Genomic DNA, 144,179 nt, shown 5'->3' on the forward strand with positions numbered 1-144,179 from the left:
GGGATCGTCTAAAGATGGATAGATTAGGGGACAGTCGGACAGATTGGGGTAGAGAGTTCCAAAGAATGGGAGAAGCTCTGGAGAAATCCTGGAGGTGAGCATGGGAAGAGGTGACAAGGGAGCTAGAGAGCAGGAGGTCTTGGGAGGACCGAAGAGAGCGGCTTGGTTGATATTTTGAGATCAGGTTAGTGATGTAGCTGGGGGCAGAGTTGTGGATGGCTTTGTAAACTATTGTTAGCACTTTGAATTTTATTCGTTGAGTGAGTGGAAGCCAGTGAAGGGATTGGCAGAGAGAGGTGGAGGACACTGAACAGTTGGTAAGGTGGATAAGTCTTGCAGCAGCATTCATTATGGATTGAAGGGGGGATAATCTATGTAAGGGTAATCCAATGAGGAGGGAGTTGCAATAGTCGAGGCGAGAGATAACCAGGGCGTGAATTAAAAGCTTGGTGGTGTCATTGGTTAAAAAGGGCCATATTCTAGCGATGTTGCGGAGGGTAAGGTGGCATGATTTGGACAGGGATTGGATGTGAGCCTGAAAGGACAGTGCAGAGTCCAGGGTTACCCCTAGCACCCTGGCATGTGTGGAAGGACTGATAGTTGTTCCATTGATCTTGACAGAGAATTTCAGGGAAGGGGCACGTGGAGGAGGAAATATTATGAGTTCGGTTTTAGATAGATTCAGTTTGAGGAAGTGGTGAGACATCCAGGCTGATATGTCTGTTAGTAGATCAGTGATGCGGGAGGAGACTGATGGGGTGAGCTGAGGGGTAGAGAGGTAGATTAGCATAGAAAAAAACTCTGTAGTATATTAATGTGCTTTACTAAACAAGAATGGTGTACTCGCACAAACTTTACTTATGATAAAATGAATTCTTTCATTTATTTTTGTCTTAATTAGAGCACAGGAGTGGATCAAGGATACGCTTTTCTAGAAAAAAACAGATGCTTGGATTCAGCTCCTCAAGAGACTACCAAAGAATACAATCAAGACTTAAAAATGAAAAAACAAAGGCATCTGTGTAACATCATCCAGGAACTGGAAGACGTATATACCATTGAAGAGTGCATTATGGAGGAAAACCAAAAGATAAGAGAGTTCCATGAACTGATGCAAAGGGAGCTTATTGAAGAGCAGCAGACTTTTTTTAAACAAGTGAAAGAAAAAGTTTTCTTGAAGTCACTTGAAAGTGAAGTTTATTAGGTAGAAAACCTAGAGAATAATTTGGCAAGAGAGGAGGCAAATAAGCACAAACAATTAAAAAAAAAGAGAAAATGAACAAAATAGAAAAAATAATGCCAGAGCGTTGTCAAAGAGAGTATAAAATTGCATACAGAGTGGGAGTGCCGCCATTTTAAAGAAACAGAACCTGAACTTGCTACAACTAAGCTTGTAAATAATCCTAGAAGTGTATATTGCTATGAGCCTGTCTATAAACTAGACTGATATGGGAGAGCTGGGATGAGTTACTATGCCTGGCTAATGGGCCATACACACTATGCAACTGTCTTTAGATTTTTCCTTTAGATTTACCAAAACCCTATAATATGAGGCAAAATGTAAACACTTTCACTTTGTATGCAGTCAGGTAGAACCTTGCACTACATAGGTGAAGGTAAATCTAAAGGAAATCTAACAACAAAAGTTGTATAGTGTGTATCCAGCTTAAGACTTTTCCTCTGAAGTGAAGAAATCCTTGGTTGTGACCAGGAACACTCATTGGAAGATTTCCCTTCTATTCATGTTCTGGTGACAACCCTAAATTTGTGATTTTTCTTTTACTTTTGGTAATAGTAATGATGGTAAACATGACACATAGAGTGGGTGAATCCCCCTTATGGGGACCAGTGGCGTAGCATGGGTTGTCAGCACCCGGGGCAAGGCAAGTAATTTGCGCCCCCTAACCCGCGGGATTTTAGCACTCGAGTCTCTTCCACTAGATTAGTTAAAGAAACCCTTACCTCCTAAGCACATATATTGTTTGTTATGAAAATACTGATGTAATTAAAGTAAAATGCATCTAAATACAAGTTTGAATGACCACCTTTCAATGCAGAGAAACCAGCGTGCCCCCTTTCAATGCAGAATGACCAGCATGCCCCCATTCAATGCAGAATGACCAGCGTGCCCCCTTTCAGTGCAGAATGACCAGCGTGCCCTCTTTCAATGCAGAATAACCAGCGTGCCCCCTTTCAATGCAGACATCATCGTGCCCCCTTTCAATGCAGACAGACCAGCGTGCCCCCCTTCAATGCAGAGAGACCAGCGTGCCCCCTTTCATTACAGAGAGACTTACCTGCAGCGGTGGCTTCTCCTCAGTTCCCCACATCTTCTTGAGTCCTCCCTCCTCCTCCTCGGCCAATGGCATGAGTTCGCCTTTCGGCCAATTAGGAAGCGGGCCTCGGACCCGCTTCCTGATTGGCCAGGAGGAGGATCCCTGTGACAATTGCGAATTTTCATTCGCTATTGTCACACAATGGGTTCACTGCTCTGCACCCCGGGTCCACCCTTTTTTGAAGCCTATTAGAGCCTCTGGCTCTAATCAGGCGATTAAAAAAAAAACCCACTCTGTGACAGCGCCAGGCTGCTGACTCACTCGCTGCTAAACTGACTGAGCAGTGAGGAGAGGGGGCATAGGTGGGGCTTGGCTTGCAACGCCACCCCACCCTACACCAATGGATAGGTGAGGCACAGTCCAGCCCTGTCCCAACCTGCCATTTTCATCCATAGGGCGGCCGCGCTGGACATCTCCCAGCCTAAAGATGAAGGCAGCCGCAGACAGTGTGTGAACTGTGTATGTCAGAGTCAGACAGACAGAGTGACACTGCGGATGCGCCCCCCCAGATGTTGCGCCCGGTGCGGCTGGCCCCCCCTGCACCCCCCACGCTACGCCACTGATGGGGACACAAACAGCAATAAAAACGTGACCAGTGCTCTAATCCCTCTCTAGTTTATCCAAAACTAAAAAAAAAAACTTTGCCTTTAGTTACACTTTATTTTAAAAAAAAGTACTTTCATTTGCACTCTCTCTAAGCCCCCGTTCACACCGATGCGATTTGTCATGTGATTTGATCATTTCAAATCATATGAGAAGTTGCACCCCCATTGTCGGCAATGAAACCATTCATATCGCCACGACCTATATCACAGCGATTATGAAAAAGTTTCCTGCGTTACTTTTTTCTACTGCTGATTTCATTGTGACTTGCATAGACTTCTGTTAAATGAAGCGCAAGTCACAATGAAAATCAGCAGTGCAAATCACACTGATGTGCGGCTTTGAAATTGTGCCGGAGTAGCGCGATGTCAAAGCCCGCACCAGTGTGAACCAGGGTGAAATTCTTTCTTGCTGCTGTAATCTGACTTTCTGTTGGAGGTTAGCTACATTCATTCTCCATGATCCCACTGTATGTAGGATGAGATGGACCATGGACTATAGGATTTGTAGTGTGCATAGAGCAGTGCAACTAACGTGTACTGTTCATTCCAAACAAATGGAAGTGAAGTGGAAAAGGAGAAGTTCTGGAACTCATGGAGGACATTACAAAGAGGCAGAAAAGCAGTATAAGCATAGTAAATACAATTTCATGAAAAATAGATTACAGGGCCATTAAGTAGTGGATGTGTATGGATTATTTTTGAAGAATAAGGACGTCACTTTGTGAATCTGTAAACCCAATATTTGATATTCCTGATATGTGGCTGCTGTACCATGTACTTGTATGATAAAGTATCCTGTTTTCTTTGTATTGCTTCCTTTATGTGAAATCCCTGGTGTCCCTGACAGTCATTCTGTTTTCCTATTAAAAACTGACCACACTAGACATGAGAGCACACGGTGTTGTATATTGGCTACATTGGCTATATTGGCTACTCCATAGGCTTTTATGGAGTTGAGTTTAGGCGCTTTGGCAAAAAAAATGCCAAAAGCCCCTAAACTCAAGTTTAGCAGCTGTAAGTGTAGAATAGTGTACATGAAGTCTAAGGACATCTAATTTAAGCAGGGGCCAGTGAGCAGTAAACACATGCAGTTGAGCCGCGGTGTTGCCACCCCTGTATCACCCACCTAAAGAAGGGCATGCTGCTGCAACGGGCTGTACAAATACCATAGCCATGGTGCTTTGATTTGTGGCTGCGGCAAAAATAAACTGTGTGTTGCTTTTAGTGGGCGATGCTGCCGTACGCAGGCCACATCAAAGGCTGAACCACTATGCCACATTTACAGCTGTGGTTCAGCCTTTTCAGGTAAATAAACAAATCACCTTCTCACCACCTGTCAAATGCCCTCTGAAAAGCAATCTACTGCAGATTGCTTTTGAGAGGGGCAGCAAGGGATGCCACATGTCAGAATGAACTGTAAGTAATTTTTTACCTCTCCACTGGTTACCCAATTACTTCACAGTACTGCTGGAGAACTTCTTGTTCCTGATGTGTTTCAAGAGGGGATCCCCTCTTCGTCAGGGCTCTGATGAAGAGAGGACTGCCCTCGAAACTTGCCAGCCATTTAAGACCAGGAGGTGTAAAATTTGTGCAGTGGAATGGGTGATATGGATCACTGTTGATATTAATGAGCTTCATACTGCTTGCTGTTTGTAAAAATACACCTGTTTTGTGACTTGAATAAAAGGATCTATAAAGATAATGTGCAAGGCTGGTGTGCTCACTTCTTTTGTCTTTTTATTGGTACATATGGGCCCCCACAGTCCCAAGAGGGCTGCAAAGTCTTGCGAACATATTTATACTTGAACCGTGGAAGAGTAAAGGTCTATGAACTACAGTACCTTAATTTTGACTGCAGGAGGCTGTTTGGCTCCTTTCACACGGCCGCCGTGTGAAAGGTCCGCTGCGGGACTTTTTTTTTTTTTCCACGGAGCGGATGACATTTCTGTCATCCGCTCCGTGTGTCCGCATATCATCCCATCCGTTTGCGGATGATATGCGGACATAATGTAAGTATATGGCACTGCGGATGTCAGCGGATGACACCGCTGACATCCGATTTTCCTTCCTTTCCGTTTTTTACACGGAAGGAAAAATGGGGTTCTGTTCCATTCGTAAAAATGGAACAGAACCGAAAGGAGGAAAATCGGGTGTCAGCGGATGGTATTCCGCTGACACCCGCAGTGGCATTCACTTACATTATGTCCGCAAATCATCCGCAAACGGATGGGATGATTTGCGGACACACGGAGCGGCCATGTGAAAGGAGCCTTTATTTCATCTGCATTTTGCTTAAATCTAAAGGAAATCTACCAACAAAAATTGTATAGTGTGTATGCAGCTTAAAGCCCCGTACACACGCACAGATTGTTGGCCAACTGATCGGCCGTCTTTTGTCCAGTGTTGTTGTGTTGGTTGAAATGTGCTCTAGACTGCACTGGACTTTTGTTGGCCAACAAAAACCAACTTCAGAAGTGATGTCATGTTCTGGTTGACTTTCCGTGCGTTTTTTCTTCTCTGAGCATGCCCAGTCTTGCTCATCTGATTTTTGTCTGCCGAAATCTGTACTGACTGACGAACAATCGGCCGTTCTTTGTTGGCCAACAAAAGTTTTATAGCATGCACACCAGATTTTTTTCGGCCAAAAATTTGCAGTTGGTTGTTGGAAGCATCATACTAACAAGCCTACAATCGGCAGATCGGACGTTGGCCAACAATTTACGCCCAACAATCTGTGCCTGTGTACGGGGCTTAAGTCACAGGCTGGGGAGCTGGAGATCTGCTGTGTGGTGGGGCAAAGTTGTGTTTATCTCAGGACTGGATGGAAAGAAATCCAATTTCCTAAGCAGAGAAAAGAGCTCCCAATAATGTATTTCATCTGTATATTTAGGTGGTTTGTCTGAAGTTTAGTTTTAACCTAATGCTACCCAGCTAACACATGTGCAGGGACAAATTGATGGGCATTAATGCCCAGACACCGCACATAAGTTTTGCTGGGTGGCAGATGTTTCTGTGCTGAGAGCAAGCTCACTGCATGCCCCCAGTAAAGAGACTGAGCTGTTAAAGACAGCTTTTCGGTCCCCTACTGGCAGTCGCCAGCCAGCGGGACCGGCTCCTGATTGTGTGACCACCATGATAACCAATCACAATATTCATATGATCGCCAATCCTTTCTTTTAATGGGATGCTAGGGTGGGTGGGAAGGGATAAAGGACAAAATGTACTGAAGGAGATATAAAGACTGCCATTGCAGACCTCCTAAAAGGTTAACAGCCTGATTATCTTCGGCATCAGCAACAGGCATGTGTATCAAAAGTCAGAAGGAGCTCAGAACTCTTGATCTACATACTTGTCTCAGTTCAGTGCCTTACAATGTATAGAAGCTAATGGACTGTCAAGACAATCCGGAGTCCAGTAATATCAGTTGGAAAGGTTAACAATGACAGTTTGCATATTATCTCACCACGGATTTCCTTTACAGAGCATTGCGGAGCCTTTGACTATTATTATTAACTTCTATTTTCATGACACCATCATATTCCTTAGCACTTTACAGCAGACAGCAATGGAAACTTAAGGGAGAAGTACAGCCAAAGTTGGCCTGGCTATACTTCTCCTGTGGATCCGTTCTGCAATCCTGTGACCTGTTTTCAGCAGACATCGGGCTGAAGTCCGCTATCGCCTGACGTCACAGAGCCACTCCAGGCTTAGGAAAGATTTGTCATTTTTATTCATTTTTTTTTTTTTTTTACCAGTAATGGAGGCAATCTGCGTTTTTTTAGTGGGACTGCGACATTGCGGGGGACAGATCGGACCCCTAACTGACATTTTTGACACTTTTGGGGGTACCAGTGACATTACTACAGTAATCAGTGCTAAACACATGCACTGTTACTGTATTAATGACACTGACAGGGAAGGGGTTAACCTAGGGCAGTGATGGCGAACCTTGGCACCCCAGATGTTTTGGAACTACATTTCCCATGATGCTCATGCACTTTGAAGTGTAGTTGAGCATCATGGGAAATATAGTTCCTAAACATCTGGGGTGCCAAGGTTCGCCATCACTGACCTAGGGTGATCAAAGGGTTAAATGTGAGCCTAGGGGAGTGTTTTCTAACTGTATGGGGGATGGGCTTGTGAAATGACCACAGAGACCTGTGATCCTATGTAGAAGGATCACAGGGGCTCTATGATCATCTCAGAGAGAAGAATGGTCAGCTGTGTTTACAACAGCTGACTGGTGTTCTCTCTCAGTGGGGAGCGATCGCGGGTGCCTGTCGGCAATCGTCGGCGAATCGGCATCCCCGCAGCCTAGTGGGGGCGGGAGCGCGCTACTGAGCACCGCTCCTGCGAAACGATGTACCCATTAATTTATTCGTGCAGCCGAGCCAGCCTGCCGCAGTATATATATCAGCAAGCAGTTAATAAAGAATATACATAGCCATTTGCCCAGTGAAAGTGCATAGTTTACATTGATCGAAAATAAAAAAATACCACATTTGGCCACTAGATAGGGTGAAGTATCATAGAAATGTCTCATAACACTTATCTCCATGTAGTGGCCAAATGTGGTATTTTCTATTCCAGCTCAATGATTTACCTTTGAATAGCACCGGGTATAACCTTTTTACTATTTTTTTATTTTGCCCCATTCACACAGAACAAATATACCTGCACTTTCACTGGAAAATGGCTATGCAAATTCTTTATAAATCAACCCCCTAAAGGATAATGATCAAGAAAGGAACATTGTGGTTCTACTGTAGACCTTCCTGCTAGTGGCCTGGCTGATATTGTAATTGAATGGCTTCAGTACTTTTAAAAAAAAGGATATGGGATTTATAGTACATTCTGTACTTTAAAAGGAGAAGTAGGACCAAAGCTCTTTTGGCCCTACTTCTCCTGTGGGTCACAGGAGTGCACTTTGTTCTTAGTGCTAAAGTCGGCTGACATCACTGAGATGGTCCAGACTCTGGAGGGATACACCCAGATGCCTGGACCTGAAGCTGGCTCAGCCTCTCAGTGCGCCATTGAGAGCCTGTGCCAGCCGCTTATGCCACTTCCACAGCCCAGTGCTCCAGTGAACACTGGAAGGGGAGAGCAGAGAGTGGCAGTCTTTGATCGCTCTGTTCTTGGTGTAGAGGCGGTGGGGAACAGATGCATCATCCATCATCCAAATTCACCTAGGTGAGTATAAATGTTTATTTTTTTAATTTCCAAACTTCTTCTTTAAGAGTCCTTTCACACGAGCGATCCGATCAGATCCGCCTGTCAGTTTTTTAAAGCGGATCTGAACGGTTTCCTCCATGCATCCCTATTGAGCAGCAGATGTCAGCGGAGACATGTCCGCTGACACCCGCTGCCATCCGCATCCGATCCTGTCCGTGAAATGCGGACGGATGGAAACCCTATTTTCCATCCGTCCAGGGGATCGGATCGGATGGGATCGGATCGGATGGGATCGGATGAGAGCGGACAGGTGGTCCGTTCTCATCCGATTCCCCATAGAGAGCAGCGGGGCTCTGACACCTCCCTCTCCGCACACAGAGCGGAGAGGGAGCTGTCACCTTCCTGCTTAGCAGGGATCAGTGTATCGATCCCCCGCTGAGCAGCACGGATCCGCCTATGGAGGCGGACCGTGTGAAAGAAGCCTAACAAACATATATGCCAATAAGGAATTCTGACTGTTGAATAGCATGTTTGATCCAAGCCAACAACTGAGAATATTAAAATCAGTAGGTAAGAATAATAGCCAGGCAACTGATATTTTAAGAAGAAGTTCAGCAATTACAGTCCCTACATGTTTAGTAACTTAATCCTCCCCCTTGCCTTACTTGACCATAAAGTGACATTAAAGTGCTTGTAAAGCCACCTTAATAACTTGTACCTATAGGTAAGCCTATATTAAGGCTTACCTATAGGTACTGTAAATATCTCCTAAACTTGCACCGTTTAGGAGATATTTACATTACATGCAGCCAATGACGTCATCGGCGCATGCGCTCTGGAGGAGCTCCTTCAGAGCCCTGTGCCGTGAACGGTGGCTCCCGCACACATGGGCAGAACTGATGTCATTGTGTCCTCTGGCCAATCAGATGGCCAGAGGACGCAAAGCAGGACAGCCGAACATGTCAGCCATGTCACCAGTGAGCGGGGGGGCACTGCGGGGGCTTTGTTCTAAGGTAAGTATTTCAGAATGAAATAAGTATCTCATTATACCTTTGTCTTTCAGGTTTTTTTTTTCTGAGGTTTACAACCTTTCTAACTGATATCCTTAATTTATTAACCACTTAAAGGAACGGCTGCCTAAAGACCAGGGGGTATTTTGCGATTCGGCACTGCGTGACTTTAACGGACAATTGCGCGGTCGTGCGATGCTGTACCTAAACGAATTTGACGTCCTTTTTTTCCCACAAACAGAGCTTTCTTTTGGTGGTATTTGATCACCTGTGCGATTTTTTAATTATGCGCTATAAACAAAAAAAGAGCGTCAATTTTGCAAAAATAATATTTTTCACATTTTTTTATATGAAATTCCCCCCAAAAAAAAAGTAAAAATCAAAATTTTTTTACATTTTCGGCCAATTTGTTTTATGCTACATATGTTTGGTAAAAAGCGTATTTTGATTTGTTTGCGCAAAAGTTATTGCGTTTACTAACAAAGGGAAAGATTTTTGTCATTTTTGTTGTTTTTTTTTTTAACGCGTAATGGCGGCGATCTGCAATTTTTTATGCGGTACTGCGACATTGGGGCGGACAGATTGGACCCTTGACTGACATTTTTGACACTTTTGGGGTTACCAGTGACATTTCTACAGTAATCAGTGCTATATATATGCACTGTTACTGTAAAAATATACTTGCAGTGAAGGGGTTAACTTTATTTGAGAGGGAGGTGCTGTGTGTGTCCCTAGGGGCGTGATTCTAACTGTGATTGGCTGTGGCTTGAGCTGTAGTTACACTGATCAACGGTCCTACATAGTAGAACCGTATGATCAGTGTTTCTACACAGGGGAGAATGACAGGCAGCTTGTTTACACAAGCTGCCTGCCTTTCTCCCTCTCCCCCGACGATCATAGAGTGAGCAGCGGACATCGGGTCCGCTGGTCACACGCGCGGGGGGGTCCGTGACCGCGTGGGAGCGCGCCGGCGGCGGCGGCGTGCGCTCGCTCCCCAGAGCCTCACAGGCTAGTGACGTAAATATACGTCACTTTGCCTGTGAGGGGCTGACCGCCGCAGTAAATCTACTTGCGGCGGTCGGCAAGTGGTTAAAGATAATCTATACACAGAGGGGTACTCCCCTCTCACCGCTCCCCGGACGCACCACGAGCACCAAGCACTTTGGATAGCTCCTTATTTATTATGTGTCTACAGACAAGCACTGAGCACTTTTTATGAAGAGGATTAATTGATTTATTTATTGTCACAAGAGCACCGGACACTTTACAACATCATTTATTAATTTATTGATTTGGACTTTTTATTTAGTATGTGATTATACGTTACATTAGTTATGGTATAAGACAACTGTATTTGGATTTATTATGTATATAGAGTCATCTATTGCATTTTGATAGCACGGTATAGCACTTTATTTGAAGAAATTTGATAGCACAATATAGCACTTTATTTGTAATTTTTGCACATATTCATAGCACGATATTTTGCACAGATTTATTGGGCAGCGCTGATACATATTAATTCTATTCATTTAAAAAGGTTTCCCCCTTTTTTATTAGCAGCAGCCAATACCACTAATTATTATTTATATTCATTACCTAAGCGCAGGCACTTTCCATTAAAACATCCACTACTTACTGACTTTGTAATCTATTTTTCATGAAATTGTTTCTGTGTAATGTCCTCTTTGAGCTCCTAAACCTCTCCTTTCCCCCCTCACCTCTGTTTGTTTGGGATGAGAAATGCACGTTCATATGCATTGCTTTATGCATGCTACAAATCCCATAGTCCATATTCCCTATTCATCCAGGGAGTGAGAATGAGAGGGTAGCTATGTTCCTACTTACAGCGGGACCGTGGAGAACCAACATAGCCACCCTCTAACATGAAGTCAGATCACAGCAGCAAAAAAAAAAAAGGAATTTGGGGGATGCTGAGAACAATAGAAAGTACTTTTTTAAACAAGGAATAGATACTTGAATAGAATTTGTTTTTTAAACAGAATTTAGTGTCACTTTAATCTAAGGCTGGCCATACATGTTCAATTTTCTTGTACAATTTTCAGTTAGATTTACCACAAACCACATAATATGAGTTCAAAGCTAAACAACACTTTCACTTGTATCCAATTAGGCAGGCCTTTGTACTACATAGTTGAAGGTAAAGCCCCGTACACACGTACTGATCGTCGGCCGAACGATCGGCCGTCTTTTGTCCAGGGCTGTCTTGTCTGTTGAAAACTGCAAAAGACTGCACACAAATTTTGTCGGCCAACAACAGCCGACTGCAGAAGTGATGTCATGTGATGGTTAACTTTCCTTGTCTTTTTTCTTTTCGGAGCATGCCCAGTCTTGCTAATCTGCTGTCTGTCGGCCAAAATCTGTACTGACTGGCGAACAATCGGCCGTTCTGGTGACGGACTACAAAAATTTTAAAGTCTGCACGACAGATTCTGTTCAGCCGAAAAGTCGCTGTCGGCTGTCGGAAGCATCATACTAACAAGCCTACAATCGGCCGATCGGTCGTCGGCCGAATATTTACGGCCGACAATCGGTACGTGTGTACGGGGCTTAAATTTCAAGAAAATTGTATCATGTATGGCCAGCCTAACACTAATGCCCCGTACACACGTTCAGATAATCGAACGACAAAACTCGCTTTCGACCTGATCTCACGATAATCTGATCGTTAGTACACAGCTTTCAGCAGCCGATCACGACAGTTGGTCCAACAAAATCCGAAGGGAAAAACAGGAAAACTTCTGTCGTACGACAGCCTCGCGAACGACAATCGTTTCATCAGCACACTATGCGTCCGCTAAAAATCGATCGACAAAGACCGCGCATGATCAGAAACACTAAAATAGCACGGACAAAGCCTGGCTGCCATTGTTTTTGTTTTGCACCATCTGATACGTAGCTATGCAACCAGGAAGCTTTTCCAGAATCGTAAGACAAAATACATACGGTTTATACGCATTGTTGAATTCGATATTAGTATCACGCAACAAAATGCGAACGATAAGTCGTCCGATTATCTGAACGTGTGTACGGGGCATTACATAACCCCTAAAACACTTATGTTATCAGTACCAAAAGTATCCCATGCCTGCATCAAAATAGTGCAGTACTAATAGCTGTCATGAAGTGCCATAAAAATGATTCCCCCTAACTGAAATGATGATGGCAGGATCATCTCAAAGAAAACATCAGTTGTGAATGCTTTCAAAGAAAAAGGTTTTCTTGTCTGGCAAGGTATTCTGTCTCAAGATCCTTTTATAATTAGGATGGCTTTAGGTAAGAAAATGCCGTCCCTCACTGTAGGGGCCTATTCACACAGTTTTTGACATTTCCTATTGATTTCAATACAAATCACATCTGCCATCAAAGACAAGTGTAAAATAGCTCTAGTAGGACAGCACATTGTAGTGATACATCTCACCCTCTTGTGGTTAAAAGTAGGATTACAGCTGAAAAATAGGTGTCTCTAACCAGGAGTATTATGGGCCATACACACTATAAGATTTTCTGAAGACTTTTTGCTTGAGACCAAAACCATATAATATGAGGTCAAACCTAAACACTTTCAATGTGTATGCAATCTGGCAGGCCCTTGCACTACACTTGTATCCAAAAAGTATAAAGTCTTCAGAAAATCTTATAGTGTGTATGGCCCTTTAGTTTATCCTGTTTTGAAAGAAAAAAAAAAAACAGATCTAGTTATTACAGACTGAGCATATATATATATATATATATATATATATATATATATATATATATATATATATATATGTAGAAGCTTGGCAGACAATTTTAAGATTCTCATTGATCATATCGCTGCACCAAGTTGCAAAAACAGCAGACAAATGTGCCAAATCTTTTGTTTTATTATTAGGAATCTGGTTGCCTATAATAGTTAATGACCTAATTCTCCCTCCTGTGTTCATCAAGAGAACAGAGGGCACCTGAATGCATTTCTGTGAGTCATCATTGTTCCACATATATAAGAAACAGGCAGGAGGGCCTACTCAGCAGATATAGAGTCAGAACATTGAAGGTGAGGGTGGGAAACACAAGCAAAGCCCTTATTGCAGAATTTAATCTTGTTAACATGGTTTGAATGAATTGCTCTCTATTTAGTAGGATCCTGTAACCAGTTACACATGATTAGAGAAATTCTGTGTTCTGGTGGAGGTGTATATTGCTACCAAGCATGTTTTTCCTTCATCTATACTTTGATATTCATTGTCAACCCATGGACTATTTGGTTATATATCCATATATGGACATTTTGCAGTGATTGTGCACATTTTGGGAATAATCCATATCTTCCATTATTGCACTTTATATTTATTTGGCATTATCTGCACAAATTTGGCAATATTTGCACATTTGGGAATAATCCATATCTTCCATTATTGCACTATATATTTATTTTGGTATTATTTGCACAGATTTGGTGTGTTAAGATTTATAGGTGCACTTTATTTTGCACTATCTGTACAATATTGTATTTTGTTCATATTGGTGATTTAGTTGGGTGCAATCTTTTAATTAGTAGTAATTTATTTTTTCACGGATCACGTGTTGATTGCTGCTTCTAATTTAGGATTCTCCTACACTATTAATATTGATTTCATTGATTTTATTTTTTTTTTATTCACCATTTATATATTTTACTTCCTTTGCGCGGGTAGTTAGGTCATACCACATTTTATTTTTCAATTTTACACATGATTAGAGCATCCTCTGGTCATTTGAGATTTTTTTATTTCTTGAGTACCTTGCTGCTTAGGAAACTGTGTGCTCCTTTTTTGTTTAGCCATCAATGGCTACACCTACTAACTACTAGTAGTTTGTTGCATGAGTATGTTCCCAAAAACCACCTGTGTAATTCTAGCTTAATGAGAACTGCTAGCAAGAGGTAAATGTTATTAAAATTGCATATGTTGCTTGGCCCTATATTGCTAAAAGGTAGGTTGCTTCTGGTGGCCTCTTCAAAGTGCTAGTTGGTGTCCTACTGTCCAATGGCTGCAATACTTTGAGTTACAGCTCCAGAGCAACTATGCATATTTAAAATTCTGCCTTTTTCCTGAAAGCTTGTTTGGGCCAGTAATAGAAAATATTGCAGCCAGAGACCGTGGGGAAATTAATGGTGTCCCCCCCCCCCCCCCCTTCTGAATGCAGTCAGCAGAGGAACATTCAATTCTTCATTACAGGTGTTCGCATGTTCTGTTTTTATAGCATTCAGATACTGATGCAGCATTTTTTTTTTTTTTTGCTTCTAGGAAATCATGGACCGTTTAAGGAAAATGATAAACACACTTGGCAAGCGTTTGTCCTCAAACAAGCTCTTAAAGGTATTATTTTTAAGCATTAAACATCTTGCTTTCTGCTAACATCATAAAGGTGTAATCTACTCTAGTGGGTCTCCATCTTTTATTGTGATCGAGACCCAGCAAAATCTCCCAAAGAATTACATGTCCCATTAAAAAAAAAATGTATTTGCTCAGTTAGTGTGGGGTTATGGGAATCTGTGGTAGGCTTGGTGGCCCTGTAGGGTTTGAGGTTTCTGGAGGGAGTGAGGGTCAACTGTGTGGAGGATGGGGCCTCTTGAGTTGGTTGAAGGTCTTGCAGGGGCACAATTTGAGACTAGAGTGCAATATGGAGGCTGGTGGGTACTGCAGCCCACTATGGGAGAAGGGAAGCACTGTAGGAGCTTACGGAATCTGCAGCTTGCTGGAAGCCTGTGGGAATCACTGCTCTAATCAAAGGTGTGCGTCTGTTTACCATTCAGAAATGAGGAGTAATGTGTAATTGGTGGTCTGTACATTTGTTGTATTACAAATGGCCCTCCCAAAACAGGATATTGTACTAAATCTGTAGGTACATTGGAGAGCCAGAACCTTCATGAAGAGGAAGTATGGGTTTGATAATAGAGCCTATGATTCTCTTCCTGGGAAATGTATCCAGTAATTGGGAGCAGGCAATCAAGGTAATTTGGAGCAGAGGAACTACTGCAAGCAGCATATACCTATGGCTCGTTAATGCAGGCCAAAAGGGGCAGCTGCCCTGGGCCCAGTCATTGTGGGGCCCAAAGCGGCTGCCCCTTGAGCCCACACTGCCCAGCGTTGCCACCAGTAAATTTGAGTACAGTTTGTAAAAGGTGAGGCTTTTTTGGTGGATTACTGGGAGCAGTGGGCAGGCACGGAAGGAGCAGTTGGCCGAATTTCCCAATACTGCTCCTCTAGTCCCGGCTGCAGCCTTGTCATGGTGGCCTAATCTGTCGCCTGCTTCTCCCTGCACAGCATAACTTCCACTGGGGGCACTGCTGTTGCGCCGGCATGTACTGGCAGTCGGACTGTCCACTTCCTCGCCCCCCCACCCCCTTCCCAAGCCCCACTGTGATGGTGTCTGTTCTCTTCACCGCACAGAGCCCTGTGCCCCCACACAGGGCTGACTGGCACCTGCCTGATCTCAACTGAGTCAGCTCAGATGAGACCACATACTGGGCAGGCACCTTGACCCAGAAACTGCTGGGGGGAGCACAGTTCCTGCACTACTGTAGCTGGGGATTTCCATTTTAATGTCACTCTACAATAGGAGGGGAAAATGGGACAGATACATCTCGCCAGAATTCATACTGTACACAGTTGAAGCTAATGGCAGCTGCAGTTAAACTCTCAAGACTATAGGAATACATGCCTAATAGTCTCTGGTTCTGGTTTGGGTGAAGTACAGCGGCAAGCAGCAGCCCCTGCCTGTATAAGGTCATGTGGCTCAGTTCTGTCACTAATTCCTGGAAGCTCTCCTTTTATAAATCAGTTTCCCAATCAGGGTTTCTGACCCAGCTATCAGGGACAGGAAGTAACGATCTATAACCAAATAATTATATTAATAAAAGCAGCCACTTACAACTGGACAAGAGGGCAGCAGATTCCTACCATTTCATGGCTATTTGGTGTGTTTGTGTAAATATACTAATTTTTTTATCTGTTTCCTTTTGACTTAGTGTGTTTTGTTGAACACAGCGGTTGAACTCTTTGGTTGTATGAACTCTCCCTCTTTTGTTACACCAAGTCAAAGCTATTATTGGGTAAGTTGCGGATTACCCGAACTTTTTACTAACCAATATGTAGTGTGATTTTGATGCCCTTTTGAAAAACCTGTTTGCCTGGCGGTATTTGGCATCAGTACATAGTCACCCAAAATATGCAGCAAGCAAAAGTTAGTGTTAGGGTTGCACTGATGCCGATACTAGGCATTTTTGTGAGTATGGTTACTCGTGAAAATGCTCCGGTACCCTAAACTAATACTGGAAGTGACGTCAGCCGCCTCCTCCCCTCCAGCCAGCTGTCTTCTCTGGTGCAGGGCCATCCTAATGCACGGCCCAACCTGGGCTCACCTGCAGTTTCAGTGCTCCTCTAGCACTTTGCAGAGTGTAAGAAGGAACCCATGAGGGTGGGATCTGTACTGCACTGCTCCAATCACAGGGGATAGAGAGGAGAGCCGGCAGGGATTGGAGCAGTAGACATCCAGCACAAGTAGCAGGGGTAAGCACTGCCCCGATCTAGGGGGGGTATTGGAGGGATGGGCTCCCCTTTCTAAGCGCTACCCCAACTGATGCTTGCTGGCAGTCTCCTGTCCCCGCATGGTGCACATCTTGAGCACAGGACTAAGAGCTCCTCCCCATCCCATTCCCTTACAGCTACCATGTGTATAGCTAGCTACTGCAACTAAGTTGCTGTTCCTACCATGGAATGTCACAGGTCAGAACTGCAACCAGTAGCTAGCTATACACTGTGCTGGGAATGGGACTTCGCTCCAGTGTGTGCTATGTGGGGAGCTCTGCCTGTGTTCAGGCTGTGTACAATGCAGGGATGGGAAACGGCTCTGCCCTCTACCAGCTGTCTCCCAATGCCCCTCCCATTCTCTTCTGCAAACCCCCCCCCCCCCTCGATCAGCCTTTTCGATCCCAACTTTACCACCCCAAAATCCCTATATCCCTTTCACCCTACCCTGCCTTTAGGCCTCACCCAACTCCCTAACACCCCACCCTGCCCCCAAACCACCCCTTTACCTACTCTTCCTAGGCAATGGGTATCAGTGAGTACTTGAAAAAAGTATCGGTACTCTGTGTTAACAAAATGGCATAGATGCATCCCTAGTTAATGCCTGATAAGATTGCGTATTCTTGGTAAGTGGCTCAAGTTCTGAAGCCACTGGATCAGCATTAAAGCCAGGAAACGAACCTTGCAAACTGCCACCCATTGAAAACTAGACGCTGCTGCTTTCTCCAGCAGTTACCTCTGCTGTTCAGGCTTTTCCAAAAAATGAACTCCCCAATGTTATGCTGGACTTTGTTTTCAAAAACTTAGTGTAGTCACCCTGCCTTAAAGGAGTTGTAAAGGCATTAGATTTTTTTTCTTAATGCGTTCTATGCATTAAGATTAAAAGCCTTCTGTGTGCAGCAGCCTCCCTCAACTCCCTAATACTTAACTGAGGTCTCTCTGTCCAGCGCTGTCCACAAGTGTCTCAGCCGTCCGAGATTCCCCCTCCTGATTGGCTAGCTGACTTTGGCACTGCTGCTGTCTCAGCCAATCAGGGGAGAGCGGGCGGGGGCTGGGTCGGGACTCCGTGTCTGCCAAGCTGCTTGCTGTGTGGGTACTGAATAGGAGAGGGGGGCCTGATAAGATATGGGCTGCTCTGTGCAAAAACTGCACAGAGCAGGGAAGTATAACATGTTTTTATAGGAAAAAGACTTTTACAATAACTTTAAGCAGGAATGTCTTTAAATTTAGTTATGCATGGCTGCAGTCAGCCAATGCCAAACCTTTAGTCTGGGCCTTGTTCAGTCTTCCCTAAGTCTAGTTTGGCTGTCAGTTCTCCCTTCTGTCAGGTGGCAATTTCACATCTGGTATTTGTGAGATCACAGTAAGTCTGAAATATGAATATTTATCTCTTCCCAGCCCACCACTTGTATTTTTCAGTGCCAATGGTGCATTATGGGAATGGGTATAAATATTTATGGCTGGCTGATGCAAGCTCTTTAGTGGCGCACAGCATACACTATGGGATTGTAAAAGGCCTAGGAAATCATTGGGTGCTCTGTGTCCTCTGTGCATAACAGATCTCTGAACCCTGCAATCTATGCCTAACACCCTCCTGTGTGTTATGGAGTCCTGTGCCCAGCGCTCTGAGAGTCCTGTGTAATTTGCCAATATAAAAAAAAAGTCCCCGGAATAAATTTAAAAAATCTGGTCATATAAACATTAAATCACACACAAATTGTGAACAGGCGCTGATCCAAAGAACAGTCCCCAACTTGCTGTGGTGTGCATCTTTTAATGCGTGGTCGTTGCAGCTCCTCCTATTATCCACTGGGTGGCGGACTTGATCAAAAACACTGCTGCAGATAGGAGACAAACAGAGCACAGCCGACCACGAGTAGTAACATTTATTAGACACACACCACAAGACTATAAAGTTGCTCACATTTTCCATCTCAAAAAGACAGGCGCATCTGCAAGAGCCTTCTCCCCCCCCCCCCCCCCCTCCCATTTGGATGGGCTCCAGTCTGCCCTGCAGGCATCATCCAGCTCGGGACACCACTTCTCCTAGCCCGTCCATCTACATCCATCTCCGGTCTCCCCAAGTGCCTGTGTGCGAGTCCACAGTGCACCTGTGCACAGGTCCGCCGGCTGATCTCAACTACGCCACAGCCTAGGCAGAGGCAGCACTTGGTTGCAGACAGGGGTATGAAGGAATGATGCGATGTGGTTGCCAGGACAACGCGTTTCGGAGGCGGAGCCTCCTTTAGGTCATATAAACACAACATAATGTACAAAATTCCTGGTAGATTTCTACAAAGGCCTTGTTCATATGGGGCATAATATAGTGTACACCCATGTGAGGGCTGTGTCCACATGGACGCACAGATATTCTGTGCATCCCCATGCAGGTAGTCCCATTCATGTCGAGATGCAGCAGCCGCATGGACAGTTGTTGGTGTGGGTGCACAGCCCAAAATGCAGACAATACGTTTACTGAGATGGAACCGAGATTCACCTACATGGTCAAATCAAGAGCAGCGGCTGTCCAAGCAGCTGCTGCTTCCCAATCGACATGAATGATACTGCCTGCATGTGGATGCATGGAACAGGGCAACTTGGCCCACACCCACCCCACTGGCTGTGATTGTCAGCAGAGAAAGCCAATGGCTCCTGCTGCTATGTCTGAGTCTATCGGGGGAGAGCCGCTGCTCTTGGGCAGGTCGCTGGTTTGAGATCAGGGTAAGCATGAGGCTCGGCTAGGGGGATGGCTGTATGGAGATCTATTAGCCTCTTGACCTCCGAAAAGATTTACATCCCCACTTTCATGTTCAACGGACATGTGACACTGTACCCAGATTAAAATTTATTTTTTCCCCTTCACAAATAGAGCTTTTGATGGTATTTGATCACCACTGCGGGGGGGGGGGGGGGCTTTTTTTTGGGCTATAAACAAAGACTGACAATTTTGAGAGAATCTTTTACTTTCTGTTATAAAACACACAATTAAAAAAAAAAAAAAAAAATGAAAACCAATTTCTGTATAAATTTAGGCCAATATGTTTTTGGCTACGTGTTTGGTAAAAGTCTCAATATGCCTTTAATGGGTGGTTTATGTGAATGTTGTAGCATCTACAACCTATCAAATGGTAATGGAATTTTTTTTTTTTTTTTTACTAGTAATGGCGGTGATTGGTGACTTATAGCAGGACTGCAATATTGCAGTGGACTATCGGACACTGACAGTCATCAGTACTAAAAATATGCACTGCCACTGTACGAATGACACTGACTGGGTTTAAACATCTAGGGCGATCAAAGGGTTAACTGCCTAGCTAGTATTTTTGTGTAGTGTGCTGCTTTCACTAGGGGGAAGAGATCGATTCTAGTCCCTACTTTGCAGGAGATCAGTCCCCTGTTGGAACAGATATGCCTTGTTTAAATAGGCATTTCTGTTATACTGACGATTGGTGGGTGCCAGAGGACATAAAGTCCCCAGGACCCGCGGATTGGCTTCTGCTGTGATTTTTATTACAGCAGAAGTGCCCTCTTCAATCGGAAGTGCAGGAAACGCATGTATATATGCAAGATCCTGCCCACAGCTGCTGCCCTGTAGCCGTTAACCACTTGCTGACCACCCTAAAGTATTTTAAGGTAAAAAAGCCTTAAGGACCATTTTAAATCATCATTTTTATAAAATCACAGTAAAGGGATGACAAGAGGCTGCTTTATAAAAAAGGGAAAAGTTCTCCATTTTGAGCAGAATACTTTGAATGTTGGAATGATCTGGCTACATAGACTGGTTTTGGACTAGCTTTAAGTAACGCAATGACTTTAGGGACCAGTTTGCTTTACTGCAAGCGTAAATTGAATCCAATAAAATGTACTGAGGATTTTAGAATTTTCTACTGACTAGTTGTGGAGAGGAGTTTTCATGGCAGAAAATAATTCTAAAGCTGCGTTTTGTAAACTAGATTGAGATTTCTATTGTAAAAATGTAGATCTATAAAATTGTAATTATGCAATATTTTTTTTTTTTTTTCTAGGATATAGAAAACTTTGATAATTTCTACACTTCTTCACTACAAGGTGCACACTCACAATGTCCTGAAATCACATACACAGATTTAACAGAAAGGTATGCCTGCATAAAAACTTCAGGAAGCATGTCAGTATAATCTGCTTGTAAAGTGGCATTAGCCTGAACAGCCCTCCAATCAGGATAAATCGCCCAGTAGCATAGATAAATTGGGGGGGGGGGGGGATAAGAGGGCTCAATCCCCCTTTCTTCCCTGGAGTGTCCATTGCACAAACTAGTGCTGTCAGGCACTGCCTTCTGAGGTCACACGACCAAGCTGAGGTATGGCAGGTCCAGTGAGTAGTATATGGAGGGAGGAGAGCTGTACTGGGTAAAATCTGTACTGGGGGTAGGGGCAATTGTACTTTTTTTTTTTTTTTTTTTTTTTTTTGGGGGGGGGGGGGGGGTTTGTACTGGAAGGATTTTGCCTTTGGGAGGTAATTTTTGCTCTGTCTAACCTGTTAACATATCCCAAACTCTGCATTATGTGCTTCTGACTCTTGTGCTTTTGTGTATTATGCATTCCTGAGCCTTGCACTATATAAAGGATGCACTCCTGAGCTTTGCACTATATAAAGGTTGAACACCACTGTAGTGTATGGTGGTGTGCTTTACAGATTTTCAATACTACAGTTCATATGTAAACAAGACCATACCTCCCCAACCTTTTGAGATGGGAACGAGAAAAATATATTGGCAAATATATGTAGGCATTGGACACCTCCTGCCACACCCCTTAAAGGAGAATTCTAAAAAAAAAAGTTAAACCCAGAAGTGCGTTCCCCTCCACTATTTCTTCTTGCGTTTTTTTGAAATTTACATATGCAGCAATTTAGAAATTGAATAAAAGGTTTAGCACTAGAAAACACTTTTTGAAAGATAAAAAGTGCATTTTATATACTACTATATAGATCAAACCAAAAAGGACAAATGAGGACATAGGGACTTTGTTCAAAATTAAGGGACAGTCCCTCGATCGGGTACAGTTGGGAGCTATGCAAATCTGTTCATTACATATATTTTTCACAGAAAATCTAGACCGAATACCCAATATTTTTCTGTAGCTGGCCATAGACTGATCAAATACAATCCCATTCGGCAGGGACTGCCTGAATTCCAATCAGCCTGTGGTCATCCCTGCTTAACCACTTCCAGACCGCCTGCCACATGTATACTGCGGCAGGGTGCCTCGGCTGCGCAAAATCGCATACATGTACGTAATTTTGTGCACAAGATTTCAGGGGCACGCACACGCTGTTTCCGCTGTGATTGGATACAGTGGGAGTGGATATGGGTACTTGTAGTTTTCACATTCACAGAACACTGAATGATGGAGTGGTTGGCACCCCGCATTAGCACGTATTAATTATTATTTATTTTTTTTAATTGTGACCGTGAGTAGGGGAGAAGATCATCATATGGGCCTATCATGCTAAGAAGGGTGAACTTATCCTTTTAATGCAGCAAATGCATTAAAGTAAAAAACCTTCAGCCTTTAGAACCACTTTAGAGACTTGATTAAAACCGTTAAATTGTTGGCAACCAGCACTACGGAGACAAACCATTTCCTCATGAACGTGTAGCACCCTCCTAGGTAGGTGCTATGAAAAAGCATATGTGGCCCTGTCTGCTTATCAGGGGGTCCTGATCACTTAGGCTGTCGCATGTTTCCAGTTGTGATCTGTTAAGTCTGGGGAGTCTCCCCACTGTCTACAATGAGAGCTTTTATTGGACAGTGGAGAAAACCTAGCCAATAGCACACCAGGGCTTATAGATGTCTCAGTGGGTGGAGTTTGCCGCAATGCATCCTGGGATGATGAGTTGTAAGTCTGAGGGGAGCATGTGACAGAGCATCTTTGGTGGGAAGCAGAGTCCCAGGAGGAGGCTGACGGCTGTCTCCTCTCCTGTCAGAGCTAGAGACGGTGTCCTGGTCAGTCGGCCTAGAGGACGAAGGTTGAGCTGGGCTGCAGAGAGGGATCCAGAGTGCTGTGGACCGAGTAGAGCTGCTGGGCAAAAGTTTCGGGAAAAACTATTGAGTACTTGAAACTGCCCAGGGGTCTGCCTAGGAGAGTGGGCCACTCAGGAGGTCAGAGGGATCCGGGAGCCAGCTAACCAGTAGAGAAGGTTTAGAGAAAGGGGGTGCCAGTGTCTAAGCCCTGAAGATAAGAGTGAAAGGGCGTGCCGGTGTGGGCCCTAAAGTGTTCAGCAGTGCAGCAGAGTATACATGTAGCTACCTCGGCAAGGTGTGCTTAAGGGAGCTTAGAGGACTTCTTCATTCAGGAAAGCAGTCAGAAGTCAGTTCAGCGTTAAGACGTTGACCGGCATCCAGCCAGCGTTAAGTCAGCGCCAATCGGCATTTTTCAATTGTCCCTAGCAATTTGTGCATAGTTGAGCCAAAGGAGTATCCCACTCATCCCTTCTCCTATCCAAGTTGCCAAATACAAAAACCTAAAGATACTTGACTGGTCATTGTCTCGGTGCTCATACTTGGGAGAAACATGCTTAAATGTGCTATGGTAGTGGTAACCCAGGGGACCCATAGCCAGCAAAATGGCTGGGAATTGTGCTACACATGTAATTTACAATGTCAGAAGTATGTGAAGCACACCTTGAGGTATAGTTTGAGCCATAACTGTAAAATAAAGTTTGGTGTATACTGGGAAGGGGGTCATTATTATGTATTACACAGTACAATATGGCATATTGAAGGGTGCAAATGCTCAGGAGTGCGTGCTCCCACTTACAAGAAGGGGAAGCACCAGTTGTAATGGGAGGTATGGAAGTCCCATCCTCCCATGCAGACTTGCTAGTCCTAGAGCATTGTTCAGGTGCTGAGTTAAGCATCACTTGTGGTTTGTATGGAGGAAAAGAAAAACTGGACACTTTAGACTACTTGGTTTTGTCTGCAGCACTACAAAAACACATGTAGAAGGGACATGTAAAACACATTTTTGCTTTAGGTCCTCCTGTAGTTTGGAAAGTATTGAATGTGTTTTGATTCCTGTATTTTGTAAAACTTTTTTTTTTTCTCCCCCCCCCCCCCCCCCCCCCAGCTTAGCCACATTGCCAGCTTTAGATGAGAGCTCCTTGCCATGCATGACTGCAGAGGAAGAACCAGTGAGTAATACTGAGCCACAGGCTACACAACAGATCTTCTATTTCTTGGTTCCTGCAGATTTAATTTCACATGTTGTCATACAGGATTGTGATACAGAAATCTTGTATGACTTACTGAATTGTGTACAAGAAATAGATATTACACCTAGTATCCTCTGGGACAGTTATGATCTCCACGAATCAAACAAGAAAAGGAGTTGTGTGCTTGGAAATGAAACCATACAAACCTTGGACGATGGTGATGCAGAAATCTCCTTGTATGATTTACTGAGCTATGTAGATGGAATAGATGCTACTCCTACACCTAGTATCTTCTGGGACAGTTACGATCTCCACGAATCCAACAAGGAAAAAACGTGTGAGCCTGAAAAAAAGTGAGTATAGCAATGCCTTGTACATAACATGGTTGCAAATAGTTTAGAGAACTTTATTTTTATACCAATACAAACGTACATTAAAAAAAAGAGTAAGCATTCCAGGGCAGTTTAAATTCCCATATTGAGCTTTAAATGTAACACGTATGGCTTTCATGTACACAGCTGTACAGCATGCAAAACCTGCTTAATGCCATTCCCAGGACATGCAACTGCCCTGTACAGTGGTCCATTGAGATGCAACAGAAAAGGCAGCACGGGGGTTTGCATAAGGCACATGCATCGACCTATGCTCTGAAAGCCGATAGTATGCATTTAGGTCGTAAGTCGTCTGCCGTAGTACCATGTACAGGTGCCTTTTAATGCATGGCAATAGGTGGCTGTACATGGAGGCCGCAACGGACCCTGCAGACTGTGCTTACTGTGAAGTGGTGTTTGTGCCAAAAATGTATTTTCAAATGTTTGACAAGAAGTAATGTACAGTCAATAATCCGAAGATGCATAAACATGACTGATTATAACTTTGGAAGTCGGAGCATGAAAATGACTATACAAAATCATGATAATAAAACATTTGGTGTAGGAGGGCTATCCTCAGCAAAGGGTAGGCAAATGCCAGGGCATAATGAAAAAAAATAACAAAGGGAAGAGGTGTACAGGCACACCCCCAAACAAGCTCAAAAGAATAGTAGCGGCAGTTTTGGCACATCGACATGGTGTGTACCAAAGCCTAAGAGTACTAGGAGACTGTTTAGGGTGGACAGTGAAGGCAGCCAAAAGGCTGGTCTAGCAGGAGGCTTGGGCTGGAATTGGGGTTTTCTGCAGGTAAAATGAGAAGGAAGGGAGTGGAATAAAAGTTGGAAGGAGGGCAAGGGAGGTGGAAATAAAGGGGGTGAGAGGGATCCCCTGGGGGGGGGGGGGGGGTTTAAAGAATAAAAGACCTCGGAACAGGGTAGGCAATTAATGTGTTGGGGAGCTATGGGCATAGTAGTGTTTCATCTAAACCAGTATTTAGCGGTTCACTAATGGATTCCAAAGTGTCTTAAAAATTGTGCACTTTTGTCTGTTAGAACAGCTTTCAATTTAGCATGTATCATTGCTTGGAAAATTCTATGTTTGGGATTAATTACACAGGGAAGTAGATTTCCAGGACTCAGCAACAGTCTGGCTGCAGGGGTAACATAAAGCAGAAGCTTAAATTGGCGATGAGTCAAGGACATAGGTTTGCTATTCAGGCGAGCAACAGCAGGTTCTGGCAGTAGTGGGGTGGCTTTTGAAAGGATTCAGAAAACCTCTAACCAGAAGGATAGCACTTTGTAATTTGTTTCTGGGGCAGCGTATTTTTTTTTGTTTGTTTTTTTTTTTTTTAGGGGGGGGGGGGGGGTAAGATTTAGTCGCTTGCCAGGTTAGTGACCAATTGGCATGGTCAAGAGTTAACGTTAAAGTCTCTCCCCATTTGCTAACCTAAGCCAGGGATTTTGCTGTCTGGGGTAAGAATGGCATAGATTATAGATAAGCCCACATCTGTGGGGATCAGATTTGCACGCCCATTTCAGAAAGTGAAACCTGGATCTGAAAAGTCAGAAAGGGTACATGGGGTGAGAAACTGTTTGGTTTGCAGGTATCTGAAGAGTTAAGAGGATGGAAGGTCATGGGTCTTGCAGAGTGACGGGAAGGATTCAAATGTGTTTGGCGTGAAAAATGTATAGGCCTAGAACAGGCCTGCTGTCGGAACATGCAGAAAACGAGGTCAGGAAAGACAAAGCTGGATAAAAAGACAGGTTGCAAAGGAAGGAGTGTGGGGTGGGGGAGGGGAGAGACGACTAAAGGCAAAAGCAGGCTTTTAGTCTATCCCATATATTGTGAGGCTATGTCTTGTAACCAGGTTCATAATGGGGTGGCAGTGAAATGGGGCCAACCAGAGGAGATGGCCGTAAAGAGAGTAATCAACCTATTCTAGGGCTACCCATAAGGGGGTTTCTGTAGCAGCATGGTATTTGGGGATACTATGCTGCATAGTAGTAACTCATGAAGTTCGGACAACCTAATCTGATCTTGGGTGTGTTTGTATAGATGAGGGCTCAGTTTGCCCCAAATATATTGAGACATTGGGTGTTGAGGGATACATAAGTAGTGGGAAGGCACTGGGATCAGGAGTACACAGAAGAGATGAAGGATTTTAGGGAGGATAGAACTTTTAACAGTGCTTTTGCCCATCCAGGTCAGGGGTAAGGAGACCCACTTGGGTAGCAGAAGAGTGAGATGGGAGAGCATAGGTGGATAGTTCCCTGAGTTGAGATCTGATCGCCAGGGTGAAAAGGAGGGGAGATGGTGGGCATCCCTGGCAGGTCCCGCGTTCTATAGGGAAGGGGTCAGAGCAAAACCTATTGTATGACACAAAGCTGATTGTGTGGAAAGCGCTGAAGTCCATCTTAGAAAATGGTTGCCAAAACCCCAACTGCATAAGATAAAGTGTAGGTATGACAAGGGTGCCAAAAGCTTTATGTATATCTAGGGATTAAAATCCAAGCAGGAATTCAGCATGTGGGAGCCGCATGCATCAGGAGGGTAGCCCATCGGACATTCAACTGTTTGGGGGGATGAACCCTACTTGGTCTTTGGGGTATTAAAGAGCCAATCTAGGGGTTGAGATGGATATTGGTCTGAAGTTAGACCAAGTAGAATCGACAATATGAGGTTTGGGAATCATGGAAATGGCTGCTGTTAACGATTCAGCGCGGAATGAGTGACTATCCAAAAGGGAGTTATAGGCTTCAGTTAGATTTGGGGAAAGAAGGTCTGCAAATTTCTTGTAATGCCATCGGGGCCTGGGTGTTTACATGTCTTTAGGGCTTTGACTGCTAGGTTGATTTCCGCAGTTGTGATGGGCCATTCTAGGTTATTTTGATGAGGGTAGATGGAAGGGAAGAGAGGGTTTCTGCATGGGCTTGGCAAGTGCCAAAAATTCCAGTCGATCATGTATAAAGTCTTGTTGGCTGGTAACTTTCTGTAATTTGTCTAACATTAAACCATAAGGATCTTAAAACACAGAAAACCTGTGAAAAAGGTGTGCCAGCTGTGTGCGACACTTTCCCTTGCTGCCTGGGCACCCCCCACACTTCAGATGGAACACAATGTGTTTTATAGTGTTCTATAGCCAGCAACAATTGGTGTATTCTGACAGCAGGGAAGGCTCTCCACTGTCAGAATACAAAAGCTCAGCATCACATTGTGTGGATAGGGGGAATTGGGTTTTGGGATAAAGGTTTTTTTAATGTATAAATAAAAGCTGATCATTGTAAGTACCCCTGTCAGTGGTAAATGGTTTGTGGTAAATGGTTTGTTTCAACACTCTTAAGGCAGGCTCTCAAAAGTATCATGCTTGGATGGAACTGTAGGCCTATGATAAAGCAAACCTGATACGTTGGCAGAGAGGTGACTCATAGTTTCATGCTAAAGGCAGCAAAGTTAATTTTGATGCCTTCTGTAAGTTTCAGGTAAAGTGGATGAGTTGCCTCAGGTGATAGAGATGAAACGAATCCTCCCCATAAGTTGTACCTGTTTATCTGCAGCCTTCTCCGCCATTCAAAATACAGAATTTATAAAGCTTGTCTATGTTCAGAAAAGGGGGGCGGAGAGCTTAAGTTTCTCATCAGAGATTATCTGACCTCGTACACAATAAGGGTTGAAGCGGTCAATCAGCTGGAGCACCCTCCCCAGGTCAACATTTTTTCTTTGTGTCATGAAAAGTGATTCATGCTCGGAGCCGAGGAACAAATCAGCAGACCGAAATGGCACTTAGTTAGGGGTCAAGTCCTGGGGAAAAAGTGTGGGAACTCGCCCAAGATTCCCCCCCTCCCCCCAAAAAAGTGTTTGTTTATACCTTTTTCGGGGGGGAAAGGGCCACTTTAGCGACTATGTAACCGGTCGTGGGCCACATGAGTGGGCAGATGACAGGTCCACTCGGCATATGCAGAGCAGACACACTGTACTCAGCCTGCTGTACTCTAAACCCTCCAATCCAATCCGCCCAGACAGGACAGGTTCCCTTCTGTCTTTTAAGTGGATCGGATTGGAGATGGGCAGGTGTAAACTGACAAGTCCATCAGCCACTCTATAGAGGTGAATGGAGGGTCCGATTGGGTCCACCTGAAAAATAGACAGGTGGACCTGATCAGACCGATCGTGTGAAAGGGGCCTAATGCCCCGTACACACGCATCGATTATTGGCCGGGAATTTTCGGCCGACATCCGATCAGCCGTTTTTCATCTTGTTAGTATGATGCTTCCGACAACCGACTCCGACTTTTCGGCCGAAAAAAAATCTGGTGTGCAGGCTATAAAATTTACGGAAAGTAAACCAGCACATGACATCACTTCAGAAGTAGATTTTTGTTGGCCGAGAAAATTCGTGTGCAGTCTAGGCACATTCCAACCAACAAAACACCACTCTGGACAAAAGTCGGACGATCGGTCGGCCGATAATCGTTGCGTGTGTACGAGGCATAAGGCTGCTTTCACATGGATGCACCGTAAATTTACCTCAATCTTCACTTCCTCAGGATTCCTGCGGGTATGGCTGGTGGCTTCTGCTGGCTGGTACTACTGATGGGTACTGCTGGCATCTATCCCCAAGCATCAGTGTAAATCTGTGACCAGAGCTGGCATTAGAGGAAGCATGCGGCTGCAGTAGAACAGAGCCGATGCCTCCTATATTGCACCTGTCACAAGCAGGAGTACATTGGTGCCGGTGTAACGTTAGAAAACCATACCCCGTGGAGAAACCATACCCTCGTCACTTCCTGTGAGAAACAGCTGAGCAGCGAAGGAGTGCGCATGCTCAGAGAGCCGGAAACATCATGGAAGAGCAGAGAAGATGACAAGTGCGCATGCTCAGAAGGTATGAAATAATTACGGTAGTGAAAGTAATGTTAAACTTGCGGCGGTTACATAAAACAGCGCGGCTGCACTATGAGACATCTCCGCTCCTATCCTTGTAACTTTCCTGATGTGGGCTAATAAATATGAAAGCGGCGGCGGGTGTATGAGATTTAAATGTCGGCTCCGTGATCTGCTTTTATATTTATTACCCCAGATCAGGGAAGTGACAGGGAGAGGAGCGGAGATCACTCATAGTGCAGAGGAGCTGTTTTAATGTAACGGCGGCAAGTATAACGTTAAACACACTGCCGTGAGAAATCCATACCCTCCGGAAGTGACGAGGGTATGGTTTTCTCACGGGTATGGTTTTTTTCACGGAACACCGGCACTATACAGGAAGCATCGGCTCCGCTTCCTGTAGTGCTGGCTCCGTTACTCACACGCCGATGCCAAGTTTGCATACAAAGGCCGGTCCTGCAGGATGCGGCTGGGAACAACGTTCTGCTGTGGAAGTGCAGGAACGCTGTTCCCATGCGTTCCTGCAGGACTCAAGCCCTGCACTTAGTGCTCTTAAATGAGACCGTACTATAGAGGGATATGCTTTGTTCTCATTTCATGTCTGGGGTTTACAACCACTTAAGTAAAGGGGCTTTAGCTGTAATTTGTAATGTGAATACTGCTAAATGTGGAGGCTTTGATTTTGAAATACTTTATAAATGAGTCAAATGTACTGTTGAGGATTTATGCCATAAACCCTAAACTGAGTATTTATTTTCCCCCAATTTTAGCTGGAGCACATCAAATGAAGAATTCTGCAGCTTTGAGGATTTGATGCTCATGGTACAGTAATGGCTTCTAAACACACATCTGTACTAATCGTCTAGGGTTCCATTCTATTATGCAATTAAAATGAAAGTCTTAAAGCTACTTTATGATGTATAGATTTCAATAGCGAAAGACGCTGGTCATATGATGGCTTTTCCTAGCTCAGCGCATCACTGACTTACGAGTGGGAGTGTCCACATTGATGGGCATGTGGCCCTTCTGGAAGTGACCTTTGCTGACGAGCATTAGCATTTTCAAGGCAAGCGCACCTAGAAGTCGATGATGCGTTGAGCTAGGAAAAGTTATCACTTAAACTCGCATTCTAGGAAAGGAGGATGTTCACTGTGAAGTAAGGGGGATGGGCGGGGGCATGACTACACTCTGACTACGAAAGATACAGGCAGATCAGCTTCTGTGCATAGCGTGGTCAGTTTTTAACCAGGAAATGGGGAACCTGCAGGATCAACCAGGCAATGGGAGAGTATGAGCACAAATAACTTTATATAAAAAAAAAAAAAAAACCTATACAATCCTTTAACGAGACAGACTTATTTTATTTTTATATAGAACTCTTGTGTACCTGTATCCCAGATTACTTTGGTATCAGTCCCTGGTATAAATATTGGTGACCCACATAGGGGGAGAAATGGGACTCTGTGATACGCTTCAAGTGTGGGAAAAAGTAAACAAATTATCAAGTCCTATTTATTGAGAATATCATAACTATCCCCCCCCCCCCCCCCAAAGCACCTTGGGGAATCAAATGCACAGTATCAAATGCACAGTATCACAAATTGAAGATAAATGTTACATCGTAACATTTTCATCAGACGATGGAAGAAGGGTGTGAAAACACTGATGTCCTTTACACATATCCAGAGCCCCAACGTGTTTTGGCCAATTCGGTCTTCTTTAGTGGGATGGCAGTCCTAAAGGATCACTAGGAAATGCATAAAGGTATGGCATACAGAAAACAGCCAAAGTGTGTTTTTTTTTTTTTTTTTTTTTTGTTTTTTCCTTTCATTGGTTTTTGAAACCAATTTTTTTGCAGCTCTTACTGGGTCATTTTCGTAGTTCTCCCCCACCCCCCTTCCCTCCTACATTTTGTGCAGAGGTCTGACTCACTATTTGAAATTCTCCCTGATGGGAGTTATCAATCCAGACATTCAGGTTTTTATGGACCTGGATTTTTTTTTTTTTTTACCTTTTTCATTCTATAAGCTGATCCTTGTAGATCCCTTGTGCTTTTGGACACATGTTTACACCTTCTGTAAAGAACTGCCCCATGTCTCAACCTCCAGCATGTTTTTGGTTGTGGTATGAATTCTGTAAATGTATCGTATCTTTTACATGCTCATACTCTACTTTGGCCATTTTCTTTTTTGCTGTACCGACCTTTTATGTATGTCCTAGTGATCTTTTTTTGACTGTCCTCCACTTAAAGAAGACATAATTGGGTTAAAACTTGTTGGGGCTCTGGCTATGTGTAAAGGACATTGTGCTTTCATGCCCTTCTTCCATCATCCGTAATAGTGTTATGAGGTAAGTCTTTTTTTTTTCTTTAATTTGAGATGCTGTGTATAAATCCCCAAGACTTCATGGGGCTATATATATATATATATATATATATATATATATATATATATATATATATATATATATATATATATATATATAATAATCTCAAATGTGATTTGTTTGTGATACTCTCAAAGTCGGGGGGGAAGTCCCCCTTTTTGTCCTGGCTGTAGAAGGGGGGTAAACCAATACTACAAAAGGGAACCAGTCTTCTGGGTCATGTGCTGAGTGGCTGTCTTTCTTAGTACCATGGGGTTTGCTTCCTTGGAATTGTCACTTTTTTAGAATTCCGTGCATTTTTTTTTCTTTTTTTGCAAAGTGGGGAGGTGAAGTGGTGATGTCAGTATCCACCTTACCTAATTGAATAGCCTTGCAGTCATTGAGAAGAATGTAAGGTTCCATGAATGGCCCCCATGCTGAGCAAGCCCCCTGCACTATGGTTGCTAAACAGCACCTCTGCACAGGTTTCAGGAGACTAAAATCACCGCAAAAGCATTGAAGACTTTGCATAACAGAGCTTCCCAGAATTTTGGCTACTGCAGCACCATAGAAGAGTAATAATTGTTTGCAGATACCTGATGGTGATTGCTATAAAATATAAAAAAACTGTAATGCTATATACAATAACTTCCTGGCTATTAAAGAAAACGTGAAGGAAAGATGTACTATCTGCTAAGACATTTAATGATGATTTACTATGTACAGGCAATGTTAACAAGGCAAAACTGTCTCATTGCATACTTTGCCTCTTGCTGTTTGGTTTGCTCAAAACGGTCTCCTTTAAGTGTTACCAGTGCATTCTTTGTTCCTTTTTTAGGATGTATCCACACTATCCGAGGAGAGAGCGGAACCGGTATCTTCTACGCCATGGATTAGTAGAAGAAAAAAGTGTCTTGCATTTTTTTAGGACTCGGCTATGTACATCTGTAATATGTCCCGTTAATCTAAAGGTATAGGGGACCTAACTGTAGCCCATAGCCAGAATTTAGATCTACAAATTTACCAAGTCACAGCTACTATCAGTCAGACCTGCTATTGTCAATCACCTACTCCACTAGGCACACTGGGGTTGATTTTACTAAAACTAGTGCAAACTTTGGTGCAGCTGTGCATGGTAGCCAATTGGCTTCTAACTTCAGGCTGTTCAATTAAGCGTTGACAAAAAAAACCTGGAATCTGATTGGCTTCTATGCAGAGCTGCACCAGATTTTGCACTCTCCAGTTCTAGTAAATTAACCCCAGTTGGCTCCTGATCATCTAGCTTTCTCATCACCTATCTGACACATAAACCTTCACAAAAGCTCACTGATTAAGCACAGAAGATTGCTCCTGATCATGTCTATGTTTTTGATTGGCGTGTACCTACTTGTTTTTGAGCCCCCCCCCCAAATCACTATGGTCAATATTTATTGTGGGAACCTGATCTAATCGGTCTAGTTGCCTCTACTGTAAATGTCCTTTGAATATTTTTAGATTTCAGAGAACCTGCAATTGTGCACTAACCTGTCAAGTGTAGAGTGCAGAATTACATTTTCATGGTTCCTCTCCTAGTTTGCCCTCATGGACAAGCACAGTTCAACTTGAGGTAAAGAACCAGTCTCTGCTTAGCTGTTGGGTATAATCCCAAGTCAGAGCTTGCACATTTGTCTCCTGCTCCTATGTGATGGCACTAGCCCCCATCATAAGGAATCAAACTATCGGGTATTTTAGTTACTCATGGCAGGGGAAAAAACATGATTATATGGTACTGGGAGACTGCTCTTTAGAAGCAAACCAGTGTTTTTTGCCTGATGTCTGGGTTGACCATTGGGAATCTCTACTAAAAGCCATACCATCAATATCACATATTTCACTGTTGAAGTTTTGATTGCATGCACATGATTTTACACTGGTTTGTTTTTTTTTTTTTTTTGCACTCGCACAGGTGGTATAAATGTACTATGACTTTCTCACGCCTTTTCATGGGTTTGGTGTGGTGGTGTTTTTTTTTTTTGGTTTAATTGCGACCCTCTCCTGCACAAATGCACTCTTCACAAACCTACAAATGGTGGTTGGCTCTTAATTTGCTTAGAACCTGTAAAATGGTTGAAGGATCACTTTTTTTTTAAATAGCTGACGTGAAAATGTGTGGTTTTATTATATGTGCTATTGTTAAACATGTGAACCCTACGGTTTAAAAATCTGTGTAGTCTGACTCTGTATATTATAACTATTAGATTTTTAATAAAATATTTTAGATATATGAAGCATCTCGTACTTTTTATTTATTTTTTTTTTTTTCCTGCGTGTCTTTTGTATAAGACTGTATGATATCCTGGCAGATGGGCAGACCATGTGTATTTGGTGTTCATGTTTTAAGAATCTCCCAGTTGTAGTTGGTTGTTAGTACATGTTTCTGCCTCTAATAAACAATTGGCCCCTGCATTATACTGACAATTACCTTTTGATTCTACTTGGCCATTAGTATGACATGGTCTTACAGCATACTTTTAGCATCAAACTTGCTATATTCCTTTACATTTACTACTGCTTGTAATCAGGGCCGTCTTTAACGCAGGGCAAAAGGGGCAGTTGCCCTGGGCCCAACCATTGCTCTGGGGCCCAAAGTAGCTGCCCCTTGAGCTTGCGCTGCTGCCTAGCAGGTCTTTCTTTCAGCCAGAGTTCAGCCTTCCGAGCTGGTCACTTGCTGGTTGCTCACTATGGTCTGTTGCAATACAGAAGCGCTGCTTCTGTATTTTCATGTGACAGCGCTCCTCTCTTAGCCGTCGTTCAGATCCCTTGCTGCCCTACACATCTCTATATGAGAGTAGAGGAGTGAGAGAGAGGGGGGCGGGGAATCTACACTGATACGAGCTGAGGAGCTCCCATGAAGCCAGCAGCCTGCACGGACTTCTGTGTAAGTTACAGCTGCTGTTTAGTATCCCCACTCTGAAGTTTTTCAAATGTAGGGAGAAGATTTGGGGCAGGAAAAAAGCTTTGTACTGGGGGGGGGGGGTGGTTAGAGCTCTAAACTGGGGTGGAGAACTATGTACTTTGGGTGTGGGGGGAACTTAAAAATGTACAAAGCACAGCCTTCAACTCTGCTCACATAGGACCCCCATCCCTGCCCGCAGAGGACCCCCCCATCCCTGCACTCTGCACGCAGAGGACCTCTCAACCAACCAATCGCTGCCTGATCTGCTGCAGTAAACTGATTTTCAGTCTAGATGCTATTATATGTCTCAGGGGTGGGGGGCCCAAGAAAATGTTTGCCCAGGGTCCAATCAATATTAGAGACGGCCCTGCTTGTAATGCTAGTGTGGCCAAGATTTGGCCCTGTTTTTAGACAAAGTTTTTATCACTGGGTTTCACTCACTATTTGCCCGTTAATTTCTTTACTTCTGTAGTAAAATTCCCAGCCATTTTGCTGGATATGGGTCCGCCTGGGTTACCGCTAGCAACAGCACATTTAAGCATGTTCTCTTAAGTGTGAGCACTGAGACAATGACCAGTCCAGTATCTTTGGATTTTTATAACTTGGATGGGAGAAGGATGAGTGGGATACTCTGGCTCAACTATGCAAAAATTACTAGGGGACAATTGGAAAAATGCCGATTGACGCTGACTTGATGCTGGCCGGATGCCTGTTAACACTGAATTGACTTTTTTCCCTGAAGTCCTCTTTAAGCTCCCTTAAGCACTCCTTGCTGAGGTAGCTACTTGTATGCACTGCTGAACACTTCAGGGCCTGCACTGGCACCCCCCCCCTTTCACTCTCATCTTCAGAGCTTAGACTCTGGCACCCCCTTTCTAAGCCTTCTCTACTGGTTAGCAGGCTCCCAGATCCCTTTGACCTTCTGGAGCGGTCCCCTCTCCTAGGCAGACCCCTGGGCAGTTTCAAGTAATCACAACACTGGTTTTCCAGGAAACCCCTGCCCAGCAGCTCTACTCGGTCCACAGCACTCTTGATCCCTCTCTGCAGCCCAGCTCAACCTTTGTCCTCTAGGCCGACTGCCCAGGACACCTTCTCTAGCTCTGACAGGAGGACAGACAGCTGTCAGCCTCCTCCTGGCACTCTGCTTTCTACCAAAGATGCTCTGTCATGTACTCCCCTCAGACTTATACCCCATCCCAGGATGCATTGTGGCAGACTCTGCCAACTGAGATGGATATAAGCCCCAGGGTCCTATTGGCCAGGTTTCCTACACTGCCCAACAAGAGCCCTCATTGGACCCAGTGGGGAGACTTCCCAGACTCAAGACACCCCTGGAAACACATGACAGCCTAACTGAATGATCAGGCCCCCCTGATGAGCAGACAGGGCCATATAAATGCTTTTTCCTAGCACCTACCTAGGAGGGTGCTACACTACACTTTGTTCAGGTTTTACAATGTTTGAAGATGGCTAGAAAAAAAACGGGAAGGAAGGTCTAACTGAATTTTGTGAGGATAATGTCTCTGAAATCCCCAGTGTGGACGGTCAACCCTTGGCTTTATACCATATACATAAACTATATTGGAAGGGCCCAGCGAGGAAAGAAAGCATTTTGCGGTGACGTCAAGATGAAGCTATGCATTAGTGATGTGAAATGTGTTGACGTTACTCTCCAACGGGCGCTAACCAGGAACTCCCCCCCACACCACAGCGAGGTTGGACTGAAACCGGTGGCTCGTGAGACAGTTTGCTGCATAGTTGCCCAACAGACACACCATTCTAGGACCCAAAGAATATTCCCTCCACAGTCTTGCATTTAAACAGAGTACCGGAAAGTACATTGGAAGATGAAGCAGCGGTGACCCATCCCATCTACCTATGCTTCTCGCAAGACAGCTTGGACGGCATGAATACAACGGAAGGCAGCAAAGACTCGGGTACATACTACCTTAACTGAAAGAATTTTTCATAATCATGCACTTTCCAACCTGTCTCAGCATCTGGATTGCCTCTTCCTTGCTTCCCCAATAGACTTCCATAAGGACATTTCCTGGATATTTATTATCCACCACTTGGGAGTTATCTGTGTACATATCAGTGGAACTACTGGTTATCCTGGAACTGTGCTGCTTAATCGATCCTGCTTGTATCTTCAGGGGACAGGCACTCTCATCTATTCACTCCTAGCACTATATACCATTATCCAAAGTTGGTCATCACAGCGACATGCCAAGTGGAATTTTTGACAGTGCCACATACTTCCTGGTGTCTGGACGATTATAGCTATCCATAATCAATGTTTGGTTTGTTTTTTTAAGTTTGTCACTACATTGTTACCATTTTGTTGGCGATCTGCACTTTTCTCAATATACTGCATTTATCTAATTGAACTGCACCCAATATTAGTGTTCCTTTGATACACTTCATACATACAGCACAAAAATTCTCTTTGTGTCCTAATCAGTTTACCCCAAAAGGCTTTCTTTTCTTGCTGGGCCCTTCCAGTATAGTTTTTTTTTTTTTTTTTTTTTTTAAGCATCAGATTCAGCACTGGAATGTCAGAGGAAAGGGGATTGTGTTTCCTTTTTTTTTTTGGGGGGGGGAGGGGGGGGGGGGTTGGGTCTTTTGACTCTACACATGTAGGTTATTGTGAGGTTGCCACATCCAACCATAGCCAGGGGAATACTAAAACAGGCTGGGAATAAACCAGGGCTTGAAAGTCCTGAGCTACTCGCCAGGCCTTAGTTACTTGCCACTAGTTGACAGAGGCAGGAGCGGAGGGCGGAGCTGGCCTGAAAATTGTACTGTCAGTGTCTGTTAGAGGAGGGGGAAGAGCAGAGATTGCTGACAAGCCGGGATGGTTGGGGGGTTATGCCCTCAGAATCCACCAGGGTGCCTCTTTTCCTCCTTCAGCAGGATCCTTTCTGCCTGCTCCACTCACCCTACGTTTATTTCCACTCTCCAAATGTGAGTAGGTGAGTGGAAATTTTGAGGGCTGGATTCAAACACAAGCTGGTTGCTGTGGTCTATGGCAACTTCAGCAGCATCGTTGCCCTTTGTGCCATTTTATTACCTTGTGTATCATGAAATATGTCTGAAAGTTAGTACTTGGAACTGCTTGCCACCTGTCCCTATAGGCTTACTAATTCAAATCTTCCTATGGCCCTAGATTCTGCAGGAATGTCCTGGAATTTCAACACCATTCCAGGCTGTGTCCTGAAGAGTTCTGAAACAAGCTTGTTCCAGCACATGCTGCTGGACCATGCCAAACGTGTCAATAATCCATGCTCATTTTTCCAGTGTCCCTCATTTAGGTTCTAAGGTTGGAAGGCATGCTGAGGTCTAATGCAGAGATAATAGGGGAAGTAAAAAATACACAACCTGCATTACCAAGTCACCCTTTTAAGGAGGGGGACATGTTAAAGCCCTGTTGTCTCTGTAAAGATGATCTGTCACAAGTGGTGGTCTTGTCAACAAAAATGTTACCAAAATACAACTAAAATGGCATTTTAGTCAAAATTAACATGGTTTGCCGCCAACAGAAACCTATAACTTAGGAGCCCTGCCAGCCCTCGTGCGCTAGTAATCAAGTTAAAAGAAAGTGTTCAATATAAAATAAACCATTTTAAAGGACCTTGCCCTCTTACACAAAGCTAGGATGTATGTTTATTGGTAAACCTAGATTGCGTAGCATATATTGGGTACTGTTGCCCAGAGTTAAAGAAATAATTTTACAGTAGTGATTGATCTCTGGCAATATGTCGGTTGGTGCAGCATGGTGTGGTGCCAATAACAGAGACCAGGTGCAAAGGGTAGAACTTGTATTAAAGCCAAACCGTTCACAACAACCCAGTGTGAGGAGGCCCAACCAGGAACACTTGTGGATACCAACACTGTGTAGTGGAGCAGGTTTCAGCCAAACTGGCAGTCTGTCTGTGCCAAGCCTAAACGAAAGGGTGCCCTAGCAGAGTGAGGAGCCCCTAGCTTTCCTTACTTGATTGGAGCCTTTCTATTAATCCTGTCCCTACACTATACACACATGAATGTGTGCCAAACCCAGGGTCCTAAAAAGGCTGCACCTAAGATGGCCACCAGTATCCAAGCAGATTGCTGCCCCAGTGACCCAGGAAACCATAGAGGAATCATGTTTCTCATGACTTCTCTCCCTTTGCATTGCTGCTGTGGTTGAGTGCCACCTGCAGTGGAGACAACACCCTGCACCTGCCTACAAATATAAAGGGGATTAAGCACTGGCCATGCCTCTCCCTAGGCTGGGTATAAGTTTATTTCTCTGTGATTGACAGTGAGTGTGTGTTAGAAAGGATGCAAGCAGGCTGTGAAGAAACGGGCTGAGGAAAGCCAGTGTGGTCGCAATACTAGCCAAGAGACTAAATGTTTGTTTTTGTTTTTTTGACCGTGATTACTTACCCCTGCGGGGGAACCTCTTGATTAGTTTTGGTCCTGTCTGCTGCAACACTGATTGATTAGCCTTCCTAGCGGTATTTCCGAGTGTGACTCGGGGTTAACTTTCAGTACCAAAAGCGGTAACCCCGAGCCACACTTGGGATTATCCCAGAATGTTACTCCCCTTCCCTGCGATTTCCCCGCCATCCTCCCTGGCGTCCTCACACTCTCTCCCCGCTCTGTGCACGGCCGATGCTGGCACTTGCCTTCTGGTTCCCTTCCCTGCGAGCTTTGCGACGCAGGGGGGTGGAACCGGTGGCAAATTCAAGTGTAAATATGCAAATGACATGATACAAAGCTGTGATCACACTGTATCATGTCATTTCAGCACAGGATTGCACCTGGTGACTTTTCTAGTGCCCTGCCTGTGCTTTGTGCCTGGAAATTTTTGAACGACCATGGCGTCCAAAAAGCGTTTTTTTGGTGCAAAAACGCTTTTAGATGAACTGGAAAACAGCGACAGCGAAACTGAGTTACTTAAAGAACTGAGCGATAGCGATTCCGTGGGAAAATTCGTCATCAGGTACGGAAAGTGACGATTCTGATGTCTCTTTCTGGAACATAGCTCCTTGCTGATGCGTGTCCCTGGCTCAGAATGCAGACTGTGCGTGTTAGGAGCAGTGCGCCTGCACAGCTGTCAGCTTGCGAGCAGTGGCTGTGTCCTTGCATTAACTGCATCCCAACTGAAAATGAATGGGACTGCCCGCAGAACACGTTTGCATCCCCATGCAAATATGGCCCTTTAACAGGTGTTTGCTGTAGGCCTTACAGACGCGGGGCAGTGCCAATAATTCCTAATGGCAACCCTATGTCTCTTGCTAGTGTGCACCAAAACACCTGGTACCGCAGTTTGGTGAGGCCCACTTATTAAAATGGTGCAAACCCCTTTTTAGCAAAATTTAAATAATGGGCTTCCCTAAACGCAACATATAGAAACATGCAAAAAAAGCTTGCATGCTCAGTCGCACCTTCCTTGTGTGAATGGAGCCTTCAGGCCAGCCATACACGGTTCAAATCCTGCTAAAGTGGCCAAGATTCAAACCGTTAATGGGCAAGCTGAATGTAACCAGTTGATGGATCAACTTGGGTACAACCAACCTACTGGATTCTCTTGCAATTATCGCCAGCGGCTAGCAATAATCACTCTCTTCTCCTGACGGGGACGGTTTCCCCAGCCCGCCCCTGCCCCCCCTGCCAGGAGAAGAAAATTGCTGTCTGTGTTAACTGCTTGCCGACCGCCCGACGCAGATATACTGCATCAGGCTGGCTCAGCTGTGCGAATCGAGATATGGGTACGTCGGTTCGCGGGAGCGGTCCTGGGGGAAAAAGCGTGCCGTCGGCAGCGGAGATACCGATCCACGGGGCCGGCCGCACCGGTTCGCAGATCGCCACCATTACTAGTAAAAAATAATTTATTGACATAAATCTTTCCCCTAGTTTGTAGACGTGATAACTTTTTGTGCAAACCAATCAAAATACGTTTATTGCAATTTACCCAAAATATGTAGCAGAATACAAATTGGCATAGAAGGATGAAAAAATCTTTATTTTTTTTTATTTATTTTTTTGGGCAATGTTCTAAAGCAGAATGTTAAAAAATTTTTTTTTTTTTTTCAGAATTGTCGCTCTTTTTTTTTGTTTATATCGAAAAAAATAAAAATTGCAAAAAGAAAGCTCTATTTGTGGGGAAAAAAAAGGACATCAATTTTATTAAGGTACAGCGTCGCATGACCACACAATTGTCAAATTAAAGTTACGCAGTGCCAAATAACCAAAAATGGCCTGGTCATTAAGGGGCAAATCCTTCTGGTCCAGAAGTGGTTAATGGGGGAATAATGCTAATTTCTTTCCTGCAACCCATGGTAGCAGGAAAGAAATTTGCACCGTGTATGGCTGGCCTAAGGAAACTAAAAAGAGAATTTTTTAATCAAATGTTCCGATAACGGAGAGTGAAAACTCTACCAGGGTGTGCTTTAACCAACACAATCTCATCTTTCAAATTTTACAAACAATAGAAAATGACATTGTGTTTGTGCATACTAATATTAATTTAGGTGAACATACAGATTTGATAAATCTTTGCAAATTTTCAGGGACGCGCTGTTCTCGTTGTGGGGCGCCGTCATATAATGTTGTCTCAGAAGGAGAGCTGCACCACTCCATCATTATTTGATGGTGGGCGAGCAGGAAGTGGTTAAAATACTGATTTGGGGGTGTTAAAGCTGAACTATGCTCACCTGTTCCCCAGCGCTATGATTCCTGCCAGCTGCTGACATCTTCGGGCTGGCAGCTTCCATGTATTGATTCCTGGCTGTTTTAATTGGCCAGCCTGAGATGACATCACTTCTGCGCATGTCACTCGGCATTGCCAAAATTCTATATTGGGCTGCGTGTGCAGATTTTTTTTTTTTTTTTTTTTTTTTACTTTCACTTTGTGCCAAACAAGACAAACAGAGAGAGTGAATCTCCTTAACGGGGCTACAGACAGCAATAAAAACTGACAAGTGTTCTAATCCCTCTCCACTCTATCCAAAAAAAAAAAAAAAAAAAAAAAAGTTTTGCCTTTAGTTATACTTTAAATGCAGAAGAAACATGACATGGCTCTTCTACTGTGTCCACAATTTTCTATTTTTTCATTAAAGTTCCACTTTGTACATTTACTGCGGCAGTCAGCCCCTCCTGGGCAAAGCGACGTAGGACTACGTCGCTCGCCCAGGAGCCTGCAGGGGGCGAGTGCATGCTGCCGGAGGCGCGCTCCAGCCCCTGCTCGTTCATGGCCATCCCCACGCGGACCGCTGGCTCCGATGTCTGCCGGTCACTCGCGCTCTCTCGCAGGAGAGGGAGAAAGGCAGGCAGCTGATTAAACAAAGCCGCCTATCATTCTCCCTGGTGTAACTGCAGAGATCATACGATCCTGCTATGTAGGATCATATGTCTCTGTGGTTACATCAAAAGCCACGCCCCTTGACAGAAGCACGCCCCTAGGGACACACTTAATCCCTGGATCTCTAATAAAGTTAACCCCTTCCCTGCCAGTGTCATTTTTACAGTAACAGTGCATATGTATAGCACTGATTACTGTAGTAATGTCACTGGTACCAAAAGTGTCAAAAATGTCAGTCAAGGGTCCGATCTGTCTGCCGCAATGTCGCAGTCCTGCCAAAAAAATCGCAGATCGCCGCCATTACTAGTTAAAAAAAAAAACAATAAAAATGACAAAAATCTTTCCCGTAGTTAGTAAACGCAATAACTTTTGCGCAAACCAATCAAAATACATATTGCGATTTTTTTTTTTTTTTTTTTTTTTTTTTTTTTTTTTTTTTTTTTTTTTGTTTTTACCAAAAATATGTAGCAGAAAACAAATTGGCCTAAAATGTTGAATTTTGATTTTTACATTTTTTTTGGGGAATTTCATATAAAAAAATGTGAAAAATTATTTATTTTTTCAAAATTGTCGCTCTTTTTTTTTTTTTTTATTTATAGTGCAAAAAGTAAAAATCACAGAGGTGATCAAATGCCACCAAAAAAAAGCTCTGTTTGTGGGAAAAAAAGGACGTCAATTTAATTTGGGCACAGCGTCGCATGACCGCGCAATCATCCGTTAAAGTCACGCAGTGCTGAATCGCAAAATAGGCCCTGATCTTTGCGCAGCCAAATCTTCCGGGGCTTGGTTAAGGCAAAAATTTACATTTTAGTGGTTAAGGCAAAAATTTACATTTTAGTTTGTAAAAGTAAAGTTAAAAAATAGTTTGGCAGTGGAACAGTAAAGTATGAAACAAACAAAACAAAGGCAAGTACGTAAGCATAAGCACCTACAGAACCCCTCCCTCATACAGTCCTTGCTACATTCTGTGGAGGAAACGAAGCTGCAAGAGACTCTCCTTACCTTTAAGTGAAGCCGGTCACATGACAGTAAGCTCCTCCAACCACAGGAGTGCGGAAGCTTAGCCCGGGAGTGTCTCCATGGAAACGTGTAAACAAGCAGCGTCCATATACAGAAGGCTTCTCTGTACATTGCAAGGTAAGATCTGTGTGAAGGATCGCAGATAGCTCAGTATGGCTGCATATCCTGATAATATGAGTCTGCTCATATCCAATTCTTTCATAACTTTACTGCTGTTAGTTGGACTTTGTAGAAGAAACCCCTCACTAGCATTTTAGGCAAACCTAATTGTTGAGGGAAACCAAAAGGACCAGTTTTAGAATTTTACCTAAATGTTGCCTACTTTTAAATGTAATGTTTTTTTACATTTTAAATGCATTATTAATTATTTAAAATAATGTAATTTTCTTTGCACTTTGAAAAAAGATGTTTTTCTGTGCTAGGATATAAGTAGCAGGAGCAGCCTACCTCACTCACTTATCACCCCCAAATGGGTATGCAAGGAAAAAGTATCCTGCATCCAGAGCAGGGACACTAATACATGTGTTAGTACCCTGCTCTGGATGGAGGAGCAATGGAGACACCTTTGGACAGCAGCAATGTCTGTCAGTCTGGGGAGAGGGGAGTATTATTGGCCATACACACTATCAGATTTTCTGAAGACTTTTTCCTTTAGACTTACCAAAACCATATAATATGAGGTCAAACCTAAACACTTTCAATTTGTATGCAATCTGGCAGGCCCTTGCACTACATAGAAAAGGTAAATCTGAAGGAAATCTAACCACAAAAGTTGGATAGTGTGTATCCAGCTTTACATGTACTAGCAGATTTAGATGGGTTAATGAATTCAAGCTAAACTCCAGTTAATACGTTATAAGTAGTTACAGAAAAGCTGATCATTGTAAGCGCCCCTGTCAGTGGTAAATAGTTGTCTCATCCCTGTAACTGATACATCTGCAGGACAGCTTGTTCTGTTGAAAAACAACAGACTTATTGGCTGGATCGCCAGATGCACATAGAAGAAAGAAAGCCTAAAAAAGAAAACAAATGCAGCCAACACACCTAAGAATTGGTGAGCTGCAATTTAATAAATGTTTGCATTTGGGTTTATTACCACTGTAAAGGATCACTATTATGAAAAATCATAAACCTTGATAAAAATGCAGTTAAAGAGTAGCTCCAGGCTGCCCCAAAAAAAATTAAAAGTCAGCAGCTACAAATACTGTAGCTGCTGACTTTTTATATAAGGACACTTATCTGTCCAGGGAGCCTGGAATGTCAGCACCTGAACCGATTCTTCATTCGGCTTAGGGTGCAGGCTCCGGCATCTCTAGTAAGGTAAACAGCCAGTTTCCTACAACGCCTTGCCAATGGTCCCATCCTCTTCTGGGGGGGGGGGGGGGCTGTGATGTGTCCCATAAGACTGTGGGGCGAACTTCCAGCTTAGATCGCTGCAGTGGTAAGAAGTGTGAGCAAGAACCTATCAAAATCAGGTTCCCACTCCTGCCTCAACCCCAAAAAAGTGCCAAATGTGGCAGTGGAAGGGTAAGGGTACTAGCAAGCTTCCTCTTTTGGGGGAAGCTCTGCTTTAATGCATATAATAATGCATAATAATATACATTTAATGCATAATATACATTTAATGCATATATAATTTAATATATATACATATATACTGCTCAAAAAAAATTAAAGGAACACTTTAAAAACACATCAGAGCTCAATGGGGAAAAATATTATGCTGGATATCTATACTGATATAGACTGGGTAATGTGTTAGGAATGAAAGGATGCCACATCATTTGATGGAAATGATAAACCTACAGAGGGCTGAATTCAAAGATACCCCAAAAATCAAAGTGAAAAAATGATGCAGCAGACTAGTCCATTTTGCTCAAATTTAATTGCAGCATCTCAAAATGTTACTCAGTAGTTTGTATGGTCCCCACGGGCATGTATGCATGCCTGACAATGTCGGGGGCATGTTCCTAATGAGACGACAGATGATGTCCTGGAGAATTTACTCCCAGATCTGGACCAGGACATCACTGAGCTCCTGAACAGACTGAGGTGCAACCTGGGGGACCTATGTCCCAAAAGTGTTCTAATGGTTTTAGGTCAGGCGAGCATGGGGGGCATTCAATGGTATCAATTGCTTCATCTTTCAAGAACTAGCGGCATACTATTGCCACATGAGGCCGGGCATTGTCCTGCACCAGGAGCAATCCAGGACCACAGCACCAGCATAGGATCTGACAATGGGTCCAAGGATTTCATCCTGATACCTAATGGCAGTTAGGGCAGTGGTGGCTGGTCATACGGTGTGCAGGGGCGCCGCCCCCCCCTATCCATGCGTCCAGCCCCCTAATCTACATGCGGGACACCGGACGCATGGAGTTCAATGAGGCTTTTTTTTTTTTTTTTAGCCATGTGATTAGAGCCAGAGGCTATCACATGCTAAAAAAAAGGGTGGGCTCGGGGCGCAGAGCAGTGTGTGACAATAGCGAATGAAGAAAGTACAAGCTGGCGTATGGATCACAGAATGCAGAACTGCAGTTATTACAAAAAAGAAATTATACCGCACCTCTGTCTAAAGGATGCCTTTCTTTTATTTTAGACCCTAAAGTAACGGGCATTTTAATGCTTCTTTTTTCTAAATTTCTTCTTATTTTTTATTTACAAGTTATATGGCAATCACAGGATTATAGATACAAATAAATTAATTTCTATATATATGTAACATTTGTGAGGGGTGGGGGGGGGGGGTTGGAAGGAGAGAGGGGATGAGGCAAAGGCCAACATGAACCTTTTCCACACAATAAAAATGTCACTCTATAGATAAGTTTACACTAAGATTTCCAGCGCGCCAAAATGATCCCTGCTGTTGCATTTAGTACCACCCACCAAACATGACCCATTCAAGTGAATGGACCGCGCCACAACTTCCCCACAACCGCATGCAGATGTTAGGTGTTTTAGGGCAACATTACAACTCCTATCGGCCTGTGAAGCGCCCTATGAAAAGCGATCCTACTGGGACCTCTCTTTAGCTCAGCCATGCTCATAAAAAGGCAAAATTATTACCTAATACTCCACAATCACCTAATACTCAAACAAATACCAGATGATCTTAGTTTGCTATACTCCCAGATCCAGTTATTTGGTCATCCAAGGGCATTTAAAAACTTAGAAGGTATTACTGAAAATAAAGCCATTATACCCTTGGAGACTTTAAAAGATCAATGCTCCTTGCCAAAACGTTTTTTTTTTATCTCATACATTAAATTGTAAGATATGCTCACTTGATGCAGTTCCACATGGAGAATATAACACTTGTATAAAAGTTTTAACCGCATCCAATTCGCATAACATGTGAATCGGACAAGCTTTCAATAGAGCCGGTTCACACATGTCCGGGGCAGGCGCGATCTATTTCTCAAAAGGGTCCTGTGCGATTTTGGGTCCGATTTAGGTGCAAATTCAAGTAAAAATTTGCACCTGAATCGCACCAGAACCGATGAACAAAATCGCACCGGACTCTGGACTGAAAACCACAGCCGGACATGTGTGAACCTTAAACACACTAAACTAGGTACACTTTTAAAAGCTACTGAAGTTAGCAAGTCATGGTCCAAAAACTCAAATCAGGTTACTCAGTGACATATGGTACCAACACTGGAAGCATATGAGATAATGTGCTTATCTAATGACAGGAGTGATAATAATGAGATCAGTGATACAGATGCAATTTATGAGCCCACTAACAGCATTGACGCATAAATGGACAATTCAGCTTATTATTATACAGGAATTATAAAGCGCCAACAGATTGCACAGCGCTTTACAAGGTGAGGGCAGTCAGTACAGTTATGATACAATTCAATACAAGAGGATTCCAAGGGCCTTGCTTGTTACCTTACAATCTAAAAGGGAGGGTCAAGTGATACAAAAGGTGATTACTGAGGGGGAAGCTGGTAGAGAAAATAAATATTTGTTAGGTAGAGGAAGAATAAGCATCTCTAAAGAGATGGGTTTTCAGGAATTTGAAGAAAGGTGGTTAGAGTAGGAGATAGTCGAGCATGGGAAGAGGTGAAGAAAGAGCTAGCTCGCAGGAGGTATTGGAAGGAGCGAAGAGAACAGTTTGGCTAGTATTTTGAGACAAGGTTAGTGATGTAGCTGAGGGCAAAGGCATGGATGGCTTTTTTGTTAGTATTTTAAATTGTATTTGCTGGATGAATGGAAGCCAGTAGAGGGATCGGCAGAGAGGGGTAGGCGACACTGAACAGTTGGTAAGGTGGATGAGTTTGGCAGTAGCATTCATGATGGACTGAAGGGGGGATAATCTATGTAAGGGTAAGCAAATGAGGAGAAAAATGCAGTAGCTGAAGCAAGAGATGACCAGAGAGTGAATTAGAAGCTTTGTGGTGTCATTAGTTAAGGAGTGGTGTATTTTGGAGATGTTGCTGCAGTTGAGGCAGCAAGATTTGGACAGTGATTGGATATAAAGCTGAAAAGAGAGTTCAGATTCCAGGATTACACCTACACCAGCAGCGGCGGCGGCGGCTTCTCTCAGTCCCCCGGCGCGTCCCCTCGAGTCCTCCCGCTCCCGCCTCCTCCTCGGCCAATGGCATGGGGTTTGCCTTGCGGCCAATCAGGAATCAGGTATTATACCCGCTCCCTGATTGGCCAGGAGGAGGTGCCGTGTGACAATAGCGAATTTTCATTCGCTATTGTCACACAATGGGTGGGCTCGGGGCGCACTGCTCTGCGCCCCGGGTCCACCCTTTGCTGCAGCCTATTAGAGCTTCTGGCTCTAATCAGGTGATGCAAAAAAAAATAAATAAAGCTCCATTGAACTCCATGCATCCAGCGCCCCGCATGCAGATGGATAGGGGGGGCAGCACCCCTGCGCCCCCAACACACTGGCCGCCACTGACCTACACCCTGGCATGCAGGGATGGGCTGATAGTTGTGCCATCAATCTCGACAAAAGGGGCACGTAGGGGAGGAAATATTATACATTTTGAATAAATTGAGTTTGCGGAACTGGTGTGACATCCATATTGATAGGTCTGTTAGTAAATTAGTGATGTGTGAGGATACTGATGCAGTGAGCTTAAGGGTAGAAAGATAGATTTGGGTGTCATCAGCAAAGAAATGGTATTAGAAGCTGTAGGAGGCTATCAGCTGACTTATAAAGGAGATGTAGATCAAGAATAATGGAGGTCCAAAGACAGTGCCTCAGGGGACTCCGACAGAAGAAGAAAGAGAAAAAGAGGAGGTAGAGGTGTAAGGACACTGAAGGTGTGGTCAAATAGGTAAGATGGGAATAAACAAAGAGTCCAGTCAAGAAGACCAACAGTGTAGAGTTTTTTGAGGAGAAGGGGTGGTCAAATGTTTCAATGGCAGCAGAGATGTCCAAGAGTAAGAGTACAGAATAGTAACCATTGGTTTTAGCTGTTAGTATATGGTTGGTAAGTTTTAGGAGAGCAATTTCTATGGAGTGTTGCAGGTAGAATCCAGACTGAAGGGGATCAAGAAGGTTATTTTCAGTGTAGACTAGACAGTTGTAGAATAGGCAATTTAAAAAGTCTGTTCAATGTGGTTTGAGGTAAAAGGGAGCAAGGAGATGGCTTTTATTTGTTAATATTGGTGGGGTTTAATGAGGGCTTTTAAGTATTGGGGGTGACCAGTGCCTGTTTTAGAGGATTGAGTAAAATGCCAATAGAGAGGGAGAGTTTGAAGATGTGAGTTGGAGACCCTAGTAATTGCGAGGGAATGGTGTCCAGGGGGACAGGTGGTTAGGTGGACATTAGAGAAGGTTGGTGACCTCCTCTAAAGTAGCAGGGTTAAACGAGGTAAGTAAAAAGCGTGCCGGTGAACATAGAATGTTAGGTGGAGGAGATATCTGTACAGTGGAGATCTCATCATTAATTGTATCAATCTTATTTTTGAAGTGATTTGCCATTTTCTGGACAATAAGTTAGTGGGTAAAGGCAGCAAAGAGCACAGTAGAGGGTTAAAGGCAGAAAAGTGTTGATGGGGACTGCATGAGAGTGTGTTAATGAGTGTGATAAAATAGGTCTGTTTAGCAGTGTGGAGGCGGGAATTGTATTTTTGGAGGGCAGATTTATACTGGGTGAAGTCTTACCGGGGCTTAGTCTTACACCACAGATACTCAATAGTGCAACTATGTTTTTTAAGCCTTCTGGTGTTGTCTGCTTGCCAAGGTTTTAGTGGTCGGGGTCTGATTCTGTGTGTAGCGTCTAATGAAAAAAACTCTCCTCCTGTAAAGCCCAGCAAGAGAGATGTAGGCTTCCTCAACTAAATACAACTTAAGCTACTTCTTCCAGTGGCGCTGTCAAAAATTGTGTGGTCGAGAATCTTGTGGAGGAATTTGTACAGGCTTTGTTGCATTTGAGATACAGGACATAGACCATGGGGGAAATTATGCCAGAGGGAATTGTTAATCCTGTATGGTCAAACATGCAAATGCCACAAATAACCTGAATTCAGTGGAAATCAAGGAATATATCCCAACAGAGAATTTTACTCCAGTGCATTTATTTCAGTTATTTGTAATTGCTACATTGTTAGAGGAGATTGTGGATGGGGAGGCGTAAATACAAATGTAGTTCCAGTGTTGCCAACCATCACTTTTTTTATGGACAGTTTTGAAAAAATAGAGCCTATTTGTTCCTGTCCATACATTTACCTGAATGAGAGCAAATGCTATTCAATATATCAATTTGGCCAAAAAAATGCACACCGTGCAAGTGCTGTCCTAAAATTCACCAATTCGAAATCGGCTGAGCTTTTGGGATGCATTATGCGTAGTGTGATGTGGTGACGCCAGTCACACATGTGTATAAAGAGCTTAGTCTTTGAGTGGTTAAACTGACCTCATTTGCAGACCAAAGTTCATCCCTTTGATCTAAAAGAACAAAATGATACAATGTTTTTCTTTATCTCTCAGCGCTGAGCAATGTTGTGATAAATTTTGCCAGCAGTTTATTTTTTTTTTTCTTTGACCGCAATGAGCAGAGAACGGCTCTGCACTGTTAGATGAATCATGGAAATGCCAAAATTTGCCAATTAAGATCATGAGGGGGGTTGAATCGAGATCGCGATTTTTTAACGGTTAATTGTGCAGCTCTATTGCAAGTGCATAAAGGGAGTGAATACTGGAGGAATTTGGCAGGGGAAACCACTAAGTACATCAGGGAGCCGGGGAATTGATGCTCCCAACAGTGTTGGTTTCTGAGAATTTAGAGGAGTATTTGTCTTCAAGGGAGAGGTGTTCGGAGAGGTAAATATTTTTTCTATGCTTTTGTAGGGACAGCTTTTTGGCATTTTTGTATTTTTTTTTTATTTTCTTGAGAAGGGTCTCTTAAAGCTCAAGCAGATATTTCATCCATGGGCCATAAGTATCAAAATGCACTTGATTAATATTTATTTTTGTCTGGGCTTCACCCTGTGTGCGGACGTGGCTCACAGCAGGGGTCCAGTACATCCCTGTTCTGTGTTTCAGGGACAAATCAGGCCTGATTTTTTTTTCCCTGGATTCCGACCTGAAATGGAGCCAAAGTCGCACAAGACCCTTGTGCAATGCGCTCTGCAACCGCCCTGGAGATGTGTGAACCGACTCCACTGGGAGCCGGTCACAGTCTACTTTTATGCAAATTGGATGCGTGGAAACCTCCAGACCAATTCGCATCAGTGTGAACCCAGCCTAAAGTGTCTTCCAGCTTGAAGTAGCTAAAAGTCTTTCTCCAATAAATCTTGTAGCATTTATGCAGCCAGTTGAGTTTAAGAGATCTGGTTCACACTGAGGCGATCCGACTTGCCGGGGCGACCTGTGAAGTCGCGGTGCACAGCGCGCACCGCGACCTCGGAGCGACATGCACGGACTTCATATCATTGAAGTCAATGCAGGTCGCTCCAGGTCGCCCCAAAGTAGTACAGGACCCTTTTTCTAAGTCGGAGCGGCTTGTGTCGCTCCTATTAGAACGGATCCTGTGCTAATCTATGGCAGGCGACCCACGGCGACTTGTCAGGCGACCAAGTCGCCCCAGTATGACCCGTCTCTAACATTTTTATGGACTCTGATCTAATTCTTAAACATTTTGTTTTTCCTCTCAGAATGTCGCATACTCAGGCTGAAAGTGTGATAAAAAATATAATACGGGAAATTGCTCAAGAATGTGCGGAAAAAGGACACACTGTATCTGAAACCATGGTAGCATTTGTGGTAAGCTATACCCGCATTTTGTTTCTGCAGTCAAAATAACTTTATTTTGATAATTTTTTATTATTTTGCACAATTAAAGTGGAACTCCAAGCAAACAGCTGAATGCACAGTTGAAATACATATATGTGACCTTTTTAACCAGCCAAAGGATTTATGTCCTTGTTCTGCCTGTCTTGTGATTTATGCACACCTGTCAGAAATCACCAGAAATACAGCCGTGTCCAGGATCCACTTTGATTGGGCAATAAAGCACTGATGACTTTCCTCTGATCTTCCCTCTTGTAAATATGTTAACGATGTTAAATAGCAGTGTGCACTGTATTAATCGATTAACCACTTGTTTCCTGCCCACATTTACTGTGAGCGGGCAGCACAGCCAGGCACTGCGACGTACCTGTTTGTTGTGGTGTACTTCCTGATTTTAGGTCACGCGTGCTTGAGCCCCCTGCTGACCTGTGCTATGATTGGATACAGCACGAGTTTGTCAGCAGGTTACAGCCAAGCATTGAGAGCAGTAGTCTCCAAACTGCCGCCTGGGTGCCACATGCAGGGCTGCTGTTAGAAATCATTGGGCCCCGTACAGCCTACCTTTTAGGGCCCCTTTGACCTGCCCTTAACCCCACCCCTGGCCCCTCCTCTGTCCCGGTTTAGAACATGTAATAGAATGAGACATAACAGGTCCTCTTTATGGAGAGATCTGGCGTCTATTAGACCCCAAATCTCCCCTCTAGCCTTCAAAGCATCTGATAATATTGAGATTTTCTGCTCCTACAGGGCTTTAGAAAGCGCAGTTTGTCATTTTGCAGAAATTAAGTGTAAAGGTTCCCGGGCCCCCCTGTTAAGCTGATAGGGCCGGGCCCGGTACAACAGGACTGGCTGTACTGCCATATCAGCGGCCCTGGCCACATGTGGCCCATTGCTTGCTTATATCTGGCCTTTGGGGCAATATTTCATCCTCTGGCACCAAAAGGAGCACAATTCCTCCCAATTACACCAACGATGGGGCACAGTTTCTCCCAGTGATACCAACTATGGGGCATGATTCTTCCCACCCAATGACACAAACTACGGGGCACAATTCCTCTCACTGACACCAAAGATGGGGCATTTGTTTACTACCACTGATGTAACGACGACTTCTACTTCCAATGGCCACAGTCCACCCCCCCCCCCAAAGTCTGAAGGACAGTATACTGGCCTTTTGTTTGGAAAGTTTGGAGACCCCTGATTTAGACTGTATACCAGCTGGTCGGCTATGGCTTGTGAACACAGGCTCTGGCTGGATTTCTCTCTGCTGTTCAGAAATAAAAGCAAGGAGAGAAACCAAGACAGATCAGAGAGTAAAAGCAGCACACATACACTTGCATTCAAATGTTAATTAAACAAATAACCCCTTGATTGCCCTCCTAATCACCCCTGTCACCCAACCAGTGCCATTAGTACAGTGTCAGTGTACAGCTGGAGCTTACCAAAGGTGTTGTGTTTTCAACTGTTACTCTGTTACTTTATTTAATTTTTTTTTTGTGTTTGCCTTTAACATTCTTAAGGTAAAGGCTATAGTGTTAGACTCAAGAAATGGCTTTAATGTGGATCGAGTCCTCACAAAGAATGATGTACAGAAGCTCATTAAGGTAACAACTGCAGTTATATATAGTTTTTTCAGAAAACATGTATATCTTTGGTCAGAGGGACTATAGTGTGGTTTTGTTTATATTTCATTCTTTAATATGGTCAGGACCAAAAGATAGGACTGGAAGAAAAACATCTTTTGTAGACGGGTGAACATGAAATTTCACAACAGTTGTGCTCCAAAGTTTGCATACCCTGGCAGAAGTTGTGAAATTTTGGCATTGATATTGAAAATATGACTGATCATACCAAAAAACTGTGTTTTATTTAAGGATAGTGATCATATGAAGCCATTTATTATCACATAGTTGTGTGGCTCCTTTTTAAAATATAATCATGCAAATGGCCCTGATAAAAGGTTTACATACCCTGGAATGTTTGGCCTTGGTATAGACACACAAGGTGACAATGGCAATAAAGGTTATTTTCCCACATCTGTGGCTTTTTAAATTGCAATTAGTGTGTGTGTGTGTATAAATAGTTAATGAGTTGTTAGTTCTCAGGTGGATGCACTGAGCAGGCTTGATACTGAGCCATGGGGAGCTGAAAGACCTGCGTAACAAGGTAATGGAACTTTATAAAGATGGAAAAGGATATAAAAAGATATCCAAAGCCTTGAGTATGCCAGTCAATACTTTTCAACCACTTTTTAAGAAGTGGAAAATTTGTGGATCTCTTGATACCAAGCCAAGGTCAGGTAGACCAAGAAAGATTGCAGCCACAACTGCCGGAAGAGTTGTCCGGGATACAAATTAACCACTTAAGGACCAAGCCTATTTCTGACACATGTTGTTTACAAATTAAAATCAGTATTTTTTGCTAGAAAATGACTTAGAACCCCCAAACATTATAACATTATATATATATATATATATATATATATATATATATATATATATATATATATATATATATATTTTATTTTTTATAGCAAAGACTCTGGAGAATAAAATGGCAGTCATTGCAATATTTTTGTCACACGATATTTGTGCAGCGGTATTTCAAACGCAATTTTTTTGGGAAAGAATTCACTTCACTGAATTTAAAAAAAAAAAACAGTAAAGTTAGCCCAACTTTTTTGTATATTGTGAAAGATTATGTCACGCCGAGTAAATAGATACCTAACACGTTCAGGTTTAAAATTATGCACACTCGTGGAATGGCGACAAACTACAGTACTTAAAAATCTCCATAGGCGATGCTTTAAAAAATGTTACCAGTTTAGAGTTACAGAGGAGGTCTTTTTCTAGAATCATTGCTCTCGCTCTGACGATTGTGGTGTTACCTCACATATGTGATTAAAACACTTGCGAGCATGACTTATGTATGCTTTTTCTTTGGTGCGCGAGCTTACGGGACGGGGCGCTTTTTTTCCTATTACTTTTATTTTAGTTTTAACACTTTTTAAAAAAAAAAATAAAATCTGATCACTTTTATTGCTGTCACAAGGAATGTAAACATCCCTTGTGACAGTAATAGGCAGTGACAGGTACTCTTTATGGAGGAATCTGGGGTCTAAAAGACCCTAGACCCCTCCACTGCACTTCAAAGTATTCAAAATGCCTAAATCAGCAATTTTGAATACTGACACTTTTTTTAAATCGGCGCCGTTTGCACTTGAATAAACCAGAAGTGACGTTGTGGCTTCCAGGTTACATGAACGGAGACCCGATAGAAGCCAAATCCGGCTTTGTTTGGGAACGTCCCCTCCTGCTCGCTGGGATAACGGCCGAGCAGCTGCTGAGCCGCATCGGTTGTTATCTCTAGAAAGCCGACCGCCAGCTCTAAAACAACGGCACCAGGGTGATGTCTCGAGCTGCAGGTATCATCCCGATACAACCACTTCTTCAAGCCAACGTACATGTACGTCAGTTTGCAGGAAGTGGTTAAAATCCACAGGTATCCTCAGGAGAAATACTCTGAAAAAAGATGGTGTAGTTATTTCAAGGAGCACGATACTACGATTCTTGAACAAAAATGAGCTGCATGGTGAAGTTCCTGAAAGAAGCCTTTACTTTAATATCACAAAAAAGCCTGGGTCCAATATGTCCGGCAACACCTTGACACACTGTAATTTGGATTGATAAGACCAAAATAGAGCTTTATGGTCACAACCATAAGCGCCAAGTTTGAATAGGGTTCAACAAGACAAGAATACAATCCCAACTGTAAAGCATGGTAGTGGCTCACTGATGTTTTGGGGCGTTTGAGCGCTAAAGGCACGGATAATCCTATAAAAAATGATGGCAAGATGAATGCAGTATGTTATTAGAAAATACTGGCAGACATTTTGCAGTCCTCTGCATGAAAGCTGCGCATAGGACGCTCTTGGACTTTGCAGTATGACAATGACCCTAAGCAGAAGGCCATGTTGACCCTCCAGTGGTTATAGCGGAAAAAGGTGAAGATTCTGGGGTGGCCATCACAGTCTCCTGACCTTAATATCATCGAGCCACCCCGGGAAGATCTTAAACTTGTGGTTTATGCAAGATGACCTAAGACTTTGCATGACCTGGAGGCATTTTGCTAAGACAAATGAGCAGCTTTACCACCTACAGCCATTGATGCTAAAGGGGGAAATACACAGTCTAAGGAACTAAGGGTATGCAGACTTTTGAACAGGGGTTATTTCATTTGTTTACTTGTTCCCATGTTTTTTTATGATTGTCCCATTCTGTTAGGACCTACAGTTGCATAAGAATCCCATAAGAAATAAAAGAAATGTGTTTTGCCTACTCACCCATGTTTTCTTAAAAAAACGGTACATACTGTTTATTCCCGATTCTCCAACGCCATGCAAACTTTTGAGCACAACTGTATTTATACTATATAGTCTTCTATCTAGCCAGCAGTTGGATTTGTTTTTTCTATAACCGACACAGGGGCACTTATTGATATATTACAGAGGGAATGGGATGATTTGATATTAAATATGAGAGTAGCAGGAGGGGAGGTTGCGGGCACTGGCACGAGCAGACAGGCAGGGAGGGGAGGACAGAGAGGAGAGAGCAGGGCTGCGGCTGACGGAGGGATGTAAACTGACCACAGTGTCAGGGCTCAGCAGCCATGATATACTGTGGTCAGTTTACAGAGGGGAGGGTAGAAACTGGCAGGATCAACCACGTCTTTTAGGTGATACAGTGGGCCAAATGACACAGCACAAGCACCGTGCTGTATAACATTTTTTAAGGTAACAGGATCTGTTTTTTTGTTTTTTTTTTTTAGGGTAACAAACACTTTTGGGGGTTTGCTATAGGCCACCTAACCAAGGGGAGGAGGTAGAGCTGGAATTTTTAGCACTAATAGGTAAAGCGGCAAAACTAGGATCAGTCATCATATTGGGGGACTTCAATTATCCCGACATTGACTGGGAAGAGGGGACTGCACACTCGCATAAGGCCCGGCTATTCACGGAAACCTTACAGGATAACTACATGTCACAGTTGGTGGATTCCCCTACTAGAGAGAATGCTATCCTGGATCTATTGATCACTAATGACCCAGACATAATCTCGGAGGTAGGAGTCCAGGACAACCTGGGCTCTAGCGATCACAGGATGATCACATTTAGTATAAATAACAATATAAAAAGGCAAGTGGGGAACATAAGAACCCTAAACTTCAGAAGGGCAGACTTTCCAAAATTGTACTCATTGATGGAAAGGGTAAACTGGGACCAAACCCTGGGATCACTGACCACAGAGGAAAAATGGGAATGCTTTAGAACAATATTAAGCAAAGGCATCTTGCAGTGCATTCCTATGGGGAATAAATTTAGAAGAGACAAAGCCAAACCTGGCTGGCTAAACCGTAGCGTTAAAAAACTTATTAGGGGAAAAAAATTGGCCTTCAAGAAATATAAATCAGAGGGCACAGTATCGGCCTTCCAGCAATACAAGGAGGAAAATAAGAAGTGTAAACACGAAATCAAGATGGCTAAAATCAACTTTGAGAGACAAATAGCGGAGGATAGTAAAAAAAACCCAAAGAAATTCTTTAAATATATCAACAGCAAAAAAACTAGGGCAGAGCATATTGCACACATAATTAACGATGATGGGAGGATGGTTACAGAGGACACTGAAAAAGCAACCGTGCTGAATTCTTTTTTCTCGTCAGTCTTTACGCAGGAAAAGGAAGGGTACACTGACCATGACTGTATGGTTAGTAGTAATACACAGGACTTGCCACTATGGCTAACAGAGGGGGAAATCAGGAAAAGACTGGATAAACTTAACACAAACAAATCACCAGGCCCGGATGGCGTACATCCGAGAGTGCTCAAGGAACTCAGTATGGTTATATCTAGACCACTGTTCCTGATCTTTGCTGACAGTATTAGGACAGGAGATGTACCAGGGGATTGGAGGAAGGCTAACGTGATTCCGATATTCAAAAAGGGCCAGAGACATATCCCGGGAAATTATAGGCCTGTCAGTCTGACATCAATAATATGTAAACTTTTGGAGGGGATGATAAGGGACTATATCGTAGACTATGCTAAAGACAACAACATCATCAGTAGTAACCAGCACGGGTTTACAAATGGGCGTTCTTGTCAAACCAATCTCTTAGCATTCTACGAGGAAGTGAGCTGTGAGCTAGATAGGGGGAGACCAGTGGATGTGGTGTACTTGGATTTCGCTAAGGCGTTTGATACAGTTCCCCACAAGCGCTTAATTTATAAAATAAGGTCTGCAGGTATCGACAGCAGGGTTTGCTCTTGGATACGGAATTGGCTAAAAGGCCGTGTCCAAAGGGTAGTAATAAACAGCGCATACTCAGACTGGTCTGAGGTAGTAAGCGGGGTGCCCCAGGGCTCAGTCCTGGGACCAACCTTGTTCAATTTATTCATAAACAGCATTGAGGAAGGGATCAGTAGTTCGTTATCAGTTTTTGCAGATGACACAAAATTGGCCAGGGCAATAACTGCACAGCATGAAGCAGATATCCTACAGAATGACCTGGACAAAATTACGGAGTGGGCAACGACATGGCAAATGAGGTTTAATGTGGAGAAGTGTAAGGTTTTGCACTTGGGGACCAAAAACATAAAAACACAATACACGTTAGGAGGGGAACCCTTGGGGGAATCAAAAATGGAGAAAGATCTGGGAGTCTTAGTTGATGATAGATTAGGCAACAGCATGCAATGCCAAGCGGCAGCTTCCAAAGCCAACAGAATATTAGCATGCATAAAGAAAGGGATGTATTCCAGAGATAAGACTAAAATCCTTTAGACTTTATAAAACTCTGGTCCGACCGCATCTGGAGTATTCTGTCCAGTTCTGGTCGCCAGTCCTCAGGAGGGATGTGTTGGAGCTGGAGAAAGTCCAGAGAAGGGCAACTAAACTGATTAGGGGGTTGGAGGACCTTACCTATGAAGAGCGGCTGCAATCGCTCGATTTATTTTCCCTGGAGAAAAGACGTCTGAGAGGGGATATGATAGCAATTTATAAATATCTTAATGGGGATCTCAGCTTAGAAGAAAAGCTGTTCATTCGAAGGAATTGCATGAGGACTCGAGGACATACAATGCGATTAGAGGAGAAGCGTTTTAACCTCAGGCAACGTGGGGGGTTCTTTACTGTTAGGGCTACAAGATTGTGGAATTGTCTACCACAAGAGGTGGTTTCTGCGGGTAGTATGGTGACTTTCAAAAGACTCTTAGACTTACATCTCAAGGATCAGGAGATTGAGGGCTATGTTAGATGATTACAGTCACACACACCTACACAGGTTGAACTGGATGGACTGTTGTCTTTATTCAACCTCGCCTACTATGTAACTATGTAACTTGAAGTCCTGCTGTTGACTGATTTTAGATATGCTGTTCAAAAAAAAAAAAAAAAAAAATCAAACATATAGTGGTGGTTTTCTCAAATTTGAGTGCAAAAGTGGAAATGCCCTTTAAGGGGCTGATGTAAAAAGGGTTTTTTTAGAAGCAAAAAATGACAGCATAGTATTTCAGTCAGCTACCAACAGTGTCTGCAGTTCTGGTGTTATAATTAAACAGACATTTGGACTGGTAGCTGTGGGTAACAATGAACTATTTCCTATTGCTCAGCCTCAGATGTGTCTTGTATGGTGTGCATTTCTCATAGTAGCACAGCTGGGGCTCATTTTCACTTGCACTGCCCGTTAGGCTGGGTTCACACTAGTGCCAATTAGATGTGGGTTTCTCTGCATCCAATTCGCATGACTGGAGAGTGTGGCCGGCTCTCAATGGAGCCGGTTCACACATCTCTGTGGCGGCTGTGGAGTGAATTGCACAAGGGTCCCGTGCGTCTTTGGATCCGTTTCAGGTCCGAAAATTTGGGCCTGATTCTTCCCTGAAATGGAGAACAGGGATGCACCTGACCCCTGCTGTGTGCAGGACCCTTTTTTTTTGGTCTGCAACCGCAATGGAATCGAGTTGCATGGATGCTCACACCCATGCAATAAGATTCCTGCACCATTTTACAGTTTGCACTGCAATCTGCGAACCGATCTGGGGGTATCATTAACTTTACATCGACACCCCCAGCGGTTCGCAGATGCCAATGTGAACCAGTGTGCGAGTCAGGTGTGATGCGGGAACCGGCAAACAATGACAGGGTTTCCCACATTGCACCAGTGTGACCCAGGGTTAAGTTTTATTTCTGTCTGCTGCTTCATTCCTTTCTACCAGAATGAATCACTTTTGACAAGTTTTCCTGACACCAAGAGAAAATTGGTGACAGGAGAGGGACCTCCAGCTGATAGAAAGCCTCAGCTATGTTCCTGTGTGCTGTGTGAAGGGGGGTGTGTCCCTTCCCTCCGACCAGCTCTCAGAGCTCTCCTTACTGAGCTCTGCAGAGTGTAATTTCAGCTCTCCGTCCCCTTTTTTTCTAAACGCTCAGACAAGCTTTTTGAAACTTTAGACTTTGAACAGATGTAAAGAAGAGAAGACTGCTGATAAGCAGGTACAACTTATGTAGAAGGATTTGTTTCACCTGATTTCAGTCACTTTACTCTGTATATGTAAGATTTTACAATCACTTTAGGCGGAAGTGGTTGGAAGCAGAAAAACACGGCTCAATTGCATGTTGTTACTGCCCCCCAACCACAAGTTTAAATGAGGCCTTGATCATTTTCTAGCGCTGGTTATATAGCTATAAAAAATATTATACTGGTTTCTCTACAAAATCCACTTACCTTCAGCCTTGTTTCATTGATTTAATGTCATACACACACATCTTGCTTCTCTTACTGAAATTATTCATAAAGGTTGCTGCAAAGCAAAATGACAGACAACAGAAATTGTGTGCACTGTTTTCTCATGTGTACTACAGTGATGGTTGGAACCATTTATTTTTTGTCATGTAGGTGCCATCATATCCTTAACCATTATCTGCGGGGTGCTATTATATAAGAGTAGTTGCTAGGCTTCAGTGGGAGCGCTGATGCTGAGTTGATGGACATTTTCCCAATTGTCTCCAGATTGTTTTACTGAACTAGTCAGTAGAAAGCAGCACCAACAGGGGTTATATCATTTTGAAACTAGGCATGACATCTCTTGGGCTCTCAGCAGTTTACACAGTTTGAATTGTCCCTTTGCATTGCCCTTCAGTCATGTGAAGAACACCTACAAATTTCCAGGAACATTGGGAACTAAAGTGACAACATGCACGTGGAGGTAGGAAGTTGATGAACATTTGGCAAAGGCTCTGGGGATGTTGTTACATCTATTGTCAGAACAGTGCTCCTCCAGCACGTGACAGGATCGCTCTTACATTGCATCGTACTGTACACACACACACAGTTTGATTATTACTGTCTCGTGCTGGAGGAGTTCTGTTCTGACAGGAGGGAGAGCCTGAAGAGCACAACACAGCGCATCTCCTCCTAGCTCTCTCCACTTTGCCACTTCTCTCACTGCCCCAGGATGCCGATCCCTTGTTCCGGCTCTGAGTGTGGGCAGGGAGAGATCAGCAGCCACTCAGGTATAGCGTCCAAAGAAGGGCTGGACAGGGGGAGGGGGGGCACAACTGAAATCTAGCACCCTTCTAGATCCGGCCATGTCTATGTGTCTCCCTTCAGCAGCTGAAAGCCAGTGGGAGGGAGATGGGGAGAAACCAGCTTTCAGCTGCTGAAAAGAGACCAGTACAGGGCATCCTTGTGCATTTGTGCCTCCCTGCCCCACCGATCCCCCTGCTGTCCGAGCCCCCTACTCCCCGATGGCCTTTTTACACCACTCCTTTCCTGTGCTCCATTCACGCTCCCACCAGGCGGTGCCCGAAGTCCGCCTCTGGCTACAAGTTGAGAGCAAACCCAAAGCAGCTTCACAGGCGGCATCTGGCAGGGAGTAGCAGAGGAAGAGAGAACACAGTCCTTACTGCTTCTGGCTCTCTCCTCCTTGTTCCAAGAGCTGGGCTGACGGTGATACCACTGTCACTGCTCCTGTCAGCAGTGACCCTCTCAATGCAGTGCCCGGGACAGATGGCCCCCTGCCCCCATCCGTTAGTTTCGGCCCTGACTACACCAACTACACAGGAAATTGATCATCAGCAATTGGGCATGGCAGAGTCACTGTTCATAGATGGGGAACCTATCCATATATCCCAAACTTTATGAAACTTTGAAGCTAAATATGGTAGGTTCCCTTGAAGAACTGGTAAGGCTGAATTAACAAGGTGCTTCCAAAAATTCAGCGACAGGGCTGACTTGGTAGAAATTTAAAGAGGAGTGCAGCATCCCTTAAAGTGATTGTAAACCAACAGTTTAAAATAGAAGCAAAAGGCAAAACATTTATGTATAGATATAAATACCTTTTTACCCCTTTTTTTTTTTTTTTTTTTTAAAGTGATCACATTCCCTGTGTTCTCAGCTTCATAAGGGCTTGGGGAGGTGAAAGAGCAGTACAGTGATCTTCCCAGTGAATGGCTGTGCAGGGGGGGGGGGGTGTCAGCACAAGTGTGATCGTTGGAGGAGAGCACACTGAGTTCCCTGCACAGCTATAGAACTGACCACGCTGTGTTCTTCTGCTTAGTGTGATCAGTTTTGTTTAGGAAAGCAGAGTGCCTGGCAGGAACACCAAGAATTTCACACAAAGGAAGCAATACAAAGAGAACAGGAGACTTTTTCATACAAGTACATATCAAGAATTTGAAATATTAGGTTTACATATTTAATTTTTTCTGCCTAGCTTTATTTACAATGCAGAAAATACAGCCTGAAAAGTGCAAAAAAAAGTAGCAGGTGTGAAAATTCTGGCATGTAGATCTTGACTTTTTTGAGAAATATAAAAATCTACTATGTGCTCCAACTCCCCAGAGCTTGTTTTATATGGAATAACCTTTCAGACATGTCTGAATAATACTCTGTGTTTTGTGCTAAGATTTAGTTGGTTATTTTCTGTTTATATTTAAGCTTTGTGTGGACAGATTGCTGGACACAAGAAGTCCTTCACTGGAAACAATAAAGATGCAAGTGTATTTTGACATGAATTATACAAGTAGAGGTAAGCATTACACTTTTCCAGCCATATACTACACATTACCGCTAAAGAAGATAACCGTTTCACTGTAAAGATATTGCAAAAATATATTGTAAAGAGCTACGGTATGATGCGCTACGTTTTTTCTTTATCAAAAATACGTTTTATTGAGTAGCTTTTTCCTGCACAGTTATGAATACACAAACTATATAGCTGTATAATGCTGTTTGCATGGTAGTCCAACACCCATAGATCCTTTAACATGGTAATGCAAATAAAAAAGTTTTTTTCAAGCTTTTGTTAAAATAAATGTCTGATGATCCTGCGATTAGGGTCCCTATCCAGGCACTTCTTGTAACCATTACAACCAGGCAGATCGAGTCCACCTGTCATTTTCTTAGGCGGCTCAATAACCCAAGCACTCACTCTATTGGGAATAGTAGGCTTGCTGCTCTCCTCAGATGGGGAAACTAATGCAGGGCCATGTCTGCTGCTCCTAACGCAGGGCCACGTCCGCTGCTCCTAACGCAGGGCCACGTCCGCTGCTCCTAACGCAGGGCCACGTCCGCTGCTCCTAACGCAGGGCCACGTCCGCTGCTCCTAACGCAGGGCCACGTCCGCTGCTCCTAACGCAGGGCCACGTCCGCTGCGCCTAACGCAGGGCCACGTCCGCTGCGCCTAACGCAGGGCCACGTCCGCTGCTCCTAACGCAGGGCCACGTCCGCTGCTCCTAACGCAGGGCCACGTCCGCTGCTCCTAACGCAGGGCCACGTCCGCTGCTCCTAACGCAGGGCCACGTCCGCTGCTCCTAACGCAGGGCCACGTCCGCTGCTCCTAACGCAGGGCCAAGTCCGCTGCTCCTAACGCAGGGCCACGTCCGCTGCTCCTAACGCAGGGCCACGTCCGCTGCTCCTAACGCAGGGCCACGTCCGCTGCTCCTAACGCAGGGCCACGTCCGCTGCTCCTAACGCAGGGCCACGTCCGCTGCTCCTAACACAGGGCCACGTCCGCTGCTCCTAACACAGGGCCACGTCCGCTGCTCCTAACACAGGGCCACGTCCGCTGCTCCTAACACAGGGCCACGTCCTTTTCCACATTGAGGTGGATTTTTTTTATGCTATTTTACTCTTAATGTTTGTGAGTATGTCTTTGGCATTCAATACATTTTTAGAAGGTGTCCCAGGGTAATGCACTAGGTGCATGCGCCTCCTTTCCTTTGTATTTTTTTAGGCAGACCTGATCAGACAATACATTGCCCACTATTGACACCCGCCAACATCCAGTCCTATCTGGTAAAAACAGACAGATGGGGAATCTGTTCCTCATCCGTCTGGAGGATCGGATGACAGTCGGATGGAAATGGACAGGTGGTCTGTTTCTATCCGACCACCGATAGAGGAAAAAGGGCTATGTCCGTGCCCGCTCTGCAAAAGTTTATCGAACACAGACCTGTCATTTGCCTGCTCAGCAGGGATCATCGGACAGATTCCCGGCTGAGCAGAGGGACCTTATGGGGTGACAATTGTATTACAGTTGTGCTATCACCCTAGTGGAGACTACTGGCGGCCATGCTCACACACATCGCACAGCCATAGTCTATCATTGTCACTAGCAGGAGGACTTTCCAGAATAATGATGTGCAGCTGCCGGTGAAGCAAGGAAATTAAGACTGAATAAGGGTGAAAAAAGGCTGAAAAAGGTTGAAAAAGGCTAGAGGATATCAGTTGTGATAAAATGCTTAAAAAAAAAAAGAAAAAAAACGGTATTGTTTTTAAAACAAAATGCATTATAGGATTACAGATAAAAATATAGACCTAATGTGAGAAAACATGTGCACACAAAGTAGAAAATTGTTATCATCATTGATATTTTTCTATGGTAACAATGCAAAGTTATTCCACATCTTATAGTATAGGAAGGACTGCAAGTGAAATGACCATGATTTACTAATAGAGTCTGTAGGCCAGCACAACTTTCAGAGGCAATGGTAGTGCCCATGTTTTTATCCTGACTGATTCCCCTAAAGTGGAACTAAACCCATTGATTTAAAGTGGAACTACACCCATCAATTTAATGGTTTCCCAAAGCCGTTATATTCAAGGAATGCTCTGAATGATAACAAGCACAGCTGCTTCTGCTCTCCACTAAATTGTCAAGTCATCAAATTGCTGGCGTCATAATTGATCACACATGCAGTACCAAGGCAACTACAGATCAAACAGAGGCTAAAGCCTCGTACACACGCACCGATTGTTGGCCGACCGATCGGCCGTCTTTTGTCCAGTGTTGTTGTGTTGGTTGAAATGTGCCCTAGACTGCACACGAATTTTGTCGGCCAACAACAACCAACTGCAGAAGTGATGTCATGTTCTGGTCTACTTTTTGTGTGTTTTTTCTTCTCTGAGCATGCCCAGTCTTGCTCATCTGACTTTTGTCGGCCGAAATCTGTACTGACTGAGGAACAATCGGCCGTTCTGGTGATGACCAACAAAAATTATATAGCCTGCACACCAGATTTTGTTTGCCCGAAAAGTCACAGTCGGTTGTCAGAAGCATCATACTAACAAGCCGACAATCGGCCGATCGGACGTTGGCCGAAAATTTACGGCCAACAATCGGTGCGTGTGTACGGGGCTTTAGATGGCCGCTTGCTTGACTGTAAAGGAAAGGACGGTTTAGTTCTGCTAAAAAATGATGTAAAAAATAGACTTCTGTGCTAAAAATCAATGTATATTAAAAAGATATGTCATATCTTTGGCAGATCTCAACTGAAAGCAACTACCTAAAACATATACTGTAAATATCATCCTGTATTGAATGTATATACAGGGTGACTGAAGCGACTATATTTATCTCAGTTGTCCTGTTTCTATGTTATTGTTAACAAAACTTAATAAAACATGCCTTAAAAAAAAGACACTTGATATTTTGCAGGAGAATTTTTAGATGAACATCATCACGTTCTGGAATCTAGACTTGCACCTGTGAGCAGGGAGATCACTGACAGCCGAGCTCGTACAGCTGAAGAGTTGGAAAGCCTGTATCGCAAGATTGTTAGCTATGTGCTCCTCAGATCTGGCCTTGGCTCCCCGACTGATATCAAAGTTGTTAGAGAAGCCACAGGTCAGTAAAAGAAAAGATCCATCAATAGTTTTATTAAAACCTAAAATGCAGATGTATCCTGAATAATGCAGGGACCTACTAAGTGATGTTTGTGATAACATGAAAGCATAGGAGGAACTAAACCGCATAATAAATTGAAATCCAGTGTCATATACAGTCACTGGCCACTTTATTAGGTACACCTTGCTAGTGACGGGTCGGACCCCCCTTGGCCTTCAGAACTGCCCTAATTCCCCATGGCATAGATTCAACAAGGGGTTGGAAATATTGCTTAGAGATTTTGGTCCATATTGACATGATCGCATCACACAGTTGCTGCTGGTTTGTCGGCTGCACATCCATGGTGTGAATCTTCTGTTCCACCACATCCCAAAGGTGCTCTATTGGATTAAGATCTGGTGACTGTGGAGGCCATTGGAGTACAGTGACCTCATTGTCATGTTCAAGAAACCAGTGGTGAGATGATTTGAGCTTTGTGACATGGTACATTATCCTGCTGGAAGTAGCCATCAGAAGATGAGTACATTGTAGTCATAAAGGAATGGACATGGTCAGCAACAATACTCAGGTAGGCTGTGGCGTTTAAACAATGGTCAACTGGTACTAAGGGGCCCAAAGTGTGCCAAGAAAATATCCCCCACACCAATATACCACCACCAGCCTGAACTGCTGATACATGACAGGATGAATCAATGTTTTCATGTTGTTTATGTCAAATTGATCCTACCATCTGAATGTCACAGCTGAAATCGAGATTCATCAGACCAGGCAACATTTTCTCAATCTTCTATTGTCCAATTTTAGTGAGCCTGTGCGAATTGTAGCCTCAGTTTCCTGTTCTTAGCTGACAGGAGTGGTACCCAGTGTGGTCTTCTGCTGCTGTAGCCCATCTGCTTCAAGGTGGGATGTGTTGTGCGTTCAGAGTTGGTATTTTGCATTCCTTGGTTGTAACAAGTGGTTATTTGAGTTATTGCTGCCTTTATTTCATCTTGAACCAGTCTGCCAATTCTCCTCTGACATCAACAAGGCATTTTCCTCCACACAACTGCCACTCACTGGATATTTTCTCTTTTTCTGACCATTTTCTGTAAACCCGAGAGATGGTTGCGTGTGAAAATCCCAATTGATGAGCAGTTTTTAAATACTCAGACCAGCCCGTCTGGCACCAACAACCATGCCATGTTCAAAGTCACTTAAATCCCCTTTCTGCCCCATTCGGATGCTCGGTTTGAACTTCAGCAAGTCATTATCACCACGTCTAGAAGCCTAAATACATTGATTTGCTGCCATGTGATTGGCTGATTAGCATTTTGTGTTACCAAGCAAATGAACAGATGTACCTAATAAAGTGGCCGGTGAGTGTAAATCCAGTATTTTATTTTGTAATAGTATAAAACATATTTGTGAGTGTATTAATTGAGTTGTTAGTAGAGAATGTTAGTTCTGCTGGTTTGCCACAGAGCCCACTGGAGTGCATGTGATATATGTCAATGGAAAAGTGTCATGATAAATGTATTCTTATTTATGATGTGAATTCCTGTATTCCTTTAGCTGCTCTTCAGAGTGTCTTCCCACACACAGAGCTGGGCACCTTTTTGTCTTTAGCAAAGAGGGATAAAGAGCGTCAACTGAAGGAACTCACTATGATAGTCACTGGCATTCGTTTGTTTAACAAAGACTGTGGAAAAGGTGGAGAGGGCATCGATGATTGTAAGTATTCAGGAAATAATGTTTACTGTAAATGTTCTGTGACTGTGATATTTGTGACTCTCCTTCACACATCAGCATAACTAAATTGCAATTTTAGCTAATGAAAGAACAGGCTGAGAGTATTTGCAAATTATTTTAAAGTGTGACTTCACTTCTATTAAGAAAGAAAAAACCTATGGGTGTCAGAACCTTGATCTCTGAACCATGACCTCTGTTGTATATGGCAGTAGCGCCCCCTACTGAGCCACATGAGATGCTGGACAGCTCCTTTCCTGACCCTTTGGACAACCTTATTTTCTATCTTGTTTCTGGTGAACCTTGAACTCCTTGCTCCTCCCATGAACTTCCTATTTAGGCCATGCCTTTGCATTTCCTGTTTACCAGATTGTTGTGCTCATCTCCAGCCTATATCTTGCTCCTTACACTTCTGCTGCCCTCTATATCTTCATTACCATTTGTTACCAGCCTTTCGATTGTTCCTCGACAATGCTTCTGCTTGATTCCAACCTGAAACCACTTGTTAGCCTCCTTTGGCTAATTTACCAATTATGCTTCTGATTGATTCCCATCTGCTATATCTTCTATGGCCCCTCAACTTTCTTACCTCCTGGTGGGGGTGATCCCGAGGATTTATGACCTGGTACTAACATGCATTTCCACCATCAGGAGCTTTGGTGAAGCCCGGCTAGTGCTAAGACCCCATGCCTTGGGTGAGACCAAGTCACCCGCCAGAGTGACCTGCTCGTGTATTTATCCTGTGGGTTCCTGGTGAGCCTTTCCACTGCTATAGTTACTGGCCTCTGATCCTGACCCCAGACCGTGACACTGGGTCATCTATGTAGGCTGCCCCCATTTTTACAAACTTAGCAGCAAATTCCTACTGTTTTCTGTTCTGAAGAAAAAGCTATTAGGGCCACTATATCCTTTTCAGACTAATTCCCGAATGGTAGGGTTGGGTTGATTATAATCCCCAAGTGCACTTTCAGTGTTCTAACGAGGTAAGTTGCAGTGTCTGCATCCCTTTAAATGTATTTAACCCTTAGGGAGTATCTAAATAAAAATGAAATTCCTATTGCAGGTTATGCCTAAAATTTTACATGTACCTCAGGGGTCTATGTATAAAAGGTTTTCTGAACGAATGTGACACATATCTGCTTAGCTACAGCAAAGCTAGCTATATTCTTTGTAGAATTATCTTTTCTCTAGCGCTCATTGACAGACGTAGTCCTCGGTGATACACCACCTTCGGGTTATGTTGCCTCCACAGGAGCAGGACTAGACAGGAAATTAAAAAGCTCTGGCCACACCCTAGGGGCAGTCCCAGAGGGTATATCCTCTCTCTCTCTGCCTCAGCAAATCAGTTATTTTCTGTCTAGTCAGGAGTAAGGACCTAGATACCTTGCTGGGATCTTCGGTCCTGGCAGGATTTTTTTCTTAAAAAGATTTTTTAGACAGCTTTTTTTCTCCAGTGTTCCTGTGAGATCTTCAAGCAAGAAAGCTGAACTGGGCGACGGGCTGGATGTTGAGATCCGGTGGTCACCCCAGTTCAGCCTACGAGCGCGTGCAGGCCATAGCTCCGCGCTGGGTCGGCCGCGACAAAGTCCCATTAAAGGACTGACCCCGCGAGTTAAACGTCTCGCTGAAACGCCAAAGACCATGAGTCACGGCATCCATATCGGTCGACAGCCCTCCCGCCCCGGTGGAGAGGGGTACTGTCAGGAGTTGGTGCCCGCCTGGTTCCGGTATGGTGAGTAGTATGTTCCCCCTTTTCCCCTGACGGGTCTTGTGGTGAACGCGGGCCCCTCTCTGTATGGTAAGAGAGAGTCCCTCTCTATCCTATAAATGACACAGATCCTCCTACTTTGAGTGTGATTTTATGTGCAAAAAGCCAGGAGGCTTGGTTTGGGAGCTAACAATCTAATTGTATACATGTTAAAAAGATTGTAATCAGTGGCATTCTGGGAATCTTACGGTGATAAGAATAAGCTACCTACCAGTCAGAAGCCACGGACATGTAGACTGCCTTCCTAATCAGATCTCCAGCTATTAGCAGGCCTCCCGAATGGCCATGTGGTCCGCCAGGGCCGGTACCGCCAACCACGCCAAATCCCCATGCAGAGAGAGTGTTGTGTGCCCTGCAGCACACCGCTATTCAGTACAGGCCGCCGCCATTTTTTTTGCTGGATCGCACGAGCCGCCATTTTGGCGTAGCCTCGTGTCTCCAGCATGGGGGCGGCCATGTTTGAGGTGATACAAACACCTCGTGGAGCTAGGGGAGGCGCCGGAAGGCGTGCAGAGGGGCGGAGCCGCCTCCTTTCTTCCCGGGCAGCCAGCCAAAAGACTTCCTGTTTGTCAAGACAGCGCTGTAACCTGTTGCAGTTAGACTCTGAGCATCAAGTGGTGAGCCTGGGGGTCTATCTCTCTCTCTCTCGATCGATAGGGATCCCTAGCAGGTAACACTAAGGGGCTTTTTGTGGCGCTGGGGGTCTGAAAAAAAAAAAAAAAAAAAAAGTTTTTTATTTTTGAATTATATTATCCAGGAAGTGACTGGAATTATCATGGACCCTGCCACACATATTCCCCCACCTGTTTCCCTCGAGGGGGCCACGGGACCCGCCGGTGCACAGAGTGTAGAGTCATTTACAGCAATCTTGGAGTCTATGGTGGCTCGGGTGGAGGCGGCCTGTCAGGGACGGGGGTCAAGGAAGCGACCCCCGCCTACCCCTATACTATCTGACACCTCTGACTCAGATTCAGAGATGGTCACTGCAGTTGCAGGTTCCTCTGCAAGGGCTGTTGTCTCAGGTAAAGCCCCCTCAGACAGTGAGGAGGACGTTTCTTCTCCCGCTATAATTCAGGAAGAAGCATTGGTGGACGCACTAGTTGTGGCAGTGCAGGAAACCTTAAAACTTGAGGCTTTACCGGCAGAGGCAACTGAAACAGAGATTCCTTTTGGTACTAATAAGCCCATCAAAACGGTGAAGGTTTTTCCTGTAGCCAAGTGTTTCGGTAATCAGATTAAAGGAGAATGGGAGCATTCTAAACGTACCTTTACTATTTCCAAGCGTATTGCTAGACGCTATCCGTTTGAGGAATCCATCATTAAGAAATGGACGGTACCACCAGTGGTGGATCCACCTATTTCCAGGCTGAATAAGGCCACGGTTATCCCAGTAGAGGACACTTCATCCTTTAAGGATCCGGTGGATCGAAAGATGGAAGCAGAGTCCCGCACCATCTTCTCTCTGATAGGGTCAGCATTTAGACCAGTAATTGTTATTGGTCTAGTTTCCCAGACACTTACGGAATGGGCGAGAATGGTACGCCAAGACCTTAGGGGAAAAGATATTCCCCAGGAGACATCTGATTTGATGGAACAGATTATACAAGGGCTACAGTTTATCTGTGACGCAGCCTTGGACACTACTCCCTTATTAGGGCATGCATCTATGTCATCGGTCATCCTCAGACGTGTGCTGTGGTTAAAATGCTGGTCAGCTGACCTAGGTTCCAAAAAGACCTTGACAAATCTCCCTTTTCAGGGGAATCGTCTATTTGGGGCCAACCTAGATGAAATCATTAAGGATGCCACTGGGGGCAAGAGCACTTTTTTGCCACAGGCTGCTAAAGCTAAGGGACCTCGCAACAAGCGAGGACCTTTCTTTACCGCCCATAAAGGGCGCCCGGCTGGTACAAGCGGGAAAGGCAAGACTCCTCCAGGAGGGTTCAAGAAGGGCTGGTCGGACAAGCAGAGGACCAACCCAGCCAAACCCGAAGCAAAGGAGTACACAGCCTGTAGGTGCGCCCCCACCCGGTTTCAGGGTGGGGGGACGTTTTCACCGGTATTCAGGACATTAGATCGAGCATCAACCACTACTACCGGTGCGATTCTTCCCTTCCAACATTTAAGTACTACAGGAAGCGGTAGTTACCGTTCCCTGAATAGATCTTTTCCTTTACCTTTTCCTAAGATTAGTCCCTATACCTCACAGGAATCGGATCTGGTTGACCAGATAGGCCAAGTAGCCTCTAGTCGGGTGACTTCGGTCCCTGAGGTTCAACCAGAAAAGATCACCCTTCCTGATAACAATCAGGTATCTGATAAATGTGTGGGAACAGAAAACGACCAGACTTTCTCGGATGGTCGGGGCCAGATAGCTCTAGGGACGCCTGGTTCAGATCCAGTCAGCACCAGTGGTCCTAGAAATTCTAGGCTGGCCTCCTCAAGCCGGCCTGTCCGACTTGGACATGCTAGTCGCAGACGTTCCGTGGGAACTTCGTCTCAGGGAGTGTCTGTGGTCTCAAGGACCAATTTACCATCATGCTTTACAGTCGCTGGTTTTAATGGCCTGGCCATTGAGACCCAAGTACTGAAGGACAGAGGTTTGTCAGCTTCAGTCATTCCTACCCTTATTAAAGCAAGGAAAGCGACTTCCAGCAAGGTCTATTATCACACATGGAAGACTTATATTGCGTGGTGCGAATCTTTAGGATTTCCTCCACGTACCTATTCGGTGACTCGAATATTGGCCTTTTTGCAACAACGGGTTGAGCAGAAGCTAGCCTTGAGCACCATCAAGGGTCAAGTTTCAGCATTAGCAATCTTCTTTCAGAAGCCTTTAGCTACCAAGTCCTTGGTGCGGAATTTCATCCAGGGGGTGCGGCACCTGGCTCCACCAGTCCGCGCGCCCTTACCGCCCTGGGATCTTAATTTGGTTTTGTCGGTTCTACAGAAACCTCCCTTTGAAAACATCAGGGAGATTCCCTTGCTTACTTTATCCCAGAAGGTGGCCTTCTTGGTGGCTATTACTTCTGCTCGCAGGGTGTCAGAACTGGCTGCATTATCATGCCAGTCCCCATACCTAGTGATTCATAGGGATAAGGTAGTACTTCATCCTAAGCCATCTTTTCTTCCTAAGGTGGTTTCAGATTTTCATCTGAATGAAGATATTGTACTACCTTCCTTGTGTCCTCAGCCCAAGCATCATCGGGAACATGCGTTGCATTCCTTAGATGTGGTTCGGGCAATCAGGGTATACCTGAAAGCTACGGAATCATTCCGTAAGACGGATTCACTTTTTGTGATCACGGATGGCCCCAGAAAGGGTTTGCCTGCATCTGCCGCGACCATTGCTAAATGGATTAGACAAACGGTGGTACAGGCTTATTCTATTAAGGGTCAGAGTCCTCCGTTCCCTGTTAGGGCGCACTCCACTCGAGCGCTCAGTACTTCCTGGGCCTTTCGCCATCAGGCGTCAGTGGTCCAGGTATGTAAGGCGGCCACCTGGTCGTCGGTACATACCTTTACAAAGTTCTATAAAATTGATGTGACGGCATCGGCGGATGCCTCATTTGGCCGCAAGGTTTTGCAGGCCGCAATTTGAGGAGACCGGTGGTCTACCTCGAGGGTTTTTTCTGTTTGAGAAAAAAAAAAAAAAAAAAAAATTTTTCTCTTTTTTGTTGAGTCTCATCATTAAGGATGAGCATTGTAAACTTCTAGTTGGCACCGGTTGGGCCTTCTAGATTGGGATTTGATTTTCATTTTCCCACCCCTCATTTGTGATACTGCTCTGGGACGTCCCGAAGGTGGTGTATCACCGAGGACTACGTCTGTCAATGAGCGCTAGAGAAAAATGGATTTTTGTAAGATCTTACCGTAAAATCCTTTTCTCTTAGCTCATTGACAGACGTAGTCCCCGCCCCTCTGTTTTTTTAGTTGGGTTGGGTTAAAATCTCTAAAGACTGCTTTTTCACATAACTGATTTGCTGAGGCAGAGAGAGAGAGGATATACCCTCTGGGACTGCCCCTAGGGTGTGGCCAGAGCTTTTTAATTTCCTGTCTAGTCCTGCTCCTGTGGAGGCAACATAACCCGAAGGTGGTGTATCACCGAGGACTACGTCTGTCAATGAGCTAAGAGAAAAGGATTTTACGGTAAGATCTTACAAAAATCCATTTTTGTGATCATAAGTGCCATCTAGTGGCCAAAGTTCCTTTTTTTCCTGATTAGCACTTGAAGAACAGGCCTTTTTCTGACACTTGTTGGTTGGTTTTTGCTGGAAAATTACTTAAACCCCCCAAACATTATATATTTTAAAGCAGAGGCCCTAGAGAATAAAATGGTAGGTTTTGCAATTTTTTATATCACACAGTATGTGTGCAGCAGTTTTTTGAATTGCAATTAAAAAAAAAAATACTCTTTAATGATCTTAAATTCTCACAAATACAACATTATACCCAATTGTTTGGTAAAAGATGATGTTATGCTGAGTAAATAGATACCAAACATGTCACGCTTTAAAATTGTGCAAGCCCGTAGAACAGCGACAAACTACTTAGATTATATTATCCATAGGCGACAAATTAAAAACCTTTACAGGTTACCTCTTTAGATTTACACAGGAGGTCTAGTGCTAGGATTATTGATCTTGATCTGACGTTCACAGTGATACCTCACATGTGTGGTGTTATCACTTTTTACACACCAACGTGGGACCAAAGCATTTTTACCTTTTGGATTTGAGCACGGGGGGTACTTTAAAAAATTATTTTATTTTATTAATTTAACACTGTACCTTTTTTGATTTTTTTTTTTTTGCCATTTTTATTGTTATCACAAGAAATGTAAACATCCCTTGTGATAGAAATAGGCAGGGACAGGTCCTCTTTACTGAGAATAGACCCCAGATTTCTCCTCTGCCCTTAAAAGCTTTGAATTATGCCAAGATGCATTTTGCATACCAGTAATGGTTTGTTTACAACTGGCAAAACCAATTAACTCATCACTTCTGGTTTCTTAGACCATAGAGATAATCAGAGTTGTTTTGGTCCCCAATCATCTTTATGGTCATCCAGCGGAACCGCCGACTGCAGTCCGCAATTCCCTGGTGGGAGAGCTCAGAAAGTCGGCAGAAGGTGGTGGGGGAGGACCTCTTACCGCCGCTTGTAAAAGCAATCCAGTGGTTTTTTTAGCCTCTAGGATTGCTTTTTCATGAAAGTGTTCCGTCAGCTAAAAGAACACAACACTGGGCATCATCCACTTTACCCACTGAAAGTGGTTTTAGTGCAAGTAGTTAAGGTACGGTATTTGAAAACAAATATTGCATAATGGCCACTAGACACCTAATTTTGTGACAGTTTTAGTAAATTACAACAGTTTCAGAATGAAATGGAAAGGGAATTCTTAATAACTGGGGTTTATTTACTAAAGCTAAAGAGGGCAAAATTAGTCACAGTTCTGCAGAGAAACCGATCAGCTTCTAACCTCAGTTTGTGTAATTAAACTTTAGTAATAAAACCTGGAAGCCGATTGGTTTCTTTGCAGAACTGTGACTAATTTTGCCCTCTCTAGCTTTAGTAAATAAACCCACCAAATGGCTTGTGTAGCATTTTTATATGGTAAATTACTTCTTTAATGAAAGTGCTATTCCCCTTAAGGTTGGGTTCACACTAGTGCCAATTGGATGCTGCCATGGAGTGGATTGCACAGGGGTCATGTGCGTCTTTGGCTCCGTTTCAAGTCCGAATTCAGGCAAAAATTTGGGCTTGTTTCGTCCCTAACATGGAGAACAGGACCCCTGCTATGAGGCACGTCTGCACTAAGTGTGAACCCAGCCTTAAAGAAAAAATAAGTAAACTATTTAAATATATCCGCGTTCATTTTCAAATAATTATTTTGTTTAAGCCCCGGTTCACATTAGTGCGATTACTGAGATCGCATGTAATTCGGAGCGCACTGCTCCTAAAGTACATGCGATCTCTGTGCGGTGCAAATTTCAGCCATACACTTTGTATGGCTGAATTCGCACCGCATCCGCACTAAACTAGCACATGAGGCTTTTTTTTATCCGCAGCAGAATCGGATCGCATGGTGGTTCACACTAGTGCGATCCGATTCTGTGCGAACTTGCAGATCGCACTGCGATATGTGATCGCAACTGGGGGTGTCGTTAACTTTTAATTGACACCCCCTGCGTATCGCATATGGCAGTGTGAACTGCCAGGGGTGCGGATGCGAAGCGGGATCACGCTGCATATTCACAGCATTCCCGCATCGCACAAATGTGAACCGGCACTAAACAAAGTAATTTATTTGTTTATTTATATGGATGTTAACATGCACAACAAACTTCTTCAACTCAATCATACCCTGTGTTCTTATGCTTGGCTTATTAACAAATGTCGCTGCTGGTGTTCTTGAGTGGCTCCCGAAATGCACTTATATCCGACAGTGAGGTTTGTGATGAATAATCTAGCAAGAAAAAGGTAACTCTAGAAGGAGCCAATTAGAGCAAAAAAAAAAAAGAAAACATTGTGGCTTGGTCTCCAATCAGCAAAGGTGCAAATTTATAAATAGCATGTGTCAAATGAACCAAGAAACTAAATACTAAGTCTATTTACATCTTTCTGCCCATAAAGCAGAGCGGGCTGTGTCCATGTCCACCCTGCATAATGTTAGCGGCATAAGGATTAAAAATGTTGATTGTGAGAGTAAAGTTCTGCTTTAATTTTTCACAAGAGCATATTCTTAATTTTCCTTCAATTTTTACAAACATAAATTGTCTTTTCCAGTAAGTTGGTTCTTCTTATAACACGTGTCAAACACAAGGCCCAGGGGCCAAATCCGGCCCGCCAAGCCATTTTATGTGGCCCTCGAAACCTATCCTGCAGCTACGGCACCCCCTTTACCTCCGCCCCCACCTTGTCTCAGCAGTTGGCAAAAGAGAGAAGGACAGAACTCCTCCTACAGATCCTGCACCTCTCTGTACTGCTGCAGCACCCCTCTCTGCCTACCTTGGTCTCAGCATTCAGCAGACTCTGGCAGCTGACTCCAGCCCTCCTCTGTTTCTCCTCCAGACCCTGCACTTTTTTCTTCCCAGCTCCGCCCCCCAACTTCTTTCTTGAAGCAGAACAATGTAAGGGGGTGCACTGTGCTAAAAGGGAGGGTGGGGGACTCGACTTCTGAAGGTGGTATGCTATGGACACCTAGTCTTACAGATACAACTGGTCCTTTGAGAGCAACCAAAATGCTGATGAGGCCCATGATAAAATTGAGTTTGACACCCCTGTCTTGTAACATGTCCAAAATAGGACAGCTTTACCCCAGTCATCTGGGCTTTTACTGATAAGTTGGGCTTGATTTGTTGAGGATCCATTTGTTTGTTTGCCTTGCTGACTACATTTTTCTTAGAATTCTTTACCAACAACAAAGTTCAAGAATGTCAATACTTTTCCTGTATTGCCTCTTCATTGTCCAGTTTTTTAATTCAAAGGTTTCATGTACACTGGGTGCTCCTAAATGTGAGTTTAGGAGCTTTTGGTGTTTTTTTGGCGCCCCTAAACTCCAGTTAATAAAAGCCTAGGAATGTTTGGCCAAAGACCGCTAAACTCAACTCAATAAAAGCCTAGGAACATCTGGCCAAAGACCGCTAAATTCAACTCAATAAAAGCCTAGGAACGTTTGGCCAAAGACCGCTAAACTCAACTCAATAAAAGCCTAGGAACATCTGGCCAAAGACCGCTAAACTGAACTCAATAAAAGCCTAGGAACATTTGGCCAAAGACCGTTAAACTCAACTCAATAAAAGCCTAGGAACGTTTGGCCAAAGACCGCTAAACTCAACTCAATAAAAGCCTAGGAACGTTTGGTCAAAGACCACTAAACTCAACTCAAATGCCTAGGAACATTTGGCCAAAGATGGCTAAACTCAACTCAACAAAAGCCTAGGAACGTTTGGCCAAAGACCGCTAAACTCAACTCAATAAAAACCTAGGAATGTTTGGCCAAAGACTGCAAAACACAGCAAAGACGTGTTTACATGTGGTTTGGCTGTGTTTAGCATTTTTCCATGTCTGGCATCGAGGGGAGGTTAGTGTACATGAAGAAGCCTTAGAGTGACAGCAAAGGCTGAGAGTCTTTGAAAGTTAAAAAGAGTAGGATTATCCCTATGCAGTCTTGTAAACAAATTCAGCGCTATTTGGCCTATCAATTTGTTTGATATCAAGAGGTCAGTTGGTACTGGTGAATTTGTTTTCAAAAGGGAAATGTCATAATGTATGGAAAGAGCGCTTTTGAAGGATTTGCCCCAATTACTGAGAAGTAAATTGTTGTTTTCTTTTGAGGATATATAAGGGAATTTATGGGGATTTTTTTTTTTGGATGGTTATTCACTGTGAATGCATTGATTTTTTTACATTTTTATAAGTGACCTACACTTGTTAGTCATTTATTTGTATTTGTTATAGTTTTTACACCTAGTAGAACATTAGGATAGGGGTTATGTTTAACGGAGTGCTGTATGTATTTATGGTTATATCTTTTTGATAATTGTATGGCTGCTTAGTGGGATATTGTTGATATTATTTAGAGTGCAGAATATTTATTCATCATTAAACTGACTTTTTGCCTTGATAGTACCAGTTGTTCTGAAGGAGGCAATACCAGCTACAACAAAGTACATTGATTCTGAGCTCCAGTCATCTCGGGAGATGATATACAAATACACTGCTATCTTGGAGGAGATGTATGGAAAACAGGCAAAAAACAATCCGGTCAATTTGACCCAGATGAAAGAAGCACTTTACAATGCAAGACAGCATGAGGCATTTTTAAACATTATTTTGGTAAGTGCTTTGTGTGGTCTACATTGATGTTTGTATTATAGATTTGATTTAAATCTTTTGATTAAAGTGTTTGTTACCCTACAAAAAATGGATCCTGTTCTTTTAAAGCATGCTATACAGCATAGTGCTTGTGCTGTGTAATTTGGCCCCTTCTATCACTTGAAATACCTGGCTGATCCTGCCTGGTTCTGCCCTCCCTCCTGTAAACTGACCTCATCTCTGTTTCCGAATTGTGTGTGCCCCTGTGTGTGCGTTTTATTAAAAAAATGCCATCTATACCTGATGTCAAAACGCCGCTCAGTGCTCACGTGACTGGCCACATCTCTCCTCTTGACTCACGTCAGAGTGGGGATTCTCGGCCCCTCCCCCTGCAGCTGTCAGATGGAGAGAGGCTGCCGGTCACGTGAGCACCGAGCAGCGATTTGACATCAGGTATCAGGATTTTTTTTATAAAAACGCACACACAGGGGCACACAGGATTAGGAAACAGAGAAGATTATATAAAAAGTATATAGTGTCCTTAAAACCACTCTAAAGTAAGCCTAACTTCAGTTACATTTTGTCATGATAAGTTCCTATCACAAAGATCACAGTACTTTCCCTGACAATGACTTTATCTGCTTTTCTTCCCAGAAGGACATCACTATCTTTGTTTAAAGCATAAACCCCTGAAAAAAATGTATTCTCCCATGCAGTGGGGCTCTGACTGCACTGCATGAGTTAATTGCTCCTTTTTTGTCTAGGGGCACAAGGAAAATCTGTACTTACCCGGTCCTTTGATCCTCCGGAAAACCGCCATCACCCACGTCTAGCGGTGGACTGTTCCTGGCATCCTCACGTCCAGAGCCGGTCTATGGGCGTGATGACATCAGGAACAGTCCATGCACAAGACCGCTAGCGTTCAGGGGGGCAGGAGCGGAAGGGACCAGTCTTGCGCTCTGATCAACTGTTTAGGTAAGTATATCTCCGCTTCGAAATCCCCAGGACAGAAACAAGCAGTTAACCCATGCATTGCGGCCACAACCCCCACTGCATGGTTAAATACCATCCTTATTTAAGCATCCTCAAAGATAAGCATCTATTTCTTGGAGTGAAAATCTGGCTCAGAGATGAAACAGCCATGTAAATTATGATATAATCATTGGCTGTGTTCATAAATGTTATGAATAAGACGCAAATTAGCTCCCGGCTGTAGCCTCGCACTTTGTGACTTGCTACAAGCTATGATTTTGCATTCTGATCACTGGGGAAATGGAGACTGAGTAAATGTTTTTTTTTTATGTCTGCAGCGGACCAATGACATTTTCTCAGCCTAGGCAAACTCACATGACCAGAGCTCAAGGACTGCTTTTAATTATAAAAATGATATTATATTGCTGTATACCATTGTGTGTACATAATTTTCCAAGTAGAGGTGTAAAGTTACAGAAAAGTCTATTTAAAGTTCAGTTTTTTGTTAAGTCGGCCCTACTGGTGGCTTTATTGCAGCATGACTTTTAAAAAGCCATATCAGACTGCTTGATTTATTGTTAAAGCTGTATTAATCCCAAAACCAAAAATGTATTATATTGCAGCTTACCAATCATTAGATGTAGTGGCTGCATTCGTTTTCACTTTTAGGCTTTCTTCCCTTTGTTTTCACCAGGCGATCTGACCAGCAACACACCTCCTGTATTAGGGAGCCTACACTCTTGATAAGGGAGCATCAGAGACATCTTTGGACAGTAGCATTGTCAGTATAGGGAGAGTAGAGTCGTAGATGCCCTAGCAGATCTGGATACATTAGCTAATTGAAGCCAAACTGTGACTAATACTTTACAAACAGTTACAGCAACAGTTTTTTCCCCTTTAGGATAAAGATTTCACTTTAATTAATAAAAGCTGATCATTGTAAGCACCTCTGTCAGTGTTAAATGGTCTTTCTCAACCTTCTAACTGCTACATATGCAGGACAGCATGTTCTGTTGAAAGAAAATAGACTTACTGGTTAGATCACCTGGTGAAAATAAAGGAAATGAAGCCTAAAAAGAAAATGTTGCTGCCATCACATCTAAGAATTGGTAAGTCACAATATAAATATTTGCTTTTGGGTTTAATTCCACATTAAGGCCAGGTTCATACATCTGCGGTGATATGTACACACGTTAATGTGTGTTGTATTAAGGCACCCCAATATTTTGAACTTAGCTGTCAGTGCATCTTAGTATTTGTAAAACTCACACCGGACCATTTTTTTAGGGAACAAAATGCAGGGTAATGTGTTGGCGAGGGCTGCAATTCAAAATGAATTCGTAGTGCATTGCGCAATACAATAGTGTGATTCTGGCTTGAAAGTATGTGGGTAGGATTAAACCTGCCCCAGCTATACTGTTTATTTTTCTCAATGTTCTCTATAAAACCAATCTTTTTTGAAAAAACATATTTTTATTAGCATGTAAAATACAGTAACCCATAGAAAACAGTCTGATTTAAAGCTGATGTTTAGGTATGGACTGTTACATTAGTCTAGCTTGGACCAATATAAGTATGCATGTTCCATACCTGTGGGATCCCTGTGGAAACGGGAAATCACTGTAGTATTTACTGCTACTAAAGTGATATCTGCTGCCTTCTGGGTCCCTTGCATGGGCATCATTCGGAAAGAACTTTGCATTTTCCCTAAGAAAGCAAAGCATTCTCTGATTGAATAAGGTGGAAAGGTGGGGCCGTGATGTCACAGTCTTCACCTTGTCCAATCAGACATTGAGAAAATGCAATGTGTTCTCTGATTGGTGCCTGTGCTAAGTAAGCAACCTCCTATGTTCACTAAGAAGCTGTGAGGCAGCTCGGCACAGGTCCCCGAAAACAATGGAGATCAATGTAGTAGTGATGCCTACTAAATTGGTATCCAGCTTCCACGGGGCTTGGCCAGGTATGGCATGTGCAAACTTACTAAGGTCCAAGCCAGACCAATGTAAATATGCAAAAATAATTCATACCTAAACTTTAGCTTGAAGTTTGTGTTCACACCACAGAAGTGTGGATTCCTGCGAATGAATGCACTTTGCACAGATCTTTGACACAAAACGCACTGTGTTCATTCTGAAACTATTAAATGTAAAATATTATTGCACTAGTGGATGGTCACTTATTATGCTAGACAGTGATGTGTGTTCTTTTTATTTTTTAGTCTGATATCATTACATGTGCCAAACAAGTTGATCAAATTGATAAGCAGTACTGGGCACAAATGGAAATATTAAGGGATACAGTTCGGTCAAAGTCTGCAGTTCCCACAGCACAGGTCTATGTAAGTAATGACAGCTGTCAATATCACATTATGTCACAATGTTACATGGTATTAATAGAACATAACAACTCTGATAAAGATGAGAAAACATTTGCATCAGTAGGCATTTCACTGTACGAACACAATTCATACTTTGTACCGCGACCAGTACCTTTCCTAGAAGGAGGGGAGGATTTTTCCCTGGTGTCGCTGCTCACAGGCTAGCGCTTCCTCCCAGAGTTCCAAGTGGATTGAATCATGCCATCCTAGGAGGAGCTTCTCTGACACTGGTCCCCTATGCTGTATCCGCATCTCTCGCAACCTCCTTCCGAATTCCTCTTCCATGGCGGCTGATATCTCTACCTCTCCTCTTCTGCTCCCCGGACCTTGGATTCCGGTGGAAGTTTGGATGTCCCAGACTGCAGGAAGCATCCCATCGCTTGCCACCAATGTAACTAAACTGCAACCCACACTGTTCTTGTGGACTTCCATCAGTATACGACTTCCTCCAAGTCATGAACATAGATATCAGATTTTCCAGCCGCCCCCATACAAAGCTAGCCGACAACTTAGCTTGTACTGGAATCTCTGCTTTATTGAACAGTCACACAGTCAATTTATACACACATGAGCACATCCCCTTCCTGATCAAATTACCCCATCAGGTCAGGGGTTGCCTGATTACATTATCATATGCAGATGAAATTGTATACAGAAATAGAATTAACCTGAACTAATTATCTAGCCATCTGGACAGACACAATATGTGAGTTCATTAACAATGGGACAGACAGGCTTAACAGAATCCACATCACACCTCAATACAACAACAATAGGGAGAGCCTGTCTCTGACATTGAAGTACAATACACATTAGCATAAGTGTAAACACAGACCCCATTTGAAGCAATCCAAACCATTGAATATCTGTCTTTCACTCCCAGTGACAGTGAGTACCGTCACATCACCCTTTCCGATAAATGCCGCTCAGTCAGTGCCACTGGCTATAGTTGGCAGTGCTGATCAGTGTTTTCTGAGGGCAGGGAAGTCTCCACGGCCATCAGCGGGGGTGATTCCCCCAGCCACCTCGAATGTGTGGATGGGGGAATCGGGTCAGTTTTTTTTTTTTTATTTACATTTAACCCGATGGTTGAACAAAAAAAAAAAACTAACCAATGTATGACCTGCTTTAGAAACAACTCATTGTAAATTGATAGACCTAAATTTACTCAAGAATAGACCAAAAAGAAAACAGGTTTATTATAAATTGCTTTAAATACACTGGACATACATTCTGCGGTGCTTGAAATTGTGGATTTACAATAGTTAGACAGTTATCTGGTTTAAAACTATTAGAGGAGTCTACCTTTCCTTTTCCCAGTTGCTAGACCCCAGTATTTATAAAGTACAAACATTACATATCACTTTAGAGAGTACAGTACGCAAGTGCCTGTTTTTGCTTGGTTGTTAACTTGTGCACTGGCAGTAATCACAAGACGTGTTTAGTTTAACTGGCACATCAGCATAAGTAAATGGAGTTTACTGGTTAGTTTAATTCATCCTACATACAAAAAATGTCTGGTCTGGCTTAATCTGTAGAATAATATGTTGAAATCAGAAGTGATAACTGGCCTCATGAAACAGTTTATTTATACTGTATTAGTCTATAACCTAGTATAACTCTAGTCCTATTCTGTGCAATGTACAGTAGAGAACAAGACTAAATTATGTCTAAACTCTCAGTCTCTAAAGGTTATATGTGTCTTTTGCAGCCACTCTTTATTACACTATCTAACCTGTGGAACAGCTTCCAGGATGAAATTGTGTTATTAAGTGTTCTTAGTAATATGACTACAAACCTGCAGCCCTTTCTAGGACTCCATGAAGAGCTCTTTTCTGATCACATCCTCCAGCCATTATTAAGTGATTTAACAATAAAAACTGACGAGGAAAGAAATAAAGAAAGTGAAGGTGAGAAAACAGTCAGGTTTCATCTTTCTCTAAAATTCACCTGAATACTAAAATATGGACTCACTAATTGCTGATGGACTAAAATATGGACTCTCATTAATGTACCAGTTTTATTTTTTCTTGCTTCAATTTGATAAACTAAGGTCACTGGCAATTTAAAAAAAAAATGAATAGATAAAACATGCATCCAAATTAATGTTGTCAATCTAGAGAGGGGCTGTCAGATTTGCACTAAACTGGTGTGCTGTGTACACAAAAGCAAAACAAATCGTGTCCCTGCTTCTGCCTGAAAGAATCTGGGCTAGCGCTATTCAAGGCTGATTTTTAGAAAGAATTGGTAATTCCCAAGTATATAGTGTGTTAGGGTCATGGAAAGGTGGGAGATTATTTGCAAAGAATTTTCAATTTAAGGTAATTGGGTACTTTCTGCACTGAGGCTCAAACAAAAGCCTGGATTCATTAAACAGATTTTAGCATCCACTATTAATGTATAAACATACATTCTAACCTTGATCTGCATTTCACTCCAAGGAGTTAACCCCAGGAAATTGCACCCCCCTTACCCCTTTTCCCATTTACCATTCAGGGCAATTTTGTTAATACAAGCTGAAGATGGTGGAATATGGCTCCCCTTTCTGCCAGGGCTGGGATACTTCTTCTGTTCTCTGGTGTATCCAGCAATAGATGTGCCTGGTGTACATGCAAAGCAAATTTAGGGGACAGCCATTATTTGTTATGGCAGATTACAAAGTTTGCTGAGAATACCAAATAATTACTCTGATGGCCCTGGGAAAGACAGGCAGTGTAAACATCTCTGGCATATACTGTACAGTATATATGGATAAAATTGTCTCATGAGGTGGGGGGGGGGGGGTGAATCTTTATTACAGCTGATAAAGTATAAAGAACATATAGATACTATGTAGTCATGTGAAAAAATACCCCCCACAGAAGTTGTTTAACATATTTAAACAACATTGGTTAACATATTTCGACAGGAAACATTAAATCTTTTATTAAAAAAGTACCTATGGAAAAAGGTGATATATATATATATATATATATATATATATATATATATATATATATATATATATATATATATATATATATATATATATATATATATATAATCTCAAATGACTCACAGAATTGACATTATATATTCATTATCATTTAAATTCTTAAAATACAGGTTTGTCAAATCCAGAAAAAGTAAACCAACCCCAGCATTTATTACCATTTCAAATCCATGAAATCAAAACCAGGCATTCAAGATTAGGTGCCAATGAATACAAATTCCAAAGGGAATATATAGGTGGAACCTATCTTATTTAAACATCATATATCTCGGGTCTGGTGTTCGCTTTGCTGTTTAAAGCGGAGTTCCAGCCATTTACTCACCTGTCCAATGGTCCAGCGATGCGGCCGCCGGAAGCCTCGATCCTCTCCCTCGGCGCCGGCATCACTGCTGTGGGCACCCGGCTGTTACAGTTTGCGGCTTCACAGCCGGGTACCCACTGCGCATGCGCGAGTCGCGCTGCGCGCCGTGATTGGCCGGCAATCTTCTGGGACCTCTGACGTGTCCCAGAAGATTGCAGGGAGGGAGGGGGAGAGGAGAACTTCCGCTCAGGGCGCCGCGGCGCTCCGAGCGGAAGTGGGAGCGGGTACCTGTCAAAACTAGGTACCCGCTCCCCCCCCCCCCAAAAAATGACATGCCAAATGTGGCATTTTGGGGGGTCAGGACTCCCTAAAGCGGAAGTTCCACTTTTGGGTGGAACTCCGCTTTTAAGTGATCAAAGGCCTCTGAGTCTGTTAGGGGCTTTAAAATAATCACTAAACTATTTTATAATCAATCATTCCACTGTAAGAAAAAAGTCTCTAAGTAGTGTTGATTTCAAACAACTGCTAATTTGTCCAGGACTGGCCAGCCTAGCAAATTAAGCCCAAGAGCTGATTTTTTGATGCTAAAAGAATTCTCCAAGAACTTCAAAGGTCCATTGGGGGATCTGCATGTACTATAACTCTTGTAACAGTTGGTGGCAAAATGCATGTACAGTCATGGCTAAAACAATTGCCCCCCCTGAATTTCTATCCGATAATGCACCACTTTGCCCAAAAAATTTTTGTAATTCTAAATGTTTAGGCATTTTTTTGTTTATTTCTTTTGTTTGCATTGGTATGATACAAAAAAGTGGAGAAACAATAAGCCAAATCTGGCTCATTCTATGCCAAATTCCAAAAATGGACTGAACAAAATTATTAGCACCCTCAATTTAATATTTGGTAGCACACCCTTTGGAAAAAATAACTGAAATCAGTTGCTTCCTGTAACCATCAATGAGTTTTTTACACCTCTCTACTGGAATTTTGGACCACTCTTCTTTTGCCAACTGTTCCAGGTCTCTAAGATTGGAAGGCACATTAACATCTCCAACTGAAAGAATTTTGCACAAAATAGTGGTCAAAAATGATGATATCAATGACTGGTAGGCAAGTATGCAAAATATAAACAAGAAATAATTTTGCTAAAGGGAGCAATGTCTGCATTCCATAGTACGCCGTTATATCTGTTGATATTTTTGGTGAATAAATGTTTGAAAAGGCAATATTCCTTGTGCTTTTATTCATCGCCTTTATCTGTAGACACTGTCTAAGTAAAGATATAATGTTTACCTATTCACATAGTTTTTAAAAGTCAATTATTTTAATTGGTTTATCGACTTTTTCACATGACTGTATATGGCAAGCTAACCTTTTCTGTATATTTATAATATTTAATATGCACACTGCAATAATTTGATAAAATAAATGTAATGCTTTTTCATAATATATAAAATCATATGTTTGCTTATACTACAGAACAAACACACCTTTCAGTGCAATTCATCAGTTATATACAGTATAACTAGTGTTGATGGGATACTGCTAGCAAATGGAGGTCTGTTATTAGTTTTATGCTTGGTGTATTTAAAATTAGCTTAAAAATAACTACATTTCAATGAATACATCAATAGAAATAAAATATATTTTCAAAATCCCATTTATCATAAACCAGTTGTAAACAAAATCCTATGATAGGTTCTATGGCCACTGTATATAACAATGCTATTTTATTTATTTAAATTATTAACAATACAATTTATTTCTTTACATAGGCATTCATATAACTCCATCAGATTTTCCGACACAGGAGTGGTATTTCCCAGAAAACACTGCAAATTATGAACGGCTCCCAATTCAATACCGTGGATTTTGTGGCTATACTGTTGCTACAAAAGATGGCCTCTTGTTGCCAGGTGTGACCTGTTTTAATGTGATAAACTTGGACATTCAGTACTTATGTATTCACAATGTACACCATGAATACATACTGCATTTAATGGGAAAAACTCCTTAAGATGTACAGATACTGATCAGTTCCCTCAGCCTTCACAGATATGCCATGGCTGAACCTTTTCAAAAAGGAGTGTTGACTTGCTAGCTTAGATTGGCCTTGTCTTTCACTATTCGTTTCCTCCAAGGTAGGCTAGTGGCAGAGATATCTACTGTCTCCATATGTAGTAGCACATCCCTGATGGGAATATGTATGACTGTAGTATGGACTTTCATAGGAAATAAGTAAATAACCCTTTGGGAGTATCTCACCAAAAAATAAATTTTTGTTGCAGAAGATACCTAAAATCTGACTTGTATCTATGTGCAGACTGCTGTGTAAATCTGTGAGCCAGTCACACAAGCATGAAATGGCATTTCTGGGGAAGTTCTGTATACCTCTAGATTGCCATATTGCATTGAATTTTACAGAAAATTACAACACTACAGTTTGAAAAGGAAAGATAATTTTAATAATACTAAATTGCAGTATAGCTTGTGTAGCAATAGTATATATTAGATGATCTCTATTTTTAATTTGGTGATTTAGGAGTAACTCCACTTTCGTAGGAAAAAATATAGCAGAGTAGATTTGATGAAAAATGTAAAAAACAACTCCAAATGAAACAGATTTCTAATTTTAGGTGAAGCATGGCAAGGTTTATTTACCTGTTGGGCCTTAGGACCTTAGTAGAGATTTCTCTTCCCACCCTCAGGAAAACTGTAATAGGCTGGGAGCCTAACTGAAAATCTAGCTACCAATAACAATAACTGTAAGTTCTCCATATATTTCATATCTACTAGAGGCCGCATGATAGATTTTCATACTCTGCTCTTCCTGGTGGATTCTTTATAGATCTGTATGGAGAACTTACTTAGGCCTGTGACAATAGTATCAGCACAACAAAGCCTTACCATAGTGGGTGGTGATTTTACCTATAGAGTCCTGGGCAATAGCGAAGACCAGAAGGGGGATTTAGCACTAACCCTCATAATTCCCAGAAGTATGAAATATGTTTTGAATTGCCCTATAATGGATTGCATGATAGCTGTAGATGAGTTTGGTATGTAATTATTAGCTCAGTGCCTCTATTCCACCATTTCTCACTGTGTCAAATACAACCCCTATTCCAAAAAGGTTGTGACTGTGTAAAATCTACAAAAAAACAGAATGCAATGTTTTGCAAATCTCATTATTAAATGCATCATTTGTAAGTAATGTAATAAACCTTCCTAAACGCAAGATAATATTAGTGCGCTTGCAAAACAAACTGTAAACCTTAGTGACAAAAAGTTAGGTAAAACACTAACAAAAAAAAATGTAATTGAATTAAACAGGCAGCAGCATTAAAATCACCAATCCATCCAAGTAGGATGTATAACAAGCTCCGACCAAACGATAATTAAAAGTGTGCTGTCCTTGTGTTAGGTATAATTTAATAAATCACATAAGAGACAATAAAAGTGCTTTAAACATGTATTGAACTCATCTTAAATTGACATATCTGGGCAACTAAAGTCCATAAAAAAAGTGCAAAAAAAATTATATTTATATATATATATATATATATATATATATATATATATATATATATATATATATATATATATATATATATATATAAACTATTTATGGGAAAAAGAGCTGCAAAATGCATGTTGATGAATATTGTTTGGTTGAATAATGTAATATAGCTGCTCCATTTAATTTAACCTTAGTGCAGGAAAAAGGTTCAAAGTAAGTGTTATGTTTTGCTGTTTATGGGAAATGTCACATTATCGTTTACAATAGCAATTTGATTTTGCATTATAACATACAGTTCAGTAAACAGCCATTTAAAACACAATGTTATATATTGTATCATTCATCTACTTACGTAAATGTGTTTATGTGCAGTTAATTTGAATTTTTCAATCAATGTATGTTTGCGTTTGCATTACTCATATATTTATTTTTTAACAGGAAACTCAAACATTGGCATTCTAAAGCACAGAGAAAGGTATTATATTTTCAGCTCCAAGGAAGCTGCTTTCATGTTTGCTCAAGATCCAGATCACTATATCAGTTTAATCGGAGAGAAAGCAAAACAGTGTGCAGAGCTCATACAGTTATTGGAGCTGCACCAGCAGTTTGCATCCATCACACCCTATTCCCAGGTAAAGAAATGTATAGCACAGATTAAGACCTGATGCTACCATCAGCGCAACCAATACAAATGATATACAGCACAGGTTTAAACAGATACACAAGGTTGTTACATACTTTTAGGCATTATGAAAGCAATTTTGACACTTTTTCTGATATCTGAGTCATATGTGGTACGGGCAACCACACCAGCAAACCTCAAGACTAATATTAAATCAGCATTAAATCCTTTTAAAGGCATGTATTTAAAAAATATATGTTCATAGCTGTACCCGTCTGGATCCTTTCTTGTGATAAATGGACTCAGCAAGCTGAGGATGGAGCTATTTTTCTGGCAAGAGCAGGATGGAGATAGGATTAGAAGACTCTTAACTCAGCTTTGAAGAAAAGGGAGAGTAGACCGAGGTCTGTCTAGGCCTGGCTTGGCTATATGTGACAGTTTGAATTAATTGTGATAAAGTTCACTTTCCTAAAAATGAAAGGACTTGTAGTCACCAAATCCGTTCTTCGGACCTACAGAGGGCAGTAAGACTCACTAACTAAAGGTAACCCTGTAGAATGGTTTTATATACACCTTTGTTACATTTGTAAAGTGCAAAAAAAAGAAAAAGTAAGGTGATAAAAAGGTTTAAAGGTAAAAGTGTACCTTCAAGAATACTCAAACAGTCCAACAGTGACTAAAATTATGTGTTAGTAGGTACCAAACCATTTCTAATTAATAACAGTAAGCAGAGAAGAAGCTAAGAATAAAATTCAACTGGCAGTAGATATGAATACTTTAAACAAGCGGTAGATGTGAATCAGTCGGTAGGCAGATGCAGTTAGCTACTTTGCCAATAGGTGACTCTGTACCAGAATAGTGTCTGGTTAAAGCAGACAGTTTTTTCGGTTGCTGGGCCCTTTTAGGCAGAGCCCTCCTGCAGTAATTTCAGTGGTGAGTCAGCACCCATATATAAGTCAGATCGTGAGGGACACACTAGATCTAAATCCCCCACACCTATAAAGATATAATAAACACATGTAGGCCCTGGACAGGGCAGGAGGTGGGTGGAGTGGATCTGTACATAGAAGAATTCAGGTGTAGTCATTCTGTCCCTTATGGAAGTGGGGGCTAGGGCAGATTGCAAAAGTCCTTTTAGGCTAGGCTGGAGATCCCTGTGTGCGAATCAGGGCCGGACTGACCATTGGGCACAGCAGGCATATGCCCGGTGGGCCGCCGAGGCCTCCGGGCGCATTATAATGTAAGTGTCCGGCCGTTGCCGCTGCTGGCCTCTCCGCGGCCGATTCCGCGGAGTCTGAGGGCCGCCGCATTACTGCAATCTGGCCGCCTGCCCGCCCCGCCACTGTCCCCGACTGCCCGGGCCCCGCAATACCACAATCTGGCCGCCCGCCGCTGTCCCCGACTCCCCACTCCTGGCTAACTTCAGCTGGCAGCCGGCTCCGCAGCGGCATCCAGCGTAGCTCAGGAGGGGGTGGAGGCGATGGACCGTGTGACTGTGTGTGAAACGTTAGGTGACTAAGGCCAGGGGTGGAGCTAGAGGCCGGCGGGGACCCTATGCTGCCTTGTGTGTTGTCACTGGTCTGGAAGAAGCGGGAAGTGAATAGTCGCCGGCGCCGCACTGCACCGCAGACAGAAACTGACAGTCTGCCTGAGACAGTGACTGAGTGTCAGAGTCAGAGTGTGGGGTGTCAAGTGTCACTAGTGCCTGCCCTGGAGCTGCACTGGAGTCGAGTGTGAGACTGAGACTCAGACAACATTAACAACACCACCACCCACGACCAGGACAGGAGCCAAGTCATCAACAGCAACAACAGGTAAGGAAAGAAGGGCAGCAGCACAATTTACAAACACAACACCACAGACCACACACCACTGTCACCGCTGGGATTTGTGGTTCTGGGTGGCCTCCGGCAGAGCGGTGTTCTGGTCTGGAACTTCTGGCTTAGCAGCAGGCAGGCAGGCTGCAGGCGTAAAAAACAGATAACAGCTACACACTGTCACTGCTAGAAAACATGTGCTATGCCAGTTTGCTTGTTACATGTGATGTGACAGCCAGGTGCACATTTTCAAGTTGAAAATGTGCACCTGGCTGTTACATCACATGTAACAAGCAAACTGGCATAGCACATGTTTTCTAGCAGTGACAGTGTGTAGCTGACTGTTATCTGTTTTTTACGCCTGCGGCCTGCCTGCCTGCTGCTAAGCCAGAAGTGAACCATGCTCTGCCGGAGGCCAGAACCACAAATCCCAGCGGTGTTGTCGTGTTTGTTTTTGTGTCCTTTCCTTACATGGCACATGTTCTAGCAGTGACCGTGTGTAGCTGTTTTGAAAACAGCTACACACACACTGTCACTGGCTGCTGCTAGAAAACATGTGCCATGCGGCATGCCAGTTTGCTTGTTACATGTGATGTGACAGCCAGGTGCACATTTTGAACTTGAAAATGTGCACCTGGCTGTCACATCACATGTAACAAGCAAACTGGCATGCCGCATGGCACATGTTTTCTAGCAGCAGCCAGTGACAGTGTGTGTGTAGCTGTTTTCAAAACAGCTACACACGGTCACAGCTAGAACATGTGCCATGTAAGTAGAGATGCACCGAAATTTTGGCAACTGATATTCTCGGCCGAAAATTAGCCTATCCCATTTCGGCCGATAAGGAGTTAAAGATGCCGAAAATGTATGGCCGCTACTATGTGTAAAAACCGAGCCCTTCACTTCCCTGTCATCTCCGAGTATCTTTGCTGACCGCTCCGATCTTATCCTCTGCCGGCGCTGGGCGCTTCATTGTGAGCTACACTGGTTGCTAGGATGGCCGGCCGAATGGCATCTAGCAACCAGTGACATCCCGGGGAGAAGACCCAGCATGCACATAGCAGAGGAGGATCTCGTCCTCTGCGCCTTTTACTGAATCACTCCACCCACCTCCTTCCTTCATGTGCTGTACGCTGCGGAGGAAGGTAATGTGGCATGTGGCTGTCTGCTGTGTTGTTTTCTTCTCTCTCTCTCTCTCTGCCATACATGTACTTGGCATGTGCAGTGCAGCCTACAGGTGTATATGAGGCAGCAACGGTTAATAGGGTGTGATAGTGCAGGAATTGGGGTGATCTGAGGTGTGAAGGTGCAGGAATTGGGGTGATCTAAGGTGTGATAGTGCAGGAATTGGGGTGATCTGAGGTGTGATAGTGCAGGAATTGGGGTGATCTGAGGTGTGAAGGTGCAGGAATTGGGGTGATCTGAGGTGTGAAGGTGCAGGAATTGGCGTGATCTGAGGTGTGAAGGTGCAGGAATCGGGGTGATCTGAGGTGTGAAGGTGCAAAGCTCACTTGATTTCTTACTATTATTCAAGCGGTTTACAGCAGTTACTTTATATGAAGCTGACAGTTGTTTTTTATGTATCTGGCATTCCCAATTTCTTTGAAAACATTTTTCAGCACATTGTGCCCAAAAAGGTGGTCTACCCCTTGATTAGAGTAACCGTCATCTTGTGCTGCTTCATACCATTTTTAGGACTCAACCATCAAAACAGGATTTAAAGTAAGACAAAAAAAAAAAAAAAACCAGCATCATATGGGAGCTCTGATCTAAATTGGACCCAATTTATCAGATTAATCTAAAAAAGGTACCGTAATCGAATCCACACATCCTTGAACATTAAATTCTGTCATCAACCATCCCGACGAACGCCATGCCCCAGTCATGCCCCCGTCACGCCCCCCCCCCCTCCTGGGCTGCTCAGTCCAAAATGCCCGGGCCTATTTTTTGTCCCAGTCCGGGCCTGGTGCGAATGCTTCCTTGGAGGGTCCCTGGGAAAGATGTACCTAGAAAGGAGGTGACTACAGAGAGTCCCGTGAGTACTAGTGACCCTGGGCAAAGGAGAGACTAAAAAGGAGATGGCTGCTAAAGTGCTGCATATGCTTTCACCTGTGACTAATGCAGACCGTCCATTAAATCTGACTGTGTAATGTCAGTAGACTCTGGAATGTATGTCCTTGTGGTGTGGCTGTAATGCCACTTCCTAAACACCACTACGTTTATGTGTGGACATTCCTTCCTTGTGGTTACAAAGTTTTATGGCTAGCAATGTGTGGAAGCCTATGGCAATAAGCAGGACACAAGATGGCTGAGGGTTTAGCCTCAGCAGGAAGGACAGTGTTCTGGCAGGGCTAGCACAGGGTTAGGTACTTGGTGCCAAATTCAGCCAACCACGAAGCCCTTCTTACAAGTCAGTATGTTAAAGTTGGCAAACAGAGGATGTTACGCCTTTAATCAGACAAGGCAGTTGGTATGTAAAATCTGCAAGCCATGAGACACCCACAAATTAGTATGTAAAATTTGGTATGTAGGAGACATAATTAAAGTTTTACACCTTTATCATGCAAGGCAGTTAGTAAGAAAAATCGGAAGGCCATGAGATGAGCACAAGTTAGTATGTAATATTTTAGTATGTGGGAAACATAATTAAAGCTGACAAACCACATTTTTTGCTCTACAGCTTTAGTTACATGGTTTACTTTTATTGAAGTATGCCCCGAAATGTGCAGGCCTCTGGATTCTGTAAAAACTTTCACTGCACAATTGCCCTGTCCTCTTCCTGCCGGTAAACTTCCGGCACTGTGGTCTGGCACAGGTTTGGTCTCTAGACTTAGCTGCACTAAAGATAATCTGATGGGGCCACACCCCTCCGGCCCTCTTGTTCATTGAGAAAAAGTCATGATCTATGAATGTGGAAGATAATCCTGTGACTGGTCAGACTCTAATGCCTTGGTGCTAAGATGAATTAACTCCCATGTCCATGGAATTTAAGTAATCCCAGCCTGGTCAATCGAGGTGCCTGAAGATGCCTAGCCCGGAAGAAGACTGGACTCAGGGCTCATTATTTACATGCAACCTGACTGGATTACAGTAATAATATTGATTCAATTGGACTCTAGATTTAAAAATAAGGCTTTGAGCTTGTTTAAAAGAAAGAAAAAAACTCATGGCTTTGATTTGGTTTAGCTCCTCCATTCCCATCACCCACATAGGAGGGAGTATCTCTAATATGTATGGTACATCTATGATCGTCAAGGGTGTTAAGCAGTCAGTCAACTCAAACCGTATAACAGGAAAGGAACAGTATTGTCAGTGCAAACAATAAATATACAGGTATAAACTCTGCAAGCAGACCGTTTACTTGAAAAAAAAGAGGTCCCTTGTGGTAATAGGAAATATAAGGCAATGTCTGATGCTGCTGCTGTTTTCCCCCATCCCTGAGCTCCAGCAAGCTTTTTTACTAAAACCTGTAGTGCTGAGGTCTCTCCAGTAGGTGGAACCTGCACACTGCATTTGTTTTTAAACCTGTGTCTTTAATCAGAAAACCCTGGTGGACTGTAGATCTCGCCAATAGATCTCAATAGACAGGTCACTGGCCACAGATATACGATTATAAAAAGAAATCGGTCAATATATATGTATGATAGCTGCTAAGGGTGAAATCTGAAAGTCACTGGCCTGTCAACTGTATGACTTTACACAGTGCTTCTCATCTTCAGGCAGCAACTATCCTGACACTAATGCTAAAATGTCAGGCTGAAATAAAGCAAATAAACTATGTTACAAATAAGTTGCGAATATAAATCTATTAGGCCCCTTTCACACATACTGTCCCTTCAGTTCATCAGTACAGTCACATCAAACTGTATCAGTTTTTCATCCGTTTTTTTCATCCGTTTTTCTTACATCCACTACTGGATGAAAAAACGAATGAAAAACTGACCGTTTGTCCGATTTAAATCCGTTTTTCATCTGATCCGTTTTTTTGACGGATGAAAAATAGGGCATTCATCCGTTCCAAAAAACGGACATTGACGGAAGCCGATGAAAACGAATGTTAACGGATGATCATCCGTTGTCATTCGTTTTTACATAGAGATGCATTGATCTCCATTTTTCATCCGTCAACGGATGGATGAAAAACGGACCGTATGTGTGAAAGGGGCCTTATAGGCAAGCCTGGACAGTTATAATAAATACAGACTAAACATTCAGATTCCTGCATAAGCCAAATTGGTACAGGTTATAATTAAGAATCTCTGTTTTCATTAAAGTAGACGTCCACTCTAACACTAAAATCTCAAAATCTACAGGCATCCACAATCTAAGACTAACCTATCTAACCTAAGAAAATTGATTTACCCATGCTGAGCTGTCAGCGGCAGCTTCGCTGTGTTGGCAGGTGCAGAGGAGGCAGCCGACAACGGAAGCCCCATAGTAAGTCTATGGGTGACATCACTTCCCATTCATTTCCCAGCCGTTGTCAATTTTCTCTTCTGCAGGGCTTCTGCCACTGGAGACAGGACCGGAGCGGCTTCAAACAAGGTATGTATAGCAATGTCTTCTTTACAGGGCTGGATAGGTTAGTCTTAGATCATGGATGCATGTAGATTTAGAGATTTTTAGTGTTAGGGTGGACTTCCACTTTAAGGTTACCATATTTTCAAAATGAAATTCAGGGACACTCTGACCATTCCCAGTTTTAACTAAAGCACACCCTCATTTGTAGCCACGTCTACAAAATCATGCTTCAATTTTTGATACAATCAAGTCACACTTCCATTTTTACCATACCCTGAAAACAAACAAAGATGAAAGAAAAAAAGACTCCTATGATGTATAACATCGTTTTGACCTAACCCAGGAGCCAGGAAGCAACTAAAGAAATTTTAAACAACAGTTTAAAATGAGTAAATTTAATTTACCTTGCTACCTATTTACTAAGGCTAGCAGCATACGTCTTAAAGCGCTGTTCCAGCCTCCTTGACAAATCTTTTTTAAAAAAGCACCCCCGTGATTCTTGTTAGTTGTACTATATAATTAGGTTACTGCTGTAAATGTAAACCTTCTTCGTACTTACCAATTTGTCCACATTATCCACGGGATCCCAGAAGGCAGGCAATGACCATTGATGATGTGGGCATCTGAAGCCCCTTCCTATCTGCTTCTGGGATTCCGAGCAGCTGGTTTGCGCCTACGCAGTAATGACACTGTGCAGCGAGGTGTGTTGTTTACAGGTTGCCATAATAATATCGGCATCGGCGAAAATTTCCTGCCCCATTGTTATGGCAACCTGTCAATCAACACAGAACTTCCTGTCTCAAAATACCACGAGATTTCATTGTTAGCCATCCCTAGGGAATCACCTAAAAAAGAAATCGCTTAGGCGGACAGGAGGTGCAGACTGCACAGAGACAAAAAAAGGTATTTAGCAAAAAAAAAAAAAAAAAATGATTGCCATTACACACTGTTCTGCGGGTGGACATTGTCTTGCAATGATCATGAAAAAATGGGTGGAACTCCGCTTTAAGAACGGGTAATGAAAGAGTAAAGTTCTGCTTTAAATAAAACACAGAGTTCAGAGGTCAGGATTAAGTAACACACAGAATGCACGGGTCGTGATTAACTGAAGCAGAGAGTTCAGGGGTCAGGATTAAGACTGCACAGAGTTCAGGGGTAAGGGTAGGTTTGAAGTAAGCAACTTACCGATTGCGCCTCCAACTCAAGTCACACTGTGCAATCGACAATCCAAAATGGCGTGGCTGGAGCAGCAACATGGATCTTCACGCAGGCTACTCTAGCGGCAACCTGTCTTTTAGGGACAGACCTCTCACAGCAGGGCTGGCCCAAGGAAACGGGGTCAAATGGTAACCTTTATTTACATTGGATGTTTCATAATTACTTTGGGGCATTATTTTTAGGTTAACGTGTATTAAACCACTTAGCGACCACCCGCCCGCACTGTACTAGTGGGATGAGTGGCCACTGTAGGCAAAATGACATACCCATACAATCCTGCCCACTTCCGAGTTTAGGACGCATGTGATTGTACACAGTTAGAGCCTGTCAGCAAGTACCCGCCAATGATTCACGCCTGGGACATGCTGATCGGCTGTGTACAAGCACAGCCCAGAGCTTTTGTGTTGATAAACAACACAGAGCTCTGTACGAAAGGAGCGATCTGTCAGTTGAGTGAGAGATTAGTTAGTAAATGCAGCACACTTTAAATATGTGCCTATGTGTGATGTGTGTAACCACTTGACTGTCCTAGATGTTAACTCTTCCTAGCTTGTGTCAGTACAGTGACAGTGTTTAGTTATCACTGTATTAATGTCACTGGTGATGTCAGTGGCAGTTAGTCAGTGTCAGATTTCCCGTCGTAATATTGTAGTCCCATTAAAAGTCACCCATCGCTGCCATTAGTAGTTTAAAAAAAAATTCCAGTAAATATACCATAGTTTGTAGGCGCTTAAACTTTCATGCAAACCAATCAATATATACTTATTGGGATTTTGTTTTATCAAAAATATGTAACAGAATACATTTTGGCCATAATTTATGTAGAAATTCGATTTTTATTGGATATGTTTAATAGTAGAAAGTAAAAAATATTGTTTTGTGTTTTTTTTTCAAAATATTCCTTTTTTTTTTATTCTTACATGCACTAATAAAATTGTCGATAAACACATTAAAGATCATGCAAGATTCTCTAAACCATATATTTTTTGAACAATTAAAGGAAATTATGATTTAGTACTTTACAAAAAATGCTGTAAAAAAAAATTACAAAATTTCTTATTAAATGTAAAGGATGAAGTAGTTTCAGAAATACATCTAAACCAGAAATAATGCAAGCTTGGAAAAAAAAAAAAATAAATCACAAAGAGGTAAAAAAAACTGTAAACAGGTGACAGATACCAGAAAAGAAGGTAAAGCTTACTCTATTTAGTGTTAGGCCTCTTTCACACGGTCCGCCTCCGTAGGCGGATCCGTGTTGCTCAGCAGGGATCGATCCGCAATCCCCGCTGAGCCGGCGGATGACAGCTCCGTCTCCGCTTGCAGAGCGGAGAGGGAGGTGTCTCAGCCCCCGCTGCCCTCTATGGGGGATCGGATGAGAGCGGACCGTCTGATCTCATCCGATCCGATTACTGAATGGATTTCACAGACAGGATCGGATGCGGATGGCAGCGGGTGTCAGCGGAGGTGTCTCCGCTGACACCCGCTGCCCCATAGAGCTGCATGGAGGATCCGATCAGATCCGCCTAAAAAACTGACAGGCGGATCTGATCGGATCGCCCGTGTGAAAGAGCCCTTATGCATATTAAAATACAAGCCTAGGGTTACAATGTTGCTCTTTCATAGTATTTAACCCCCTTATGATCAGACCATTTTTTGCTATTTAGCACTGCGCTACTTTAACTGGCGATTGCGTGGTCATGCAATGCTGTACCCAAAACAAAATTTATATAATTTGTTTTCACACAAATAGAGCTTTCTTTTGGTGGTAATTGATCACCACTGGGTTTTTTATTTTTTGCGATATAAACAAAAAAATGTGTTTTGGCGAGTTAGCCACTAGTCATGCATGTGTTCTAATGGTATTACATATTTTAATCCAGGCTCAAGCTACTGAAAAACTCTTGATGAAACCAATCACCAAATGTAACAGTGGCACCCAGACTGATACACACTTTATGGAAAGCAACATTGTCAAATCATATGAGTGGAATGAATGGGAGCTGCGCAGGAAAGCAATTAAACTGGTTTGTATTGAATATTAAAGTAGAATTAAACAGAAATTGCTTAGAAGGACAAATATTTTGGAAGAAGACATCTCTTCTGCCAAAAAAACTCCTTTGCTTTTGTACCAGCCAAAGTGTTTTAAATTAATACTACCTTCTGCACATGTGCAGTGAGGCGTACACTCTCATTATCTATCAGATTGTTGAAGAGTAGAGCCAGGATGCTTGAACTTCACTGTGCATTTGCAAGAGGTGTTTCGTTCCTGGACACCAAAGAGAAAAACTCCCTCAGTGGAATCTTCTTTTATTAAATAGATCCTTTAAGGTTCTCCAGACATGCAGACTGTCAGCTAGGGGAACTCTGAATTGAGTGCTGTGTCTGTTGAACTTCCATAGAAAACCAGAAATAACAAAATGGATATTTTCTGAGAAAGGAAAATAAGTTGTAATAGGGAACACAACCCTCACAGAATAGGAAGGGAAATTCAAGAGCAGGGATTATGAGTGGAGTCCTGCATGCCATAGTGTATAGACTATGAGACCACTAAAGCTGTCTGGTGTAAACAAAAATGCATTAAAAGTGATAGGTAAAGTATTAGAATTCTTCTAGAACAGGGGTCTCCAGACTTTCTGAACAAATGACTAGTTTACTGTCCTTCGGGCTTTGAGGGGGCCGGGCTGTTGCGAATGTGAATAGAAAATGTCCTGGCATCAATAGGAGTAAAAAATGCCCCATCATTGGTATTAGTGGGAGGAATAATGCCCCGTTGTTGGTATTAGGGGAAGAAATAGTGCCTCACCATTGGTGTCATTGGGAGGAACAGTGCCCCATTGTTGGTATCAGAAAAAAACAAAAAAAAAAACAAAAAGGAGAAGCGCTCTAAGTGTAGACAGTTTAATAATACATAAGAAGCAATGTGTGTAGTAACTCACAAGACATAAGTGAAAGTCAGGCTGTGTAACATCATCAGATCTTTAAAGCATCCTCTGGGGGGAGGGAGGTGGTGATGTCCAATCCAAAAGCGCCGTCCGTGGCTGAGTAGATGTTTAATGGGAGGAAAAAAAGCCGGCAGCCTCCCGCCTCAGTGTACGATGAGCGGTCAGATGGAAGTGACCGACGGCTGCAAGGTTCCGTGGATGGATGGACGCTCTCCCGTCACCAGGGGTGGTGAGTTCAAACAGCAAAGGAACGGCAGGCACGACGCGTTTCTGAGCATGCGCGGGGTCGATGTACCCGGCACGCTCTTTCCTCAGGTGCTTGGGAGACTTGTGGACTCTACAAGGTTTATATCTAGCTCAGTTAATTAGTGATTCACCGCAGCTGGAACAAAAAGGGAATGCCTCGGGATAAAAAGGATTTGGAACCAGAGCTGAAAGCAACCAGTTCATGGAAGGACAACAACTTTAAAATCAATTATACTTGAATGTACAGCATTAAAAACATAAACAATTAAAAGCATATGTTAAAGGTGGATTGTACTCGATTGGCTGGCCACAAATTCACATGTATGGGGCTGAAACAATAATTTCTCATAAGAATCAGATATATACCAAAAATGGATAATAGGAGATAATCAGTGATAATATTCAAAGTTAGACGAATGAGCATGAACTGATCATGACTCCTAAACATGATAATAAAGATAAAATTACAAATATATATGTACATGAAAAATCATGACTTTAATGAAATTATGAACGTTTTAGAGGTGAAATACACTCTAAACCTATGGACACTAGGTATGTGGAAGGGGAAAAGGGGGACAAAAAAATTGTGATATTAATGTATTTATGACTAATAGTCCAAGAAGACATCATGTAACATAATAAATTATTATGACATGATGGAACATGCATCAAGCAGCACAATACACAAAAAGTATCGTAAAGGATCTATATAAATCTATAACAACCTATAAATGTAAGGTATGTAAAAAAATATAAATATATAAAAAAATAAAAATATATAAAAAAAAAAAAAATATATATATATATATATATATATATATATATATATATATATATATATATATATAAAAATGTGAATACATACATCTATGAGAAAACTATCTGGTTGAAAGGGTATAAACGGCTCAAATTAAAAGATCCATGTGTGCAGATGGATAAAGGGAAAAAGAAAACGAATAAAGGCGACATATCATACAAGGGACCCAAGTCTGTATGTGATTGTTGACAAATAGATATGTCAAAATAGAAGATGTATGTATGTATATATATATATATATATATATATATATATATATATATATATATATATATAAGGTTATCAAAAAAAGGGGGGGGGGAAGAGAATAACCTATTGTGCTATTTGGGACAAAAGAGGAAGAGGAGGAAGAAAGGAACCTCAATTATAGAATAGTGTGTACATCTAGTTCCTCGTTCAATCCTCGAGGGGCGAGAACGTCTAGCGAGTATATCCAAAAGGTTTCACGCATACATAATTTGGAAAAACGTTCTCCTTCTGGCAAATCTTTCGAAATGGATTCAATGACCAAAATTTCAAGTCCCTCAGTCGATTTTCCATGGACTTCTGAGAAGTGTCGCGGGACACTATGAAGGTCACTCCCACCTTCAATGAGACGGCGGTGTTTTCCAAACCGCTGTCTTACCGGTCTGATGGTGCGACCCACATAAAGAAACTGACACGGGCATATTAAACAATAGACAACATAGTCCCGCGACACTTCTCAGAAGTCCATGGAAAATCGACTGAGGGACTTGAAATTTGGGTCATTAAATCCATTTCGAAAGATTTGCCAGAAGGAGAACGTTTTTCCAAATTATGTATGCGTGAAACCTTTTGGATATACACGCTAGACGTTCTCGCCCCTCGAGGATTGAACGAGGAACTAGATGTACACACTATTCTATAATTGAGGTTCCTTTCTTCCTCCTCTTCCTCTTTTGTCCCAAATAGCACAATAGGTTATTCTCTTCCCCCCCCCTTTTTTTGATAACCTTATATATATATATATACATCTTCCATTTTGACATATCTATTTGTCAACAATCACATACAGACGGGTCCCTTGTATGATATGTCGCCTTTATTAGTTTTCTTTTTCCCTTTATCCATCTACACACATGGATCTTTTAATTTGAGCCGTTTATACCCTTTCAACCAGATAGTTTTCTCATAGATGTATGTATTCACATTTTTATATATATATATATATATATTTTTATATATTTTTATTTTTTTATATATTTATATTTTTTTACATACCTTACATTTATAGGTTGTTATAGATTTATATAGATCCTTTACGATACTTTTTGTGTATTGTGCTGCTTGATGCATGTTCCATCATGTCATAATAATTTATTATGTTACATGATGTCTTCTTGGACTATTAGTCATAAATACATTAATATCACAATTTTTTTGTCCCCCTTTTCCCCTTCCACATACCTAGTGTCCATAGGTTTAGAGTGTATTTCACCTCTAAAACGTTCATAATTTCATTAAAGTCATGATTTTTCATGTACATATATATTTGTAATTTTATCTTTATTATCATGTTTAGGAGTCATGATCAGTTCATGCTCATTCGTCTAACTTTGAATATTATCACTGATTATCTCCTATCATCCATTTTTGGTATATATCTGATTCTTATGAGAAATTATTGTTTCAGCCCCATACATGTGAATTTGTGGCCAGCCAATCGAGTACAATCCACCTTTAACATATGCTTTTAATTGTTTATGTTTTTAATGCTGTACATTCAAGTATAATTGATTTTAAAGTTGTTGTCCTTCCATGAACTGGTTGCTTTCAGCTCTGGTTCCAAATCCTTTTTATCCCGAGGCATTCCCCTTTTGTTCCAGCTGCGGTGAATCACTAATTAACTGAGCTAGATATAAACCTTGTAGAGTCCACGGCTCTCCAGCACCTGAGGAAAGAGCGTGCCGGGTACATCGACCCCGCGCATGCTCAGAAACGCGTCGTGCCTGCCGTTCCTTTGCTGTTTGAACTCACCACCCCTGGTGACGGGAGAGCGTCCATCCATCCACGGAACCTTGCAGCCGTCGGTCACTTCCATCTGACCGCTCATCGTACACTGAGGCGGGAGGCTGCCGGCTTTTTTTCCTCCCATTAAACATCTACTCAGCCACGGACGGCGCTTTTGGATTGGACATCACCACCTCCCTCCCCCCAGAGGATGCTTTAAAGATCTGATGATGTTACACAGCCTGACTTTCACTTATGTCTTGTGAGTTACTACACACATTGCTTCTTATGTATTATTAAACTGTCTACACTTAGAGCAAAAAAACAAAAAGGAGAAGCGCTCTAACAGAATCTCCTCTTGGTCTGTGGAAGAGCGGCTCAGTGTTTATGGACTACTCCTTTCTGACTACACGTCGATCCCATACAATACAGTAAATTTATTCCATCAGCTTTATTTAGTGTTTTGCTTTTGTCCCTTTCCCTCCCCCTCCCCCCCCTCCCCCTTCTCCTTGCTTTTTTAATTGACTCATCATACCCATCCCCTGTGTTGGAGGTTTTTAGCGCTCTGGTTTCACATATGTTCATTGTTGGTATCAGGGGAAGGAATAGTACCCCATCATTGGTGACAGGGGAAGGAATAGGTCTCTGAAGTTGGTGTCAGTAAGAGTAATAGTGTCCCATCATTGGTGACAGGGGAAGGAATAAGGCCCTGCAGTTGATGACAGTGGGAAGAATAGGTTCCCATCACTGCTGTCAGTGGGAGGAATAGTGTTCTGGGCCCTATTGTTGGTATCAGTGACAAGAATTATGCCCCGTTGTTGGTGTAAAAGGAATAGTGCCTTGTATCGGTTGGGGGAATTGTGTCCCAAGGGTCACACATGATGCATGTTGTTGCTGCGCATGCTGCATGTTTCAGACACCTTTTGCAGTGCAACGGCGTACTGACGTCATCTGACTGCGACCCACGAGTGCGGACGAGCGGAGCCGTCCGGCCGGCGGCAACCTCCATTGCTCACCCATTCCTGGTCTTTGTAAGTTTTTTTGCTTTTATGGAATAAAATGCTTTTATGGTTTTACGCTATGGGAGCCCTTTCTTTCTTCTTATGGTGGTGATATCCTATATTGCTGAAACTTCTGAGACCCAGTTACCTACACCTCTGGTCGGATCCCCTGGTTATTCGTATATACACAGGCTTGGATTCAATTTGGGGTCGGTCTTTGGCCACTTGATTTACCCTACAGGCTTGATACAACTTCATATGTGGTAAGAGGCAACTCTCACAGGTGTGAAATTGCTGGCTCCTGAGTGGTACACTGGATTTGTTTAGTGCACTTTGGCTAATCTATATCTATCCAGGGTAAGAGGCGAATTCAGCTGGTGGTGGTTCAGCACGATTACCTTTTTTTCAACGTTTTCTTCACTGTGTCATTATTTTTTTTGTTTGGTAAGAGGCTACTCCAACCGATACACATTAATCACTCAAGGCATCAACCCTTAACCTCTCTGGTAGGGGTTATTCACCCTAAGTTCCCTATATTTTTGCATGATTTATTTATTTCATTTATTGTGGTGGAGGTCATATCACATCACAATTTTCATTTACCCACACCTTTGGTGATAGTCACAATTTGTTTGTTGGGTTTTACGCTATTGCGGTACTTTTTTTTGCTTTTCATGATCCCATGTCCACTGAGTTGATCGATCATAGAAGCTTGGATCTACTGTCAAGGTGACAAGTTTCCACGCAGCGAGACTGCCTTTTCCTTACCTTCATCTGGTAAGCACATACCCTTAAGGGAGTTTGGTCCTGGAATTTATCAATAATATTGTTTTGGACTTTTATGGACTTCACATCTCCATCTAATATTTAGCGCGACTTATATGTATAATATTTATTAGGGTGTGGTCACACTTGAAGTTGCTGCTGTTCTAATTTATCTGTTCCTTTAGCGCGGTTATTATTCCCTTATTCTACCTTTTGCAGTGCGTTTTGCGTTTTTAAACCCTCATTTTGATGCGGTTTTGCATTCAGTTTTCATACATTTTAATTTTTTTCTCTAAACACACTGTAAACACACTGTATATAGCTGGTTGCTAAGGAGTGGGCCAGGAAGCTGGCCGCTGCGTCCTTAACAACCGATTACAAGTTCTTTATTAAAAATGAAGAATGTCGTAGCTCCAACATGTCTTCTTCCTCCAGTCTTCTCCTTCTTTCCTCTCTGGTGTTTTTTTCTCCCTCTGCTGGCTTCTTCCTCCAATGGTTTCTTCTCCATCTTCTCTCTCCGTTGATGTCTTCTCCTCCATCGCAGCTGACCCGCTAAAAATAAAAAAAAAGACGGTCTTCCTTTAACGCCCCTTGTGACAGCTCGTGCTGCTGTTTCTCCTCCCCCAGCTCTTATGCAGCTGAGAACAGAGGGTATGAAATCACTTATAAAAACAGGGAAAAAAGTTATTTATCATGCTTTTTTTATATTTATACACAAATGTTTTGCCTTTCATTTCTATTTTAAATTGAATGGGTTGTTTTGCAAAGGTGAGGAATTACATATATTTTAAGATCAAGAAACCCTAAAGTAAGAGAGGGGGAAAATTACCCCAAGGCAGGCTCCAGAAACATCAGGGAGTAAAGTCTTAGGGTGTGGAGAGCTTACAAAATTTTGGATTACATACATTAGGGTACTGAGATCCAGAAAATAAAGAAGAATCCAAAGATCTAATACCAGAATACAGGGTCCAGAGAAAAAGCTGCAGGATGAACCTGAGCAGAACAGAAGAGTTTCCATAAGAACTTAGAACAAAAATAACCTACTGGTAAAAGTTGAGGTATCATTTTGAAAGTCCACATGGGAGAAAGATTTTACAGTACAGCTGTACCAGATGTAACCTGAGATCCTGCTACATCATCAATAGATCTCCTACAGTGAAGAGCAAGAATTGGGAGGTTTGGGAATGCCACTGTTAATCAGAATTTAAAAAAATATGTGAGCCATTGTCATGTTTTACAAAATAAAGTCACTGTGACAGGTGGGCAGAGAGTCGTTCCAGTTAACTCAATCTGGGATTTAAAAAAGGGGCTCTAAAGCCTAGTACACATGGGCGGAATGTCGGGAGACATTCTGCCCCTGTGTACGGCAGCCGGTTCAACAGAAGGGTCCGAAAGAAGGGTCATGACCGAAAACGTGTTGCCGACCAGCTCCATTGGCTGAAAGCACTGACTACAGTGTACTGGCGGTGGAGGGGAGGGGCGTCCCCCTGTCAGAACACAATAGCACAGCAGAGAAGATCTCTGTATTAACATTGGATTGTTAGAACAATGGCTCTGACCTGAGCTGTGTTTTTTTTTGTGTTCAACCCACTGGGTTGAACGAAATAAAACTAGTAGTGCATTCTGGGCTTAAAGTTGGGTATACATGTTAGTTATTTATACAATTCAGTTAGTTCATGGCTTACCTGAACATCAGTAAAGTCCCTAAATGGGAACACATAATCCACTAAGGTATGGTTGAGTGTGCATAGTCAGCCAGATTAGACAGAGCAATGAGCATGTCCGTATCCTCCATGACCCAATTAAAATAAAATTCCACTGGAAAAGCTGTGATGTATCTGAATAGTAGTCAGAAATGATAGGAGCCTCAGGCATACTTAAGGGTTGAGCACAAACGGGTTTGGAAGTATTTGCTGATGAAGAGGTAGCAATAGAAACTAGTGAATCATTAATCACACACAAACTGACAGTATGTAGAGATTAGAAGAATGAAAAATCCAGCACAGATTTTAGGTTCAGGTAGTGGTAAAGAAGCTGATGATGAGGAAAAACTTGAATTTAAAGGGGTCCCAGGATTTTTTTTTTTACATTTGTTGCCTCCTATTGGGGAGACCAACGAATGATCACAACAAATAGTAGGGGAGCAAGACAAGGTCACCTGATGTAGCAGGAATATCCTTGGATAATGACAGAGGAAGGTGCTACACCAGACATGCAAAGATGCAGGCTTAAAAGGGGGAAGGACTCCAGTAGGGGATAATAATCTAGGTTGTCTTCTGCCGGGTCCTTAAGGGGGACACTTCAGACAATCCCCAAGCTGCCAGTAGAATGTAAGGCAGCGAAACCCACAGGGGGGGGGAATGCTCCCAGTATACTTGGGATCCGCCATATTGAGCTGCCAAGTAAATACAGGAAAGAACCACATGTATAGGAATGTAAGAACTCACAAAAATTCCAGCTGCTAGAACAGAAGGGGTTATTAGACAGAGGATAGTATTGCCCTATAAATGGCAGCAAGGAGAGAGTGCTCAAAAATGAACTGCAACACTGAAAAGGCAACAAAGACTGGCCACAATGGAGATATGTCCCAATTTTGTGCCAGTATTGTGTGCAACTGAATCCCAAAAAGCACTGAGAGGCAGATATAGAATGCTAGATGGCGGCACTGTCTGTATCTGACAGGACTGCCAGGAAAAACACCCAAGAAAAATGAGAAAATAAAAAAAAACTGTCAGAGAATGGGCACAGGATAGTAAGAGTCACTGCTCTGCCCCTGTATGGCACTCTGCAATTGCCTGCACCATAGCAGAAAATAAATGTAGTCACTCACCAAGACGTATTCGCATCTTGCATAGGCACACCCTCAATGAGTCAGAGATAGGACAAAATGTCACTGCTCTGAAACTGGAAAGCAGTCTGTGGTTAACAAAAGTGGGGCACCAGAGGCATAGCTCAGTTTAAGGTCACATTCCAGGCAGACCCCACATCTTTGGTCCAGTGGGGTCAGGGTAAAACCTCCAACCTCCTTTCTTGATATCTTTTGAATAGAGACTAGATCAAACAGCTTAATACATGTCTTGACTTAAGTGAAAAAGCATAACTGAGTATCTTGATAGAAAGAAAAATAGCAAAGAAAAAAACTTCAATTCTCCTTGGACATGAGCAAAAACCTTAGACATGATGGTTAGTTGCGGGGTATAGTAAGTGAAATGTTTTTTCTGTTTGCCAGTGTCCACCACCTGCAGGCAGTTGCATTTAGCTCAAATGTCTATGAATTTACTATATTCCCCTGTCCCTCAATGGATAATAAACAAAGTGGATCCCTACTTATGAAAGATTGTTGCTTCAAGTCTTACAAGCAGGGAAATCTTGGTTTAACAACACAGTTTAGTTAGGGTTCACTTCTACAGTAAAAGTGGTCATCTCTAGGTCTTTGCTTGTCTTTATCTGGCCTTTGGGGCATTATTCCTTCCAATGACACTAACATTGGGGCATAATTCCTGTCGCTGAAGCCAACAGTGGGGCACCATTCCTCCCACTGACACCATAAAATGGTGCAAAATTCCTTCCAATGACACCAACAATGGGGCACAATTCCTTCTATTGACAACAACGATGGGGCACTATTCCTTCAGCTGACTCCAACAATGGGGAACTATTTCTTGGGGAACTATTCCTTCCACTGACATCAACGATGGGGCACTATTCCTCTCATTGTCACCAGAAATAGGGCATTTTCTACTCCCATTGGCCCTAGTCTGCCTCCTTACAGTCTAAAGCACAGTAAACTAAGCGACCCCTGCTCTAGGGCATTGGCTTTTGATCCTAGTGCTGATTACAAGAGGCATCAGGATTCTGCAGGTCCCAGCTAGCATGAGAGCAGAAAATCGCTGGCTGCTCAGGAGCTGATTGGTCAGCGTTTTTAGCATAAGCATTAAATGCTTACATATACAAGAGGCAATTTAGCCCTGCTAAACTGTATCCCTGCATACTCAGCTTGCTCTTATCCTAATATTATGCTAACAATTTACGCAAACAGATTTGTTCTTCTATGCGTTGGAGTATAGCATCAAGTTGGGAAAAAGGTCTTTATTGATACACAAAATGTTACCTTGAACTTTCTCATTCTACTGGTACAATAAAACAAACTTATCTTATATCCTTTAATTTAGAAGACTTTCTCTGTTATATTTTAAGGTAAATATGTGACGATATTCAAATTATGTAAAAGTTGTTTTTTTAAAACAACGTAACTATTTTTTTTAATAATTAAAAACATAGGAAATAAAATTCGTTTCTATTCACACTGGTACGACTTGTCAGGCGACTTGGTCAGCCTGACAAGTCGTGCACCGTCACTCCCACTGTGTAGTACAGGAGCCGTTCTAATAGGAGAGACACAAGTTGCTCCAACTTAGAAAAAGGGTCCTGTACTACTTCGGGGCGACCTGGAGGCGACTTGCAATGACTTCCATTATGTGAAGTCCGTGCAAGTCGCGCTGAAGTCGCGCTGCACGAGACTTCACAGGTCGCCCCCTAAGTCGGAGCGACCTAATGTGAACGGTGACTAAAGGTGAACATGGATCAAAATCTGCTACAAAATGTAAGCCACATCTCTCCCGAAAAAAAGTGTATAATATGTGAGGGTAGACTACAAACAAAAAAAAATGTAAGGTGCACAACCAAGACTAGAAAAATGCTCAGGGACGTAAGGGGATAAGGGAAGAAAGAGCTCAGGCCTTCTAGCCATTGACATATTGTTCTTTCCTGCTAGACCCAGTAATCAAGGTTTCACCCAGCTATATCAAAGCAGTGGTTGCACGCAAGGATAAGACAACTTACTAAAAAAATAAATGTGTGTTCATTTACATCTTGACACAAGCAGTCTTGCAGAACTATTACTACTATGAGCTGAGAAGCCATACCTCCTAGTCTTATCTTCTAATATATTTGGGGTATTCACAGGAGCAGATACAACTTTTCTGGCTAGAGTTTGGATTTCATTTTTTCAAAAGCTGTTGTGACCACACTGTTTACATTTTGTTTCTTGCAGACCAATTTGCGACAGAAAGTGACACACTCAATGCAGACTCATAGTAGCCACATGAGAAGAGAGAACTTTTCACAGGTTTATCTTCCGAAGCAATTGAGCACGCAGACAAAACAGGACAATTCAAGCAATGTCCCTAAGCCTCAAGTTTTTCTAGCTGGACTTCGTGGATGTGGTTTATTAAAGTCAACAAACATGGTTAAAGTAAATCTAACCAGAGATGTTGAGGAATCCTAAGGCCCTATTCACATCTGTGTGTTTGTAGCTCAAAGTTCCAAAACTCTCATATTCCTAAATCCCATGGTTTTTAGTTGTACCTGTTTATATGAACTTAGTGTTTCTTGATGCTTATTGCTGGAAAAAGTACATAAACTTCTTTTGAGCTACAAGTCTCAAGCGATGTGGTGGCAATAGACTTCATTGTGAATGCCTGAAAATGCACATATTGTGTTTTTTTTCCCTAGTAGCTAGCTTCCCATTGGTTAAAATTTAAAGTGTTACTTAACCCACAACAGTAAAATCAGTCTGTATATGCAATAAAGCATGCTTGTTATACTCACTGTGGAACCTAAAGGGTTAATCCTCTGTGTAAAAAGGCTGTTTGATCCTATCATTTCTGATCCTCCCCTTCTTCCACTGTCCACAATCAGTCTCCTGATAAGACAGAGCCTTTGGAGTCACTAGGCACATGCTCAGTTTGGTGCGTATTTCTAGAGAGTTCTTTTTTTCTTGGGAGAGTGCATGTGATCAGCATAGGGCCAGTCAGAACTGCCCAGACAGAGGGTCAGGGGTTCTGCAGCCTCACAGGACAGTCAGATGAGAATGAAAACTCGTCCTACAAGCTTTAACCAGACACTTATAGAAGTCACAAGACTGTTATATACTGCTGAAAAGAAAAGGTATTTAGCAGTTTATATTTACTAAAATAATGGCATTTCCATGTTCTGTGTACTGTAGGAGACCAGATATAGCAAATGCAGGGTCCTGGGATTAGTAGCACTTTAATTAAAAACTCCTAAGCAAAAAAATGCCTGCAAAAACATAAAAAAAATGTACGAACGCAAGATAACACTAACGCTAAAACGTGAAAAAAAAAAGCCTGTAAAAATGACCAAAGACGCTCAGCTCAAGTGTGAATGCAGCCTCTCATGTGATATGAATTTACTTTGCATTAAGAAAGTATTTATACCCCTTGAAATTCTCCACATTCTGTGATGTTACAACCAAAAATGTAAATGTATTTAATTGGGATTTTATGTGATAGACCAAAAACAAAGTGGCACATAATTGTGAAGTGGAAGGAAAATGGTAAATGCTTTTCAAAATGTCTACATAAATATCTGAAAAGTGTAACATGCATTTGTATTCAGCCCCCCTGAGTAAAGACTTTGTAAAATCACCTTTTGCTGCAATTACAGCAGCAAGCCTTTTTGGGTATGTCTCTACCAGCTTTTCACATCTAGAGTGAATTGTTTGCCCATTTTTCTTTGCAAAATAGCTCAAGCTCTGTCAGATTGGATGGAGAGCGAACCTCCGCCCTAGTCTCAAGTTTATTGCAGACTCTAAAAGGTTTTTTTTTCTAAGAATCCCCTGTATTTGGCTCCATCCATCTTCCCATCAACTTGATTAGCTTCCCCGTCCCTGCTAAAGAAAACCATCTTAGCAACATGATGCTGCCACCACAATGTTTCACGGTAGGGATGGTGTGTTCAGAGTAATGTCCAGTGTTATTTTTTCGCCACACATAGCATTTTGCTTTTAGGCCAAAAATTTAAATTTTGGTCTCACGGGACTTCTTATGGCTTTCTTTCAACAATAGCTCTCTTCATGCCACTCTTCCATAAAGGCCAGATTTGTGGAGTGCACGACTAATAGTTGTCCTGTGGACAGAGTCTCCCACCTGAGCTGTGGATCTCTGCAGCTCCTCCAGAGTTACCATGGGCCTCTTGGCTGCTTCTCTGATTAATGATCTCCTTGCCACGCCTGCCAGTTTAGGTGGACGGCGATGACTTGGTAGGTTTGCAGTTGTGCCATACTCTTTCCATTTTCAGATGATGGACTGAACAGTGCTCTATGAGATGTTCAAAGCTTGGGATATTTTTTTTATAACTGATGCATTTGCTTCTTTTAAACTATTGTTCTCTTGAGGGCAAAGAGGCAGTAGCAGGTTCTCGTAAAAGTTCATTCTACCACTCGCTGATATTTGCTTTTCCCATGCTCCACACTTATCCATTCATTGGACCGACCTCTAAAATACTGTTCCTGGTGCTTCCTGGGGATAGGGGAGAATGTCCAATTCCTCCCAGGATGTAGTGCTTAAGCCTGTACACTGATATGGGAAAGGAGAGAAGGTCAGTAACCCAGTGCAAGCTCCAACAGTGACCTATAGGGAGTTTACACTGAGTTTAAACCCACAATTCCAAAAGACAAATGAAGCACAGGGAGCACGCAGTTCCTTCAACCCTATGATGTTGCTGCTGTAGGAATGCAATGTCACAGTAACAGGTCATAAACAAACTTGCGGTCAAGTATGTTTAGATTTACTTTAGCAAGCTCCTAGCTGGTCAATAGAAGTGATTCAGATGGTTGTAAAGCCACCTTATCATTTCTGAAAGGCCTTATTTCCTGTGTCAAAATAAACAGTTTATCCTCAGTTTTCTTATCTTCAAATTTGCAGATAAAACTCATGCTATATGCCCAAGACTTCATTTAAGTCCTAATACTATACATTATTATACATTGGTTTCAACCTGATATCAAGACAAGGCAGTGTATTCAATGTAGTGATCGACCGAGATAGTTTTTTCATTACCGATACTGATATTTTGGTCATTGCATATCGGCCGATATTTTCGTACATTTTTTACTTTACAGGTACTCTTGTGGAGGGATCTGCACTTAAAAGCATTCAAAACGCCAAGTTTGGCTGTTTTGAATACTGTCATTTTTTTTTAAATCTGGCGCCAGTACCCGGAATTTCCGGAAGTGATCTCATGACATCACTTCCGGGTTTTTGGCGGCCGTGCAGGCTGGTTGCCCGGGTCTCCCGGTGGGACGGTAGACCCGGGCGAGCCACGGGAGGCGGCGGGAGGGGGGGGGCGTCTCAGCCGCATCGGTTGTCATTACAAGACAGCCGACCGCCGGCTATGGACGCCGGTACCGGGGTGATGCCTCTAGTTGCAAGGCATCACTCCGGTACAGCACTTTGCCGAAATGTAGGTCACCTTGGTGGCCAATTCCGATATATTGGGGAAAGTGCAGATCGGCCCTTGATATATCGGCTTTGCCGATAATAGGTTGATCTCTAATTCAATATATTCTTGGCAGAAAGATTTGTCATTTGGAACTACTGTCCTTCCAATGCCTCCGGGACTTGTCCTGTAAAGTACAGCCCATTTCTGGCAGTGGAAAGCAGGAGTGGAGCAGGAATACCTGTGATTTTTTATTTTATTTAAGAATCTATGGTCTTTTGCAGGAACACTCCCCCATATTAAGCCATAAATAAACTTTCTTTGGTTACTAATGGGCTGCAGGAGTTACTAAGGGGTTAAACTTATCTAAAATAAACATATACGTTTCCTATTTATGACATCTCCTTTGAAAAATGTTCCAATTGTCATTTTGACCCTCCTGTATAAATATTGATATTAAATAAACTGTGACTTTCCCCATCTGTATATTTGTTCTTTTTAGTGAACCCAGGGAGACAACATAGCAGGCAAGTAGTGTTTTTCAGAAGATTAGCAATGGCAGCCCTCATATGTCTTGATAAACAGGTTTATTTTTAACTGTGAAGTTCCAGTTGGTTTTGTGTTTATTGAAAGTCAGCAGCTACAAAAAGTGTAGCTGCTGACTTTTAATAAGCACATACTCACCTGTCCCACGATCCAGCGATGCGGCCACCCAAACCCTTAGGTCCTCTCCCCGGCGCCGGCAGCACAAGTGTGGGTACCCTGCTGTGTCAGCCTGCAGCTTCATAGCCTCTTCAATGGCCAGGCAATCTTCTGGGACCTTTGATGTGTCCCAGAAGATTGCAGGGAGGGAGGGGGAGAGGAGAATTTCCGCCCGAGTTACCTAGGCGGCCCAAGTGGAAGTGGGAGCTGGGTACCTGTCAAAACTAGGTACCCACTCCCCCCACCCAAAAAAAAATGACATGCCAAATGTGGCATGTAAGGGAACAAAAAGTCCCTAAATGGAACTTCCACTTTTGGGTGGAACTCCACTTTAAATGAAAGCAGTCACAACTGGGCTTACGGAAAGCAAACATCTTGTATATTGTAGCTTACCAATTCTTAGATGTGATGACTGCATTCATTTTCTTTTTATGTTTTCTTTGTTTTATTTTCATCTGGTGATCCTGCCAGTAAGTCTGTTGTTTTTCAACAGAACAAGCTGCCCTGCAGATGTAGCAATTAAAGGGCTAAGAGAAACCATTTACCCCTGACAGGGGTGCTTATACTTATCAGCTTTTTAAAAAAAAATAAAAAATTAACAAAAGCGGTGCTGTAACTGCTTATAAAGCATTAGCTGGTGTTTGACTTCAGTTTGTTGGTGTATTTAAATCTGCTAGTGCATCTAACATTTCCCTTCCTCCAGACTGACATTGCTGCTGTCCAAAGGTGTCTCAGTTGCTTCTTCATGCAGAGGGGGGGGCTCTAAAAAAAGGAGGTGTGTTACTGGCCAGGTAACAAGGTGAATACAGAGGGAAAAAGCCTAAAAAAGAAAACAAATGCAGCCATCAAATCTAATGACTGTAAGCTGGTACATTTTTGGTTTGGGGTTTATTACCGCTTTAAATTGTCTTAGCATTAGAACTGCTAAAATGACACTAAACAATATCCTTATTTTCTAATATAATCCTTACACATACACTGAATAATGGCTTGTAATCTCTTTTTCATTAAATCATTTCATACTGCGTTTTTCTGCCTCCATGCGCTCCTAAACCTCTACTTTTCTCCCTTACTTCCTCTGGAATGAGCAATGCACATTAGTTCCTGTTATGTGCACTGCTTTATGCACACTACACATCCTATAGTCCATTTCAGGAGCAAGCAAAAAAGGGTGGCTGCATTCCTACATACAGCGGGACCATGGAGTACGAACATAGATACCCTCTAACAGGAAGTCAGATCACAGCAACAAAACATTTTTGTACTCACAGTAAACTTATTTTCTTGGAGTCTATTGAGGGACACCGCTTACTGATAATTAAACTAAACTCCAAGCACAAAAACGTTATTGTAAATACTGTATATGGCCCAATAACCATAAACGCTGCAATTCCCTTGTGCGTACCAATTGCTTTTGCATACCCGGTTTTTAGCTTGTAAGGGGCAGTGACACCATCACTGTGCTGCACATAGCCTGTGCAGGGAGCAGAATAGTGGGAGGTACACAGTAGGCCCCACCCACTAAAGGCTGCCTGCAGAAAATGACAGGACGAGGTAGACACATGACCAGTTACCCTGCAAAAGGAAACAGAGAAGCATTGACTGGTCTTTATGACAGGGAACTCATGTAAAGCTTCATGCTGGATTTCTGGGCAGATCTTGAAGAAAAAACACCAAGATTCAAATATGTGTAGCTCCCTCTTGGGTAGGTGCTACAGAAAGAGTATCGTTTTTGGGTCCTTCTGCTGTCCAGAGAGATTGCCAGGTAAATATATGTTGCTCCCTGCCTACCAGAGAGCAGGATCCAATAGTGAGGTCTGCTCATGGTGCTCAGGCTTGTGCTCAGCTTGTCTGAAATGTTTCACACTGGTCCAATAGGGAGGTATATTGGACAGTGGGAGGAAACCTGACAAGTGAGTGCACAGGCATTTGTTACAGCCCTGGTGATTGGCAAAGGAAAGTGTCTCAGTGCATGCTGAGATACTGTATAAGTGCCAAGGGCACAAGTGCTTGGAGTCTTTCAGCTGGAGAGCAGGGTCCCGGAGGGAGGTGGTGGCTGCCCCTCCTCTGTAGAAGCAGCTATAGGGCTTCAGGTGGTCCGCCTTAGGGCCTGAGAGCCAGAGAAAAGCTGAACCCAGAGGTCCTGCAGAACTGACTGGAAGGGAGACACTGGAAAGTATCTGATTCTATAGTGATCCTACAGTGCGTACAGATCTGTGTCATGGGGCCTGTCTTGTGAGGGCCACCCCTTCTGCTAGAAGAGTCAGTGGACGGGTTATCAGTCAAGGGGATGCTAGAGAGTGTCCTGAAGATAATGTGGTTGCATCAAGTCTGCTGCTAGAGAGAGCAAGAGGACTTAATTCTTCAATACAAGTGGCAGTATGGTTTCTTTGTATTTAGGCAATATTTGCTTATCATGGAGTGTACTTTTAAGCAACCTAGGGTTTTACTGCCGTCTACTGGAGAAATAGAAACTAGGCACATAAAGAACGGAAAACCAGCCCCCTTTAGGTTCTAACTCCTCCCTCCTCCTACCTGCTCAGATGTAGCAAGCAGGCCACAGAGAAAACAAAAGCGTTTGATGAGAAGGAGCTTTGAGCAGCACTTGGAAGGATTACTAAAATTCTATTTTCTCCATTGAACGACACAGCTTGATGATAATTACGCAACTTAGGGACATCCATAAGCAGAGGGGTGGGCATACCAACACAAACACAGATGAACCAGCCCGGCAAAAGAATACCCAGACAAAAAGGAAATGAATTGCATTTAGAAGCCACTTACAGAACCCCTGAACCAAAAGTAGCACCTGTCAAGGCAAACACATTAGACATATACATAGAGAATGTAAGTACAGAAGGCAAAGTTATAGTTGGATGGATCTGAGATACAGAGCCTGATGACAAAAAAACCCAGAAGCACTCATTGCCCTAGGGGAGTGGGCTAAAACAGGAAAATAGGCAGCTCTTCCCAGCTCAAAGGCATGCACAATACCCTATTGAAATGATTAAGAAAAATTGGATCTGGATGCCAGACCTTCTGGATTTTTAAACACAGGATAAAAAAAGGAATAAAAGAATCCGTGCAAATTTTCTAAAATCGGTGAACCATAATATGTAAAATAATTAATATCAATTTTAAATATTAAAACTCTTCATCAATCCACTAAAATACAATAAAAATCACAAAGTGCTCATGTGCCAAGTTAATAAAGATGAAAGATGGTGGTGCAATTGAGTGGTTTTCCAAAGGTGATTAATAAAGAACGAAAGAGACAAATAAATAAATTAATTGCAACTGAGTGAGTATCCTATGAAAAGTGAACCACTGTGACTAATCAATTCAATATAGTTGATGTGAATCCCCTAAAATACTGAAAAAACTTCTTCTTCCATGCAGGAGGGGAGAGGTAAAGGGAGTACAACCCCAATGTCTGTATATAGATTTAATAGGGAGATTAAATAAAGTATGTATTGTTGTTGGAGCAAGATTATTAGTTCAGAGGTTGATTTTAGGTTTATATTATCCATGCAGTAGCCACTGGTAAATCATACACAATTAGGTAATGAATAAGCGCACCTGTTAGTGTGTGAAACGCATCTACCATTTGTACTGCTTGTAACACTCGGGATGTTCGTTCATTAAACAAGAATTTTGATGGATCATGGAGTGCGGCCAGTTCTTTAATGTTGATCTTATGCGGAGGCGAGCCGAGTCAGGCACCCGTGACCTCATTAGGCTTCCTGTTTCACCTGGAGCAGCGAGTTCTTTTTTGTTTGGATACATACCTACACAGGTTGAACTGAATGGACTATTTTCTTACTATGTCACTATGTATGATGCCATTTGCCCCCCGGGGCAGGGAGAGCTTTCTGGTGAGTGCAGACCTTAAGGGGCAGCACAAGTGGAGACACCTGCAAAACAGCATGTTTTTTTCTTGAATGCACTGATGCCAGAGCACAGACAGCACTTTCTTTATGGACTCATAAATGTATTTTTTATTTATTATTATTATTATTTATTTTTTTATCACTAATTTCTTGCATTTGTGATTGTTATATGCTCTCAGCACTTTGTTATAGAGCATTTTTTACATATGTTCACCTAGTGTATTTATTTATTTTTTAAATTTAATTTATTGTAATGCTAGCACTGTGCATTTATCAGTTATATGCACTTTTGCACTTTATTATACATATTCACCTAGCGCATTTATTTACTTATGGTACTGCTAGCAATGAGTTTTTTTCAGTGTTTCAGAGGGTTCACATCAACTATGTTATTCAGTTTAGATTAAATATAATTTAACGTGTTTTTTGGCACAATAGTGTCACAACACACCACAGGTATTAACCACTTTACCACCAGAGGATTTTGCTGTCTTACGTCCAGGCCACTTTTTGCGATTCAGCACTGTGCGACTTTAACTGACAATTGCGCGGACATGCAACGCCGTACCCAAATGAAATTTATGTCCTTTTTTTCCCACAAATAGAGCTTTCTTTTGGTGGTATTTGATCACCTGTGCAAATTTTACTTTTTGCGCTATAAACAAAAAAAGAGCAAAAATTTTGAAAAAATAACAATATTTTTCAAATTTTTTTATATGAAATCCCCCCCCCCAAAAAAAAATGTAAAAATCAAAAATTTTTATAATTTTTGGCCAATTTGTTTTCTGCTACATATTTTTGATAAAAAAATCGCAATAGGCGTATTTTGATTGGTTTGCGCAAAAGTTATTGCGTTTACTAACTAAGGGAAAGATTTTTGTCATTTTTGGTGTTTTTTTTTTTAACGAGTAATGGCGCCGATCTGCAATTTTTTTTGCGGGACTGCGACATTGCGGCGGACAGACCGGACCCTTGACTGACATTTTTGACACTTTTGGGGGTACCAGTGACATTACTACAGTAATCAGTGCTATACATATGCACTGTTACTGTTACTGTAAAAATGACACTGTAGGGAAGGGGTTAATTTTATTGGAGAGGGAGGATTTACTGTATGCCTGGTGCTTACTGACGTATGTGGGGGAGGTGACTGAGTGACACAGGGACATATCGCAGGTTCAGCTATGCTGAACCCTGCAATCTGACCCTGCCTGTCACTTAGGAGATCCGCCCGCTTTGTTTACACAAGCAGGCGGATCTCCACACTAGATTCCCCGACGATCAGGGAAGAGCGGCGGTGATCAGCGGGAGCGAGCCTCCGGCGGTGCGCGCGCGCCGCCCACAAGGGGAGGAGTCCAGCGCCGTAGGTCTACGCCGCTGGACGATAACGAGCCACTTTGCCGCAGTACAGTCAATGTGACTGGTCGGAAAGTGGTTAACCCACTGAGCAGTTGAACCATATCCACACCCAATTTCACTTTCTGTATTCAGACTCTACCTCAGGATAAGAGACTAAGGGGTCAATTTGCAAAGCTTTACTGCATGCTATAAGGGTATCAGGTTACTTATTAGCATCAATTATTGCATGCAGTAAATAAAGTCCAATTCACACAAAAAAAAAAAAAATGATTATGTGGTATTTACCGGAAAAAAAAAATGTGCCAATAAATATCACATAAAAAGCTTGACCTTTTTAATATTGCGTAAAAACCTGATATGTGCACTGGTCCAAATAATTTAGTGGAAGGGAGATTAGGGTATGGGGTAGTTTTTCAGGACTAGGCTTGTCCCCATAGTTGCAGTGAAGGGAACTCTTAAGGTGTCAGCATACCAAGACATTTTGGACAATTTCATGCTCCTAACTTTGTAGGAACAGTTTGGGGATGGCCCCTTCCTGTTCCAACATGACTGAGCACCAGTGCACAAAGCAAGGTCCATGAAAACATGGGTGAGCAAGTTTGGGTGGAGGAACTTGACTAACCTGCACAGAGTCCTGACCTAAGAGCCAGGCCTTCTCATCCAACTTCATTGCCTGACCTCACAAATGCGTTTTCTGTATGAATAGTCAAACCCTTCTAACAAAGCCTGGGATGCTATTAAAGTTCATGTGCGTGTGAAGGCAGGTTTCCCAATACTTTTGACAATATAGTGTCCAATAGAGCTGTTAATGTAGAGGAGGTGTTCAACCAGGAAAATGTAGTTAGCAAACAAGATATGGAAAGTTCATCCAAACAGCTAAAACACACCATGGAAAAACTGTTGAGGGTGTGATGGGATATTGCAACACTAGAAATGTATACTGTATCTCAGAAAAGATTACACCGAGAAGACTGAGATGGGATGTATCCCCTAATGATGGTTTAAATGGTTTAATGACAAAACACTAATGATGGTTTAAATGACAAAACACTTATGCAAGAGGGGTATACATTTTCAACAAGAGTGAGAATGACCTTTTTCAACTGATAGTCAAAAGAAGGCAACATAAACAGCGAAACATTGAAGCAGTGATACTACAATTAAAGGAGCAGCTAATGCCTTTTGCGGAATCTAGAGAGTCCCTAAGATAGGGAGAACAGCCTTCAGGAGGCTGTCCAAAATATGATAGGGATATCCAGAATAAGAAACAAAAAGAAATCTGCAGAGATGTGTTGGATTACAAAAACTAACAGGTATACAATTGGCAATCAGAGGAAGAATATGGAAAAGAGGAAACAACTGATGCTTCTATGATTGATGAATCTAGGGAGCTTTCGGAAGAAAAAGAGGAACAGAAGTTCAACACCACAACCAAAGAACACCACGAACCACACAAACAGGACCTAGGGATAGGGCCAAAGAACAAACTAAAAAACATCAAACTAATAAGAACCGCAGCCCTAAAAGAGGGAACCAATAATGAACTCATACACCCAGAACCCCTAGGACACCCAGAGGTAATAATAATACCTACCATATGTATTCACCATTACGATATGTGGAAACATATCAAGATACTACATATATAGAGAACCCAATTACAGAAGGGATTTTTTACCCAGGGGCCAAAGAAGGGGGAGATCGCCAAAAAACCGGGAAGGTTAAGGTTCAGCCAGACCAACCAGGGGATGGGATCCACCAAGGAACTTAGGGTGGCAGGGTACATCCCAATCCCAAGGTGTCACGTCTGGAACTATTTAAGAAAATGGTGGAGGGGGATATCAAGCTGTTGGAGGTGGACGAATCAAGGAACAAAAACATTTGGAAAACAATCAAAAGTATTGAAGAGAAAAACGAGGTAGTTATCCATCCATTTACAAGAGTATGGCCTGAGAAGTGCAGAGTGGGCACTACATAGGGAGACAGATCTAAAACAAGAACAAATAGCGTATGTACTGGAAGGCCTGAAAATGGCTATGAACAGTAATTACTTGTGGTACAAAGGCAACTAATAAGTCCAAACAAAGTGAGTGGCTATAAGAGTAAGATATGCCCCGAGCGTAGCCAACTTATTTATGAACAAAAGGGTGGAGGAACAAATATATGGTACATTGTGAATCGACACAACCTGGGGTTTAACAGATGATATATTGATGGTATGGTCATTTTATGGGAGGGGTCAGAGGAAACATTGCAAAATTTCTTTGAAGAGATTATTGAAAATGACTATGGTATTTCTTTTACCGGATGTTGAAGTTATCAGAGCATTGATTACCTAGACCTTCAAACAAACAAAGAGAAATGGGTACATACCCATTAAAAGTTATCATCATCTGAAATGGACGGAGAACATGGCCGAGGGCCAGGTGATGAGGGTACACAGAAACTGCAGAAATTTGAAGGACTATGAAGAACAGGAGGAGATCCTGATGCAAAGATTTAAAGAAAAAGGTTACCAGAAAAGAAATGTAGAAACCCTGAGGGATAGGGACGCACTTTTAACAGACAATAAGAAGGGAAGGACAAGCAATAACATGGAAATGGCCTTCCTCGTTGCTTTCAATAGGCAATACAAATTATTAGAAAGATTTGTGAAAAAGCACTGTCCTATCCTGAGTTCAGACAAAACCCTAGAAACCCTAGTTAAAATACTTCCCCAACGACCTAAGTTAGTGTAGAAACTGTAAGAAAGCACCTACACTTAGAAACCAACTTGTCCATAATGTAACAAACCCCCCCCCCCCCCCCCCCCACCTAAAGAAATTAGCCTTTTTACTGACCTAAATTAATTCTACAGTTGTCAGAAATGTTTGCCATGTAGGCAAATCATAATCATAATAGGAGAAAAGATTTGTTCAAATCGAAAGTAGCAAAAAAGAAATATAGGATTAAGGAGATGATCACCTGTACCAGCACACATGTGACATACATTGACATACATATGTTGGTAGAACTACTAGACCACTCTTTTTCAGAATCAGAGAACACGTTAACATAAGAAAAAAGATACACCAAACATAGCCTCTCCAGACATTTTAAAGAAGTCCACCAGAGAGATCCCTTACTTTTGGCTTTTTATGGAATAGATAAAATTAAGTGCCACGGAGGGGGGGGAGAGAATAAAAATCTTACAAAATGAAACAAAATAGATTTACCAGTTAGGAACCCTAAATCCTGGGGGGCTTAACCACTTAAGCCCCGGAGGATTTGGCTGCTAAACGACCAGGGGGTATTTTGCGATTCGGCACTGCGTGACTTTAACGGACAATTGCGCGGTCGTGCGACGCTGTACCTAAACGAATTTGGCGTCCTTTTTTTCCCCCAAACAGAGCTTTCTTTTGGAGGTATTTGATCACCTGTGCGATTTTTTGATCACGCGCTATAAACAAAAAAAGAGCGTCAATTTTGCAAAAATAGCAATATTTTTCCCTTTTTTATATATGAAATCCCCCCCCCCAAAAAAATTTAAAAATCAAAGTTTTTTAACATTTTCGGCCAATTTGTTTTATGCTACCTATGTTTGGTAAAAAAAATCGCAAAAAGCGTATTTTGATTGGTTTGCGCAAAAGTTATTGCGTTTACTGACTAAGGGGAAGATTTTTGTCATTTTTGTTGTTTTTTTTTTAACGCGTAATGGCGGCGATCTGCGATTTTTTTCTGCGACATTGCGACATTGCGGCGGACAGATCGGACCCTTGACTGACATTTTTGACACTTTTGGGGTTACCAGTGACATTTCTACAGTAATCAGTGCTATATATATATGCACTGTTACTGTAAAATACACTGGTAGTGAAGGGGTTAACTTTATTTGAGAGGGAGGGGCTGTGTGTGTCCCTAGGGGCGTGATTCTAACTGTGATTGGCTGTGGCTTCAGCTGTATGCAGAGTGATCAACGGATCTACATAGTAGATCCATATGATCAGCTCTCATACAGAGGGGAGAATGACAGGCAGCTTGTTTACACAAGCTGCCTGACTTTCTCCCTCTCCCCCGCCGATCGCAGAGTGGCCAGCGGACATCGGGTCCGCCGGTCACACGCGCGGGGGGGTCCGTGACCACGTGGGAGCGCGCCTCCGGCGGCGCGCGCTCGCTCCCTAGACCCTCACAAGCTAGTGACGTAGCCCTACGTCACTTTGCCTGTGAGGGGCTGACCGCCGACGTAGATCGGCGTGCGGCGGTCGGCAAGTGGTTAATATAGATATAGATCTCAACTGCTTTATCTCTAATTTTTAAGCCAGAATACACATAGACCTGACATTTGTTCATGATGTCCATATTTGTACATATTATAATAGGTTACCTAAAGAGGTTAAGCGTTTATCTTTTTCACAAGACTAATTATGCCTTTTAGAAAATACCTTAGAGTGTTTGCTTTTTACAAAATGGGGCTATTTTTCAGGTGTTTCCACTGTCCTGGTCCAGGGCCTCCAAAAATGTTATAGGTAGTGTCAATAACGCTCCCTGTGCGCACTGAAGTGCGCAGGCCCAAACCTCTCTTTTGCCCATTCAATGGCGAACAGGCGTTTACCAATGCGCACACATATGCGCAGCGGCCGTGACCCGGGCACGTAGGCGTATGCGCATGCCCGCGCAATGACCTTTTTGGTCTTGGCGCCCAAACGGTCTATTTAAGGGTGGCTGGTTCATTTACACTTTGCTGTCTTGTCTGCGGCTTCTCCTGTGTTCCTGAACCTGAGACCTGTTGTATCCAGTTTAATTCCTGTTTGATCTCCTGACTCCCAAAATGGGGTCATTTGGAGGGTATTTGTACTGTCCTGGCTATTTATTCAAGAAATGAGAAAGGCAGTTGGTACATCAGAACTGATCAATTTTCAAATATACAGTATATATTCAGGCAAAGTAAACCAAGACTTACAGGTGGACCCTGTGGACGAGGTGTGGACAAGGTGGATGGAGATTTTAGTGTACCCAAGAGTATCAATTAGATAAAATAGGGATTTTAAAAATATAAATTTTATTGAAGGCAAGATAGTAAAAACATGATGCGAGAATACAGTATTTAGAAGGTGTATTGCAGCACATCCTGTAATGCGATGGATTGATGTGTTTCACGCATACTTTGGGCTTCCTCAGGATCCAGATGTGTCGCAGGCCTTCTCAAAATATATATATATATATATATATATATATATATATATATATACACACCTTTTAGTGAATAAAGCAACATATATAATCAACATCCATATATATGTGAACATACAAAATGTTCTTTTTTATATTAAAAAAAAAAAACCCTCTACATTGTAGTAGCATATATATCACATATTCATATAGATCAGTAAAGGGGAAGATATCTCAGGAGCAGGGAGCACAATGGATAAAAGGAAAAAAAAGTGTGTGGGGGGTGGGGGGGGGGGGGGTAGAGAAGAAAAAAGAAAAAATGGAAGGGGAAGGGAAAAAGGAAAAAAGGGGAAAAAAGAGGGTCTACATTCCTTGTGACAGCAATAAAAGTGATTAAAAAAAATTAAAGAAATAGTAAAAAAAAAAATGAATAAAATAAAATGAGGTATTGCCCCGAACCTCACGAGAGCAATAATTCTAGCACTAGACCTCCTTTGTAACTCTCCACTGGCAACCTGTAAAGGTTCTTAAAGCACTGCTTATGGAGATTTTTTTTAAAAACGCTGCGCAAATACCATGTGACATAAAAAACAAAATTGCAAAACCCACAATTTTATTCTCTAAGGCCTCTGCTAAAAAAAAAGATATGTTTGGGGGTAAAGTCAAAGTTTTGTTTGGGGGTAAAGTTTTTTTCTAGCAAAAAAGCTGATTTATACATGTATACAATAAGTGTCAGAGTCTACAATCTATAGTAAACCAGGCCTTTTTTATGAGGTTTACCTACTAAAGCTAGAAAGGGCAAAATTGGTCACAATTTTGCAGAGAAATCAATCAGCTTCTAATGTCAGCTTGTTTAATTAAGCTTTAGCAATAAAACCTGGAAGTTGATTGGTTTCTCTGCAGAATTGTGACTTATTTTGCCCGCTTTAGCATTAGTAAATAAACCCCTATATAACTTCCACACAGACTAAATAATATACACTGATGTGGCTTACTTTTGCCAAAGAAATGTAACAGAATACATTTTAGCCTGATTTTACAAAGAAAGTTATTTATTTGTAAAATTTTAGGACATAAACTAAGAGTTTTTTTTCCAAATTTTCAGTATTTTTTAGTTTGTATAGCAAAACAAAAAAAACTGTGGTAATTAAATACCACCAAGAGAAAATTATTTTTGTCTCAAAAAATGATAAAAATTGAATTTGGGTACAGTGTTGCATGACTATGGCTATCTATGGTAATGAGCTATCTATGGTAATACTGTATATCTTTTCTCTCTATATTGAATGTCGGGGTTATTGGGGGTTGATTAAAATAATAATAGGTAAAAAGAAAAGTGATTTTAAAAGCCATGTATTCATATTATGCATAAGAGATTCTGAACAGGATGGCGTCCATCTTGTTTTTAAGGTGAAACAAAGTTCATATATATACTTGTTAAACAAAATGTCTCTTACAGGCTTACAATAGGGTCCTATACTTTCAGCAGACATTTCTATTTTCTTTTGTCATAAATAAGCTTATACATTGACATCTCTATCAGATAACAGATGTTAAGGGGATGGTAGTGTCAGTCTGTCTATAAGTATTTAACAATAGACAATGGCTCAGTGGTTTTCATCAGACATATAAAATATAAATGTTAAAGGTACATTATTATATTTGAAAAGATATTAGCCATAATTATGTCATTATATTATGTAAGGCATATACATATATATATTTAGGAACATTATATCACATTTTGGGTTTATAGTAATAATCTTACTTAGAATTCTTTTTCTAATAAGTGTAAAGACATGTGTATCTCGTTACTAATTACCTCATTTCAGAGAAGTTTGTGTGTAGGTCTGGTGTAAGTTTTTATGACACTATAGATCTTCCTATCCTAGTCTGGATGCCTGACAGTTATGTCAGAATCCAAATAAGTAATGGCTATTCACTAGCCGACAGGTCAGTAGGTCATCAGATAACATAATGGTAATTGTTTCTAAGTATGTTAAATACAAAATCTAATGAACGGTACGACACTGCCCTCTGGAGACAAAATACCAGGTGCAGTCTTGAGATAATTTGAGATATTCCAATATAAAAATATTATATTGTGTTAAATAATATAATTATTGAAATGGCATTACTTGCCAAGATGAATAATGGAAATACAGGTGGACATTTATGTATGTACTGGTAGTCTGGACAAAGTTCTATGTTGTGTTTTATGATTAATCTCACATATAGAGAAATCATCATTTAATTTTATTATCCAAGTATGGGGTTAATTATCAAAAGAGGTGTCTATGATCTCATCAGTTTAGGTATAGAATATCCCAACCAATTGGGATAATGTTTCATCCCTCTGGGTTTTACTTATGGTCATTTTTATAGCTCTTTGTTCTTACCATATAAAAGACCAACCCAGATGAGAGAGAGCACACACTTTACACTACTGACAACACACCTCACACTTACACCACACACGCTATTACATTTTTCAATAGACTCATGCAGACATACTCCCTGATCCACATCATTCATCTGAAACTTGAAGGGAAGCCACCATCTTAAGAAAGGCGTCCATCTTAGGACTCTGGTAACGATTTGAAGCTAGCGGCTATTTTAAGTGTGGTAATTATGCCTTGCTATGTTATTTGATTTTATTCAACAATTGTTTATTCCTTCCTTATATGTTATATATTGCATATTTAAGGGTAATGAGATTACAATCCCAGCCGTATAAGCCATAGTATATTTTTCTCTAAAAAGCTGATTTTTGTTTTATACATTTTTATTAATATCAGATTAAATGCATTATTTGCAATTTTAAGTCTTCCGTTTTGCATGGCTTATTCTCATTCCTTCTGCAGTGGAATGACTTTGGGCCCTGTGATTCGCAGACCATTGTAGTCTGTTTATATAGAACATTAATTTATGGCTTATACTATACCTGGGAAGAAATGGTAATCTTGCTTTCGTTTTGGTTTCACTTTGTTTTAGTTTCACTTTCATTATTGAGCTAAACATCACATTGCATTGATTATTTGAAGTTAGTATTTTTATGCAGAGTTATCGTTTTGTGTCACTTCTTGTTTGATCATATATCGTGTTTGCATGTCTGGCGAATAAATATTTTTATATATATTCCACACTGTAGACTGTACTCACTAAGATTGGTATATGCTTTTAAAAAGAAATTAATCAATTAAAAAGAATTCACGACATTGATTTATGGCAATAAGTGAAGACTCTCCTTTTTCACAGATCTTTGCTTATTAACCATAAATAAATACACTGCTATATTCAGAGCAGTATAAATATTCTGACATACTGAAGTACGAGCGCAAGATATTTATTATTAAATATTCTTACATATAATGGAGGCCCTAGTGAGATAATTATTGATTTCTTACATATGCCAATCATAAATATTGATCAGGTGACATAATCAATAACTTAAAAAAAAAGATTTTTTTTTTTTTTTGGATTTTTTTTTATTAATTGCAATGTGATAGAAATGCATTAAAAATGTCAACAGCAGGTAATGTTCATGCTGCCAACTCTGGCAAGGTGTGAGTCCCTAGTGGTAATGCCACAACCCCAGTAGATTTGGCACAGATCATAAATGTGTGGAAACACCTCTCTGAGTCTGAAATGGTGGAAAATGTAAATGCTGGTTAGAGTCATATATCAAAATCCTCAGAAGTCGGGCCAATAAAGGGCATCTGACATGGGTAGAGGACAACCTGTATGTATGAACTCACCAATAGCTTATTCAACACCAAAAGACGTCGGAAAGTGTGATCACATACTTTTTGAGTCATGGCCAATCTTACTGTATCTTTATGAGGAACTGCACCAGAAGGCTCAGCAAAAAAGGAGTTTAGTAAAGTTTCAATCTCCACTCCAAATAAATGAGAGTATGAGATTAGGAACCTCCTTGAGCAGGTGAAAGTAACCTCTATTGGGACACATAAGTTAAGGGAATGTAGCGTGAAGCTGCAAAATGAAGTAGAACTGTGGCAAGAAGTTTGATCAAGTAAACTGTAATGGAAGTAACCATTTGAAAGTGAAATGTAAATGATTAATGCAATATTTAGGAAGTTTGAGCAAGGAAAAATGTTTTCTAGCAAAAGTTGCCGAGTAATAAGCAGTGGAAAATTTTGAAAAAAAATAAATAAATAAAATAAAAATGTAACAGTTCATTGTAATGACAGGAACTCATTAGTAAATACATAGGATAGTTCCATAAGGTCATGGTGTAAATGCATAAGGGTAAATGTTTTATTAATCCTGCATTAAATATAATAATTATTCATAGACCCAGATATGACTCCCAGTCTGTTGGTTATGACCCAGACAAGGGGGGGAATCAGGCAAAGAGTCCATGTCCTACCCCAGCCATATTCCTAATATAGGAGGGCAGAAATTGGGCAGCCATGCATAAATAGGTATGAGTCATATCAGGTCACTGCAAAAAGACTAGCACCCCTAAAAAGACACCATATACCTCCAGAATTTAAAAGTTTTTAAAAATAGTACTGTCCTGATTTTTGTTAATAAGGGGTCCTTAGACATTATTGATCACCCTGAGGCCTATGAAAACAACTGTCTGTGTTGTGCCTGCAGGATGTCATTTAAAAGTCAGCCCATAACAAAACTTTACTGCTGCTAGAGCTGTTATCTACAATTTAAAATGTACACAGCACCAAAGCCCCATTGAATTTTTTTTTCTGCTGTACTCAAAAGTGCTTAACACCCTTCAATGAAGGTCTGAGTACAACCATCCGGAATTTAAATCCCTGTGCTTTGATGCATTGCCCATGTACATAATAATAATAAGTTTGGCAAAGGAGCAAGATATGCCACCTAGGCCCCAAGGGGACACCGGATACCTTAAGGAGGACACCGGACATCCCATTAACAAGGGGGGGGACGCCCACAAATAAATAGGGATTTGCCCCATCCTAGGGTTCCCCAAAATCCTCGGGAAGATCAAGTGACATTAAGGCCCAGACCTCACGCCAGAACCGAGTAACTGGTTCTAATGGGGATCTGTCCCATAGGTCTGAACCCGAGAGACATAGGCACCGCAGGAGGCGGAGCCAATAATCCAATTCTAAAAAGTTTTCAGCTGAGTAAAGGCCAAATTGATCAGCTGATCACTTGGTTCACTCAGGGCACTGCAGCCCAGAATTAAAATAATTCCTCTTTAGGAACAAATCCTGTAGCCAGCCAAAGGCCATAAAATCCTTAAATGCCCAAATGGCAAGAATCAAAGGGATACACTGAATAGAGGTATAGGATGCAGAGGTTCTAACACCCTTTTATCCCAGGTCACAGCATTGAGGATCCTGAATTTCCTGCCATGGGAATCTTGGTTGTTAGATAATAACTACCCTCCTATTTTTCAGTGGTCACTTCATCCCTCTGACTCAAACAGGTCGCTTAAAGCGGACACATTTTGAAAAATCGCCAATGACGGTGATACCAAGGAGGATCAAACCCTAATGACGTAATGCAGTCAAGAGGTTAAAGGTTGTATACGGTAACCAAGAAGGAATCCTCAATGCCAGGTAGTTTTATTGCCTACAATAAATTGCATTGATGCCCCATAGGGGGAGATATATATATATATTTTTTTTTTTTTCTCCTAAGTAGTAGGTAAATTTTAACCAAACATTGTATCATTGTATCATTGTCCAATGCGTAGTATCCATGGCGATAAATACATCTCCATGTTAATAAGCCCCAGAAGTCAGTCGCCCTAGGAAAGGTCGCATATATAGTCTCACCTTCCCTGGTGGTCATATAAAGGACTGATCACACGGTGGATTAAAGGAGAACTCTGAGAAAGCTTAGGGTACCAACATCGCCTTGAAATGTCAATTGATAAGAATGTATATTCATACCGTATGTTTCATCCAATAGGAAGAGATTAACCTTCCATGCCAGGTCCTTGATTGGTACAGACGATGATGTTTGCCAAAGACACAGCGATCGGATGGGTCATCTCTCCTTAGAGCACAGCTCAGGACGGAACCCCTCATTGAATCGGATCCCTCTTCAGGAATCAAGCTGCGAGATTCTTGTTGACGGAGAGGAAGATTTGTTTCAACAGATCTTTGTGCATTTGATCCGAGGAAATCCATTAAGAGGAATCGCACTACCTCCTGTTTTCAGTTGAAGGAGATGTGAGAATGGTGCATTGCACATGTGAGCAAACCTCAGTCTAGGTGTATAACACTCTAGGCCATGCTGAAACCATTCATTATCCAACCAACATCCAAGGTTGAATGTCCAAACAGATTTCTCGGATTCCTGATTGCCAACATTGTTTTACTGCGCTTTGAATGGTAGTTGCTAATGCCATTGCAGCAGTTAATTTCTGTCTCCATTAAAACTTTGCAAACTGGAGATGCAGATTTCAAGGAACATTTGTGTTTCTTTACCAGGAGATCAGAATTCAAAGAGACTAATAAGGAACATTTTGTGACATAGCTAACACCACCAAAGTCGCTACGAACTGACATTTTGAACTGATTTTTTTTCTCAATTTTTTTTTTAGCGCTTTACTTAAAAGTTATGAACAATTCCCAATATGAACTATTCTCTTACAAAAAGAGAACAAGACATTTTTTTTTTCCACTACTCCTTAAAAAGCTTTCTTTCCAGATAGGCCTAAGTTGCTCACTTGTCTACTGGGAAGAAAGGGGGGGGATATGTCGGGGTTATTGGGGGTTGATTAAAATAATAATAGGTAAAAAGAAAAGTGATTTTAAAAGCCATGTATTCATATTATGCATAAGAGATTCTGAACAGGATGGCGTCCATCTTGTTTTTAAAGTGAAACAAAGTTCATATATATACTTGTTAAACAAAATGTCTCTTACAGGCTTACAATAGGGTCCTATACTTTCAGCAGACATTTCTATTTTCTTTTGTCATAAATAAGCTTATACATTGACATCTCTATCAGATAACAGATGTTAAGGGGATGGTAGTGTCAGTCTGTCTATAAGTATTTAACAATAGACAATGGCTCAGTGTTTTTCATCAGACATATAAAATATAAATGTTAAAGGTACATTATTATATTTGAAAAGATATTAGCCATAATTATGTCATTATATTATGTAAGGCATATACATATATATATTTAGGAACATTATATCACATTTTGGGTTTATAGTAATAATCTTACTTAGAATTCTTTTTCTAATAAGTGTAAAGACATGTGTATCTCGTTACTAATTACCTCATTTCAGAGAAGTTTGTGTGTAGGTCTGGTGTAAGTTTTTATGACACTATAGATCTTCCTATCCTAGTCTGGATGCCTGACAGTTATGTCAGAATCCAAATAAGTAATGGCTATTCACTAGCCGACAGGTCAGTAGGTCATCAGATAACATAATGGTAATTGTTTCTAAGTATGTTAAATACAAAATCTAATGAACGGTACGACACTGCCCTCTGGAGACAAAATACCAGGTGCAGTCTTGAGATAATTTGAGATATTCCAATATAAAAATATTATATTGTGTTAAATAATATAATTATTGAAATGGCATTACTTGCCAAGATGAATAATGGAAATACAGGTGGACATTTATGTATGTACTGGTAGTCTGGACAAAGTTCTATGTTGTGTTTTATGATTAATCTCACATATAGAGAAATCATCATTTAATTTTATTATCCAAGTATGGGGTTAATTATCAAAAGAGGTGTCTATGATCTCATCAGTTTAGGTATAGAATATCCCAACCAATTGGGATAATGTTTCATCCCTCTGGGTTTTACTTATGGTCATTTTTATAGCTCTTTGTTCTTACCATATAAAAGACCAACCCAGATGAGAGAGAGCACACACTTTACACTACTGACAACACACCTCACACTTACACCACACACGCTATTACATTTTTCAATAGACTCATGCAGACATACTCCCTGATCCACATCATTCATCTGAAACTTGAAGGGAAGCCACCATCTTAAGAAAGGCGTCCATCTTAGGACTCTGGTAACGATTTGAAGCTAGCGGCTATTTTAAGTGTGGTAATTATGCCTTGCTATGTTATTTGATTTTATTCAACAATTGTTTATTCCTTCCTTATATGTTATATATTGCATATTTAAGGGTAATGAGATTACAATCCCAGCCGTATAAGCCATAGTATATTTTTCTCTAAAAAGCTGATTTTTGTTTTATACATTTTTATTAATATCAGATTAAATGCATTATTTGCAATTTTAAGTCTTCCGTTTTGCATGGCTTATTCTCATTCCTTCTGCAGTGGAATGACTTTGGGCCCTGTGATTCGCAGACCATTGTAGTCTGTTTATATAGAACATTAATTTATGGCTTATACTATACCTGGGAAGAAATGGTAATCTTGCTTTCGTTTTGGTTTCACTTTGTTTTAGTTTCACTTTCATTATTGAGCTAAACATCACATTGCATTGATTATTTGAAGTTAGTATTTTTATGCAGAGTTATCGTTTTGTGTCACTTCTTGTTTGATCATATATCGTGTTTGCATGTCTGGCGAATAAATATTTTTATATATATTCCACACTGTAGACTGTACTCACTAAGATTGGTATATGCTTTTAAAAAGAAATTAATCAATTAAAAAGAATTCACGACATTGATTTATGGCAATAGGTGAAGACTCTCCTTTTTCACAGATCTTTGCTTATTAACCATAAATAAATACACTGCTATATTCAGAGCAGTATAAATATTCTGACATACTGAAGTACGAGCGCAAGATATTTATTATTAAATATTCTTACATGAATTTCCCTGTTCCTAGCTGCAGGTAATCAGCAAATCCCATGTGTACTGTGAACTGTTTGTCTGTTCTTTAGGGCTATATACAGAATTTCTAACAGGTTATGGGCCCGGGCATAGAAAACCCAGACATAGCCCAAACACCCACTCATACACCCAGAGGAAAGCTGACAACCCAGTCATAGCCCACTTTTAGCCTGCTACAGCAAAAGAAGTGCAGATACATCAACAGAAAGAAGACTGCAAAAGAGTTAAAGAAAATTTTTAGTAACACAGCTGCAACAAAGTTTTAATTTGCAAATCTGACAAACCAGAATTATCAGCCTTGGAAATCCAAGATGAAAATGCTACTAATTATAGAAGGTACGTAAAAATGTATAAATAAAGTCAGATCAGAACACCCTTCAGATGAGTGGATAGAGAAAGACCAAAAAGCTCCGAGCACAACCTCTCTTAGCATAGAAGATGTTCTGCTCATACATATATGTACAGTGCCTTGCGAAAGTATTCGGCCCCCTTGAACTTTTCGACCTTTTGCCACATTTCAGGCTTCAAACATGAAGATATAAAACTGTAATTTTTTGTAAAGAATCAACAACAAGTGGGACACAATCATGAAGTGGAACGAAATTTATTGGATATTTCAAACTTTTTTAACAAATAGAAAAACTGAAAAATTGGGCGTGCAAAATTATTCAGCCCCCTTAAGTTAATACTTTGTAGCGCCACCTTTTGCTGCGATTACAGCTGTAAGTCGCTTGGGGTCTGTCTCTATCAGTTTTGCACATCGAGAGACTGAAATTTTTGCCCATTCCTCCTTGCATAACAGCTCGAGCCCAGTGAGGTTAGATGGAGAGCTTTTGTGAACCGCAGTTTTCAGTTCTTTCCACAGATTCTCGATTGGATTCAGGTCTTGACTTTTACTTGGCCATTCTAACACCTGGATATATTTATTTGTGAACCATTCCATTGTAGATTTTGCTTTATGTTTTGGATCATTGTCTTATTGGAAGACAAATGTCTGTCCCAGTCTCAGGTCTTTTGCAGACTCCATCAGGTTTTCTTCCAGAATGGTCCTGTCTTTGGCTCCATCCATCTTCCCATCAATTTTAACCATCTTCCCTGTCCCTGCTGAAGAAAAGTAGGCCCAAACCATGATGCTGCCACCACCATGTTTGACAGTGGGGATGGTGTGTTCAGGGTGATGAGCTGTGTTGCTTTTACGCCAAACATAACGTTTTGCATTGTTGCCAAAAAGTTTGATTTTGGTTTCATCTGACCAGAGCACCTTCTTCCACATGTTTGGTGTGTCTTCCAGGTGGCTTGTGGCAAACTTTAAACTACACTTTTTCATGGATATCTTTAAGAAATGGCTTTCTTCTTGCCACTCTTCCATAAAGGCCAGATTTGTGCAGTATACAACTGATTGTTGTCCTATGGACAGACTCTCCCACCTCAGCTGTAGATCTCTGCAGTTCATCCAGAGTGATCATGGGCCTCTTGGCTGCATCTCTGATCAGTCTTCTCCTTGTATGAGCTGAAAGTTTAGAGGGACGGCCAGGTCTTCATAGATTTGCAGTGGTCTGATACTCCTTCCATTTCAATATTATCGCTTGCACAGTGCTCCTTGGGATGTTTAAAGCTTGGGAAATCTTTTTGTATCCAAATCCGGCTTTAAACTTCTCCACAACAGTATCTTGGACCTGCCTGGTGTGTTCCTTGTTCTTCGTGATGCTCTCTGCGCTTTAAACGGACCTCTGAGACTATCACAGTGCAGGTGCATTTATACGGAGACTTGATAACACACAGGTGGATTCTATTTATCATCATTAGTCATTTAGGTCAACATTGGATCATTCAGAGATCCTCACTGAACTTCTGGAGAGAGTTTGCTGCACTGAAAGTAAAGGGGCTGAATAATTTTGCACGCCCAATTTTTCAGTTTTTTATTTGTTAACAAAGGTTGAAATATCCAATAAATTTCGTTCCACTTCATGATTGTGTCCCACTTGTTGTTGATTCTTCACAAAAAATTACAGTTTTATATCTTTATGTTTGAAGCCTGAAATGTGGCAAAAGGTCGCAAAGTTAAAGGGGGCCAAATACTTTCGCAAGGCACTGTAAGTGTTTGAGCTACTGATATGTGCCTGAGGTCCAGCCATCACTCCAATTTTTGAAGTGATTGCTTTTGATGTGAGTGCTTATTTCATGTCTGATCTTTTTATTATACCATCAGATCTTGTTTGTATACACTGTACTGTTTGGTCAGTGTTTTATTTTTATAGCTTTGCTTTTTATTAAATTTTTATTTACATTCATACTACACTATGAGTCTTACCTTTCTATTTGGATTCATATATGTGGCATGTTGAGACGTTTTATCTTTTTGGAGGAGAACTCCGGCAGTGCTTGGTTCGAGCTTCCAAGTTTTCCAAGACTAAGAGACCCACAGATAATTAAGACAGCATTGAGCTCTGGTGAGTGCAAATTGTACCTATAAGGTGGAGGATATACTTTCACAAGTGATTATTACTTTTTATCGCAGCACTGGGACACTTTACTAATAAAAAATAATCAGCGCTAATTCAAATGAAAATATCTCAAATAAATCGTGCTACATGTGAACAAAATGTACTACAATAATGGTGACACAATCCATAAATATATCCAGTGCAAATCAAAATAAAATTAAATTAACTGAGAATGACTATGCAAGTGGGATAAAATTGGTCTATGTGATCAGACAATGAAATGCACCAGCTGCATCTCACTTTTATACATGATTACTTCAGGTATACTACATTATATCTGTTACACAACAAAAGTGACATTTTAGAGACACTTTAGCAGTATTTGGCTCAAGTAAGCATCAAATTTGGCAATATGCCGAGTGTATTGCGCACAGACAATGGAACTTAGTATACTGGTGATAACACCCAGGCAATTCTCAGAAAGAATGGCATAATATTTCAAACTACTGCCGAAAGAATGAACCATACTCTATGTGAGAGTGGAAGAAGTGTACTATTTGATGCAGATACTGTATGCCAACCTCATACTGGGGGGAGGCAATTATGACCACATGCTGTCTCCAAAATCAACTACCAGGAAAATCAACTGAGAATACTCCATATAAACTGTGGAATGGAAGGGTCCCGAATTTGAACCACCTACATTTTTTGGGAAGTAAAGCCTATGTGCACATCCCAAAAGAAAAACATACAAAATTGAATGCTTGCGCAAAGGAAGGTGTACTTGTGGAATACAGTGAATCACAAAAGGGATACAAAATTCTTCACCAAGACGCAAACAAGGTAACCATCAGTAGAAGTGTATTTGTTGATGAAATTTCCGTGTGTTCACAATTTCATGAACTAACTCAAACACTTCAAACTAAGGGAAATTCCACATCAGTGTCACATGAAGATAAGCAACAAAGTGACACAGAAATGGAAATTAACGCAAGCAATCCAAATATTGTAAAAGAAGAAATCAGTTCACAAGAGGCTTCAATCAGGAAATCCACCAGAAGCAATAAAGGCTACCCAGTCAAATGTCTGTTGCTTGCGTAGCTTTAAAACCAGAGCCAGATTCATGGGATGAGATACAAAGATATTCAACTCATGAGAAACAAAAGTGGATTAGATGCTTTGATGAAATCGCATACAAGCAACAGATTTTGAGAACTGAGATCCAAAATGTGTGGGAGCCCTTGACGATGTTCTGATTGGAGGAAACGCATAGGGTGGATTATGGTTACCGCATGTCACTTTACAAACATGCGCGGGCCGCGGCCATCTTGATGGTTGGAAACTGATAATTTTTCCACTGTATTACACGCCTGTTTTATATGGTTTTATTTGAGTTTTCTGGTTCTATCTGCAATAAGATTCCTGATCGTATTTGATATACTGCATCATGAGAAGTTGTTCTTTCTCATTTTGATTTATGTGACCTGTGGAGAGATTTAACATAGAGGGGCCTACAGGATCCATTCGTTCTTTATCACTAATGAGCAAAGACAAGTCAGAGGATTGCTGGAATGCTTGTGACCACCCATGATCTAGTTGTCCATATCTTGGGGTAAGAGGCCTGGTGTGCCGTGGTCCCAGTGGAGGATTATCAGTTCACCCACAGTTCAGCCTGCCCTGCACCCTTGGGGTCCCCTATGATCTATGGACTTTTTATGAATGTTTATTTTCTGTCCTGTGTCACTTTCTATAGGATTTCCTGGTGTATGTGAGCACAGATGAGTTTTTTTTAGCGCTGCTTTTCTTCTTTTTATACCTTAATCATTGTTGCCAGCAGTTTATGCCAGTTGCTTTATAGAGCCCGAGCGCAGTGATATTCTTTTTTCTTTTTAATATAAGGAATAGCCGTTGAGTGGGGGTGTTGGAATACAATGTCCATTTGTATTTTGTGCAACAACTACAAGGCAGGGTTCACATGTTTGTAGCTGCAGCTATGATAATACTATATATCAGAGGTATTGATTTAAAGTGATCATAAAGTCTCATGTTTTTTTTTTCTTAAATAACAAACATGTTATACTTACCTCCTCTGTGCAGTTGGTTTTGCACAGGGCAGCCCAGATCCTCCTCTTCTTGGGTCCCTCTTTGCTGCTCCTGGCCCCTCCCTCCTGTTGAGTGCCCCCACATCAAGCAGCTTGCTATGGGGGCACCCGAGCCAAGCTGCAGCTCCGTGTGTCCATTCAGACACAAAGCTGCTGTTCAGCCCCACCTCCTCTCTCTCCTAATTGGCCAACTTTGACAGCAGCGGGAGCCAATGGCACTGCTTCTGTGTCTCAGCCAATCAGGAGGGATAGACCAGGACGGTCAAGGGACTCATGGAGATCACTGGATACAGATGGAGCTCAGGTAAGTATTAGGGGTTGCTGGGGCGGGTGCTACATACAGAAATATTTTTATCTTAATGCAAAGAATGCATTAGGATAAAAAGTCTTCTGCCTTTACAACTCCTTTAAAAGGTCTGACCAGTAAAATTTTCTTCCAGCAGAGGTCCGAACTACATTTATCTCAGCCCACTTTTCTTATATTACAATCTCTTACATCAGTGTCCTCAGTCCCTCCCACACATCACAGTCCCCCACTTCACATCATTTTCCCTTTCACAGTAGTGTTCTCAGGCCCCCTGCACATCACCCCCTCTTTACAATAGTATACTGAACCCCCTTAAAATCCTCACCCCCCTTTTTTAACAGCAGTCCTTAACTCCCCTTCAAATCATCACCCTCCATTAATTCACAGCAGTCCTCAACCTCCCTTCAAAGAATCACCCCCGCCCCACAGTACTGTCCTTTGCCCCCTTCAGATCCTTCCCCCACAGTACTGTCCTTTGCTGACTTCACATCAATCCCCCACAGTTGTATTGTCCTCTGCCCCTTTACATCACCTCCCAGCAGAACTGTGCCTCCTTCACCCCCCCCCCCACAGCACTGCCTCCCCCTCACATCACAAATCTCCCCCATAGCAGTACGCTCTGCCCTCCTCACATTAACCCCCACAGCATTGACCCCCTTTACATCACCATCCCACAGCACTGCCCCCCAGTTGTGTGCTCTGTCCTCTTGACATCCCTCCCCCCCCCCACACACACACACAGCACTGCCCCCTTTACATCATTCCTACCACACACAGCCAGAGTAGTGTCCTATACTCCCCTTCACTATCCTACCTTAGACAGAGCAGAAGGCAGAACATTTATGGACTGAGTGTGGGAGGCACAGCATTGAATGGAGTACAGGAAAGGAAGCTCCTGGGGTAATTTTTTTGCATTAACCAGCAGGTGATTGACTGCTAGGACTGCCCTGCAGACCTGCTGGTAAACTTGAAAAGTTAACCCTGACAACTCCCGCACTCCGTTCAATGCTATGCCTCCCACACTCAGTCCCGCTCTCCGCTTTGCTATTAAAGGAACAGCAATGGAGACTGGGGGAAAGAAGCAGCTCTCAAATGGTGTGACTACAGATCCGGATGAAACAGTGGATTGGTCCGGATCTGGACTGTAGTCCTCCATTTAGTGATGCCTGCTCTATATCTTTTCTCCGTATAATAAAGTTTCCTGTCTGCAGTTAAGCAGCAAAGTCAACGTGTACTGTGCACTGTCTGTATGTAGGGCTATATACATAATTTGTAACAATGCTGGAATAAACTTTTTATATCACCTCTACATTACTGCATTTTTTATTTTGAAAACCAGCAAAGGAAAAGTAGGAGTCAAAAGAGCTCTTATGTTTAACATTTTCTGCATATTAGATCTTTATGGTCTGTGTAACCAATGCTGTGGCAGGTATGTTTTCCTTTGCCATACTGTGTGCTAAAAGGTGTCCCTCTTTATCATTCAGAAAGTTGAGAGGTATGAACAAGGCTCTTGGCTAATGTACATAATGCTCAGTGTAATAGAAGTTGACTCATCATGTAGTTTAAACTTGTTCGATCAGAAATGTTCTGTGATAAGGACAGATTAACATAGCTAATTATCACTCGCCATACACTGTATAAAATTAGTGCCAGTATATACAAATAACTTGTGGCACTCTGCCTTTTCCCACATATAATAAAGAAGATTACACAACACTTCTGACAGTTGTTTCTGTCAGTTTTGAACCTAGAAATCTTGGGGAATATGTGCAAAGGATGAGATACACACCCATTCTCCCTAAGGGCCCATGTGGGTAGGTTGAAATCTATATATATATGTAGCAGCCAGCCCAGACGGGGTAAGGGATCAAACAGTTTTGGCTCAGTTCCTGGACTTTTGATTATGACGGGCCCACTTGTTATGTAAAGAGGGGGACAGTCAAGATCAAGGGTTTGGGTTCAGCAGCGGGTTGGCTGGTGGCTGGAGAATGGAGTGAAGACACCTTTGAGCGCAAGGGTGGCGCTGAAATTTCCTGGGAGTCACGCACAGCATCGTAGTCATGGACAATGCCTACACGGACTCTCACCTCACAGAGGTATGCCTGGGCCATTACGTTATTTTAGTTAGATTCAGGGAAGGGATGTTATTCCTTTTTAATTGCCATGCCGCATTTCAAGAATAAAGTTGCATCAATCATTCTGAATAAATACATGTACTGTAAATACGCTTCTCAAACAAGCTATTTGTTTATGAATCTTGAATACATGAACAAATAAAGTTTATAGTAATGATAACACCATGCAGTCCAATAAATGTGAATCTCATCCACGTGCTATGAAGCAAACCAGGAAAAGTTCAGATAATATGGAGCTATTAAATCTTCACCCTTTGTGTAAATAAATCCTAAATGGACAACCAAACACCTTGTGCTCTCCATCACAAGAAACAATGGTCTTTTACCAAATATAAATGACCTTAATGACAGAGATCAAATCAGCATGTTGGTGTTAAGCTTCCAGCAATCCATCAATGATCACAATGAATTGCCAGTGTAAACTTCAATGACTCCATATGTCAGCATATCAGGCCGGGCAGCATTCATTCTCATTAAGAGGAACAGAGGCTGCACATAGTGTAAAATCGCTGACATACGCTTTTCATGGAAATAGATAAATACTTACAAAGGTATGATAAAAACAGCATGTAACCACATCTAGCAGCGTCTCAGTGGCATCCACTCAGTGGACGTAATGATGTCCCTGGTCAAACCCCGCCCAAGGTGTTTTGCCATCAAACAACTGTCAAAGAGCTTCTTAAGGGTCCTAAACAGACCGCTAGGGAGGGAGCCAGATCACCGACCTCCTCGCTACCAGAGGACCTGTCATCCTGGTCAGGTACCAGGCTTTATGACCATCTGCTATACACTTCCCACCAGTTCACGGCTACCCATAGCAACTGCTCTCCAACTCCAGCTCTCTTGTCAAATTAAAGGAGAAGTATAGCCAAAGCTTTTTTGGCTATATTTCTCCTATGGATCACAGGAGTGCACTTTGTTTTCAGCCAACAGTGGGCTAAAGCCTGCTTTCAGCTGACATCACAAGACCAGTCTCTGAAAAGATCTCGATCATATGATTGGAAACCACCCAAATACCTGGACAGGTGGCTGGCTTAGCCTCCCAGCAAGCTGCTGAGAGTCTGAGCCAGCTGCTCCCGCTCCCTCCATAGACCAGTGCTCCAGTGAGCACTGGAGAGGCAGAGCAGAGAGCCAGTGAATGACAGTACCAGCTCTCTGTAGCCTAAAAACCGACAGCTGAGCGATCATCTGTGCTTAACCAATCAGTTCTTGGTCTGGAGCTGGCAAGGGGACAGATGCAGCACCCACCTAGGTGAGTATAATTTTTTTTCAGGAATCCCAAACTTCTCTTTTAACCTTTTGTATTGGCCTTGCTTCATATGCTGTGCATGCTTTCCAGACCCTGTTCTTCTGATACGCAATATTCCACCATGTAATCCTTAAAAAACTTCAGAACAGGCTTAGAACATTTTAAAACTTTACTGAGAACTTTTCATTGCAAAGTCTATAACAGTGCAATACATTTTCAAACCCTAACTGACTATGCTGAGGCTGCCTAGGTGTACCTTAACAAGATGAAACTCCATAATTGGCATTCTCCAGACACTTGGTAGATTCTTTTGATATACCGGTGTTTTGTGAAACTATATGGCGCAGCAGCTCCTTCTTAGTATCCTATGTGCGGTCATGGCTGGGATAGCCCAAAAAGCCCGGTAAAGGAGTCTGAACCAGTTAACCCCTTTCCTAGTCTGGGCAGGCTAACTAACTTGCTAATACAAAATTCACAGTGTAGGCAACCTGCCTACACTTGCCCTCCACTTTTCGCAAGTCGTCCTGTCTTGCTGGCAATGCTGCTAAAATAACAGTTTACACATAACATGAATATGGAATGGCAAAAATATCAACTTTGAGTTAAAGTGCAAATATATTAACTTGAAACATGCAAACATGAGTTTTTTACTGGTGATTACACACAATCCTGGATCCGGATAGGAAATGCATCCCGACACCAGGTGCTTTCACCCAATTTGATGAACCACAGTGTAGTAGTAGCGGGGCTTTATAAGTTCAATCCAATCCATGTATATGTGCCCGTCAATAATAAATCCCAGTGGTACTTCGCCTCAATGAACTCATTCTGGGGGCGGAAATCTCATAGGTGCTCCGGTATCCTCAGCTTCTCCCAGATGGCTTGGCTGTAAATTTTAGGTCGCTCTTCCTCCAGCTGGATAAACTCAGACTTCTGAGACGTATGGGAAGGTATTACCATGGCGGCTTGCAACAAAATTTCTAAAACATTGCTGTGGCCGCTACGTCTATGCTGACGCAAGCATAGCGAAATGCATTGTGGTCTCTGCTAAACCCGGAAGTAGTGAGAAATAGCATTGGAGCGCAGGCTGGGACGCACGCCGACCGCCGCATGCCACAAAGGGGAAAGGAACTACAGATAGGATACTGCAGATCCCCATATATCTTTCCTGTTACCCGCAACAACCAATGCGCATTGCCCAGTGCCAGGGGGGCACAACTAAAAGTAAGGAGCCAATCTTTGTAATTAGCATTTATATGAATTAAATCAACAGTATTACACTATGTTGGCTGTTTATGTGTCTTCCTATATATGGGCTCTACCTTCATCCGTATGAGTACAAATAATGGAGAAGTAGGAGAAAGGAGCAGTATATTCTGTTTAAAGTAAAAAGGAGGAGTTCGTAAGGTCTGATCCACCTAATATAAAGGGATCGCAGGCGTTGGGGGTCCTTGCGACCTGCTTTAATTCGGTAAGAAGCAAAGAGTGGCACACCCAATCACTGAAGCACACAAGATCCAAGCAACAATATATTTATTTATTTATTTTTTCCTGCATGAATTGGCTTGGACTATAATATCTTTATAAGCACTTTAAAAGCACTCAAGCACTTAAATAGAGGTCACTATTTTTTGTGTTTTACAGTTTATATTAATATATGGTATATAATATATCCATTGTTGCACATATAAGCACGTTATTTGATTTTGCACAATACGTTGTATGTCACTTGCACTTTAAATATCATCAATTTTAAAGTTTATAATATATGCATTGTACATATATGTGCCACCAGTATTTATATTAATTTATGTGAGTTTTTAGTAGGTTTTATATAGGATCATATAAAAAAAACCTTTTAAACAATTTTATATCAGATTAATAGGTCTGATATTGTTACACTTAAGATCACCAGCGCCTTTTTACCACTCGTTCATCTTTTTTATTGTTATTTAACAATTAAAAGGGCAGCAGGTTATTAGTATCTTTGGAAAGGGCCAGGCGCCTTCGTATTTACTTGATTCTGATAATATGGCGAATGTTGGGGAGGTGCCAGCTCCTTCTCACTGCTTTCAAAGACAAGATCTCCCCAGGACACTGGTAGAGGTTCTTTGTGAAAGGTGGACACAGGCTCTTGAGTGCCACTAAGGAGTTCCTCCCTAAAGTGATTGTAAACTATCATCTTGTAAAACAACCTATTCAGTTTAAAATAGAAATGAAAGGATAAACATTTGTGTATAGATATATAAAAAAAACATTATTACATTCTATTCCATTTTATTAACTGATTACATTCCCTCTGTTTTATGCTGCAATAAAGCTGGGGGAGGAGAAGCAAAAGCACACTGATCTTTCCATTAAAAGGCTGTGCGGGGGGGGGGGGGGTACCCCAACTTATATATGAGCTGTACATGTGCCCTCTCCATCTGTCTAGCTTACCTCTGCCACCCCACTCCCAGTGACAGAATAGGGTCCCACTGAGCACTAGCGTGGATCTCATTCATGCTCTCACCTAACTCCTATTCTCCCCCGTACCATGTGGCTAGGTACATAGGGTCTCCATACCGTGGGTTCGGTTCCAGATACTTCGAGGTAACTGACTGCTAGGCGGAAGCCAGATCACTGACCCCCTCGCTACCTGAGGATCTGTCACCCAGGCCAGGTACCACACTTTATGACCAGCTGCTATACACTTCCCACCAGTTTATGGTTACCTGTAGCAACTGCTCTCCAACTCTCCTTCCAAGTTAACCTTTCTTAATGGCCTTGCTTCATACCCCGTCCATGCTTTACAGACCCTGTTCTTCTGATACACCATATTCTACCATGCACCCCTTGAGTAACCCCTTGAATTGACCAGGCTTAGAACGTTTTAAAACATTACTAAGAATTTCTCATGGCAAAGTCCATAACAACATAATACATTCTCAACCTTAATCGACTATGCGGAAGGTGAAAGTTCATAATTGGCATTTTCCAAAAACTTGGTAGATTCTTCCAATGTTCTGGTGTTCCATTGGACTACAGGATGCAACAGCCCCTTCCCAGTATCCCATGTGCAGTTGTGGCCAGGAGCCCTGTACTTGGCCTTCCCCCTCTTTTTAAATCACAGAAAAGGAAGGCAGGGTCCAAAAAGCCTGGGAAAGGAATCCAACCCAGTAAACGTTTTCCCAGCCTGAGCAGGCTAACTTGCTAACACAAAACCCACATTGTAGGCATCCTGCCTACAAGGCTAAGCTAAGTAAAGGCTGTTCCAGAGGAGTTTTTGTATTTGGCAATTTCTGGTTGTTCCTTTTGTCTGTTTCAGGCCACCCCTTGTTAACTGTCTTCAGGCTGGAAGTTGCTTAACAGCTGTCACCAGGTAGACCTCCTAGCAGTTCAGATAGGCTCTGGACTTTTGGAGGGAAAACCTGGCAACTAATCATGGATCAGACTCTCCTTTAAATGTTTTCTTTTCTAGGGCCCCTGTCAGCAGATTGTTCTTCAATCAAGTTCAGCTGTCCTGCCTTCCCTTCCTTAGTCATTGCTTTGTTGGTGATATTGTGGGCGGATAATGTGCGTAAATATATTAATGGACTGGTTATGTGATGATAATGCGGACTGGGCACCCCAAAAAGCTGTTTGAGAGGGCCAGGGCAGCCATGTTGTTCAGAATTCATAGGTCAGCAATGACAACTTAACAGCAGTGATCCCCTTTCCATAACCCCATAACCTTTTAACTTAAATAGGTTCTTCACTCTGTAAAAAATTAAAGCCAGCAGCTACAAATACTGTATATAATACTTTGAAAATAAGGACACCTACTTGTCTAAGGATTCATCGCCATTGTCAGGAAGGTTCTGCCAGAGGACAAGTTGGCAGCCGCAGGCAAGGTCCTGCCCCTCGATTCTCCCAAAGAAGAGGTGCACTTAGCAAGCGCCAATGCGTTAGCACGCACTAATTGGCGCAATGGCGAACGCAGAAGTGCCGGGATGCGAAATTGAGTGCGCATGCGCACGCTAATGTGCGTGGTGCACCTCATGACAGTTTAGGCGCCAAAAGGGCTATTTAAGCTGGATCTGCTCCCAGGATCAGTGCTGTCTCATCTACAGCGTCCCGTGCCAGTCCTGTTATCTGTGTTTGTTCCTGAAATCTTGACC

General features: G+C 42.2%; 2 protein-coding genes and 1 pseudogene across 3 annotated transcripts in view; all 3 read left to right on the plus strand.

The window, feature by feature from the left end:
- Window positions 1–1,279, plus strand: part of LOC309550540 — a 32,854-nt pseudogene extending 31,575 nt beyond the window's left edge. Inside the window, exon 6 of the transcript XR_014226183.1 lies at window positions 902–1,279. The product of XR_014226183.1 is annotated as an uncharacterized misc_RNA (transcript). The remainder of the gene's footprint in view (window positions 1–901) is intronic.
- A 13,138-nt stretch (window positions 1,280–14,417) lies between these two features.
- Window positions 14,418–32,433, plus strand: LOC309551563 (uncharacterized protein; the record flags this gene model as incomplete). Its single annotated transcript, XM_082252190.1, has 6 exons — window positions 14,418–14,483; window positions 16,136–16,219; window positions 20,726–20,811; window positions 23,805–24,242; window positions 29,912–29,963; window positions 32,344–32,433. 6 exons carry the CDS (start codon window positions 14,418–14,420, stop codon window positions 32,431–32,433), a joined length of 816 nt encoding a protein of 271 aa, XP_082108316.1.
- Window positions 32,434–42,859: 10,426 nt separating this feature from the next.
- CFAP206 (cilia and flagella associated protein 206) lies at window positions 42,860–109,084 on the plus strand. Its single transcript, XM_082251776.1, has 13 exons — window positions 42,860–42,925; window positions 50,933–51,041; window positions 52,589–52,672; window positions 62,061–62,151; window positions 65,062–65,250; window positions 66,802–66,960; window positions 77,373–77,581; window positions 80,751–80,870; window positions 82,621–82,819; window positions 85,978–86,118; window positions 88,158–88,351; window positions 97,778–97,921; window positions 108,696–109,084. Exons 2-13 carry the CDS (start codon window positions 50,934–50,936, stop codon window positions 108,927–108,929), a joined length of 1,872 nt encoding a protein of 623 aa, XP_082107902.1. The 5' UTR covers window positions 42,860–42,925; window position 50,933; the 3' UTR covers window positions 108,930–109,084.
- The last annotated feature ends 35,095 nt before the right edge of the window (window positions 109,085–144,179 follow it).

Source organism: Pelophylax lessonae (genome assembly GCF_965119305.1).
Source record: "Pelophylax lessonae genome assembly, chromosome: 3".
In the NCBI taxonomy this organism is placed as follows: Eukaryota; Metazoa; Chordata; class Amphibia; order Anura; family Ranidae; genus Pelophylax; species Pelophylax lessonae.

Bases quoted from the DNA above. Each gene is read 5' to 3' on its own strand.
- CFAP206 (XM_082251776.1), top strand. From the start codon at position 50,934: ATGTCGCATACTCAGGCTGAAAGTGTGATAAAAAATATAATACGGGAA. The intron at 65,251-66,801 runs GTCAGTAAAAGA...GTATTCCTTTAG, and splicing joins AGTTGTTAGAGAAGCCACAG to CTGCTCTTCAGAGTGTCTTC. The intron at 82,820-85,977 runs GTGAGAAAACAG...TTCTTTACATAG, and splicing joins AAGAAATAAAGAAAGTGAAG to GCATTCATATAACTCCATCA.